This window comes from Furipterus horrens, unplaced genomic scaffold (genome assembly GCF_987537825.1).
Source record: "Furipterus horrens unplaced genomic scaffold, mFurHor1.1.pri manual_scaffold_5, whole genome shotgun sequence".
In the NCBI taxonomy this organism is placed as follows: domain Eukaryota; kingdom Metazoa; phylum Chordata; class Mammalia; order Chiroptera; family Furipteridae; genus Furipterus; species Furipterus horrens.
The window spans coordinates 133149093-133293271 of NW_028327175.1; the positions used below are offsets into that span (position 1 = coordinate 133149093).

The following is a 144179-nucleotide window of genomic DNA, read 5'->3' on the forward strand; positions in this document are numbered from 1 at the left end:
TATATGGATTTTATAGATAGATTGCAACAAGCAATGCAAAGGCAGGTAGAAAGCCAGGAGGCGGCTCAGAACTTATTGCTTCAGCTAGCTTATGAAAATGCCAATAATGATTGTAAAAAGGCACTAACCCCAGTAAAATCTACTTTTACTGACATAGGGCAATATTTAAAAGCATGTCAAAATATAGGGACAGAGGAGCACAAGGCTACCTTGCTAGCCACTGCCATTTCTACAAACCAAAAATGCTTTTGGTGCAGCAAGCTCAGCCATATACAGTGAGAATGCTGTTCTGTGCCCAAAAATTCAGAAAAACCAAAAGCTCCTAATCAGCTGTCCCCCTGCTGCCAAAAAGGAAAACACTGGGCCAATCAATGCCAGTCAAAATTCGATAGAGACAGCAACCCCTCACGACAGGGAAATGGACAGGGGGGCATGAGCTCCGGTGTCCCAACTCACAACAGGACCTCACCAGAGACAGGCAGCCAGTTATTGCCAGTTATTTTGGACTCAGGGAAGTGCCGAGTCACAGAACTCAGTGCTGCAGCAGGGGAAAGTGCAGGAATGTACCTGGTCACCACCCAGGAATTAATCTTAAAGGAACAGGATCAAATTTCCCTGGCTCCTACCAGAGTATGGGGGCCATTGCCTAAAGGCACAGTAGGACTAATTATAGGAAAGTCCAGTGTTACTACTAAAAGAATTTTAGTTCAACCAAGTATTATTGATTCAGACTATGAAGGAGAAATTGAAATAATGCTGCAGGCTTCAAGATATCATGTTATCACTCCAGGCACCCATAGAGTGCAGCTCCTTCTCCTCCTCCATATAATACCCAAAACCCAGAATGTTGTATGGGGAGAGGGAAATGTTGGAATGAAAATAATCAATCTGTCTTTTGGACAACCTCTATTCAGTTAAATAAACATATAATTAAGGTTAAAATTAAGGGTAAAGTCTTCTCCAGACTATTAGATGCTGGAGCTTATATTTCAGTGATTTCTAACCAATTCTGGCCCTCAGAATGGCCCTTAATAGAGGCTGATACTCCCCTAACAGGTATAGGGTATCTCGCCCAGCCTAAGAGAAGTGCCTGGTCGCTCTGTTGTTATGGCCCAGACTGCCAAGAGGGGCGTATTCAACCCTACATACTCCCAGTCCCATTAAATATATGGGAAAGAGACCTCCTTACTCAATGGAAAATGAAAATTGCCCTACTACATTTTCCCTAATGGCCACTGTCCCAGTGTCTCCCCTGCCTCTCACCTGGTTTAAAGACACGCTGGTGTGGGTTGATCAGTGGCCACGAAAGGGAGAAACTTCATGAGAGTTCATCAACAACTTGAGGCACGGCATATTGAACCTTCCAATAGTCCTTGGAATACTCCAATTTTTGTAGTTCCTACAAAATCTGGAAAATGGAGACTTGTACATGACCTTAGAAAAATTAATAAAATTCTTCAACCAATGGGAGCTTTACAACCAGGCATCTCTAACCCAGCCTGCATACCTAAATACTGGCCACTTTTAGTCATAGATTTAAAAGACTGTTTTTTTTTTACAATATCTCTAGCAGAAAAGGATAGAAAGCAATTTGCTTTCTCCATCCTGGTGCTTAATAATTCTCAGCCACTGCAATGGTTCCAGTGGAAAGTCTTGCCACAAGGCATGCTAAATAGTCCTACTATCTGTCAGCATTTTGTACATCAGGCTTTGCAGCCCACTAGAGAGCAGCATCCCAAGTCCATTATATACCATTATATGGACAAAATTCTAGTTGCTGCCAAATCTCAAAGGCAATTAGCTAATAACTTTGCTCATTTACAGCAATCTATAGCTCACACAGGCTTACAAATTACACCAGAAAAGGTATAATAGTCAATGCCTTGGAAGTATTTAGGTTATATGCTCTCTCATAGAACTATTCGGCCTCAAGTAATTCAAATTATTCCACCAAGGACCTTAACTCTTAATAATCTCCAACGTTTATTAGGCACTATCAATTGGATATGGCCTAGCCTTGGCATTACTACCCATCACTTAACTCACCTTCTTAACAACTTAAAAGGAAACTCTGATCTTAATTCTCCCCAAACCCTTTCTCCACACACATTAGAAGAGTTAAACATTGTCAGTCAGCATATCAGTAATTGTTAGCTAGAAAGAATTAACCCTCAGTATTCTGTCAGGCTCTTCTGCTCTCCAAACTTAGGTGCTCCTACCAGATTAATAGGCCAACTGCAGCCATACCTAAGCATGATCGATTGGCTATTTCTCCCTCATCAGTCTCAACGCACTTTCACCACTTATATAGCAGCTCTTTGTCATTTAATTGTGAGAACTCAACAACTTCTTGGCCAAGACCCAGTGGTCATTCATGTCCCTCTCATGCAGCTATATTTACAGCAAATGTTTAGTCGGTCTTTAGAATTTCAGTGTGCTATGGCTGATTACATAGGAAAAATTGAACTCAGTCTTCCTTCTGACAAGCTTTTGCAAAATATTCCAAAACTAAACATTCGACTAAAGGGTAAATTAATTCAGACACCAATATCAGGAGCAAAGATGATATTTGTAGATGGATCAGGAAATCAGGCAAGGATGCCATTACCTGGCAAGAGGACCTAGAATGGAAACATTGTGTCACCAGGGGACACTCAAGTACACAATGGGCAGAGCTACCAGAAGCCATTATGGCTCTGCAACAGTGGCGCCATGAGCCCTTAAATTTAGTTTGTGACTCAGAGTATACTGTATATACTGTTATTCATCTAGACCAGGCTAAGGGATTCCTTGATCCTCAATTACTCTATCAGTTTTTGTCTTTGCAAAATCTATTGGATAAAAGAGATCAATGTTTGTTTATCACTCATATTCAATCCCATACAGGCCTTCCTGGCCCTATGGCAGAAGCCAACAGTTGAGCTGATGCCTTAGTAAGTGTCATAACTACCTTTCGAAAGGCAATTGCCTCGCATCAGTTTTATCATCAAAATAATCATGGGCTTCACCAAGAATTTAGCCTTCCACACTCCCAGGCTAAGCAAATTATTAGAGAATGTGCAGACTGTCAGGCCATGGGCAAGGCACCCCCCATCATGGGTGTAAACCCTCAAGGACTAGACCCACGAATAATTTGGCAGACAGACATCACTCATTACACTCCTTTTGAAAACTTAAATATATTCATATTTCAATTGACACCTATTTTGAATGAAACATTACACACCACCACTCTTGCAGGAGAGTCAGCAAAGCATATTTAGATACACTGTCTTGGGGTGCTCAGCTACTTAGGATGTCTGAAACAAATAAAAACTGATAATGGACCAGGCTATGTAGCTTGCTCCACTCAGGAATTTTTACAAAGATGGGATATTAAACATAAAACAGGCATTCTTTATAATCCTACAGGCCAGGCCATTGTGGAAAGAGCCCATCATACTTTAAAAAATCTTCTCAAAAAACAAAAAGGGGGGAAAAGATGGCGGAGAAGTGAGGGGAGACTGCACTTTCTGGCTCCTGAGACTCGTCTGTAGTTTGGACTAATTGCAGACAGAACATCTCAGTGAGCAGCTGGACACTGGCAGGAGTCGAGCCTTGGCACAGCTGGATTAGAGAAAACCATCTGGGAACAACCTGTTTAAAGAGGATAGTGGAGGAAAAAGGGACAAGATTAAATTTCTGACTGGGGTGGCTCCCGAGCTGCAGCTGGAAGTACACAAAGGCTTTTAGGTGACCACAACTTCCCCAAAGAGGAATCAGGAGGAGAGTGGATCTCTGCCCGCTGGCAAAGCCAGGAGTGAACCAGGTGGCATCTGGCACTGAAAGACAAGAAACAGCATACTGCTATGCATGTGAAAATGTGATTAATCTTTATATTTTTCTCTTGTGTACGGCGGAGAAGGGAGGAAAGGTCAGGGGTGATAGGACATTCTTGAGGAGCGCAGGCGCAGAAGTGTGCTCATCCACTCCCCAATACTCCCCTTGGGTCGTGTGGGCGCACACAGGGAAGTGCCCTCATTCACTGGCCCAGGTGCGCGGGGACGCACATCCAGGTGCCCCTTAGACACCCCCAACAGACATAAGGTAAGTGACCCAATGGCCGCAGGTAGGACCTGCCAGGCACGCAGAAGACCGTGTGCAGACAACCCTGGTGAGCCTCAGTGTGCAGCAGACCGAAGCGCAGACCACTTGCGCAGGCTCTCCTGTTGCCTGCCCAGGCGGGTGCGGGAACGGTGGGACACTCTAGGAATGGCGGGTGGCTGTAGCGTGGGAACAGCAGGCAGCCACGACTCACAGACACTCACTTCCACCATGCAGAAGTGTCCAGAGCCCCGCCCAAGGGGCTAGAGACCAACTCCCAGGGCGAGGCTCGACAGGCCTGAGGATAGCGCCCAGGCCACCTTATGCGCACGCATGCGCGTGCGCACAAGTACCCTGGTCGGCTCCAACAGGCGCCAAAGGAACGCACCAGCCATCATGGGCACACACTACTGCTGTAAGAATCAGGAACCTCTGGCCTGCCTCATTAGACCAGCTGTGGATCCAGAAAAAGAAGATGACACACAAAGGCAGAACTGAGTAAAAACTTTCCTTTTGTATTTTTCTAAATTTTTATTTCCATTTAAGTTTTTTTATTTGTATTTTATTTTATTGTAATTTTTTGTAATTTCTTATTTTCAATTTCAATTTTAATTTTTACTTTTATTTTTTAACTTAAAGAAAAACTATCTCTTTAAATTGTTTCATACAATCTCTCCTTCTCATCCTTCCTCTTTAATTTTTGTTAATTTGTTTGCCTGTCTACTTTAGCCTCCCCTTCACACTAAATAAATAGAATGTAACTACTATATAAATCTAATACTATACAATTCCACTTTCATACTATATTCTGCATTCTTCCCTCTTTTTCTTTTATTATTATTAACATACAATATAAATATTACCTCCTACCTTGCAGAGTTTTGACACTACTTTCTACTATTATTAATCTATCATACCCTCTCTCAAAAATCATATTTTTCCTCTTTAAAAACAACTCTCATCTATTCTTCCTATAGCATAAAAGCCCTAATCTCTAAATATTTTTATTAATACAGGCTCATTTGCTGACGATAGCGGGATACAGGGTGGGGGATATTTTTGAGGGTGTGGGTCTCCTGCCTGGGCTGTGTGTTTATGTTTTTAACAGCATCTCCACAAAAGAACTCAAGACGAAGTGGACAGAGTGACTCTCAATCAACTAGCCAGAGGGAAGATCCCACTAAACAGCATCTAAAATATAAACAGACAGCATAAACAAACGACATAAAGAGTATCCCAAGAACATCAGGCTCAATATATCATAGAGACTGTACCACTGAAACCCCCAGATCTCCTATAAAGAATCTTATACCACAAAGGTGGGAAGTCAAAGAAGACAATACAAAAAAAAAAAAAAAAAAACAAGAAGACTCTAACATGGTAAGACACAGAAACAACCTCTCAATGAAAAGAAAAGAGGAATCCCCAGAAAGAGCGATAGATGGAATAGAGATAGCCCAAATGTCAGATATGGAATTCAAAATAATGGTGGTGAAAAGCTCAATATACTTGACAAACTCAAAAACAACTACGACGACCTCCAAGGAAGTTACCAACAGTTCCAAGAAAATTACAGGGAACTTATGAAGAACTACAACAGCATAAAAAAAGACATAGAAACTACTAACAAGAACCAGGAAGAAATGAAGAATATAATCTCTGAACTAAAAAACACAGTAGAATCAATCAAAAGCAGGCTAAACAAAGCAGAGGATTGGATCAGTGAGTTACAGGACAATGTAGAAAAAAATTTCCAGACAATATGACGAAATAAAAAAAGATTGAAAAAATATGAACAAGATGTAAGAGAGTTACAGGGTAGCATGAGAAAAAAAATAATATCAGAATCATTTGAATAAAAGGGGGAGAAGAAGAGGAATGAGGAATAAAAAAGCTGATAGGAGAAGTAATGACAGGATATTTTTCCAACCTGATGAGAGAAAGTGTTATGCAAGTTCAAGAAGCACAGAGAGTCCGAATGCAGAGGAACCCCAAAAGACCCACTTGAAGGCACATCATAATTAAAATGGCAACATTCAAAGACAAAGAGAGAATTCTAAAAGCAGCAAGAGAAAAACAACTAATAACATACAAGAGAGCTCCGATAAGGGTATCGGCCAATTTCTCAATAGAAACACTACAAGCCAGAAGGGAATGGTCAAATATATTTGAAGCAATGAAAAACAAAGGGCTACAATGAAGAATACTCTACCCAGCAAGGCTCTCATTCAAAATAGAAGGTGAAATAAGGAGTTTCCCAGACAAAGGAAGACTAAAAGAATACATCTCCACCAAACCAGCATTGCAAGAGATGCTAAACAGAATATTTTAAGAAAAAGAAGAAAAAAAAGAAGGAGAGGAACACAGGTACAAAGCGAAATGAATAGATACATGTAAATAATAACCTTGAATGTAAATGGATTAAATGCTCCAATTAAAAGACATAGGGTAACGGAATGGATGAGAAAACAGGACCCACATATTTGCTGTCTACAAGAAACACACTTCAAAACAAAAGATTTACATAGACTGAAAGTAAAGGGATATAAAAAAGTATTCCAAGCACACAGACATGAAGAAAAGCTGGGGTAGCAGTACTCATATCAGACAAAACAAATTTAAAAATGACAATAAAAAGAGACAAAGAAGGACATTTCATAATACTTAAGGGAACAATCCATCAAGAAGATATAACACTAGAAATCATCTGGAATAACCAACCGAACACCAGCTGGAGAGAAGTTTTATAACCACGGAGAGACAGAAAAGGCCGCTACATCACAACGTGACCGGTAGGGAGTGCGGAGACGCGGAAGGGCTGGCTGGGGTCACACGGGTAGCAGCTGAAGGACTGAGAAACAGCTCAGCAGCCGGGGATTCCACCTGAGAAGGGCAGGGTCTAAAACCCCAGCTGAGCTTCCCAGCCTACAGCAACAGAGTGGAAAGTAAAATAGTATCCAGCTGAAAAAAGCAAAAAGCCACAGGGTTTCTTGCCAGCCGGAGAGAAACAGCTGGAGAAAAAGAGCTCTTAAGCAGATCACATATGAAAATATTCTGCCCCCACTTACCCTGGGCACAAGCAGAGGGAAGACAGAGAGGACAGGAAATGCTTGGGGAGAGTTTGGTGTGGTGGCTTTGAGGGGAGAGCTGGGGAAGCAGCTGGCTGGGTCCCAGTGCTGACTCATCCCCAGTGCTGCAGGCAGACCATTCCCAGCCAAGTGGCGTCAGCCTGAGGTGAAGCAAAAGCCCTGCCTACAGGAATTAAGCTGCCACACCCACGGTCCTTAAGCCTGATGGCTAATCACAGATTGAATAGATTAACAACTAAAGGAGTCAGACAAAGGCAGTAGATCCCTGGAAGTCTCCAACAGGCTGCCAAGGCCCAGACTGGTACAGGATCTGACGCCACTAGGGGCAGATCCAGGAAGTGCAGATCATTCCAAGAAGCACCAACAAACAATAGGAGTCACAAAAATGGGGAGACAGAGAAACAACCCCCATCAAAGGAAAGGTAGAGTCCCCAGAAAGAGTGCTGAATGAAATAGAGGGGAGCCAACTATCAGATATGGAATTGAAAGCATGGATTATGGAGAAGCTCAATGAGCTCAGCGGAAACTACAAAGAACTCCAGAAAAACTACAGTGAACTCCAGAAGAACTATAAGGAACTTACTGAGAATTATACCAGCATCAAAAAGGACATGGAAGCTATCAATAAGAGCCAGGAGGAAATGAAGAATACGATCTCTGAATTGAAGAACACAGTAGAAGGAATTAAAAATAGGCTAGAGGAAGCAGAAGATCGCATCAGCCAGCTGGAGGACAATGTAGACAAAAACTCACAGACAGTGCAACGAAACGAAAAAAGACTGAACAAGACTGAAGAGGCTCTAAGACAGCTGCAGGACAACATGAAACGTAATAATATCCATATCATAGGAATTCCAGAAGGAGAAGAAGAAGAGCAAGGAATAGAAAACCTCTTTGAAAAACTAATGACAGAAAACTTCCCTAACATGAAGAGAGAAAGAATCATGCAAGTCCAGGAAGCACAGAGGGTCCCAATGAAGATGAACCCCAACAGGTCCACTTCAAGACACATCATTATTTAAATGGCAACATTCAAAGACAAAGAGAGAATCCTAAAAGCAGCAAGAGAGAAACAACTAATAACATACAAGGGAGCTCCAATAAGGCTATCATCAGATTTTTCAGCAGAAACACTACAAGCCAGAAGGGAATGGCAAAATATATTCCAAGTAATGAAAAACAAAGGCCTACAACCAAGAATACTCTACCCAGCAAGGCTCTCATTCAAAATAGAAGGTGAAATAACGAGTTTCCAAGACAAAAGAAGGCTAAAAGAATACATCTCCACCAAACCAGCATTGCAAGAGATGCTAAAGGGTCTGCTTTAAGGAGATGAAGAAACAGAAAGAGACAGAGAGGAACACGAGTACAAAGGGGGAAAATGACAATGAATAAGTACTGAAAGAAAGAAAGAACTTCTACCATTTGCAACAACATGATTGGAACTAGAGAGAATTATGTTTAGCGAAATAAGCCAGGCAACAAAAGAAAATTACCTTATGCTATCACCTGTTACAGGAAACTAATGAACAACACAAACAAATTAGCAAAATTGAACCAGAGGTATGTAAACAAGGAATAAACTAACACTAACAAAAGGGGAGATGGGAGGGAGAGAAGTGGTAAGAAGGGGAAGGGTCTAGTCAAAGAACATGTATAAATGACCCATGGACATGGACAACTGGCTGGAGACTGAATGTGGAAGAAGGGGGGCAGGGTGCAGGGAAGCAAGAGGGGGAAAAAGTGAAACAACTGTAATGGAAAAACAAACAAACAGAAAAATTTTACTGGGGGGAAAAATAAAAATATAAAGAATAGAAATGCAAGTTCAGTGAATATTAGAAGGACAAGGATTTTCCTTCACACTGTATGTTTTTCTCCCTATCTGATCCCTCTAGAATTTGGCATTCTAAAGAAGTAAGTAGTGACCTAACTTTTAATGACCTAACTTTCTTTGCATAAAACTAATAAGACCAGTTGTGAATAGAGTTTTGGTTTTTTTTTCTTTAACTAAGACTTAGACTGGAATGTCATGCCTAAAGGAGACATGCTTGGGCTTTGGTTGTTACCAAAAAGCCCTGAGCAACTGGGACTGACTTTCAAAGGTAATAAAAGTCCATGAGATAAAAGGCCTGGTACCTTGGATGGATGAGCGGTCCATGGCAATCTTTCCAGGGAAGTAATAAGGTTGTTTTCCTGAAAGATGGCTAGAAGGGACCTTAAGGCACAATGGAAAACCAGGAGGACCTGGAAAAGACAGGTGTTTACAGGCAAGGCTGAATGCCAGGTATATGGCTCAGCTTCTGTGCCCTGAAGGGCAGACTAAATGTTCCTTGCGTAAGTTCCAGCAAAGCAGAACTAAACATCATAAGTGATCATTTTCTGCTCTTGTTGTGCTTATGCAAATGAACAGTATAAATTAAAAATGAACTTAATGCAGTCCCTTTAATGACAAGGAGGGTAATCTTAGGGAGAAAAATCACAATTCAAGGAAGATCACAATGCCCAGTGGTAGACTATAAAGTAGTGCAGCTAACCGTCTTTAAAGTTTCTTTTCATTCAAAATTTGTTTTCATTTGAAAGTTAAACTATGTCTGTGGCATTATCAATGATGTTTAATTTACAGGCAAGAAGAATGTCAAATGCCTTGCAACTGGATGTCTTTCCAATAAGACAGTCCTACAGATTTAGAGACTTGTATGTAGGTTATGTTACATAAATTAACATGTGTTTTCTGTTTTCAAAGGGCATAAGCCTACGATCTCATTACCAGAGTGATTGTCTGTACATATAGGTCTCACTTAATCCTGTCTGCATTGCTGCCTCCTGAGACTCAATGGTTTGGCTGAACTAAGTGGCTGGGTTGGTGAAGAACGGGGTGGTCTGTGAGCTTCACTTTAAAACTGGTTTCTCTTTTCTATCCTAATGGCTTGGACAGAAAGAGCCCAGAGGCCTGAGAGGGGGGAAACCTAAAATATTTCCCTCAGTCCAAACTAAGTATAATGGGCAAAAGGGTTTTGGATAGGTGAGATGTACCTGGCATACCTTCCTCCAAAGAAGCCCTTCTTTTCCCTAATGTGGGACATTGAAAAATTAATACCTGTCTTTTGTCATCTAGTGGTTATGGATTGAATGATGTCCTTTAACCCTGTTGCCCCCAGAATACAACAAGGATGCCAGCCTCTTAAACCAAGCATGCCATTGTCCAGAGACAGCCAACCAACCTGGAGTCTGCACGATCCTTCCCCTTGTGGGAAGGCCACCCTCCCCTCCACACCCCCACTCTTATTTGGGATTTCTTGACCCAAGTGTAGGTAGGACGACGACCATGTCCAGCTTGTAGCAGCTAGAGGAGCTCGAGACCTTCGTCCATTGTCCTTTATAAGATTGTAAAGGGTCTTAAGTCTGAGAGGGAGGGATTGTTATTTTTTATTGTTAAAATATTTAACTAATTAATTATTTTAAAAAAAGAACAAGAATATATGAAAGGGTGAGGCAGGAGAGCTTGTATGTATGACCCATGCGCATGGACTTGGGGAAGGGATTGTTGGGGAAGGGGAATGCTGGGCGGAGGGGAGCAAAGGGGAAAAAATTGGAACTATTTTAAAAATATAATCAATAAAATATACTTTAAAAAAGAAGAAGATATAACACTAAGAAACATATATGCACCCAACATAGGAGCATCCAAATACATAAAGAAAATACTAGAAGACCACAAGAAGGATATTAACAACAACACACTCATAGTAGGTGACTTTAACACTCCATTATCAACAATAGACAGATCTTCAAAGCAAAGGAACACCAAGAATATATAGGCATTGAACAACACACTAATTCACATGGACTTAACATATATATATATATATATATATATACATATATATATATATATATACATATATATATATATAGAACTTTTCACCCCAAAGAAGCAAAATATACATTCTTTTCAAAAGAACATAGAACCTTTTACAAGACAGACCACGTGATAGGACACAAAACAATCCTCAACAAATTCAAGAAAATTGAAATCATTTCAAGCATCTTTTCAGACCATAATGCCTTGAAACTAAAAATCAACCTCCGAGAAAAAAATCAAAGACATCCAAACACATGGAGAATGAAAAACATGCTATTAAATAATGAATGGGTTAACAATGACATCAAAGAAGAAATCAAGAAATTTCTAGAAACTAATGATAATGAGCACACAACAACCCAAAACCTATGGGACACAGAAAAGCAGTCCTAAGAGAGAAGTTCATAGAATTACAGGTATATCTGAAAAGGACAGAAGAATCTCGAATAAAAAATATAACCCTAACGCTACAAGAACTTGAACAACAACAGCAAACAAAGCCTAGGGCAAGAAGAAGGAAGAAAATCATTAAGATTGGAGCAAAATTAACTGACATAAAGAATAAACAAACGATTCAAAAGAGCAACAAAACTAGGAGCTGGTTCTTTGAAAAAATAAACAAAATTGACAAATAAACAAAATTGATGAACCAGGCTCATCAAGAAAAAAAAAGAGAAGCCCCAAATAAACAAAATTAGAAATGAAAAATAAGAAATCACGATTGATACCACAAATACAAAGGATTGTAAGAAATCACTACAAACTACTGTATGGCAAGAAATTTGACAACCTGGAAGAATACGAGAAATTTCTTAAACATATAACCTTCCAAACCTAATCAAGAAGAAGTAGAAAGTCTCAACAGACCAATAACAAAGAAGGTAATTGAAACAATAATTAAAAATTTCCCTGCACACAAAAGCCCTGGACCAGATGTCTTCACAAGCAAATTTTACAAAACATTTAGGGAAGAACTAACTCCTACCCTCCTGAAACTATTCCAAAAAATCCAAGAAGAGGGAAAAATCCCAAACTCTTTCTATGAAGCCAGTATCACCCTAATTCCAAAACCAGGTCAAGACACAACAAAGAAAGAAATTACAGGCCAATATCACTGATGAACATAGATGCTAAAAACCTCAGTAAAATATTGGCAAATGGGATCCAGTATTACATCAAAAAGATCATGCACCATGACCAAGTGGGATTCATCCCAGGATGCAAGGATGGTTTAATATTCGCAAATAAATAAATATAATACATCACCTAAACAAAATGAAAGACAAAAATCACATGATCATATCAATAGATGCAGAAAAAGCATTTGATAAAGTACAACACCCATTTATGATGAAAACACTCAGCCAAATGGGAATAGAGCGAGCATACTTTAACATAATTAAGGCTATATATGAGAAACCTGAAGCAAACATCACACTCAATGGACAAAAACTGAAAGCATTCCCCCTGAAATCAGGAAGAAGACAAGGATGTCCACTCTCTCCACTTCTATTCAACATAGTGTTCGAATTCCTAGCCACAGCAATCAGACAAGACAAAGAAATAAAAGGCATCCAAGTTGAGAAAGAAGAAGTAAAACTATAATTATATGCAGATGCCATGATAGTATACATAGAAAACGCTATAAACTCCACTAAAAGACTACTCGATATAATAAGCGAATTTGGCAAAATAGCAAGGTACAAAATAAATATACAGAAATCTAAGACATTTCTGTAAACCAACAATAAAATATCAGACACAGAGGCAAAAAAGAAAATACTATTTGCTATAGCAACAAAAAAAAATAAAGTATCTAGGAATAAACTTAACCAAAGAGATAAAAGACCTATGCTCTTAAAACTACATAACTCTGAAGGAAGAAATTAAGGAAGATAAAATAAATGGAAGCAAATACCATGTTCTTGAATGGGAAGAATCAACATCATCAAAATGGCCATACTACCCAAAGCAACTGACAGATTCAATGCAATCCCTATTAAAATACCAACGACATATTTCACAGACCTAGAACAAATACTCCAAAAATTCATACAAAACCAAAAAAGACCCTGAATAGCAAAAGCAATCTTGAGACAGAAGAACACAGCAGGAGAAATCACAATACCAGATATCAAACTATACTGCAAAGCCACTGTGATCAAAACAGTCTGGTACTGGCATAAGAACAGACATATAGATCAATGGAACAGAATAGAGAGTCCAGAAATAAACCCAGGCCTCTATGGTCAACTAATATTTGAAAAAGGGGGAAGGAACATGAAATGGAGTAAGAAGAGCCTCTTCAACAAATGGTTCTGGAAGAACTGGACAGGGACTTGCAAAAAAATGAAACTAGACCACCAACTTACACCACACAGGAGAATAAACTCAAGATGGATCAAAGACTTAAATGTAAGTCTTGACACCATAAAAGTCCTAGAGGAAAACATAGGCAGGAAAATTTCAGATATCTCATGTAACAATATTTTCACAGATACATCTCCTATGGCAAGACAAATAAATATAAAAAATAAACAAACGGGACTACATCAAACTAAAGAGTTTCTGCTCAGCAAAAGAAAACATCAACAAGATGAAAAGGAAACCAACCATATCGGAAAACATATTTGCCAATGATATCGCAGACAGGGGACTGATCTCCAAAATATATAAAGAGCTTATACGACTCAACATCAAGAAAACAAACAACCCAATTAAAAAATGGGCAAAGTAACTGAACAAACACTTCTCCGAAGAGGACATACAGAAGGTCCATAGACACATGAAAAAATGCTCAACATCATTAGCCATCAGAGAGATGCAAATAAAAACCACAATGAGATACCACTTTACACCAGTCAGAATGGCCATCATTAACAAATCAACAAACAACAAGTGCTGGTGAGGATGTGGAGAAATGGGAAGCTTACTGCACTGTTGGTGAGAATGCAGACTGGTGCAGCCACTATGGAAAACAGTATGGAATTACCTCAAAAAACTAATAACAGAACTGCTTTTTGAACCAGTGATTCCACTGCTAGGATTATACCCAAAAAATCCTAAAACACTAATTCAAAAGAACTTATGCACCCCTATGTTCATAGCAGCACTGTTTACAATAGCTAAGTGCCGGAAACTGCCCTAATGCCCATCTGTAGATGAGTGGATCAAAAAACTGTGGTACATTTACACAATGGAATACTATGCAGCAGAGACAAAGAAGGAACTGCTGCCATTTGCGACAACATGGATGGAACTAGAGAGATTTATGCTTAGTGAAATAAGCCAGGCAAAGAAAAAAAAAAATACCATATGATATCACGTAATACAGGAAACTGAAGAACAACATAAACAAACGAACTAAATGGGACAAGGAGCAGAATAACGGTCAATAGGGGGGAGCAGGGAAGGAGAGAAGGGGTATAAATAAGGGAAGGGTTTAGTCAAGGAATGTGTATAAATGACTCATGGACATGGACAATGGGGAGGGATGATTGTGGGAGAAGGAGTGGGCTGTGTTGGGGGGAGCACGGGGGGGAAATAATGAGACAACTATAATTGAAAAACCAAAAAATTAAATTAAAGAAATAAAAAGAGGGAGTATGCAGTCCTCTCCCAAAAATTTAACTATGTTAGCAGTGTATACTTATAATTTTTTAAATTGTGATGACTCTCTTACTTTAGCTATTGAATGATATTTTTGCTGCCATGGAACAGAAGATAGGAAAACTTGCCCCCTAATGTTATACCTGGACCCTCAAGTAGAAAAAACTTGTGAAGACCCAGTTGATTTACTGACATGGGGAAGAGGGTATGCATGTGTTTCTACCCCAATAGGTACCCTGTGGCTTCCTGCAAAGTGAGTAAAGCTGTTTCATGGGCAACAAACACCCACTGTTCCAGTGGGAACCATCCCAGGACGAGCAGATCAGGCGCCTGGAGAATGTGACAAAAACACAAAACAAGATGACAGTGAATGAGTGATGCTGCTGGTGCTGAAGCCATTGGAGGTGTGATGCAAAAAAGAAAGCAAGAGTTTTAACTGGTAGGAAGATGGCAGCATAGTAGGGGCTGCGTTGTCTGCTTGTTCCTACCAGGGAGGGACTTCAGGAACAAACGCGGAGATGAGTGACTGAGTGAGTGCAGATTTCAGATATCGCGAACAGTGAGGGGAGCACGGGAGCAGCGTGGAGTGGGGTGGAGGGGTCTACCGTGCACTCCAGGCTGAGTCACTGGGCCTCTGGGGCCCGACGTGTCTGCAGTACTGTGGCCAAGGACTCCTTAGCTGGGAGCTGCTTGGAGGCTCCCCCTGCCAGGGATGCGCAGACCAGTGAAGTCTCTCAGGGAGTTAGCCAGAGGATTTGGCTGAAAAAGCCAGAGGCAAGGGAGAACAGTGAACAACCAGGACTGGGAGAAACTGTGTGAACTGAGTCTAGGTGGAAACCTCCTTGGCTGCAACCCCTGACCGAAAGCTCTGCACTCAGGGCATGAGCAGCGCTCGCTCTAGGTCTCTACAGAACAAAAGGATGGTTTTGAGGCAAGAAGAGGGGCCCATATGGGAAAGCTGCAGTGAATCTGCAGCCTTGGTGGGGACCACAGGTTGGCAGGTGGCGTGCGCATGTGTATGGACAGGGACGCGAGTAGACATGACTGGAGACAGAGCAGAGATTACTGGCAAGTGCACGCTGGCCCAACAATAGGAAAATGTTGCTAGACAAGCCTGAGGGGGGTTAAGGGTGTCACAAGAGGAGACAACTAAACGCAGCTCGCAGCAGAGCAGCGTTAGGCTCATGAATAAAAGACTAGCAACCCCAGAATCAAGCTGGATCTTTCCACAGACAGCCAACCAACCACAAAAGATTTGAAACCCATAAAATTTTGACTAGAGGCAGACCCAGGAAGGAAAAAAAAAAAAAAGAAAAGAATGTGCCTAAAAGTTGAATTGAGTAAAAACCCTTTCATTTTTTAAATTTCTCATTCTCTCTCTTCCCGCCCCTCCCTTCTTCTTTTTCTTTTTCTTTTCTCCCTTCCCCTTCCTTTCTTTCTCTCTCCCTTTCACTTCCCTCCATCATTGTATTTTTTGTTAATTATATAATTTTAATTTTTTTCCCTCTCTATTCCTTACCCTTCCTTTCTTTTTATTTCCTTCCCTCCTCCTTATTTTTTTCCTCCTTCTCTTCCTTTTCTCTTTCTTTCCTTCTTTCTTTCTAATTATTTTTAATATTTTTAAATTTTTTCTTTATTCCCCTCCTTTCCATTTGTTTCTTTTTTATTCCCTTTCCCTTCTATTATTCCCCTCTCTCTTTCTATTCTCTTTTTCTTTCTTTCTCTTTATTTTATTTTTTTCAATCTTTTAATTTTTTAATTTTAATTGTTTCCCTGCCTCTTCTCCTTCCCCTTCTTCTCTTTTCCTCTTCTCTCCTTTCCCCTTCTTTATTTTATCTCTCTCTTTCCTTTCTCTATTTCTTTCTTTCTATTTTCTCTTCTGTATTTCTATTTTTGAAAAACTCTTTCTCTAATCTGTTTCCTACCTTCTATCCCTCATATTCCTCTGCTTTAATTTTTGGTTGTATGTCTTCTTGGATGTCTGTTTTGTCTATCATCCCTTTCACACTAAACATATAGCATATAACTACTATATAAAACTAATATTATACGCTTCTACTTTCTCACTTCATACTACAATCTTCTCCTCCTTTTCAAACATACAGTGTAAATATTACTTACCATCTTGCATAGCCTTGAACCTATTTGCTAATATTATTACTCTATCACCTTCTCTCTCAAAAATCACCCTTCTTTCATTTAAGACAACTCCTATCTGTTTCTTCTATGAAATAAGAGTCTTAATCTCTCTACAATTATATTAATACTGGCATATTATCTGCCGATAGTGGGATGGTGGTTGGGGGATATTTTGGAGGGTGTGGGTTTCTTGCCTGGGCTGTGTGATTACGTTTTAACAGCACCTTCACCAAAGAACTCCAGACAAGATGGGCAGAGTGACTCTCAATCAACTAGCCAGAGGAAAAGACCCAACAAAGAGTAGCTGAAATACAACCAGACAGCTTAAACAAACAACATAAAGGGCAACAGAAGAGCATCAGGCTCAGAAGATCACAGAGACTACACCACTGAATCTCCAGGTCTCCTATAAAGAATCTCATATCACAAAAGTGGGAAATCAAAACAGACAAATCTAATAAACAAAATCAAACAAGAACAATTCAACATGGGGAGATGCAGAAATAACCTCCTACTGAAAGGAAAAGAGGAATTCCCAGAAAGAGAGGTAGATGTAATAGACATAATCCAACTATCAGACACGGAATTGAAAAAAATGGTTATTATGAAACTTAATGACCTTGACAACCTCAAAGAAAACTATGACAAACTCCAAGAAAATTACCAACAACTCCAAGGAAACTACAAAGAAAAGCAGGGAAGCTACAAGGAACTTACGGAGAACTACACCAGCATAAAAAAAGGACATAGAAACTATTAATAAGAACCAGGAAGAAATCAAGAATACAAGCTCTGAATTGAAGAACACAGTAGAATCAATAAAAACACGATAAATGAAGCAGAAGATCGGATCAGTGAATTAGAGGAAAATGTAGAAAAAAATTCTCAGACAATACAAAACAAAAAAATATTTTAAAAGAATGAAGAGAGTTTAAGAGAACTACATGACAATATGAGACAAAACGACATTAGAATCCTAGGGATAAAAGAAGGAGAAGTGGAGGAAAAAGGGATAGAAAACCTGAGTGAAAAAGTAATAACAAAAAATTTTCCAAAATTGATGAGAGAAAAAGTCATGAAAATTCAGGAAGCACAGAGGGTTCCAAGAAAGTTGAACCCAAATAGGCCCACTCCAAGACACATCGTAATTAAAATGGCAACATTCAAAGACAAAGAGAGAATCCTAAAAGCAGCAAGAGAAAAACAGCAAATAACATACAAGGGAGCTCCAATAAGGAGCTCTGATTTTTCAACAGAAACACTGCAAGCCAGAGGGAATGTCAAAAAATATTCCAAGCAATGAAAAACAAAGGCCTACAACCAAGAATACTCTACCAAGCAAGGCTCTCATTCAAAATGGAAGGTGAGGTAAGGAGTTTCTCAGACAAAGGAAAACTAAAAGAATACATATCCACCAAACCAGCATTACAAGAGATGCTAAAGGGAATGCTTTAAGAAAAAGAAAAAAAGGACTTCCAGCCAAGATGGAGGCTTAGATTGATGCGCTCAGTCTCCCTCTACAACTAGAAAAGAATACAACTACCTCAAAACAAAAAATAAGTAGAAATTCCAGAAAATAAAACTACACGGAAGCCCAACATATGAAGGTATAAACCAGCAGTGCATGTTGGACAGGTAGGAAGAGGGAAAGCAGGTGGTGCAGTTTGCGGTAGCACCAGAGACTGTGGCAGGGAGAGCAATCCTGGCTGCAGCTGAGCCCCAGCAGCTCACAACCCGAATGCTGGAAAAGGCAACTCCTGCATTGCCTTGGATGGTGAGGCCCAGAGGGCAGGAGGATGGATCTTGGTTTCCCAGCAGAAAATAACAGCAGGAATCCATCTTGGTCCCCCACCCCACACTGGGTAGTGACGACAAAGTGCCACAGCACGGCAAGAAAGTTTACAGATCACCACCAGTCACTGGGTAGTGATGACAAAGCACCACAGCGCGGCGAAAAAGATAGCGGATCGCCACTGGTTGCCAGGTTGTAACGAGTACACACGCTCCACCCCCTATAGCCTGCCTAAGAAGCAAAGCAAAACACAAATCTGTCAAAATTAAGCATACAACTATAGAAATCCCGGTGACGCAGCTCACCAGGCAACAGATGAAGAATCTGACAGACAAACAAAAAACCTTTCAGAGGATCAATTCAGAGCTATAGTGATAAGGTAGCTTACAGAATTAACAAAAGATTTGGAACAAGACAGGGAAGGAATGAAAGGCACTCACACTGAAACAAATGAAAACACATATGAGACAAGTGGTGAGGAAATAAAATCCAGAGATCAAATCAACAAACTGGAACATAGGGAAAGAACAAACAGTCAACCAGTGGGGAAAGAGGAAACAGAAAGCAAGGAAAGTGAAGAGCAGATCAGAAACCTCCAGGACAGCTATAAGAGATCGAACATACGAATTATAGAATTGCCAGAGGGCAAAGAAGAAGAACTAGAAATTGAAAAATTATGTGAAAACATAATGATGCAGAACTTCCTGAACTTGGGGAAGGAAATAGACTTACAGGTCCAGGAAGCACAGAGACTTCCAGAAAAACTGGACCCAGGGAGAAACACTCCAAGACACATTATAATCAAATTGTCAAAAAATAAAGATAAAGAGAGATCTTAAAAGCAGCAAAAGAGAAGAACATAATTACATACAAAGGGGTCCCAATTAGAGTATCAGCTGACTTCTCAAGGGAGACCCTGCAGCAAGAAGGGACTGGCAAGAAATATGCAAAGTAATGAAAAGCAAAAACCTGCAGCCACGAATACTCTATCCAGCAAAACTGTCATTCAGAATAGAAGGGCAGAGAAAGTGCTTCCAGGAGAGAGTTCATTAGATCCAAACCACTATTATATGAGATGTTAAAGGGACTAGCTCAGAAAAAGGAGATTCAAATGGAAAAACAAACAAAAATTATTTTTAGTGGGGGAAAAATGAAAATATGAAGAATGGAAATGCCAGTTCAGTGAATACTAGAACAAAGATTTTCCTTCACGTTGTATATTTTTCTCTCTATTTGATCCCTCCAGAGTTTGGCATTCCAAACAAGTAAGTAATGACATAAGTTTCTTTGCATAGAACTAATAAGACCAGTTATTAATAGAGTTTCCTTTTTATTTCTTTTTTTTTTTTTTGACCAAGTCTTTGACTGGAATGTCAAGCCTAAAGGAGACATACTTGGGCTCAGGTTGTTACCAAAAAGCTCTGAGGAACGGGAAATGACTTTCAAAGGTAATAAAAGCCCAAGAGATAAAAGGCCTGGTAACATGGTTGGTTGTGTGGTCCACAACAATCTTTCCAGGGAAGGAACGAGGGTTGTTTTCCTGAAAGAAGGCTAGAAGAGACCTTAAGGCACAATGAAAAACCAGAGAGACTTGTAAAGTACAGGTGCGTACAGGCAAGGATGAATGCCAAGTATGTGGCTCAACTTCTGTACCATGAAGAGCAGACTGAGGGTCACCCTAAATGTTCCTTGCATAAGTTCCAGCAAAGCAGAACAAAAGATCATAAGTGATCATTTTCTGCTCTTGCTATGTTTATGCAAATGAACAGGATAAATGAAAAATGGACTTAATGTAGTCCCTTTAAAGACAAGGAGGGTAATCTTAGGGAGAAAAATCATTATTCAAGGAAAATCACAATGATCAGTAGTAGACTATAAAGTAGGGCAACTAACAGTCTTAAAAGTTTCTTCTCATTTAAAATATGGTTTCACTTGAAAATTAAACCATGTCTGTGATATCAGCAAAGATATACAAGTTGCAGGCAAGTAATGTCAAGTGCCTTGCAACTGGATGTCTTCCCAATAACACAGTCTTACAGATTTAGAGACTTGTTTGTGGGTTATGTTACATAAATTAACATGTATTTTCTGTTTTCAAAGGGCGTAAGCCTATGACCGCATTACCTGAGTGATTGTCTGTACGCATAAGCCTCACTTAATCCTATCTGCAGCGCTGCCTTCTGAGACACAACGGTTTGGCTCAACTAAATGGCTGGGTTGGTGAAGAATGGGGTGGTCTGTGGGCTTCACTTTAAAACTGGTTTCTCTTTTCTATCCTAATGTCTTGGACAGAAAGGGCCCAGAGGTCTGAGAGGGGGGAAACCTAAACTATTTCTCTCAGCCCAAACTAAGTATAATGGGCAAAAGAGTTTTAGACAGGTGAGATGTGCCTAGCACACCTTCCTCCAAAGAAGCCCTTTTTTCTTTTCTTTTTTTTCTCCTCATGTGGAACATTGAAAAATTAATCTCTACCTTTTGTCATCTAGTAGTTATGGATTGTATGATGTCTTTTAACCCTTTTTGCCAAATCTGTTGCCCCCAGAACTCAACAAGGATGCCAGCCTGTTAAACCAAGCACGCCGTTGTCTGGAGACAGCCAACTGACCTGGAGTCTGCACGATCCTTCCCCATATGAGCAGGCCACCCTCACCTCCACACCCCCACTATTATTAGGGATTTCTGGACCGAAGGGTAGGTAGGACGATGACCATGTCCAGCTTGATGCAGCTAGAGGAGCTTGAGACCTTTGCCCATTGTCCTTTACAAGATTACAAAGGGTCTTAATATCTGAGAGGGAGGGATAGTTATTTTTTACGAACCATGGGTATAGACTGGTGGGGGGAGGATTGCTGGGGGAGGGAGATGCTGGGTGGAGGTGAGTAAAGGGGATTAAATTGGAACTATTGTAACAATATAATCAATAAAATTCATTTAAAAAAAGAAAAGAAAAAGGAGATTCAAAACTATGAACATTAAAATGAAAATTGCATCACAAGAACCAACAACAGAAGCTAGGGAATCAAAAAAAGACTAAATAGACAACAAGAGTGGAAAAAGAATTATAGGTATGGGGAACATACTGGTTGGAGGTTAGCAGGGCAGGAGAAGGGGTAGAGTGAGGGAGATAGTACAGGAATTAAGAAGCATAGTAGAAGGAAATGGAATAGACAGGAAGAGGTTGAGAAGAACTATATGCACAACCAATGGACATGGACTAAAAAGGGGGAAAACTCGAGGGAGGGGGGTCACCGGGTGGAGGGGAGCAGAGGGAAAAGAAATTGGGAAAGCTGTAATAGTATAATCAATAAGACATATTTTTTAAAAAAAGAAAGAAAAGGAAAGGAGATGAACACAAATACAAAGGGAAATGAATAAATACCTATCAATAATAACGTTAAATCTAAATGGATTAAATGTTTCAATTAAAATACATAAGGTAGTGAAATGAATATGAAAACAGGACCCACATATCTGCTGTCTATAAGAGACACACCTCAAAACAAAAGATTTACACAGACTGAAAGTGAAGGTGTGGAAAAAAGTATATTAAGCAAACGGACATGAAAAAAAAAGCTGGGGTAGCAATACATATATCAGACAAAACAGATTTCACAGCAAAGTCCATAAAAAGAGACAAAGAAGAATATTACATAATACTTAAAGGAAAAATCCATCAACAAGATATAATCCTTATAAACAAATATGGACCCAACATAGGAGCTCCCAAATATGTAAGGACAATTTTGAAAGACTTCAGGAAGGATATAGACAACATCACATTCATAGTAGGGGACATTAACACATCATTATCAACAATGGACAGATCTTTGAAGCAAAGAAACACCGAAGATATTGAGGCACTGAACAACACTCTAGACCAAATGGACTTAGTTGATATATATAGAACGTTTCACCCCAAGGAAGCAAAATTACATTTTTTTCAAGTGCGCATGAAACATTTTCAAAGATAGACCACATGGTAGGACACAAAACAAGCCTCAACAAATTCAAGAAAATTGAAACTATATCAAGCATCTTCTCAGATCACAATAGCTTAAAATTGGAAATCAACTTTAAGGAAAAAAGTCAAAAACATTCAAACTCATGGAGAATGAATAACATGCTATTAAATAATGAATGAGTTAACAATGACATCAAGGAAGAAATCAAAAAGTTCCAGGAAACAAATGATAATGAACATAAAACAACCCCAAACCTCTGGGATACAGTGAAAGCAGTCCTGAGAGGAAAGTTCATAGCAATACAGGCCTACCTATAAAGGATAGAAGAATCTCTAATAAAAAAATCTAACCCTACAGCTACAAGAACTAGAGGAAGAACAACAACAAAGCCCAGAGCAAATAGAAGAAAGATAATCATCAAGATTAGAGCAGAATTAAATGACATAGGGACTAAACAAACAATTTAAGAAAACAAAAGGAGAAGCTGGTTTTTTGAAAAGATAAACAAAATCGACAAGTCTTTAACCAGGCTCATCAAGGAAAAAAGAGAGGACCCAAATATATAAAATCAGAAATGAAAGAGGAGAAATCACAACTTATGCCACAAAAATACAAAGGATTGTAAGAAATTATTACGAACAACTGCATGGCAAGAAATTTGACAACCTAGATGAAATGCACAAATTTCTAGAAACATATAATCTACCAAAACTGAATCAACAAGAAGCAGAAATTCTGAATAGACCAATACCAACCAGAGAAATTGAAGCAGTAATCAAAAAACTCCCAGCACACAAAAGTCCTGGACCAGATGGCTTCGCAGGTAAATTTTACAAAACATTTAGGAAAGAAATAACTCCTATCCTTATCAGACTATTCCAAAAAATCCAAGAAGAAAAACTCCCAAACTCGTTCGATTAAGCCAGTATTACCCTAATTCCAAAACCAGGTCAAGACACAACAAAGAAAGAGAAGTACAGGCCAATATCGCTGATGAACATAGATGCTGAAATTCTCAACAAAATATTGGCAAACCAGACCCAACAACACATTAGAATAATTATACACCACGATCAATTGGGAGTCATCCCAGGGACACAAGAATGGTTTAATATTTGCAAATCAATAAATGTAATACACCACATAAACAAAATGAAAAGCAAAAATCACATGATCATATCAATAGAGGCAGAAAAAGCATTTGACAAAGTACAACACCCATTTATGATAAAAAAACACTCAGCAAAATGGGAATAGAGGGAGCATACCTGAATATAATAATAGCCATATATGAGAAACCTGAAGCCAACATCATACTCAATGGGCAAAAAGCCCATTACCCCTGAGGTCAGGAACAAGAGAAGGATGTCCACTCTCTCCACTCCTATTCAACATAGTCTTGGAAGTTCTAGCCACAGAAATCAGACAAGAAAGAGAAATAAAAGGCATCCAAATTGGAAAAGAGGAAGTAAAACTGTCATTATTTGCAGATGACATGAAAGTGTACATAGAAATCCCTATAGACTCCACGAAAAACTACTCGACCTAATAAATGAATTTGGCAAAATAGCAGGATATAAAGTCAATATTCAGAAATCGAAGGCATTTCTGTACACCAACAATAGAACATCAAAGGTAGAAACTGAAAGAAAAATCCCATTTACCATAGCAACAAGAAAAATAAAGTACCTAGGAATAAACTTAACCAAAGTGATAAAAGACCTATGTTCTTAAAACTACATAACTCCGAAGAAAGAAATTAAGGAAGATAAAATAAATGGAAGCAAATACCATGTTCTTGAATGGGAAGAATCAACATCATCAAAATGGCCATACTACCCAAAGGAACTGACAGATTCAATGCAATCCCTATTAAAATACTAGAGACATATTTTATAGACCTAGAACAAATATTTCAAAAATTTATATGGAACCAAAAAAATGCCCGGATAGCCACAGCAATCTTGAGACAGAAGAACTCAATAGGAGGACTCACAATACCTGATATCAAACTACAATACAAGGCCACGGTAATCAAGACAGCCTGGTACTGGCATAAAAACAGACATATAGACCAATGGAACAGGATAGAGAGCCCAGAAATAAACTAAGGTCTATATGGTCAACTAATATTTGACAAAGGGGGAAGGAACATAAACTGGAGTTAGATGAGCCTCTTCAACAAATGGTGTTGGGAAAACTGGACAGGGATGTGCAAAAAAAAAAAAAAAAGAAACTAAATCACCAATTTACATCACATATGAGAATAAACTCAAGATGGATCAAAGACTTAAATGTAAGCCGTGACACTGTAAAAGTCCTAGAGGAAAAAAACAGGCAGGAAAATTTCAGATATCACACATAGCAACAATTTCACTGCTATATCTCCTAAGGCAAGGGAAATAAAGGAAAGAATAAACAAATGGGACTACATCAAGCTAAAGAGTTTCTGCTCAGCAAAAAAAAAAAAAAAAAAAAAAATCAGCAAGGTGAAAAGGGAACCAACCCTATGGGAAAATATATTTACCAATGATACCTCAGACAAGGGATTGATCTCCAAAATATATAAAGAATTTATACAACTCAACACCAAGAAGACAAACAACCCGATTAAAAACGGGCAAAGGACCTGAACAAACACTTCTCCAAAGAGGACATACAGAAGGTTCATAGACATATGAAAGGATGCTCAACATCACTAGCCATCAGAGAGATGCAAATAAAAGCCACAATGAGATACCACCTCATGCCAGTCAGAATGGCCATCATCAACAAATCAGCAAACAACGCGTGTTGGCAAGGATGCCAAGAGAAGGGTACCCTGTTGCACTGCTGGTGGGAATGCAGGCTGGTGCAGCCACTATGGAAAAGAGTTTGGAATTTCCTCAAAAAACTAAAAATGGAACTGCCTTTGAACCAATAATTCCATTGCTAGGACTATATCCGAAGAATCCTGAAACACCAATTCAAAAGAATCTGCACCCGTATGTTCATAGCAGCACGATTTACAATAACCAAGTACTGAAAACAACGTAAGTGCCCATCTGTAGATGAGTGGATCAAAAAACTGTGGTACATTTACACAATGGAGTACTATGTAGCAGAAAGAAAGAAGGAACTCCTACCATTTGCGACAACATGGATGGAACTAGAGAGAATTATGCTTAGCAAAATAAGCCTGGCAACCAAAGAAAAATACCTTATGCTAGCATCTATTACACGAAACTAATGAACAACACAAACAAATGAGCAAAACTGAACCAGAGGTATGTAAATAAGGTTTAGACTAACAATGACTAGGGGAGAGGAATGAGGGAGAGAAGGGGAAAAGAAGGGAAAGGATCTAGTTAAAGAACATGTATAAATGACCCATGGACATCGGCAACTGGGTGGGGACTGACTGTGGGAGAAAGGGTGGGCAGGTTGCGGGGAAGCAGTAGAAAAAAAAAAAGTGGGACAAATGTAATAGAAAAAGAAACAAAAAAAATTTTTTAAGTGGGGGGGGGGAAAAAGAAAATACAAAGAATGGAAACACAATTCTAGTGAATATTAGAAGAACAAAGATTTTCCTTCATACTGTATATTTTTCTCCCTACCTGATCCCTCCAAAAATTGGCACCCTGAAGAAGTAAGTAATGACATAAAGTTCTTTGCATGAAAATAATAAGACAAGTTGTTAATAGAGGTTTTGTTGACCAAGACTTTGACTGGAATGTCATGCCTAAAGGAGACATGCTTGGGCTCTAGTTGTTACCAAAAGCCCTGAGGAACCACGAGTGACCTTAGAAGGTAATAAAAGCCCACAAGGAAAAAGGCCTGGTACCTAGGTTGAATGTGCGGTTCATGGCAGTCTTTCCAGGGAAGGAATGAAGGTTGCTTACCTGAAAGATGGCTAGAAGGGACCTTAAAGCACAACTGAAAACCCAAAGGACTTGGAAAAGACAGGTGTTTACAGGCAAGGCTGAATGTCAGGAACGTGGCTCAGTTTCTGCGCCCTGAAGGGCAGACTGAAAGTCACCCTAAATGTTCCTTGTGTAAGTTTCAGCAAAGCAGACTTAAAGATTATAAGTGATCATTTGCTGCTCTTGTTGAGTTTATGCAAATGAACAGGATAAATTTAAAATGGATCCAATGTAGTCCCTTAATTGACAAGGAGGGAAATCTTAGGGATTTCCTTGTGACCCAAGGAAAATCACAATGCTCAGTGGTAGACTATAAAGTAGTGAAGATAACTGTCATTAAAGTTTCCTTTCATTTGTAAGTTAAACTAGATCTGTGACATCATCAAAGATACTTAATTTACAGGCAAGAAGAATGTCAAATTCCTTGCAACTGGATGTCTTTCCATTGAGACAGGCTTACAGATTTAGAGATTGGTTTGTGGGTTATATTTCATAAGTTAACATGTGTTTTCTGTTTTCAAAGGTCATAAGCCTAGGGTCTCACTACCTGAGTGATTGTCTGTATGTATAGGCCCCATTTAATTCTGTCTGCATCGCTGCCTCCTGAGACTGAACGGTTTGGCTGAACCAAGTGGCTGGAATATAACAAGGATGCCAGCCTGTTAAACCAAGCACGCCGTGGTCCGGGGACAGCCAACTGACCTAGAGTCTGCAAGAACATTCCCCCCCATGTGGGAAGACCACCCTCTCCCCCACATCCCCAATCTTATTAGGGAATTTTTGACCCAAGGGTAGGTAGGACAATGACCACGCCCAGCTTGAAGCATCTAGAAGAGCATGAGACTGTCGCCCATTGTCCTCTTTAAGATTATAAAGGGTCTAAAGTCTGGGGGTGGGGGCGGAATGTTACTTTTTTATTGTTATAAAAATTAATCAATTAATTAATTAATTCTAAAATAATAATAATATAGGAAAGGGAGAAACCGGAGAGATTGCATGCATGACCCATGGGCATGGACTGGGGAAGGGTGGAATTGCTGGGGGCGGCGGGTGTTGGGCGGGGGGAAACAAAGGGGAAAAATGGAACTATTGTGACAATATAATCAATAAAATATACCTTAAAAAAAAATAAAGCAGATAGTCTTTCCTCTGGAATAATTTGGGAAAAGTTAACAAAGAGGCTGAAAAGGTTCTCAAAACACAGTGTCAGAGAACACCCCAGAGAATAGATTCCTGGCCTATATGGCCATAGTGTGCTCTAATTCGGCTAAAGTATTACTTATAGTTAGTTGCCTTACTGACTTGCTTTGTAGGCTTAGGCCTAGTCTCAGAGCCCCATCATATATATTGGGGCAATGTTCTGGACCCAACTACCTTTAAACTTCAAACTTTGTGGCACTCATAGCCCCCACTGTCCTCTAATGACACTAAATGGACAAAGGGGACATGGCTCCCACCTGAGAGGCCTCTGGAGGAAACAATATTGGCTACATGCCCCAGAAGGCACCACTTTTCTAGCAGAACAATTACCCACCTGTTTGTCTATCCTAACACTTTATGTTTACCCCTTAAATTTCAATGGTATGCTTACACAGTTGTTGAAGCAGTCTCCTCCCCTTCACCATCTACTGACTTCTTTCTAATAGGTTTAGTTGGAATTAACCTGACTCAAAATGTAAACAGCAATAACCATCCTGATATTCCCCTTTGCCAGGCCAAGACTCAAATTCCCACCACAGTGGCTTGGACTTTGTGTCGGGGCAACAAGCCTTCATTTAAACAAATTACCCATACCCCATTAATAGTGCAAGACTGGGTGCAGGATGGGTCATATATATCAGTAATGGTCCAGCAAAACCTAATGAAAAATACCCCATCCTTGGCTGGAGTAAAGGAGGATTGGAAGCTCCAATCATTAGAATCGTTGCTCCAGAACATACCAGCCCTTGGCACAATAATTTGTGGCCTATTGGCCTTCCGTTTATTGAACATCTTAGAGGCCATGCCCATTATGAGGAAAAAGGGCCATATATGTCCTATACTCTTGATATTACTGATAATTCCTGGGTCACTGTTTGTACTTTTCACCCGTATCTCTTTTTAGCCACTCCAGGACTGTCTCAACTGACTTATGACAATGTTTCTAACTTACATAACCTTACTCTCTCAACAATTTCCTTTTATGCCAGCTGCCTTACTCGCAGCAATGTTACCCAGCTCAATTTAACCAGTTTTTATAATCCATAGACAGGCCAACTTGTGGCTGCCAGTCAATGTCACCAGAGAACTGGAGGACCCAGGAGGACTCACAGCCATTAACCATGCACTTTTCCGGTACGAGTGCAATGATTTCTAGGTGTTCTTATTGCATACATTGTCTCTGCTATTGCCATTGTAGTGACAGCTGCCACCGCTGCCACTGCCCTGACGAAGTCCATCTAGACAGTTCATACAGTAGACATTTTCCTTACTAACTCCACAGAGGAAATGCTCCAACAAACATGGATTGACCTGGAAATCCTCACCCAGCTTTCAGCCATGGAGTCTGCAATGATATGGCTTGGGGACTGGCAGGATGCCCTATTTCCAACCCCCACTCAATGAGTTTTCCAGACTCCGTGTCACCCCTTGAAATGGAACTCCAGCCAGCATTCATGGGATCTTTTCCACTAGCCTTAAAGGTGAGGTGAACCAGTTACACTTTGAGCTCCAGCAGCAATTTCAGGATATTAAAAAACTAACTAAACAAATGGTTTTTCAAACTTTGCAAGAAAACTTGCAATGGTTCAACCCTAAAAACTAGTTTAATGAACTAAATTTAAGATTTTGTGAAATGGGAGCTATTGGATGCATTCTAGTTATTGTTATATTCCGTGTGTTAAGGTGCCTTTGCAAATTGTTTGCTCGTGACAAAATACATGAAAAACAAATAGCAGATTTCATTGGCCTTACCTCAGTATCTCAAGTACTTAATAAAGAAGGGGGAGATGTAGGGGACAGGCAGGCATGGTTCAAAAGATTTTGACCTCTGTGTGGAGCCACTCACCCTGGGCCTTAACTGGCAGGTTGTCTTCCATGCTTGCTATGAATACCACCATCCAGAAGATTTCAAAAATAGAATAGAAATACAAAGTGACATTTAAGGGAAAGGGAACCTGCTCTGTTTTTCTCTGAATAGCCCCAAATTCTTGTCAGTTAGATGTGAAAAAGAACGATTGAGTAAAAGTAAATGTTTTTGAACTTGTGTAAAATACCTGAGTGCTTCAACCCTTTATTGATCTACATTTCCCTTTGTTATTACTCCCAATCATTTGGTGAAGTGCTGCATGTTTTTCTTATGCAGTTCCCATGTAAAAAGTAGATAAAAACCCTGACTAATAAAGAATCGGGATGATTTTCCTCAGAGAAAACCCCCTTCTTTCCTTCCTCAGATGGTGAGTGTCTGAGTAGTTTCTTCATCAATTCTTGGGGACCCAGAGTCTTTCTCAAGTGCAGTGGAATGGATAAGAAAACAAGAACAACATATATGCTGTCTACAAAACACCCATTACAAAAGAAACATGCACACTGAAAATGCAGGATGGAAAAAGATATTTCATGCAATAAAAAAAAAGCTGCAGTAGCAATATGTATGTCAGACAAAACAGACTTTAAAACAAAGGCTATAATAACAGACAAAAATATAAATAACATAATAATAAAGGGATCAATCCAAAAAAGGAATAGAATCCTTGTAAACATTTATGTACCCGAATAGGAGTACCTAAATATATAAAGCAAATACACTGTATTGACAAACATAAAGGGAGGTATCGACAGTAGTACAGTCATAATAGAATATTTTAACACATCTTCCAGACAGAAAAATTTTTTTAAAAAATGACTTTAACTCACATATTGGACTAAGTGGATTAATTGATATTTTCAGACATTTTATCCCAAAGCAGAAGAATATACATTCTTCTCAAGTGCACATAAAACGTTTTCTACACTAGGCAACAAAAATGTCTTAATAAATTTAAGACTGAAATTATATCAAGCATCTTCTCCAACCACAATGCTATAAAACTAGAAATAAATTAAAAGAAAAAAAAAAGGAAAACACAAAGAATCTAGATGAAATTATGCTAAGCAACGAATGGGTTAACAATTAAATCAAGGAAAAAATCAAGAGATATTTTGAGGCAACTGAAGAGACAGTTCAAAATTTATGGCACTCAATGAAAGTAGTTCTAAGATGGAGATTCACAGCAATACAAGCCCACTTCAAGAAACAAGAACAATCTCAAGTAATCTAAACTTACACCTTATACATAAAGTAACTGGAAAAAGAATGACAAACAAAACCCAAAGTGAGTATCAGAAAAGAAAAATAGAGATCAGAGAGAAAATAAACAAAGTAGAGTCTAAAACTCAATGCAAAGATCAACAAAAATAAGATTGACAAATATTAACTAGACACATCAAGACAAAGAGAGAGAGAAGCTAAATAAATAAAATCAAAACTGAAAGAGAAGTAACAATTGACACAATAGAAATACAAAAAATATAAGAATATATTATGGTTAGGGTCAAGATGGCAGTGTAGGCAGACATGGCTCACTTCTTGACACAACCACATCAAAATTACAACTAAAATATAGAAAAAATATCAGCCAGAACCATCAGAAATTGAGGTAAATGGAAGTGTGACAACTATGGAATAAAGAAACCACATTCATTGAGATAGGTAGAAGGGGCACAAATGTGGAACAGGCTGTTCTCTACCCATGCATGGTATATCAAAATTTGGAAGGGATATCTCAGGAGTGAGAAGTCCCAGCCCCACAGCAGTTTCCTCGGTTCATGGTTCCAGTGCCAAGAAGATAAGTCCTCACATCTTCTGGCTTGAAAAAACAGTGGGGATTGAGTCAATGGAAGAAACTGCTGGAGCCCCAAGCACTTCCTCTTAAAGAATACACCCACTGACTGACTCACCTACTCAGACTCACTCCATCTGAGCTCCAGCACTAGAGTAGAAACTTAAAAGGCACCTGTGGTACACAGGGAGAAAATGAAATGTCTGGAATCAAAGCAGGCAGAAGTCATTGTCTCTTTTCTAAATGCTCCCCAGAGCCAGCAAGCTGGTGTGGTGTGATATGTGGGATTCCATCAACCTGACTAACACTGTTTGACACACCTTGGAGATCTCCAGAGACTGATCCACCCAAATTATAGGCCCACGCAAATTATAGGCCCACCCAAGCTGCTTTTCCATATGAATGGCTGGTCTTGGCTTACGCTTCACAACTTCCTAAATTCTATCAAACAAGAAACAGATGGCCTTAGTGAGCCTGAGGCCCAGCAGTAACTGCAGCCAGCCTAAATTCACAGCTTGGCATCACCCAGGAATCCCCAAGCCCAGCACAAGTAGCAGCCATCTCAGATTGCTTTATAGCTCAGGTAGGGTGCCCCAGGCAAAACACAGATGGGAGATGACCTTGGCCTGCATTACCTGGGAAACACCAGGGCCAGTGTACCCAGTGGATTGCTGCAGATCATATCGGAGCACCACCACCTTGCCCCTACACAGCTGATCCTCCACAGAGAGCAGAGGTTGGTGGTCAGTGGTCAGAGCCAAATCCTTGCAGCTGACTGGCCCAAGTAAATCCCTCCAATTGATAATGCCAACAGCAACCAAGGCTCAACAAGAGAAGAGCATACTCAGCCCACACTGAGAGTGCACCTCAAGTACCCAGCTTGGGGATAGGGAAGGCTGTGCCACTGGACCCTACAGGACACCTACTCTATTAGGCCACACTACCAAGTCACAGAGTCAAAGCAGCTCTACCCAATACACAGAACAAAACACAGAGAGGCTGCCAAATTGAGGAGGCAAAGAAATATGGCCCAAATGAAAGAAGAGAACAAAAACCCCAGAAAAAGAACTAAATGAAATGGAGATAGCCTACCTATCAAATACAGAGTTCAAAATACTGGTGATCAGGATACTAAGAGAAATAATTGAATATGGCCACAAATAAAGGAAGAAGTGAAGGTTATACAAAGTAAAATAAAGAAAAACATACAAGGAACCAACAGGGATGAGAAGGATACCAGGATTCAAATCAATGATTTGAAACATAAGGAAGAAATAAACATTCACCTGCAACAGAAAGAAGAAACAAGAATTGAAAAAAATGAGGAGAGAAAAAGAAACCTCTGGGACAACTTTAAACATACCAACATCCAAACTTAGGGGTCCCAGAAGGAGAAGAGAAAGAGCAAGAAATTGAAAAATTATGTGAAAAACTAATGAAAGAAAACTTCCCTAATTTGGCAAATGAAATAGACATACAAGTCCAGGAAGCACAAAGAGTCCCAAACAAGCTAGTCCCAAACAAGCTAGACCCAAAGAGAACCACACCAAGACACATTATAATTAAAATGCCAAAGTTTCAAGATAAAGAGAGAATATTAAAAGCAACAAGAGAAAAGAAGAGAATTACCTACAAAGGAGTTCCCATAAGACTTTCAGACTATTTTTCAAAAGAAAGTTTGCAGGCAAGAAGGGTCTGGCAAGAAGTATTCAAAGTGACGAAAAGCAAGGACCTACAACCAAGACTACTCTATCCAGCAAAACTATCATTTAGAACGGAAGGTCCAATAAAGTGCTTACTAGACAAGAAAAGATATAAGAAGTTTATCATCACCAAGCCATTATTATATAAAACATTAAAGGGACTTATTTAAGAAAAAGAAGATCAAAACTATGAACATTAAAATGACAACAAACACTCCTTTAGCTTTGTGGTGCTCTGACATGGTCTGTAGCTGTCCACTGGGTGTGCTGGCACTGGGGTTTCCTGGGTGGTGCAGGCCATGGTCAGCCCCCACTTGTTTTTCCTGGGGCACCCTACCTGAGCTATAAAGCAATGCGAGATGGCTGCTACTTGTGCTGGGGTTGGGGATTCCTGGGGGAAGCCAAGCTGTGAATTTAGGCTGGCTGCAGTTACTGCTGGGCCTGAGGCTCACTGAAGCCAGCTGTTGCTTGTTTGATAGGATTTGGAAAGTTGTGAAGCATGAGCCAAGACCAGCCATTCATATGGAAAAGCAGCTTGGGTGATCCAATAATTTGGGTGGGGCAAAGTCTCTGAGGACCTCCAAGGCAGGTCAAATAGTGTTAGCCAGCTTTATGGAGCCTCACATATGGCATTAGATTTCCAGCTCTGTGGGGGGAGGTTTTAGAAACAGGAGAATGACCTTTGCTCACCTTGATGCCAGACACTTCATTTTCTCCCTGTGTACCACAGGTGCCTTTGAAGCTTCTACCCCAGTGCTGGAGCTCAGATGGAGTGAAATTGAGTAGGTGAGTCTCTGTGTAGGTTGTTTAATAGGAACTGTTTGGGACTCCAGAAGTTTCTTTCATTGGCTCAATCCTTGCTGGTTTTTGAAGCCAGAAGTTGTGGGGATTTATTTTCCTGGCTCTGGAATCCTGGGTGGTGGAGGTGAGGGGGAGCTGGTATTGGGCTGAGACTCCTTACTCCCAAGATATTCCTCCTGAATTTTTATCCACGATACATAGGTGAGTGACCAGGCCATTCCGTGTCTGCACCCCTCCTACCAGTCTTAATGGATGTGACTTCTTTTATTCTGTAGTTGTCATACTTCCATTCAACTTGATTTCTGACAGTTCTGAGTGGTGGTTGTTCTAATTAAAGTTGTAATTTTGATGTGGATGTGTGAAGAGGTGAGCCATGTTTGCCTACACTGCCATTTGACTTGGAAGTCTTATTTATCTTTTTAAAAAAACAGCTCTTAGTTTTGTTAATATTTTCCACTGAGCTTCCATATTCATTTGTTCAGGATATTTTTAAATTTCTCTTTCTATTTTTAGTCCATTGTTTCTTCAGGTGTGTGTTTTTTTTATTTTTCACATATTTAATTTTTCCAGCTTCCCTCCTGTTACTGATTTCTAATTTCATACTGTTGTGGTCAGAAAGATACTTGGTATGATTTCAGTCTTCTTCAATTTGCTAAAACTGGTTCTGTGTCCTATAATATGATCTATCATGGAGAACATTTCACATGTGTTTGATAAGAATGTGTACTCAGTCACTTGTTGTGTCTACATGGTCTAAAAAAAGGTTCAAGTCCAATATTCCCTCACTGATTTTCTTTCTGGATAATCTATCCATTGTTGAATAAGAGATCTTGATGTCCCTACTTTATTGTATCATTGTCTATGTCTCACTTCATACCTATTAGTTTTTGCTTAATATATTTAAGTATGGCAATATTAAATACATATTTATTAACAATTGCTATATCTTCCTGGTAAATTGACCTATTACTATCATATAACTTTTTCCTCCTGTTACCACTTTTTGTGTAAAGTTTATTCTGTCTGATATGAGTACAGCAACCCCTGATTTTGTTTAGTTTCTGGTTGCACAAAATATGTTTTCTTTCTTTCATTTTGAGCCTATGTGTGTCCTTAAAGCTGAAGTGAGCCTCTTGTGGCTAACATATAGTTTAGTCTTGTTTATTTTATCCATCTATCCACTCTATATTTTTTATCAGATAAGTCAATCTATTTACATTTAGAAAAGTTATTGATAAGTACTTACTAACACTGTATTACTACATAATTGTTTTCTGTTTCATGGTTTTCTATTTCTTTCTTACAGCTTTTTCTTTGTGAATTGATCATTTTTGTAGTAGTATTCTTTGATTCCCTTGACTTTATCTTCTGTAAACCTATTGTAGGTCTTGCTTTGTGATTGCCATCAGGCTTACATGAAACATCTTATATACATTACAGTCTATTATAAACTGATAATAATTAACTTTGATTGCACATAAAAATTCTACCCCTTTGACTTCCAGTCAAAACAGAGGTGTAGGCAGACAAATTTCACCTCCCTCTGCAACCATAAGAAGGAATACAACTACCTCAAAACTAAAAACAACCAGAACTACCAGAAAATTGAACTGCATGGAAGTCCAACAAACAAATATAAAGAAGAAATACTCATCCAGACAGCTAGGAGGGGCGGAGCCAGGGCAGAGAGGATAAGGTGTGGTGGTGGCAGCAGCAGCAAGGTAGTAGCCATGGCAGGCTGGCAGAAAGGCATAGTCACACATTATAAAAGTTTGGAGAGACACCTGGGAAGCAATCCCAGCCCCAGACCAGACCACACAGCTCACAGTTCCAGTGCCAGAGAAAACAAAGCTTCATTGCTTCTGACTGTGAAAACCAGTGGGGGTTGAGATGATGGAAGAAATTGCCAGTCTCTCAGCAGTCCATTTGCTTAGAGAGCCCCCACAATCCTAGAATGTCCACAAACCCACCTACTCTGGGAACCACAACCAAGGCAACAGCTAGAGGGCCACCAGTTCCATACAAAAATCAGAAGAGGTGCCTGGAAAAGGGGTTAGTGCTGAGCAAGTGGTATTGTTCCCTTCTAGACCCCTCCCCCACACACAGTGCCACAGAATGGTAAAACAAGTCACCTCACACTGATGACTACCTAAGGCTCTGCCTCTTGCTATATAACAGGTACAACAGCTCTCCAAAGGCATATGATAGAATGCTCAACATCACTAGCCATCAGAGAGATGCAAATTAAAGTCACAATAAGATCCCACCTCACACCAGTCAGAATGGCTATCATCAACAAATCAGCAAGCAACATGTGCTGACAAGGATGTGCACTGTTGGTGGGAATGCAGACTGGTGCAGCTACTGTGGAAAATAGTATGAATTTCCTCAAAAACCTAAAAATGGAACTGCCTTTTGATCCAGCAATTCCATTGCTAGGATTCTACCTGAAGAATCCTTAAACACCAATTCAAAAGAATCTATGCACCCCTATGTTCATAGGAGCACTATTCACAACAGCCAAGTGCTGGAAACAGCCCAAGTGTCCTGTAGATGACTGGATTAAAAAAGTGTGGTACATTTATACAACGGAATACTATGCAGCAGAAAGAAAGAAGGGACTCCTACCATTTGCAACAACATGGATGGAACTGGAGAGTATTATGCTTAGCAAAATAAGCCAGGCAGCAAAAGACAAATACCATATGATACAACCTAACACAGGACACTAATGAACAATACAAAAAAATGAACAAAATAGAACCAGAGGCAAGTAAACAAGTAGCAGACTAAAAATGAGCAGGGGTGGAGGGGGGAGAGGAGAAGAGGGGAAAGAAGGAGAAAGTTCTAGTCAAGGAACTAGTATAAATGACCCATGGATATGGACAATGGGGTAATGAGGGGGATGGATGGACTGTGGAGAAGGGGTGGGTAGGCTGGGAGAGAGCAATGGGGGAAAGTGGGACAACTGTAATAGAAAAAACAATAAATAAATTTTAAATAAAAATAAAAGGAAAAATTAAATATATATGTAATTCTGGAGTTATATTCCTATCTTGCTTTGTTTCTTCAAAATAAAAAGAGCTTTTAACTCCTGGAGAGTGTAAGATAAAGAAGCAATTTTCATACAACCTGTATTGCATGGCTGCTGCCTAATCAAATGAAAAAAGGAAGAAAGGGTCTCTCTTCATTGGACATGGGTCATTTCAAAAACTCCACTGACTTGCTGGGGTTTGAAGGCAAACTGAAAGATAACTGCATATCCTGAGTTTTAGAATTCAAAATAGAAATAAGTTAGAAGACACACAACTCTGCAGCAAACAGAGTTACAACTTCCACATTAAGTGTTGGTAAGCAGAGTGTGTTGTAGACCAGCCTGATCAGAAAGATGACACTTGGTTCCAACTTATCTATATTCTATTTCTATTGCTACCCTACAAAACTACATAAGTGCGTGGCTTAAAGCACAAATGTGTGATCTTTCAGTTCTGTAGATTGGAAGTCTGACATGGCTCCCACTGGGTTCAAATCAAGATGTCGGCAGAGCTGCATTCTTTCTGGAGTCTCTAGGGAAAGATCTACCTTCTTGCTCAGATCCATTTTTCAGTTTCTAGAGTTCAAGTTTGTAATGTTTCACCTGTTCCCCCGACCCTGCTCCCATCATTACATCTCTTTCTCTGAACACAGACAGGAACTTCACTCATTTTAAGATCCATATGATGACCTTGGGTCCACCTACAAAATCCAAATAATCTCCCCATTTTACCATCCTTAATCACAATAGCTAAGTCCCTTTGCCATAAAGATAATATATTAACAGGTTCCAAGGATTAGGACATGGACATCTTTGAGAAAATTATATCTTAAACAAATATTATGCCTTTGTTTTATTAACACCTATACTAAAGATATTTTGTGAGTAGTTAGTGTTCATACAATGTATTCCATTGGCAGTACATTACCTAGATCTATCTGTCTACAGAGAAATCTGCTCAGTTTCTTCTACAAATGTGCCACCCTTGGTGAGAAGTGGGTAAGGCGAGGGCTACAGCAAGAAGGAAGAAAGAGAGGTGTCCTGAGGAGGATGCTGTGTACTTTGTGTAATTGAAGAAAGACACATAAGATCCTGCACATGGTGTACACTGAGAGGGCCAACAAAACCGAAGAATCCTTGAGTCATCCTAGACAGAGAAAAAGTTGAGGGAGGTGGAAGGTGGTGATAAGTTTGTTCCAGAATCCAGGGCCCTGAGAGAACTGCAGTAACAACTTGCTCAGAGGTACTTTGAGATAAGGGCACATTGACATGCCCATTGCAAAGAGAACAAAGTCTGCTCATGTTTTCTGTTAAACTCTTATCTACAAGATATTCTCCCAATGAAAGAAGAATTGGGGGCTGACTTGAGAAGCCACTTTACCAGAGACAAGGCTTCTAGGTGGAAGACAAGGCCCACTGAGAACACACCAACCCTTGCTGGTTGGTAGAGCCATTTTTTATTTGTGATACCAAGCTAACTACAGGGATAAAAGCCAGAAACAATTTTGTCTGTGGGCAAGAATGAAAGAAATGGAACAGATATGATTTAAATAAGATGGACCATGGGAAGGGTGATGCTCTAGTTGACATCTTCCACCAAAACTGTCTTCAAAACACAGACTATGTTCAGAGTGTGAAAGCTTGCCTGAGGTATTTCTGGGTTTGTGCAATTATTTCAATGCCGAGATCTTATTCATCTGCTACAACAGTGAACATGTGGGAAGTGAGAGAGAGAAGAAAAACTAGAAGGGCTGTATTCCCCTGGGGCACAACTCACAGGGTGGTGCCACAGTAGGATGCATGGAGTGTATCAGAATAAAGCAGGTGACTGGGAAGAATGGGGAGGTCAAACTCATCTTTTCTGGTTCATCACTGCCAGATTCCATTAGTGTCCTTGTTAAGAGGCACAAGAGAAAGAGCAATTGTGACCACTAGAGGGCGAGTGAACAGCTGGGAAGGGAAACAGCTTGGGCTGAAAATCAGCGGATGGGGTAATCAAGGTCTCTTCCACCTCTGGTTGAGTGCTTTGCGTGGAGGCCACTGACTTTCCCAAGCTCTAACTTCAGAGGAATACCACTTTTCTAACTTTAGAAAATTATGGGGATGTTTTCAGCCACAATCAGTTTCCTGGGGCTGCAATGACCACACTGCAAATCTAGGTCTTCATCATGGGATGCAGTTCCAGAGGGATTGCTGAGCATCCCAGATTTTTTTCTTGTCCTTATCTTTGCCTGTGCCTCCACCCCAAATATACACATGCATACGACTTGCAAACAGTTTACCTATGTATTCCTTCATCATACACTGTTTGACTATCTCAATGCATCTTGTAAAAGTGAAAAACACAAATGTTATGTCTAGTTGTGATGCAAAATTAGCATGTATGGAGATATAAACATTAAAAGGTGTTTTACAAAATAAGAATATAGTCAAAAGTAAACACCTGGAGCATGCATAACAAAAAAGAATGCCAAAAGTGCATTTTAATTGAATATTTGTAGCTCATTTCCAACTGACAAAAGATGCCACAGATAAAGAAATGAGAGATAAAGCATGACTTTCCACTGGAACTGGATGATACCCACAAATCTGTTTCTTATATACTCTGACACTATGACAGTTTGGATCTCTACTTTTTGTTCTTGACATGTGGAAATGAATTGTCTCATATATGAGGGTAGGGAGTGCTCATCATTTGAATTAATAGCATTTTTTCTTCTCAGATGAGTATCCACTGCTCCTTCATTTTGGGATTTGGACTAAAAAGTTTCCTCTGAGAACTAACTAAGACCAAAGAGACAACATTTTCAATAATAAAATTAACAAAAATTTAAATGAAGGTATGTTGAGATAGTATTAAACCCTGATAGCAGGAATATAAATTGATATAATCTCCTAGAAAATAACCTGAAATACCTATAATGGGCTTTAAAATCTCCATTTCTTTTAACATATTACTCCACTTCTAGAAAACTAGAAACTTGGAAAAATACATGTGAATATGCATGATGTATTTACAGGATACAACAATAACCAGCTCTCTAAGATGGTGAATTAGATCTATATTTATTCAAAAAGAATTATGTCAGTGATATTTCAATAAGTGAGATAAACAAAAACAATTTAATTACTGAACTACTTATACTAATAGTGTATGTGTGGATTTGTGTTTATAAGTACAAGTAGATCTCATTCATATGTATAAGTACAATGAAAGCAAACAGGAAAGAAAAACAAAATCCCACTAAATGTGTACTAAAGTTGCAGGTGATCCCACTTATTTGAGTGTTTCAATTATTTGATATTTCAGAGTATTTATTAAATTTATAATTTGCAAAAATTAAGCTATTTTCATTTTAATGCACTCATTATTGAAAATTCATAAAATAAATGAGAAATACAAAAATAAAAATCACCACTGGAGTGCCAACATCTGCATGCATTTTCTGTTTTCCATTTCATATGTAGATGGATTAGCAATAAGTATACATGAACATGTATGTAGGTAGAGATACAGATATACATATGGGTATATATAATACTTGAATTTTTATTTTAATTGATGCATAATAGTTCCTTAAACTGGCATGACTGCCATTATTCATGTAGAAGTTCTCTTACAATGTTAAATGTTTAACTTGTTTGCAGATAGTTTGCTACCAGTATAGCACAGTGATGAAATCTTTGCACATGGCTCCTTGAACACTCTCTGGTTAATACTTCTGGATGAAATAATAGAAAAAAAGTGATGAGTATATATACACACCACAGTGGTGTGAGAAGCAAATCCTGAGAGAAACTAAAAGGAAATAGTCTCTTCTCTTCTTTAAAATCCAAACCCCACACTCCTGGGATTTTCATGTAATTCCTGCTGTGACCCCCTGTCCCTTATCTCCTACTGCATACAGGGCATCTTTTTTATTCTTTTGACAGCAGAACGCAAATATGACTAGCCTTTTCACTGAGAATTTATTAAACTCAGAGAAGAAAATGTTGGCAAGTGGAAATGACAGCATACCTCCTAAGAGACCTCCATTTCCTGGGGAGCTAGCCCACAACTGCTCTTAGCCACAGTTTGGCTTTCTGCCATTTGGCCCTCAACCCCTGAAGCTGTTTCTCTTTCCCCCTTACTTTGCCCCTCACTCTAGACATTGAAAAGATCAAGAGGTGGCTCTTCATCACCTTAACAGAGCCTGGAGACTTAGCTGGTCTCTGCATTGATCAGATGCTGCATCTCTGTTGGTAGAAGCCAGCAGCTGGAGCCCATTGTTATTGCCCAGTCTTCTTGATGGTGTTACATTCCACATCTATCTACAGGTTAACCTTCTCTCTATTTCCCACATTTTTTGTTGTTCTAAGTGTGTTTCCGGTGCTTTTTAAAATTTCTTGGGGTAAAATTGGTTAACAAAATTATATTAGTTTTAACTATACAATTTTATAATGCATTATCCATATATTGCATTGTGTGTTCAATATCCAAAGTTGTCTCCTTCCTTCAAGATATGTTTCCCAAATTATTGCATATTTGTTTCATACATTTCCCCTCACTGATCTATTTCAATTGAAAAAATACAGCTCATTTTGTTTTATATCAGTATATCTAGCTTGTTTATATCCTTTACTGTCATTTGTGAGTTAAATGATGTGTGTTAGAATTAGGCCCAGAGTCCCAGGAAAGCACTTTCTCTTGAAAATGGAACAAGACAGCCATAAACTTTATTTAGTCAAACACCCTTTATATTTCAGGCATTTCAAATATTATTTCATTAAATAATCATACTATTTATCTAAGTTAGATATTACTCCCACTTTATAGGTAGTGAATATTGAGCTCAGAGAAGTTAGGTAACTTGCCCAAGAACGCTTAGCTTGTAAGTGAGTTGAAAGGCAAACCAGATATGACTTCCTCTGAAACTGATGTTCTTTCCACTATTCCACATTGCCACACTGAGTCTCACTATGGGAGTTTGTCTAAATTTTATCTAGGATGAAGAAAGAAAAGGTCTTGATAAGCATTAATGATACAGGTAGATCTAGCCAGATCACTGGGCAAAGGGGAGGGGCCATAAGAGGAGGCTGCCCAATGTAGCAGTAAACAAGCTAAAGTGGCACATGATGACAGATTTCCCTCCCCTGCCTATGGCTTAGCTCTCCTTGCATCTTACCATTGTCTAAGTGTTACTGGTCTGATAGACAGTCTGTCTGCAGCCCCTAGGAGTCTCCCTAACCTGTCCAAGATGGCAGTCATGGAAGATTCTTACACTGAGTGTATGAAAATACCTTCCCTCTGCCTCTCTAGTACCAGATTGAGCATGGGGCCAGGGGAAAACAGGCACATGCACCATAGAAGTAAAAATGGCACAGGCATCCCTGGCTGCTGTGGCTCAGTGGATTGAGCATCGGCCTGCGAACCAAGTGTCGCTGGTTCGATTCCCAGTCAGGGCACATTACCAGGTTGCACGTCAGGTACCCAGTTGGGGGCGCGAGTGAGAAGCAACCACACAGTGATGTTTCTCTCCCTCTCTTTCCCTTTCCCCTCTCTCTAAAAAATAAAATAAATAAACAAACAAATAAATAAATTATTTTTTAAAAAATGGCACAAACAGAGGTGCTAGACCAGAGACGTCTCTCAGTCTAGCCTGGGGAAAGAAGGAATTGGATGGGAGGTGGACCCACCTGAAACACGTGAAAGTTTGGGAAGTTGATTGGTCATTTTGAGAAAGTACCTGGTTCATCCCACACCCAAGCTAATATAAACTCAGGGGACCAAAGAAGGCTCACTTGCCCTCTTGCTCTCTTGCTCACTGGCTCTGGTGGTGGACTCACCTGTTTTCTCCATGGGCCACATGGCCTTAGCAACCATGTGGTCCATGGCCTCCAGAAAGGAGTCCCTCTCTCTCTCTCTCTCTCTCAACAACCTGGTGATGCTCTCCCAGGAGTACATTACCTTGCAGCCCCCAGCAGCCTCATGGCCAATGACTGTGCAGGCTCCACATGCAGGCTCCAGGAAGGAGCTGGAAATGTACAGCAGCCAGGAACAAACTAAGTTACTTAGATGGGGACTAACAATCACTTAGCAGCTGCCTTCAGGATCCAAAAGACTTTCTTTTAAAAGGAGTAAGAACTCTGAACACTGGCTTTTGTCTTGGTCTTGTGGAGGAAATGAACTTTGAAACAGGACTCCACCATTATCCCAGATCACACAGAACCTGAATAAAACATCTTTAACACCAGAATCTGCCTCACAAGTTTCACTTTTGTGGTAACAGGTGATTGAACCTCCATTCTTTTTCTGTTCAGTTACATAAATATTGTTCCATGGCCTTCCCAGGGGCTCTCTGAATTGCCCAACAGCCTTCCAACAAATAATTTCTTTTATTTAATATGATCAGTTTCTATTGTATGCAAACAAGGATCTTGTCCAAATGATTATCGAGGTTCTGGGTATCATTTCCTGGTGAGGAGAAGGGAGGGGACAAATCATAAATGATACCTGGCATGTAGTCTCGATGACAAGGCCTAAGGCAGACAAGGTGGAGGCCTGGACTATGCAGTGGCATGTGTCACCAGAGAGATAAATATGTAATCTGGATGAGAGCTTATGGCCAAGCCAGGGAGGAGGGATCTGAAATGAGTCCACAGGAGCCCTGTGGAACCAAGATGTGACCAAACTACCAGAGCAGTGGAAAGGTAGACAAGCACAGGATGGAGGAGCTGAGAACAGAGACAAGGCAGCCTAAAGCATCCTGCAGATGCTCCTGGGGGGAAGTCATGAAATCAAACTCTTGTGGAGCTCCCATTTCATCCTTTGCTCCCTGTGACTTCAGGGTGTCTTGAATCATCCTTCCTTGCTCCTCAGTTCTCCATGGGTCCAGAGGCCTCTGAACCTTCACACAGAGTCTCTCTCTCTCTCTCTCTCTCTCTCTCTGTACTGATATACTTACTTCCTTAGTCATTCTTAGTCATTTCAGGGATGTCAGTCTCTCCCACTGGACTTCAGGTTGCAAGACGGAAACAACTGTCTGCATTGACTTACCACCATATCTCTAGTGCAGATCACACAATAAGTACTCAACAGCTATGTGTTAAAGTAATATTTAAGGGAAGAAAATTGATTTTTAAATTTGTCTTAATATTCAATCCTCAAAAGTCAGTGAGATAGTCATTAATAGTTCTCTGTCACACTTGAGAAATCTGATACTGGCAAGGTGATGTCATTGGTCCAAAGTCATGTGAACTTGACACAGATGTGCTCTCACTTGTATTCTACAGTCTCCTGTCAACCTGTTCACACTCAGACATAATGCAATGCAAGGGGCCCAGGACCTGCACTGGGTACCACCACATTCTTCCTGTCTGACTTTGGGGAAGTTGCTCTTCCTCTCTCTCTGCTGCCCACAGGCATAATTTGTTTGACAAACACATCATTATAATTGAATTTGAATGTCCATGAGCTTGCAAAACCTCAGTAGTTTTCAAGTTGCTTCCTGTACCCAACCATCCATTTTTAATTCTTAGAACACAATTCAAAACTTAATGTTACATGCTTGGAGTTTGTAAACTTTTGAGCCTTGAACACTGGGCTAGCTGCATCCCCACCCTAATTACTCACAACTCTGCAAATACTCTTGTCTCCATCCTTCCCACCACACTTTTCTTGATGAACCAAGAATTTCCAAGGATCCAGGCCCCCAGGCCCAAGGAGAGACAATGTTACAGTACAATTGTCTCCTTCACTGTGTCAGTATATCTAAAGGTAATTTTGAGTATTTATTAAATAAGCACTCAAAGATATGTTTAGACCCGGGGGGTGGGGTGGGGGGGGAGAATGCCTACAAAAATACTTCTTGTTATTCAGAAGAATTTAAACCATATATTTCTGCTTATTTTATTTATTCTTTTATGAGTATACCATTAAAATGCACTAGTCTAAGAGTTGTTTGATGTCCCCATAGCTTCAAAACATTTTACAACTGTTTTCTTTAAAACCAAAGGGTATATTTAACTTACCTAAAAGATAAGGAAAGGACCCAAATCTGAAGGATTCTTTCATGACTTTTAAATTGGGTGCAATAAATTGCCTGCATCTAACTCTCCATGATTGATGAAATTTGTAATAGACCTTGTGAAACCAGTGTAATTTGGTTTCTGGATGTATTATATAGACTGGCCAGAGAGGATCCAGCCCTTTAGGAGAACTGCCAAGTTTGTATATGTAGCTTTTTTGATGCTGGGTCCTATTCTCGAAACTGGAAGTTGCTATGGAGTAGGTGGAAAAAAATCGAAGACCAATGTTAATAACCTGCTTATCCCAGGTATCCTTCCCTCATATTTCCTTTCACAAGTTTGTTTTCACAAACAAATGGTATTTCCTTTTTGTTCTAATCATAAGAGAATAATCATCTTGCCTCATCAAGTGGATTTAAGTCCAGCAGGAAACAAAGACATGATACTTTCTCATTATCCTGCACTATCTTGTTAAGACTTAATGCACAACTTCAACTTGGCTCCTGAGAGGAGCTTGTGATTTTCCCACCTTAACTTTCTGTGGCTCCTAATAGGCATGTCTCCCTCCCCAAAATCTTATTTTTTATTCTAAAAAATGATACAATAGTAGCTTAAATATCTCAATTTGTACAGAGGTTTAGTCTGCAAATTCCCCCATAAATTCTCTCTTTTTGTATTTATTGAGTTACAATTAACATATAACATTACATCAGTTTCAGTGTATAACATAATGATACGATATATGTATGTATTGTGAAATGATCATCACAATATGTCTAGTTAGCATCCATCACCAAACATAGTTACATTTTTTTTCTTGTAATGAGAACTTTTAAGGTCTATTCTCAACTACATCCAAATATGTAATACAGTATTACTAATATAGTCACCATGCTGTATGTTGCATCCCCATGACTTATTTGATAACCAAAAACTATGAATTCTCTTAAGTTTTACTTATTATTCTTACTAATAGCCCTGGAAAATCTTTTTCCCATACCATTACCCAGAGAAGTTCAGAGAAGGAAAACTCTGACTCCAAAAAACCTCCGCTGCCTTGCGGCATACCTCTTCAGGGGAAAGGCTAAGGGAGTAAACCCCGACAGAAAATCCGGAGCTGGAGTCCCTAAGGCGGTTTGACGTTGTAGTCAACACCGGCAACTCCTGCGGCGCACCTGAAGCCAAGCTGTATTGACTCCGTCTTTCCCTTGGATCCTTCAGCTGCGAAGAGAGGGGGGGTCTGCTGCATGGGCAACAGCAGACCCTCCATATCACCCTGCCCAGGCTCTGTAGCTTCAGCTTCACTGGAGAGGACACTCCAGCATCATCGCAAGATGTCGATTCAACACGGGAGGAGACAGATACCGTGTCACTCCCGAGTCGGACTGCACAACCATTCTCGGCGGTGCAGATAGACTCTTAAGAAGCTACACCATCGTCTCTCGAGACGGACGGCTGCCGACGACGACGATGACCCAGAGAAGTTAAGTGATACCTTAGTTGAGAAGTTAGTAAGAACAAAGCTGAGACTCAGGTTCCTCAATTTGAAAATCATTGCACCCTTTACTTTAGGGTTTTCAAGCATGAAATAGTTGATGGCATACCACAGCACAGTGACTCTAACTCCAGGATATCTGTGATTGTATCAGTGAGTGAATAAGCAGAAATCCAGCAGGAAGGAAGTCAGAGCTGTGGTGAGGGTATCCACCGCCTACTGTAAGGTGAGCGCAATGGGAGAATTGCCTTTCCAGTAAGTTGATGAGAATCCATAAGGCTGCAGGGAGAGAATACAGGTAAGGCTTATTGGGTTTTTAATACATCAAGAAAACACAAACTAGTGAAACTAGAAGACTTCTAGAACTACTTAATTATATAAGGTAAATAGCCTTGGGCACCTGATTCTTTTCACAGTGAAAGATGTTTAGAGAAAACCAGTACTTTTGCAGTAATTCCTGATTATGTAATGCTTTGGAAAAGGTCTCCATGTTTGCAGTGCAAGGGTGACTCAATGTGAAATATGCATAGGTGGTGCTTTGATACAGGATGACAAAGAACATGGTGCTTTCTCTGGTTCAGGTAACACTCTGGGCCTCCTCCATGTCCGAGGAGCAGGGAAGGGGTGACTCAGGAGACTCTAAATTCCCCAAGTCCTCCTGGGCCCAGAAATAAGCATTCACATAGGAAAACACTGAGCCCTTTTACAAAGTTCCACCAGCTTGAACTTCAACTTAATATTCATCTAGCCCTTCCAGTCTAATGTCTCTTGACAAAGAAGGAGAAACATTACAGGAGGTGAGGAGTTCTGCTTTTTGTGTGTTGTCAATCAAAATGGCCCTCTTATTTTCTGACAACAGCCTATACTTTCCTTGAAGTAATTATATGAAATTATCACTTAAAAAAAAAAAAAGAAAAGATTTTTTGACATCCTTTATGTGGTCACAGCCTCAGATTTTCAGATATTCAATACTGCCCATGCCGTTCTGAGGAGTCACCCACCTCATGTTGGTCTCTCATGGAAGGGAGGCTCCAAAGTTCTCCTTTGCCCTTAGCTTCAGTCTTGAGTTCCCAGGCTCTGCATCTGACCCCATACTTCTCAACTGGCTGCCATTCACTTATCACACAGCCTTATCATGACTTAAGGTGTAGGACCTTAATTCTTCCTTCCTACCTGACACCCCAAGGCAAACACACACAGAGAAACATGAACACAGGGACAGACAGATTTGTGAAGATACACATATGACACACAGATGCCTGCACACACACATTTCTCTGGATCCACACTTTGTGTATTTTACGGAGCTGCTTGTTGCTTAGAGAAAGCTCTCACTATTTGATCCTGGCAACTGGTACTCCTGGGTGTGGTTCTATGCCTATCACTGGGCCCTAAATTCTCCAGCATTGCATGTTACATAAGAGCACAGGTTTAGGAATCAGAGAAGCTTGCCTCCCAATCATGTCTGTGCTGCATTGTGTTGGTGAGACCTTAAACAATTTCCCAGTCCTATGGTCCAATTTTTGTTTAACATGAAGACATTTTCTTATCTCAAAGGATAATTGACAGTGATTAAATAAAATTACCTATGCCAGGACCTCACATTTTTGTACATACTGTTGTCATCATGTATTTATTGTGACCATGGGCTTTACCTTCCATTTTCACTAGAAGGCATTTTAAATATCAGTACTGGTTTTCTGGCTTCTCGCAGACAAGGTAATTCCTTGTAATGCTGAACCATGCCTGAACCCTTCAGATCCTTGGAATTCACTCCCCTTCTAAAGCCATATCCTACACAACAACAGAGTAGCTCCCTGACATCTGAGCAAATGTCCTGCTTCATGTCTCAGGTACAAGGAGCCATGCTGGGCCTTTTTAGGTAGGCTGGCTGAACACCATGATATCTTAGCCAGTCAGGGCAGGCTCCTTAGAGAAAGTGACATCAACACCAGGCTTGCTCTCAAAGACTGCTATATGACCTTGGCCTTCTGCCTCCCCATCTCTTCACTCTTTTTCCTTTTGTACAGTCTCAGTCTCCTCTGCCCACAGTCAATGTGGGCACTGCTCAAGGGGGAGTTCCTTCTGTTTTCTCTTCTTGATATGATTGATGTTATTCAACCCTACAGTGTCACTTACCACCCACAATTAGATGATGCTCAGATGTGTGTGTCTAGCCAGGCCCCTTCTCTGAGCTCCATCTCTTTGATCCCTGCTCCTATATGACCCAGGGACTCTCAAGTCAACATTTCCAAGATTGAAAACAACATTTCCTCTTCCTGCAAAAACTATTCATCTGTCTCTCCATGAATGGAATAGCATTTCTTCAAGGCACACTCCTCACCATATCATCTGCTTTGCTTGCTGCCTCACCAGACATAACTGTCACCTACCTGCAACAGGGAAGGGAATCTCCATGCTATGAAATGGAATCCAGTTTCTCAAACCTGTATTGATTTATTGATTCACTTCATCCACTCATTCTTTTGATAAATATTTATTGTCTACTAGTACATTTTTTCTTTTAAAAGAAATACAGTTTTATTTTTATCACTTTGATTTTAAGTATTTTTAAACACCTACTTTAAACATAAATTACATTTAGATAACATTCTGTTATCACCAAACCTTTTCTCATTTTGCATAACAACGTGATAGAGTAGAAAAGCAGGGGTTAATAGACTCATTTTTCATATGAGCCAAGTGAATCCAACTTACTCAAGGTTATACCACAAATTACTATTAGAGCTGGAAGGAAACGTGGATGGAAGGTCTCTATGTTCATTGTTCTTTCAGCTCCACTGTGCTCCTTACACCAACTCACAAAGTTTCAACTTCATTGATCCTTCCTCCATAACCCAGAGTGCTGGGCCTCCCTGCAGAGTTTTGGACTCAGCAGGTCTGAGGTGGGACTGATAATCTGCATTTGTAACAAGTTCACAGTAATCCTGATGTGGCTGGTACAAGAACCACACCTTGAAAATCACTGATGTAGGCTAACCCTTTCACCTGTATTCTTTTCTCCATTTCTTTTCACCTCCTATGGAGAATTTAGAGACTCTTGTCCATCCATGTCTCCAGATACCCCAAAAGATTAATTCCTGGACTAAGCTAAATCAACTAAAAGCTCCCACCTCACTGTATGTCCTCTGCAGAAGACCCTGAGAAGTACTGGTTTAGTGACCTGAGCATTGGGCTAGGCCATCAGTGCACACAGTGGGGCCTTACAGGAAACTGCCCCCCAGAGAGGTCTATGTGTGCTGATGATGTGACTCATCACAGGCCATGGCAGCCTCATCACTGGTACCATGGGACAGTCTCCTGAGCAGTGCCCGGTGTCATCCTGCTTCCCCTGAGCACATGGCATGGCTTTGCCCCATGGACACTGGAGTTCCTATAAATAGGTGTGGTTTTCTCTTCTCCTTGGCCACTTGGGGACCTAGCGCCACCTCTACTTTATGGCCGTCCCTGGAGGTCTACAGCCTTAAAGACTCCTGACCCTCCTTTCTTTATTTTCCCTTTGTTTGATTAGCGTGCTTATTTGGCATGTGTGGTCTTTTTTATGCTAAATGACAGCATTCAATCCTTAGTGAAGAATGACAGATGTACGGAGATAGATGGTAATGTGGACCAACATCTGGAAAAGCAGAGAGATGGGGCATTGGAGGGATTGCTGTTAGCGCCCCATCCAAGGGGCAGCTCTGCACAGTAATGACGAGGTTAATGGTCTGTCATCTGATTCTGTATCAGACCTTCAAAATGTCATATTGAAAGGGGCTTTCAAATGCTACCAACATCAGATGACCACTTTTTCCAGTTAAATTAGCTTAATGGATTAATTAATTCATAAGCAAACCCAAAGTTGGCTATGAGTCTGGTATACTCATATTTTCTGAGAGTACTGTATTGACACAATCTTTTCACAACAAAATTTGTCAATATACATTAAAGTAAATACAAAGGTCCATACTGGTTTTAATATTTAAACTAAATATAAAATTCAAGTACTCATGATGCTGTTCATTAAAGCAGTATTTCTTATTACATAATGAAGAAGCTGAGTAAATAATGACCCATACTTATATGGAATATTATACAACATAACTGTAGAGTCACATGGAAAACTAATATTAAGTAAAATCAAGCACACAAAAATAATTGTGTGATGTGAAAACAATCATGACAAGAAAAATTACTGGAAGAATTGATAATAGTGTTTATATATGGTGCTGAGATTTGCAGTGATTACTTCATCTTGTGTCTATTTTTCAAAACATTTTTATTGTGTAGTCATATTATCTTACTATGGAAAAGAACATTAAATAAATTGTTAAATGTTACAATAGGGAGCACAAACACACACTATCTGAGAAGATAAGCCAGCAGCCCACAGATCTGGGGTCAGGGCAGGTACAAAGAGGCCAGAGGCAGGCAGAAGAAAACAATAGCATAAGCCCAGGCTCCTGCACTGGCAGCTGCTCCCAGGTGCATGGGTCAAGGAAGATGAATGCCCAGTGTATCACAATCTCTACATATCTATGGGTCAGCTGTGGGTCTGAATCTTTGATTGTCATAGTTCATAACCTAGTAGAACATGTGGTCCTGCCCTCTAAATTTCAGTCTGGATATTTGCTGGCTGAATTTTTCCAGCAAACACAGAAAACAGCCTATAGAGCAGCTGAATCATATATTTGAAACTGGGGCTCAATTTGCCTCAATCTGGGTGGCTTTGATTTTCAGAATCTAGGAAGATAAATATGACTGACTAAAAAGCATTGTTTGTGTAAAGGTCACAGACTACAGAGAAAAAATCGTAGTTTTCAGACCCACATCCAAGGAGACATGCACCCAGGTGGGTCCCCCTCTTTTCCCCTCAGCTCTCCTTTGTGACCAAATATCCCTGAGAAGACTATGCACTATAAAACACTGACATGTTTAGGTTCTCAGTGTGGTTCATGGTCTCCCACCTGAACATTTTCTTCTACTTCTTACCTGGTGAAATAGCCTCTGATGTGTTCTGTTTTAAAGAGCAACTCTCTGTTCATGAAACTCAAAGCTGTCACTGGCTCTTCTGGACAATTCTGAGTAGCTTTGATGCTACAAAATCCCCTGGACCCAGCAACATTAATCCACATGAGGATCATTAGGGGCTTGGGAGCTCTGAGAAAGACAAGCCAAAGGTAAGTTCTTAGCAGTGGCTGCATTTTATAAGGGGAACCCTGTCCTCCGAGTTGAGAGAGGAGTTAGAAGCTAGCTCAGTAAACACAGGCCTTGTGCTGCCTGCTCTTGAGGAGGAAGGGAAAGAATATACACACCATGACTTTCTCAGCCATGTCCAGGCCTCATGTACTTATTTCATTTGGTATTTACTCAAGTCCTTTGCAGTTGAAGCTCATATTCCAATTAGGGCTTCTGAAAGCAAAACATCAAAAGCATTTGGCATTCATTCTCATTCCTCATGTGCTCCTCAGAGACCCACCCCCTGAAGTCAGGTACCAGTTATCCACATTGTCTATAAAGTGCTCAATACTTATACTAGGTCAAAGGATGCATATTGGCCCTAGCTTTAGAAACCTGCAGGATTCGACATCACATCCTGCCTGCATACATTCCCAACCAAACCATGTAGCTCTAAATAAAATCTCTGGGCAGGGCAACAGTATTTGTGTTTTAACTCTAAGTTTTCTTGAGGGCAGAAGGTGACTTTCTTCATTGTTCCCAGTGAAGTTGCTTTTCTTTTCTAGGCTAGATATTTCCAGCATCTTAATCATTTCTGGGACCATTCCCAAATTGTCTCTGGGTATCTAACTTTTTAATACTAAACATTCCTTGGACTCAGAAGTCTCTAACTTTTCATGGTTTGAAATATTTCAAGAATAAAATATAATAATAATAATAATAATAATAATAATAAATGTCTTTGAGGAATAAGTCAGGCATTAAAATAACTTCCTGTACAGTGCATTGTCTCCATGGGCTTGACACCTTGGTTCTGCTCTAGACATTTCACATACTGGGGAAAAGGCTAAAATGTTAATGCCTTGGGACCCTGCCAATTTACAGAAAGCACTTTTGCCTTCAAAAGCTTCTATGTTAATCACATGTGATTAAAACCAGGTCCTCACTGAGGGCATTCTTTCACAGTTGGGAACAAGTAAAGAAAAGCAGAGATGATTATCTGGCCAGCTCAGCAGAGATTTGCTCCTTTCTATAAAAATATACATGCTGACAAAACAACAGCTGTAGATTTACAATTTGTCTGATTTGATCACCCTTCAGCACAGGAAAACCTGGCTCATATACTCCATTTGAGGGGCTGCTATGGAAATTGTCATTGAGACGAGGCCTAGCCTGGGACCTGAACCAGAGATCAAGCCCAGATGACACCTTTAACATCACTTTCCAGTTCCACCTTGAATGCTCCAGCTGCCAAGCAGAAGCAGACCCTTATTCCCTGTGCTCCCACACCCCTTGGTTGACTCTCTGAAAGTACATTGTGGGGTCTGTTATGATTCACAATGATTCACACATTATGGACATGTGTGCATCTGTCCACCTCACCCAGTCATCCATGAGTTTATTGTATTTCAGTGGGAACCCATTAAGCCTTTCCTGAATTGCTAAAAGCTTCTTCCCAGAAAACCAGGAGAGGTTTTCTTTCTTTTAAAGAAACATGAAATGGGGAAAATGTGCATCTTCATTTCTATCTAAACACAGCGATACTAATCCAGGCTAGTGACAAGGCAATTAATTGTAAGGCAGAGCCAAAGACATCTCTTTTCATTGGTAGAGTTCAATTCAAGATATTCCAACTCATAGAGACAAGATGCCAGAGAGGTGAATAGATGCTCCTGACCAGCACTTTCAGCCATTCAGTAGCACCCACCTTCTTTCCAAGACAGGCCTTAGAAAAGAATATCTTCAAACTTATGAGAAATCAAAAAACGAGCATATTAAAGCAGAGAGATGCCATTCATATTCTACAAAGTTAAAGTTTTTAAAAATAATAACAATTTTGATAAGGCCAAGTTTTAATGGTTACTCTCATATACTTCTTTGTGTGGGGGGGGTGGGGGTGAGGGAATATATTGGTGCATATTTCATATTTTCCAAAAGTCAGAAAATATTCAAGGATGGTACTCAGAAGTATAAACAAAGATATATGCTTTAATATGCTCACTGAAGCTTTATCTTTAAATTAAGAAATTTAAAACAATGCCAGCTATACAACAAACGTGGTGATGTATGTATTATATTATAGTATATGCTAAGCTATGCAGCAGTAACAAGTAAATGTTGACATTTTAGTGGCCAAACACAACAAAGGTTTATTTCTCACTCAAAGTCTGATGTAAGTAGGGCATCTCTAGGCAACACTATCCTAAGCATTAACTCCCACATCTCTGCTGCTTCCACCTGCCCATCACTGATATGGGGAAAGGTAAGTGGTGTGCCAGGCACTGAAGTGGCATTCTCTATTACTTCTGCCCACATCCTACTATCCCTAACTTAAACTGTTTATCCCAATCAAACTGCAAAGGGGATATGAAACCACAGATTTCCCAAGCACTGAGGGACAAGAAATGATGTACAGAACCTGTGTTACGACTCTACCATAAATGGTAAGTGAAATATTGTATGTTCAGAAGAAAAAGCATCACGCAACCATTAAAAGTATGCTCTCATTGTTGAATGATATGAACATCTTCACAACATACAATGGTAAGCAAAACAGGGAAGTCACAACAAATAAATCCAGAGTACATTATCCTGAGAGCATGCACACATGTGTATGTATGTACATATGTATACACACTTAACAACTCATGTTAATAACTGAGTTATATTTATGTTGAAGTAATTTTTTTCTTTATTCTTTTCTAGCTTTTCCCTAACTTCTCTTCAATAAGCACACATCACTCTCAGAGCAAAAAATCACAGCTATTGATTAGTAGTATAATTAATACATATGCTAAATATAATAGTATAACAAGTAATAATAATAAAGTGGCTATGAAGCAATTAAAGCTGTGAGGACTTTTCAAAGTGCTCCTCCAGCCTTCTAAGAGTCACTGCTCAAATAAATTGTTACTGATGGAAATTAGTATATTAAGGGAGTAGATAATTTTCAGACTAAATTGATAATATGGATTTGGCAAAAGAATCAAGTTCAGAGATGGAGGATGTGGGCTATTTTCCACACCATAATGTATATATTGGCTCCTGGAAGAGGAAACTTTACATCTCAAAACCTAAGTGTTTTCTTCAGGGTTATCATGAATATACAAAACTGTTTCAGAAATGTGTCCTCAAGGTGTTCAGTGATAAAAGCATTGCTTACTTTTGGAACAAACTAGATTAAGTCAGGTTAAGGAGACTTTTTTACTGCAGAGTTTTTTGAGCTCAGAATACACTCGTGTGTCTCCCAAATATCCAAGTAACAGATATAATTACTTTCCCAGGAATAGTTGTTTTGTGAATATCTTATAGAACTACAGCTCAGACAAACACTATGAAAAATGCATATTTACTGAGATACTAAGATTGAAGGTATATGTACCTATAATATAGTAGCTTTTATAAGGATTTGCCATTTTTCCATTTGCATTTCCATTAAAGTAAGGATTTGTTCATTTTCCATCACTTCCATTTGTAGAATAAAAAGTCATGGAGAAGGAACTCAGTTTGAGCCTGTGCTGTGTCCATTCCATAATTCAGCCTTGCACATCTGGAGGATTACAGAGGAGGACTGTTGAAGACCGTCTGTATGCAGGACTGTGGAACTTCCTGAGATGGAACTCATCCTAGGGAAAAGACAGTAGAAATAGGCATTTCATGGTTCAGGGTTGTGCTCCAACAACATGGGATGAGGCAGTATGAGTACAAGTCATGAGCAACTGATTACAGCTATTCAACAAGAGACAGATCACAAACATCAGGAGAGATATGCAGGCTCTAGATAGACAGGAAAGGACAGATACCACACAATAGTCCAGAAATGCATGAATCAAACCCTGTGTCTCCCAGAACTATAGGGAAGGAGATGGAGGGGACTAGAGAGCATCTACAAAGTGTGAGGCACCAGAACTTTTTCATCACCTGTATACAGAAGTAAGGGAGGGAGATGATTAAATGAGAAAAAAATTTTCCCCATCTTTGATGACTTTTTCTTCCTTCAATTACACTGGAGAATAATTTTTAACGTAATTCCTGTTGAGTTTGATTTTTCAGCTTTTTTAGACTTAAAAAGACACGCTGATTTCAAAACGTCAGTTAATTTTCTTCTATCACGTCAAGTTTTTCTCTACAGCTTATCTTAATGAGACCACTCTAGGTAGGCTGCATTGAGCTTGGATCAAGGGATCCTGTTGGCTGAGAGCAAACCTCCCTTAGTTGGAAGGGGTTAGGTATGACCTTGGAGACCAGCGACAGGTTCATACTTCTTTAGGCTATTCAATTACACATGAGACAGTATGGAGAGAGGTTGTGTGCCACTCTGTATAGTGAATTGTATTCCAAAGTGTAGTCTGAGTACTTGTCTGTATACAAGGAGTTAGCAGAATTTACTTTTTTATTTACATACATACTTATTTTGTTTTCTTCAGATCATGTCTGCCTCTGCTATTTCTCATTGTAAGTGCCTAAATAACCCTTATTTGTTTTACCTGTGGCAGTTTCACCTTTCCCAGTCAAAGGACAAACACCAGCACATTTGTCAGGCAAGCCTATTTTGCATATTTTAAAGTAAAACTTGGAAACCAAGATAAGTCTTGGGCCCCTTACAAGGTGTGCAAGCAGTGTTTCGAGAGTTTATGGATGTGGATGAAGGGAACACGTGATAAATTGCCATTTGGTATACCTATGGTTTGGCAAGAGCCCAGAGATCATTCAAGTGACTGTTCCTTTTGTATAATAAAACTGTCAGGCTATAACAATAAAAATCATTGTAAAATGGAGTATCCTAGTCTACCATCAGCTAAATTCCCAGTGCCTCATTCAGCTGAAATCCCAGTGCCAGTTTTCATTGAACTACCCTCTTTTGAAAAACAGGAGTATGGTGAAGAACTAAGTGACAGCAACGATGAAGATTTTGAAATTAAAGATGACTCAGTTTGTAAGGGATTTGATCAGCATGAGTTGAATGATTTGGCATGAGATTTAGGACTATCCAAAAAGGCTTCAGAATGCCTAGCATCAACAATGCATGAGAAAAACTTGTTTGAAAAAGAAGCAAAGGCATCCTACTTCCGATCAAGAGAAAGTGCATTTCTGCAGTACTTTCAAAGTGACGGTGGCTTTGTTTATTGCTATAACATACATGGTTTAATGGAGGAATTTGAAATTCTAATCTAGAATGCAACTGAATGGTGACTGTTAATCAATAGCTCAAGGCAGAGATTGAAGTGTCTCCTTCTCCACAATGGCAATTTATTTGGTGCAGTCCCAATTAGCCATTCAGTTTGTTTTCATGAAGAACATGAAGATATAAAGAGAGTCATTGATCTACTGTTTTTGGTTTTTTTTTGGTTTTTCAATTACAGTTGTTCCATTTTTTCCCCAATGTTCCCCGCCACCCAGCCCACCCCTTCTCCCACAATCATATCCCTCCCCATTGTCCATGTCCATGAGTCATTTATACACATTCCTTGACTAAACCCTTCCCTTACTTATGCCCCTTCTCTCCCTCCCCCTTCCCCATTATTGACTGCTATTCTGCTCTTTGTCCTATTTAGTTCATTTGTTCACGTTGTTCTTTAGTTTCCTGTATTAGGTGATATTATATGGTATTTTTCTTTCTTTGCCTGGCTTATTTCACTAAGCATAATTCTCTCTAGTTCCATCCATGTTGTCGCAAATGGCAGGAGATCCTTCTTTCTTTCTGCTACATAGTATTCCATTGTGTAAATGTACCACAGTTTTTTGAACCACTCATCTACAGATGGGCACTTAGGCTGTTTCCAGCACTTAGCTATTGTAAACAGGGCTGCTATGAACATTGGGGTTCATAAATTCGTTTGAATTAGGGTTTTAGGATTTTTCGGGTATAATCCTAGCAGTGGAATCGCTGGTTCAAAAGGCAGTTCCATTTTTAGTTTTTTGAGGTAATTCCATACTGTTTTCCATAGTGGCTGCACCAGTCTGCATTCCCACCAACAGTGCAGTAGGGTTCCCGTTTCTCCGCATCCTCGCCGGCACTTGTTTGTTGATTTGTTGATGATGGCCATTCTGACAGGTGTAAAGTGGTATCTCATTGTAGTTTTTATTTGCATCTCTCTGATGGCTAGTGATGTTGAGCTTTTTTTCATGTGTCTATGGACATTCCGTATATCCTCTTTGGAGAAATGTTTGTTCAGTTCCTTTGCCCATTTTTTAATTGGGTTATTTGTTTTCTTGATGCTGTGTCATATAAGCTCTTTATATATTTTGGAGATCAGTCCCATGTTTGACATACCATTGGCAAATATGTTTTCCCATATGGTTGGTTTCCTTTTCATCCTGCTGATGTTTTCTTTTGCTGAGCAGAAACTCTTTAGTTTGATGTAGTTCCATTTATTTATTTTTTCCTTTATTTCCCTTGCCTTAGGAGATGTACCTGTGAAAATATTGTTATGTGGAATATCTGAAATTTTCCTGCCTATGTTTTCCTCTAGGACTTTTATGGTGTCAAGGCTTACATTTAAGTCTTTGATCCATCTTGAGTTTATTCTCCTGTGTGGTGTAAGTTGGTGGTCTAGTTTCATTTTTTTGCACGTCCCTGTCGAGTTCTCCCAGCACCATTTGTTGAAGAGACTCTTCTCACTCCATTTTATGTTCCTTCCCCCTTTATGAAATATTAGTTGACCATAGAGGCCTGGGTTTATTTCTGGACTCTCTATTCCGTTCCATTGATCTATATGTCTGTTCTTATGCCAGTAGCAGACTGTTTTGATCACAGTTGCTTTGTAGTATTGTTTGATATCTGGTATTGTGATTCCTCCTGCTGTGTTCTTCTGTTTCAAGATTGCTTTGGCTATTCAGGGTCTTTTTTGGTTCCATATAAATTTTTGGAGTATTTGTTCTAGGTGTGTGAAATATGTCATTGGTATTTTAATAGGGATTGCATTGAATCTGTCAGTTGCTTTGGGTAGTATGGCCATTTTGATGATGTTGACTCTCCCCATCCAAGAACATGGGATTTGCTTCCATTTATTTGTATCTTCCTTAATTTCATTCCTTCAATGTTACATAATTTTCAGAGTATAGGTCTTTTATCTCTTTGGTTAAGTTTACTCCTAGGTACTTTATTTTTCTTCTTGTTATAGTAAATGGTATTTTCTTTTTTGTTTCTGTCTCTGATATTTTATTGTTGGTATACAGAAATGCCTTAGATTTCTGTATATTTATTTTGTACCCTGTTATTTTGCCAACTTCGCTTATTATATTGTGTAGTTTTTTAGTGGAGTTTATAGGGTTTTCTGTGTATACTATCATGTCATCTGCTTATAATGATAGTTTTGTTTCTTCTTTCCCAATTTGGATGCCTTTTATTTCTTTGTTTTGTCTGATTGCTGTGGCTAGGACTTCCAACACTATGTTGAATAGGAGTGGAGAGAGTGGACATCCTTGTCTTGTTCCTGATTTCAAGGGGAATGTTTTCAGTTTTTGTCTGTTGAGTATGATGTTGGCTCCCAGTTTCTCATATATAGACTTAATTATGTTCAGGTATGCTCCCTCTATTCCCATTTTGCTGAGTGTTTTCATCATAAATGGGTGTTGTACTTTATCAAATGCTTTCTCTGCATCTGTTGATATGCTCATGTGATTTTTGTCTTTCAGTCTGTTTAGGTGATATATTACATTTATTGATTTGCGAATATTAAACCATCCTTGCATCCCTGCAATGAAGCCCACTTGATTGTGGTATATGATCTTTTTGATGTATTGCTGGATCCTGTTTGCCAATATTTTATTGAGGATTTTAGCATCTATGTTCATCAGTGATATTGGCCTGTAGTTTTCTTTCTTTGTTGTGTCTTGACCTGGTTTCGGAATTAGGGTAATACTGGCTTCATAGAAAGAGTTTGGGATTTTTCCCTCCTCTTGGATTTTTGAAAATAGTTTGAGGAGGGTAGGAGTTAGTTCTTCGCTAAATGTTTTCTAAAATTTTCTGTGAAGCCATCCAGTTCTGGGCTTTTGTGTGCAGGGAGATTTTTGATTACTGTTTTAATTTCCTTCTTTGTTTTTGGTCTGTTGAGACTTTCTACTTCTTCTTGATTAGGTTTGGAAGGTTATATGTTTCTAGAAATTTGTCTGTATCTTCTAGGTTGTCAAATTTCTTGCCATACAATTGTTTGTAGTAAATTCTTACTATCATTTGTATTTCTGTGGTATCAGTCGTGATTTCTCATCTTTCCTTTCTGATTTTGTTTATTTGGGTCTTCTCTCTTTTTTTCTTGATTAGACTGGCTTGTCAATTTTGTTTATTTTTTTCAAAAAACCAGCTCCTATTTTTGTTGATGTTTTGAATTGTCTCTTTAGTCACTATGTCAATTAATTTTGTTCTGATCTTGATGATTTCCTTCCTTCTCCTTGCCCTGGGCTTTGTTCGTTGTTGTTGTTCTAGTTCTTTTAGCTGTAGGTTTAGATTTTTTATTTGAGATTCTTCTATCCTTTTTAGGTAGGCCTGTATTGCTATGAACTTTCCTCTTAGGACTGCTTTTGCTGTGTCCCATAGGTTTTGGGCTGTTGTGTGTTCATTATCATTAGTTTCCAGAAATTTTTTGTTTTCTTCTTTGATGTCATTATTAACCCATTCATTATTTAATAGCATGTTATTCATTCTCCATGTTTTCGATGTCTTTGATTTTTTTCTCTGAGGTTGATTTTTAGTTTCAAGGCATTGTGGTCTGAAAAGATGCTTGATATAATTTCGATTTTCTTGAATTTGTTGAGCTTGTTTTGTGTCCTATCATGTGGTCTATCTTTGAAAATGTCCCATGTGCCTTTGAAAAGAATGTATATTTTGCTTCTTTGGGGTGAAAAGTTCTATATATATCAGTTAAGTCCATGTGGTTTAGTGTGTTGTTCAATGCCTGTGTATCCTTGGTGTTTCTTTGCTTCAAAGATCTATCTATTGTTGATAATGGAGTGTTAAAGTCCCCAATATGAGTGTGTTGCTGTTGATATTCTTCTTGTGGTCTTCTAGCATTTTCTTTATGTATTTGGCTGCTCCTATGTTGAGTGCATATATGTTTATCAGTGTTGTATCTTTTTGTAGATTGTTCCGTTAAGTATTATGAAATGTCCTTCTTTGTCTCTTTTTATTGCCCTTGTTTTTAAATTTGTTTTGTCTGATACGAGTACTACTACCCCAGCTTATTTTTCATGTCCATTTGCTTGGAATACTTTCTTATATCCCTTTACTTTCAGTCTGTGTAAAACTTTTGTTTTGAGGTGTGTTTCTTGTAGACAGCAAATATGTGGGTCCTGTTTTCTTATCCATTCCATTACACTATGTCTTTTAATTGGAGCATTTAATCCATTTACATTTAAGGTTATTAATGAGATGTATTTATTCATTTCCCTTTGTACCTCTGTTCCTCTCCTCTTTTTTTTCTTCTTTTTCTTAAAACATTCCGTTTAGCATCTCTTGCAATACTGGTTTGGTGGAGATGTATTCTTTTAGTCTTCTTTGGTCTGGGAAACTCCTTATTTCACCTTCCATTTTGAGTGAGAGCCTTTCTGGGTAGAGTATTCTTGGTTGTAGGCCTTTGTTTTTCATTGCTTGGAATATTTTTGACCATTCCCTTCTGGCTTGTAGTGTTTCTGCTGAGAAATCTGCTGATAGCCTTATTGGAGCTCCCTTGTATATTATTAGTTGTTTCTCTCTTGCTGCTTTTAGGATTCTCTCTTTGTCTTTGAATGTTGCCATTTTAATCATGATGTGCATTGGAGTGGGTCTTTTGGGGTTCCTCTGCATTGGGACTTTGTGCTTCTTGAACTTGCATAACTTTTTCTCTCATCAGGTTGCTAAAATTTTCTGTCAATACTTCTCCTATCAGCTTTTCTATTCCATGCTCCTTTTCTTCTCCCTCTCTCATTTTGATGATCTTGATATTATTTCTTCTCATGCTTTCCTGTAATTCCCTTACATCTTGTTCATATTTTTTCAATCCTTTTTCATTGTGTTGTATTGTCTTGGAATTTTTTTCTACATTGTTCTGTAACTCACTGATCCAATCCTCTGCTTATTTTAGTCTGCTTTTGATTGATTCTACTGTGTTTTTCAGTTCAGGGATTGTATTCTTCATTTCTTCCTGGTTCTTGTTAATATTTTGTATGTCTTTTTTTATGCTGGTGTAGTTCTCCGTAAGTTCCCTGTAATTTTCTTGGAACTCTTGGTAACTTCCTTGGAGGCTGTCGTAGTTGTTTTTGAGGTTGTCAAGTATATTGAGCTTTTCACCACCATTGTTTTGAATTTCATGTCTGACATTTGGGCTATGTGTATTCCATCTACCTCTCTTTCTGGGGATTCCTTTTTCTTTTCATCGAGAGGTTGTTTCTGCCTCTTACTATGTTGTATTCTTCTTGTTTGTTTTTGTTTTTTTGGTGTGTCTGCTTTGCCTTCCCACCTTTGTGGTATGAGATTCTTTATAGGAGATCTGGGGGTTTCAGTGGTGCAGTCTCTTTGATCTCCTGAGCCTGATGTTCTTGGGATACTCTTTATGTCATTTGTTTATGCTGTCTGTTTATATTTCAGATGCTCTTTAGTGGGATCTTCCCTCTGGCTAGTTGATTGAGAGTCACTCTGTCCACTTTGTCTTGAGTTCTTTTGTGGAGATGCTGTCAAAGACATAAACACACAGCCCAGGCAGGAGACCCACACCCTCAAAAATATCCCCCACCCTCTATCCTGCTATCGTCAGCCAATGAGCAAGTATTAATAAAAATGTAGAGAGATTGGGGCTTTTATACTATAGGAAGAATAGATAAGAGTTATTTTTTAAGAGGAAAAATATGATTTTTGAGAAAGAGGATGATAGATTAATAATGGTAGAAAGTAGTGTCAAAACTCTGCAAGGTAGGAGGTAATATTTACATTATATGTTAATAATAATAAAAGGAAAAGAGGGAAGAATGCAGAATATAGAAGAAAGTGAAATTGTATAGTACTAGATTCATATAGTAGTTATATTCTATTTATTTAGTGTGAAAGGGAGGCTAAACTAGACAGACAAACAAATAAAAATTAAAGAGGAAGGATGAGAAGGAGAGATTGTATGAAAGAAATTAAAGAGATAGTTTTTAAAAAAATTTTAAAAGTTACAATTAAAATTAAAAATAAGAAATTTAAAAAAATTAAAATAAAATACAAATAAAAAAACTAAACTAGAAATAAAAATTTTAAAAAATACAAAAGGAAAGTTTTTACTCAGTTCACCCTTTGTGTGTCATCCTCTTTTTCTTGATCCACAGCTGGTCTAATGAGGTGGGCCATAGGTTTCTGATACTTGCAGCAGCAGTGTGCGCCTGCGATGGCTGGTGCGTTCGTTTGGCACCTGTTGGAGCCAGCTGGGTGTGCATGTGCACACGCAAGCTGGCCTACACACTAACCTCAGGCCTGTTGAGCTGCACCCTGGGAGTTGGTCTCTCCTCCCTTGGGGCAGGGCCCCGGACACTTGTGCATGGTGGAAGTGAGTGTCTGTGAGTCATCGCCATCCGCTGTTACTGCACCTCAGCTGCCCACCATTCCCGCACCCGCCTGGGCAGGCACGAGGAGAGCCTGCCCGAGTGGTCTGCACTCCGGCCTGGCGCCCACTGGGGCTGGCCAGGGTTGTCTGCGCATGGTCTTCTGAGGGTGCAGCGAGCCCTCCCTGTGCCCATTGGGGCACTGATCTTATGTCTGTTGGGGTGTGTCCGAGGGGCAACTGGACATGTGGCCCTGCACACCTAGGCCAGTGAATGAGGGCACTTCCCTGTGCGCACCCGTGCGACCCAAGGGGAGGGTTGGGGAGTGGGCAAGTGCACTTCGCCTGCGCTCCTGAAGAATGTCCTTTCCTCCCCTCTCTGCAGTACACAAGAGAAAAATATAAAGGTAAATCACATTCTCACATGCACAGCAGTACACTGTTTCTTGTCTTTCAGTGCCAGATGCCGCCTGGCCCACTCCTGGCTCTGCCAGTGGGCAGAGATCTGCTCTTCTCCCGATTCCTCTCTGGGAAAGCCTGTGGTCGCTAAAAAGTCTGTGTACTTCCAGTCGCAGCTTGGGGAGCCAACTCAGTCAGAAATCCCATCTCATCCCTCTTTCCTCTGCTATCCTTACCAAACAGGTCGTTCCCAGATGGTTTTCTCTAATCCAGCAGTGCCAAGGCTCAACTCCTGCCAGTGTCCAGCTGCTAACTGAGATGTTCTGTCTGCAACTAGTCCAAACTACAGATGAGTCTCAGGAGCCAGAAAGTGTAGCCTCCCCTCACTCTTCTGCCATCTTCTCTCTCCATCCTTTTTCTTTCTGCTGCATAGTATTTCATTGTGTAAATGTACCACAGTTTTTGGGTCCACTTATCAACTGATGGGCACTTAGGTTGTTTCTAGCACTTGTCTATTGAAAATAGTGCTGCTAAGAACATAAGGGTGCATAGGTTCTTTTGAATTGGTGTTTCAGGATTCTTTAGGTATAATACTAGCAATGGAATTGCTGGAAAACAGTATGGAATTTTCTCAAATCTAAAAATGTAACTGCCTTTTGACCCAGAAGTATGCATTTATTAATGCATTCATCTATATTTCATTCAATAACTATTTACTGAGCACATTGGGCAAGGAGGTCTAGTGTAGGGACTAAAGTTAATTCATTTAACAGATATATATTGAGAACCTATTGTGTCCCAGGCTCTTTGCTATACAGGCTGGGAATCAGTGTTTATGATGACCATCAAGCTCCCTTCCCTCACAGAGCCCAAATTTTGCTAAGAAAGACAACCAATTGACAAATGAATGCAGAACTAAGCAAGATTATGTCCAAGAGGGAAGTAACAGGGTAATGGGAACACATGACCTGGGAGAAGCTATTCTGGAAAGGATATTTCCACTAAAATCTGAAGGTTAAGAAAGAAATCACAAAAGAACCAGGATGCATTTCAAGTATATGTGGGGAGCTCAGGGTTGGGAAAGGCCACTGTGAGTTCACAGCACTTAAGGGAGGCTGGTGGGCATAAGGGGCAAAGGGAAGTGATGCTTATCATGAAGATGGAAAGCAAGGGAGTTACAGGTGTATGGGATCTCCTGTAAATATGTTGGGCAGTGTCCTAGAGCTTTAAGCGACCTAGAGGTGGGATAAGGTTCATGTTGGCAAGGTCATTCTGCTATTGTGCTGGAATGATTAAAAGAGAGAAAGCAGAGAGAGCAGGTTGGAGTCTATTGTCGAAAAGTGGAGAGAAAGTGGTGCTCTTATAGAGAGGGTGGCAGTTAAAGTGGAGACAAGTGGAGGAGTACAAGGTTTATTTGGATTTTCTCTAGATTCTTTCTGAAAAGGGAGTGAAAGAAAAGAATCAAGTCAAAAATCTCAGGTCTTTGCATTGAACAAATAATGGATGTTAGTGGTCATTTCTGAAATGAGAATGCCAAAGGAAGACTTGAACTTGGGGGGTCGGGGAAGGAGGGACATCAGTTCCTGCCCTGCAGGATCTGGAAAGTAAGTTATGGTGACAAGCGTCTTCCTGGGTGAGTATGGAGGCGGTGTGAGAGGCAGTGTGAGCTCTACTGAAGAGGGGTTGTTGTTCACTGGTGCACACAGCTTAAACTTCTTAACTCCTATTCCCACTAAAGACAGTGCTACTTTTTGAAGCCATTTATCAGTAAAGCAGTGACAGAACATCAGATGGGGCTCCGAGATCCTGCTGCTCAGATGTTCATCCTGGGCTTATAAGTATGGCCAAAGAGAAACTGGAGGAGCATTGTCTGTACTCCTTAATGTATTTTCCCTTAGTTTTCAGCAGTGGGGAAAGAATGAACACACTGAACTCCAAGTTACATAACAGGCTCAGCAGCAGTAGAGTGATTTATGACACTAAGGGGCATTAAAAACAAAAGTAATTGTTTTCCAAGAGAATATTTCAGGGTAGTGGTGTTTCCAAGATCCCACAGTCAGTGTATGAACCTATCTGAGAGTCAAAAGGCTGATCTATAGTGAATGAACTACCATATTTCACACAAAACACAGTGTTTCCAAAAGAATCTTGAGGAAATTGCAAAATCTATATCTTTAGTAAGTGTGGGGCCTTGTTTGATGAGGCAAGGAAAAAAATAATAAATATTATCAATGTCACTAATATAGGATTACTACACTAATTTGACCTCCAAAGGCAGTTTGACTTGAGTCATAAGAAAAAATAAACAAAGAACAACAACAAAAAAAAAGAAAAAGAAAAAAAACACCACATCCTGGCTATAGAGAAGCCTTAAGCCTCAGATTCCCTCACACATGTGTTGTGGGGAGCCTCCACCTGCTGCTCTCTGATGTGAACACTGGGACATACATACAAACTTTCCCAGAAAAAAAATGCAAAATTGGTATCTCTCCTGGTCAGATAATGAAATAATTTGTGCTTGAAATATTAGCAATTTTAAATTCTTTAAAGATAATTATAATAAAGTTGCAAGTAATTTGCATTTCCAAAAAATTAATTATTGTATATTATCACTTGGACAACAGTGAACTCTCTATGCTCCAGGGTGTACTATCATTTGCTTGGTTTTATCTGTACCCCAGCTTTAGTAGACCTCATGCAGCTTTAGGCAACAACCATTCCTCTAAGGTTGATAGGGTTATGATGCTATGGAATGAAAAATCTACTGCTATGTTGTAATATCTGGAAGAGATTTGACAGACAGGAACTTTCTTCTAGAGGGAATAAATGATGCATTAGCTAGCAACAAATAGAGAAAGTAATGTAATCCATTTAATTACCAAAACACAGCTCTACTTATGATGGAATTTGGAATCTAGTTCTACTGAGTCATGCTATTTATGGTTTTATTCCTGTCAATGCAACAGTTTCAACTTGAAATGTGATCCTGTGTTTAACTTTGGAACCAGTGCTCTATATACAGTTTATTTAATCCTCATGGCCATACATTAATGCTAGCTGAATTTAGAAATCTGCCATGCAAATGCAATTATGGAATGTTAAAAAATACACATATTTCTAAACTAGTGGCCTCGGATCCTATAGGTTTTATTTGGTGCCCAGATGAGGCACACATTTTAACTACCACTCATGTTCCCAGGTTGCATGTTAATAATTAGTACAAGCTTTGGCATTATGCCAGCCCCATCTCAGCAACCATTTTTGGATGGACTATTTTCAGAAAAAAACAATAACTTACTAAGCAGTGCCAAGTTAAATACCTGAAGAGGGGCCTAAATTTGAAATGGTTAATAGATTCTCCTCAGCTGTAAGAAATAAACCAGTAACCAATTTCAAGCTGTCTGAGAAGAAACCACCCCAGAATAAGAAATCACAAGCAGGAAATGATAAGTCATTATCAAAAGCAGCCCTTAAAATTCAAAGGAAATTTGAGGATAAGAAAGCTGGAAAGCAGAAAGCAAACAGTGACAAGAACCATGATTTGGCACCACTCCTGCCCCACAGAGCACACCACAAAATACTATGTCTTCATTAATATCTGGAGACACCAAGACTCTGAGATCAAGAACCTAAAGAAGACTTGAAAGCAATTAAACCTTGAAAAACCAAACATCAACTGAGACTGCTAAAAAAGAAAGAAGAAAGAAAGAAAGAAAGAAAGAAGAAAGAAAGAAAAAGAAAGAGAAAGAAAGAAAGAAAGAAAGAAAGAAAGAAAGAAAGAAAGAAAGAAAGAAAAGAAAGAAAGAAAAAATTGGAGAAAATTTAAAAGATACCATTCTCTTTCAGGAAGTGGAAGATTTGGAATTAATTCCTTTAAAGATCCACAGAAAGCAAGTTGTTAATTTAAATCAGTGGAAACACATCTTCTGTGTTAAATTCTGTTCTGAAGAACTCTGAACGTCATCTGTACATCACATATCCACACTTACTTCTCATCTGTAACTTGCCGTTTACCCAAGCTTTGGCATATATGTGAATTAATTAGTAATGTCCATTAAACTGACTTTCCCTACCGTTCAATATGTGTTATAGAAAAGAGATGTGAAACTGATAACTAAGCTCAACAGACTTAAAATTGAATATTATTCTTATCAGTATTATTTATTGTCCATATAAATAAATAAATGCATTTTTAATTAAAACAAATAAATGTAACCCATTAGATTGGTTAAAAAATGTCAGTGTAAAACAAGCAAACTGAACAACAGTTTGTTTCTGTGACTTTAAAATGAGTATTAATTTCTTTCTCTTGAATTTGTACTAATTCAAAAGCTCAATGGAAACTCAAGACAGTAATTTTGTGCAAAACTTCTTTCAGGAGTCTTTAAAGTTTCCATTATTTTATTTTTAAACCGAGACTTAGGCTGTTCTCTTTCCAGTGAGGAACCCCAGAAACAGTATAAATATGTGCTTGGGTGTCATTTATCTTTACAAAAACAAAGAACTCTTTGGTGGCCCGGGATGGCCAGAGATGGAGCTGGACACAGATTCTTGTGTGCTGAGCCTCTCATTTATTTCTGAATATGTATTTTGTATGTCCCACAAGGCATAAAACAGTCAAATACGATAAAACATCTCATTTTGAGTCTGTCAGGAAGGACATTAATAATACATGTGAAAGTTTCTAGCAGGTAACAGAGTTTTAGAAAAAAATAATGTAATTAAAGTAGTAGAATGTGGAGAAGGGAATATAATGTGGCAAGAAATAGTCATGGGGATATAAAATACAGCACAGGAAATGCAGTCAATAATATTGTAATAGCTGTGTATGGTGCCAGTTGGAAATATCAGGGGAAACACTTTGTAAAGTATATGATTGTCTAATTACTATGCTGTATATCCAAAACTAGTACAAGATAATATTTTTAAAGATATAAAAATAAAAATATATAAAAATGTAAATATATATATATACACACACACAAAATAAAGGGTCCCAGAGAAACTACTTTGAGAAACTGAGGAGAGGTGGCTCCATCAAGCTCCTGACTGGTGAGGGAATTGTTGGCAGTTTAGACAGATCTTCTGGGCAGAAGTAGGTGTTTGTGAAGCATCCAGAGGAAGTAAAGAATGGCTGAAATTTGTGGGCAGGGCATCATTAGCCCTGAGAGTGGTTTTTCTGTTTTCAGTTTTTATCTGGAATGCAAATTTGAGTTGTTTGCACTGCTGCAGGACAGAGGTTTCTCTTTAAATTTTATGTAGCTGAGTGTAGGTATGAGCACTATCGATGGTCTACCTGTTCTGGAGTACTACGTTCATCCCCTTTGTGGTGGCAGGGTGCTGTCCTCAAACTTCATATTGTGGCAGGCAGACCAGGGAGTGATCCTGCTGCCGTGTTCTTTAATGCTGCGTTGATGGTGACTGGAACAAGAAAACCATGCATGCTAATGTCCCAGGACACTTTCAGATAGAGGTCATTGAGAAATAAATGGTACTTAGGGCAACAGCTAAAGAGGTGGGACTCTCTTCCAAGTGAAAAAGGTGATTCCATGGAAGAAATAAAGGCAACATTTCTTGCCATTCCCCAAGAAGGGTAATAGAAATAAAGGATTTCATTTCCTTCCTAAGTATCTTCCCATAGAAAAACCTACCTGAGTAAGCAGTGCCCCTAGTTTCTCCTCATAGATTCTCTGCTGGCATGAGCTCCACTCACATAGAAAGCAAAGGGTGGCTTGTGCATGCAAGAAACGGGCCTTCCTGTCATACCTAGGAAAAGTCCTGGAATTCCTTGTAACACTGTTATAGCTCTATAACCCATATTTTTTCCTTAATCCCTTGGCTGGAGAAACTTCAGGAAAAGCCTTTACTTCCCTTGGTTCCTGGAAAACCATTTGAAGTCTGATTCCTGTCATTGCTGCAGCCAGGGTCTTTTTCTGGGAGAACCTGATTGAAGAGTGTGACCAAGAGATTTAGTCTCAGGGCTGAAACCAGATAACAAAAGGGTCCAAGAATGCAATGAGGACTAAGAATCCTCAAGATCCAGCAAAACTTCATGAGGGAGGAGAGACAGGAGAATTGGCCAGAAGAGGAAAGAAGGGTATGTTCACCTTTGTTTCTGCTCCACTTCAACGAAGAAACCATGAAGTCATTCATCCTGCCTGACTCCCAGGATGCTCATGAAGGTAAGGGGGCCCAGATAGCATACTTGACATTTGTATTTTCTTAGAATCAGCATTATCTAATCACAGACCTCTTGGAATCTGTTCTCTAACCATTTCATAATAAGAAGCTGTCATTTTGTTCACATAGGTGTACAGTTTAGTAAGTCCTTTCACATCTGTTCACTCAAATCAATTTACTGAGACAAGTTGGAGAAAGCACCATGTGAGACTCTGAAGATCTAACAATGAACAAGACAGGGATAGCTCCTGTCCCCAGGGAGCTTGCAGCCTAGTGAGGAGACAAGCAGGAATATGATCATGTATCAATGGTAGTGCAGTAATTATACATTGTAATAAATGTTGTGAAGAAATCAAATAGAACCTGAGATGCAACATATGTTAACAATTACATTAAATGAAAATGGATGCAATTCCCAAATTAAAAGGCAGGAAGAGAAGTGGGAGTGACTGCATTAAGTCAGGAATACTGTTCCTCTTTGGAGTTGATGAAAATGGTTTGGAACTAACATATGTGCATGGGGGAGCTTATGTATTGGAGAGCTTCACTGCAGGTTAATGGGTGACTGCCAACAACAACATTTGTGACCTTCAAATGTCAGGATATGTAGGTCTTTTTCCATGAGTGGTTCAGTTGTCCTAGAAAAAGACCCTACAATCTCCCACCTCAGCAGTGGTGATCTGGGGGTGTCTCTAAATCAGTTAGCAACTAAGTTATTTCTCCTTTTTCACCCAGTTTTCTTATGTGCCTGATGTCTCCAAACATGGAGCCTCTTTATTCCAGTTTTTCAGAAAAAGAAATCTCAAGTCTCCTGTATATAAGTGACAGAGGTTGTTGCATAAACTGGCACCAAGTGGAAAATAAAAATGTGAGTTCCATCTTCAAAAGTTGGCAAAAAGTGCTGTTAAAAGTTCTTCCCTTGTCTCATGATCTGAACTATTCTGAAATCATTTAGGATTATGGATTCAGGTTTTTATTAATTGTCATTAAGTACTTTAAAAATAAATTTATTTAGAATTAATAAGTAACTATTTCTTTGGCCAAGCACTACTCCCCATATCCCAAGTCTCCCTCAATTTAATTATCAATAGTTTTGATTTATTTTGCCAAAACAGATCCTCCAGAAATTTTTTATGGGACTTCTGATTTGTAAACTTTCTGAGTCCTTAAAGGGCTTTTTAAAAGCTATTTTTACCTTATATATAATTTTTCTCTAATTTAAAATCACATTCCTACAACTTTGAAGATATTGCTGTACTGCTTTCATAAATCCTCTCTTCCTTTTGAGAAATATTATTCCAATATTATGTTCATTTCTTTATAAAGAAACTATGTTCTCTTTTGTTTTGCTTTGTTAGCTTTTAGGACACTTTTTGCATCACTGATTTTCTGAAATGTCACCATAGTGAATATATATGGCTTCTCTGCTGTCCTACCTGACACCCACTGGGCTGCCTCAATTTGAGGGCTCGTGTCTCCTTTCTGAAAATATTATCTTTTGTTACTTATTTCCTCCCTCCAACTCTCTTTTGTTTGTTTCCTTTTGAAAGTTAAATTACACAAAACTGGGAACTCTTTAAAAAACTCAGTCTGTCTCACAATGTTCCTTTAATACTTTCTATTTCTTTGTCATTTGGGACTCCATTTTGAAAGAATTCTTTGTTGCCAATTTTCAGCTTACAAATTCGATTTTCATCCATTTAATTCAGCTCTGTTATTCATCTATTTTGTTGATCTTATTTTTCTTCATATCTCTAGGGTTTTTTTTTAATTTTATTTTTTGGTTATTCAATTACAGTTGTCCCATTTTCCCCCCATTGCTCCCCCCTCCCAGCCCATCCCTTCTCCCACAAATATATCCCTCCCCGTTGTCCATGTCCACGAGTCATTCATATATGTTCCTTGACTAGACCCTTCCCTTACTTATCCCCCTTCTCTCCCTCCCCTCTCCCCCTACTGACTACTATTCTAGTCTTTGCCTATTTAGTTCGTTTGTTTGTGTTGCTCTTTAGTTTCCTGTATTGGGTGATATCATATGCTATTTTGCTTTCTTTGCCTGCCTTATTTAACTAAGCATAATTCTCTCTAGTTCCATCCATGTTGTCGCAAATGGCAGGAGTTCCTTCTTTCTTTCTGCTACATAGTATTCCATTGTGTAGATGTACCACTGTTTTTTGATCCACTCATATACAGATGGGCACTTAAGCTGTTTCCAGCACTTAGCTATTGTAAACAGGGCTGCTATGAACATAGGGGTGCATAAGTTTTTTTGAATTAGGGTTTTAGGATTTTTCGGGTATAATCCTAGCAGTGGAATCGCTGGTTCAAAAGGCAGTTCCATTTTTAGTTTTTTGAGGTAATTCCATACTGTTTTCCACAGTGGCTGCACTAGTCTGCATTCCCACCAACAGTGCAGTAGGGTTCCCGTTTCTCCACATCCTCGCCAACATTTGTTGTTTGTTGATCTGTTGATGATGGCCATTCTGACAGGTGAAAAGTGGTATCTCATTGTGATTTTTACTTGCATCTCTCTGATGGCCAATGATGTTGAGCATTTTTTCATGTGCCTATGGACCTTCTGTATGTCCTCTTCGTAGAAGTGTTTGTTCAGGTCCTTTGCCCATTTTTTAATTGAGTTGTTTGTTTTCTTAATGTTGATTTGTATAAGCTCTTTATATATTTTGGAGATCAGTCCCCTGTCTGTGATATCATTGGCAAATATGTTTTCCCATATGGTTGGTTTCCTTTTCATCTTGCTGATGTTTTCTTTTGATGAGCAGAAACTTTTTAGTTTGATGTAGTCCCATTTATTTATTTTTTCCTTTATTTCTCTTGCTTTAGGAGATGTATCCATGAAGATATTGTTACGTGGGATATCTGAAATTTTCCTGCCTATGTTTTCCTCTAGGACTTTTATGGTATCACGGCTTACATTTAAGTCTTTAATCCATCTTGAGTTTATTCTCGTGTGTGGTGTGAGTTGGTGGTCTAGTTTCATTTTTTTGCACGTCCCTGTCCAGTTCTCCCAGCACCATTTGTTAAAGAGGCTCTTCTCATTCCATTTTATGTTCCTTCCTCCTTTATCAAAGATTAGTTGACCATAGAGGCCTGGGTTTATTTCTAGGCTTACAATTCTGTTCCACTGATCTATATGTCTGTTCTTATGCCAGTACCAGACTGTTTTTTATCACAGTGGCTTTGTAGTATTATTTCATGTCTGGTATCGTGATTCCTCCTGCTGTGTTCTTCTGTTTCAAAATTGCTTTTGCTATTCAGGGTCTTTTTTTGGTTCCATATGAATTTTTGGAGGATTTGTTCTAGGTCAGTGAAATATGTCATTGGTATTTTAATAGGGATTGCATTGAATTCATAAATTGCTTTGGGTAATATGGCCATTTTGATGATGTTGATTCTTCCCATCCAAGAACATGGTATTTGCCTCCATTTATTTGTATCTTCCTTAATTTCTTTATTCAATGTTGTATAATTTTCAGTGTACAGGTCTTTTATCTCTTTGGTGAAGTTTACTCCTAGGTACTTTATTTTTCTTCTTGCTATAGTAAATGGTATTTTCTTTTTTGCTTCTGTCTCTGATATTTTATTGTTCGCGTACAGAAATGCCTTAGCTTTCTGTATATTTATTTTGTACCCTGCTATTTTGCCAAATTCACTTATTATATCGAGTAGTCTTTTTGTGGAGTTTATAAGGTTTTCTAGGTATACTATCATGTCGTCTGCAAATAGTGATAGTTTTACTTCTTCTTTCCCAATTTGGATGCCTTTTATTTCTTTGTCTTGTCTGATTGCTGTGGCTAGGACTTCCAACACTATGTTGAATAGAAGTGGGGAGAGTGGACAGCCTTGTCTAGTTCCTGATTTCAGGGGGAATGTTTTCAGTTTTTGTCCATTGAGTATGATGTTGGCTTCAGGCTTCTCATATACAGCCTTAATTATGTTAAGGTATGCTCCCTCTATTCCCATTTTGCTGAGTGTTTTCAACATAAATGGGTGTTGTACTTTATCAAATGCTTTTTCTGCATCTATAGATATGATCATGTGATTTTTGTCTTTCATTTTGTTTAGGTGATGTATTATATTTATTGATTTGCGAATATTAAACCATCCTTGCATCCCTGGGATGAATCCCACTTGATCATGGTGTATGATCTTTTTGATGTATTGTCAGATCCTGTTTGCCAAAATTTTATTGAGGATTTTAGCATCTATGTTCATCAGTGACATTGGCCTGTAGTTTTCTTTCTTTGCTGTGTCTTGACCTGGTTTTGGGATGAGGGTAATACTGACTTCATAGAAAGAGTTTGGGATTTTTCCCTCTTCTTGGATTTTTTGGAATAGTTTGAGGAGGGTAGGAGTTAGTTCTTCCCTAAATGTTTTGTAAAATTCACCTGTGAAGCCATCCGGTCCAGGGCTTCTGTGTGGAGGGAGATTTTTGATTACTGTTTCAATTTCCTTCTTTGTTATTGGTCTGTTGAGACTTTCTACTTCTTCTTGATTTAGTTTTGGAAGGTTATATGTTTCTAGAAATCTGTCCATTTCTACTAGGTTGTCAAATTTCTTGCCATATAGTTGTTTGTAGTAGTTTCTTATAATTGTTTGTATTTCTGAGGTATCAGTCGTGATTTCTCCTCTTTCATTTCTGATTTTGTTTATTTTGGTCTTCTCTCTTTTTTTCTTAATGAGCCTGGCTAGAGGCTTGTCAATTTTGTTTATTTTTTCAAAGGACCAACTCCTAGTTTTGTTGATTTTTTGGATTGTTCGTTTCGTTTCTATGTCGTTTAATTCTGCTTTGATCTTGATTATTTCCTTTCTTCTTTTTGCCCTAGGCTTTGTTTGTTGTTGTTGTTCTAGTTCTTGTAGCTTTATGGTTAGGTTTGCTATTTGAGATTCTTCTAGTCTTTTCAGATATGCCTGTATTGCTATAAACTTCCCTCTTAGGACTGCTTTTGCTGTGTCCCATAGGTTTTGGGCTGTTGTGTGTTCATTGTCATTAGTTTCTAGAAATTTCTTGATTTCCTCTTTGATGTCATTGTTAACCCATTAGTTATTTAAGAGCGTGTTATTCAATCTCCATGAGTTTGGGTGTCTTTGATTTTTTTCCCTGAGGTTGATTTTTAGTTTCAAGGCATTGTGGTCTGAAAAGATGCTTGATATGATTTCAATTTTCTTGAATTTGTTGAGGCTTGTTTTGTGTCCTATTATGTGGTCTATCTTTGAAAATGTCCCATGTGCCTTTGAAAAGAATGTATATTTTGCTTCTTTGGGGTGAAAAGTTCTATATATATCAGTTAAGTCCATGTGGTTTAGTGTGTTGTTCAATGCCTGTATATCCTTGGTGTTTCTTTGCTTGGATGATCTGTCTATTGTTGATAATGGAGTGTTGAAGTCCCCTACTATGAGTGTGTTGTTGTTAATATCCTTTTTGTGGCCTTCTAGTATTTGCTTTATGTATTTGGGTGCTCCTATGTTGGGTGTATATATGTTTATCAGTGTTATATCTTCTTGATGAATTGTTCCTTTAAGTATTATGAAATGTCCTTCTTTGTCTCTTTTTATTGCCCTTGCTTTGAAATCTGTTTTGTCTGATATGAGGACTGCTAACCCAGCTTTTTTTTCAGGTCCATTTGCTTGAAATATTTTTTTATATCCCTTTACTTTCAGTTTATGTAAATCTTTTGTTTTGAGGTGTGTTTCTTGTAGACAGTAAATGTGTGGGTCCTGTTTTCTTATCCATTCCGTTACCCTATGTCTTTTAATGGGATCATTTAATCCATTTACATTTAACGTTATTATTGACATGTATTTATTCATTTCCCTTTTGTATCTCTGTTCCTCTACTCTCTTTTTGTTTTTTCTCTTCCTTTTTCTTAAAATATTCCCTTTAGCATCTCTTGCAATGCTGGTTTGGTGGAGATGTATTCTTGTAGTCTTCCTTTGTCTGAGAAACTACTTATTTCACCTTCTATTTTGAATGAGAGCCTTGCTGGGTAGAGTATTCTTGGTTTTAGGCCTTTGTTTTTCATTGCTTGAAATATTTTTGACCATTCTCTTCTGGCTTGTAATGTTTCTGTTGAGAAATCGGTCGATAGCCTTATTGGAGCTCCCTTGTATGTTATTTGCTGTTTTTCTCTTGCTGCTTTTAGGATTCTCTCTTTGTCTTTGAATGTTGCCATTTTAACTATGATGTGCCTTGGAGTGGGTTTTGGGGGGTTCCTCTTGATTGGAACTCTCAGTGCTTCTTGGACTTGCATAGCTTTTTCTCTCATCAGGTTCGGAAAATTTTCTGTCACTATTTCTCCTATCAGATTTTCAATTCCATGCTGCTTTTCTTCTCCCTCTCTTATTCCTATGATCCTTAAATTATTTTTCTAATGCTATCCTGTAATTTCCTTACATGTGGTTCATATTTTTTCAATCTTTTTTCATTTTGCTGTATCATTTGAGAATTATTACCTACATTATCCTCTAACTCACTAATCTGATCCTCTGCTTCGTTTAGTCTGCTTTTGACTGATTCTACTGTGTTTTTCAGTTCAGAGATTGCATTCTTCATTTCTTCCTGGTTCTTGTTAATAGTTTCTATGTCTTTTTTTATGCTGGTGTAGTTCTCCGCAAGTTCCCTGTAATTTTCTTGGAGCCGTTGGTAACTTCCTTGGAGGTTGTCATAGTTGTTTTTGAGGTTTTCGAGCATATTGAGCTTCTTCACCACCATAGTTTTGAATTCCATTTCTGACATTTGGGCTATGTCTATTCCATCTACCTCTCTTTCTGGGGATTCCTCTTTTATTTTCATTGAGAGGTTGTTTCTGCATCTTACCATGTTGGATTCTTCTTGTTTGTTTTTGTTATTTGGATTTGTCTGCTTTGCCTTCCCACGTTTGTGGTATGAGATTGTTTATGGTAGATCTGGGGGTTTCAGTGGTGCAGTCTCTTTGATGTCCTGAGCCTGATGTTCTTGGGGTACCTTTTATATTGTTTGTTTATACTGTTTGGTTATTTTTCAGATTTTTTTGTTAGGATATTCCTTCTGGCTTGTTGATTGAGAGTCACTCTACCCACTTTATCTCGAATTCTTTTGTGGAGATGTCCGTTTTAGCCTTGGTGTGTCACCTTCTTTTTCTGCATCCACAGCTGGTCTGGTGTGGCGGGTCAGAGCTTCTTGTTTCTCTCAGCAATGGTGTGCTCCCGCGGTTGCCGCAATGGTGCTTGCCCGCCGTTCCCGGCACGGCACACTCCCTTGCTGCCCGCCGGAGCCAGTTGAGGTGTCCTTGCGCGCGAGCCCCTGCACGGGCGGGGCGGCCGAGAGCTTGCCCCACGATTGTTGCCTATTGTTGCCGGGCAGAGGTGGTTCCGTGTTCGCACCGAGGTGACCCTGCGTGAGTCCCTGCACGCACGCGAGCGGCCTGAAAACTTGCCCCGCGGTTGGCGCTTATTGTCCCCGGGCTGAGATGTTTTCGCGCTCACGTTCCGGTGCTCTTAGTCCCACTGAGCCGAGCTCTGGGAGTTGGTCTCTCACCTCTTAGGGCGGGGCCGCAGACACTTGTGCTCAGTGGAAGTGAGCGTCTGTGAGTCGCTGCCACCCACTGTTCTGGCGCCGCAGCCGACTGCCTTCCCTCACCCATCTGGGCCGGCACGAACAGAGCCTGAGCTAGTGGTCTGCTTTCTGGCCTGGGGCCCAGCGCCCACGGGAGCTGTCTAGGGGTATCTGCGCACGGTCCTCTGCGTGTTCAGCGGGCCCTCCCTGTGCCTGTTGGGACACTGATCTTATGTCCGTTGGGGAGTGTCCGAGGGACACCTGGACTCACGGCCCTGCGCACCTGGGCCAGTGAGTGAGAGCACTTCCCTATGTGCTCCCCCGCGACCCAAGGGTAGGGTTAGGGAGTGGATGAGTGCACCACTGTGCCTGCACTCCTCAAGAATGGCCTACCACCCCCAAACTTTCCTCCCCTCTCCACCGTCCACTAGAGAAAAATATAAAGGAGAATTATGTTCTCACTTGCCCGGCAGCACGCTGTCTCTTGTCCTTCAGCGCCAATGCCACTTGGTTGAGTCCCGTCTCTGCCAGCGGGCAGAGATCCGCTCTCCTCCCAACTCCTCTCCCGGGTAGCCTGTGGTTGCCGAAAAGCCTTTGTGTACTTCCAGCTGCAGCTCGGACAGCTGCCCCAGTCAGGAATCCCATTTCGTCCCCTCTTCCTCTGCTATCCTTACTAAACAGGTGGTTCCCAGATGGATTTTCTCTAATCCAGCAGTGCCTTGGCTCGACTCCTGCCAGTGTCCAGCTGCTCACTGAGATGTTCTGTCTGCAATTAGGCCAAACTACAGATGGGTCTCGGGAGCCTGAAAACGCAGCCTCTCCTCACTCCTCCGCCATCTTCCTCTCCCAATTCATCTTTTCTTGGTCACTGACGACACCTGCTGGTGCATTTATGGCAGTGGTAGGTGCTGTGCAGTGTGGAAGGAGGCAGGGTTCCCCCTCTCCGAAGCCCAGGAACAAAGATTCGAGGTGGCTGAGGCTGCTAGGTAATGGGGGGTCTCTAGGGTTTTGTTTTCATTTATGTATAATAATAGTCTCATCCAGTTCAGTAATATTATATCATATATTAACATTAATTTATACTTATTCTAAAGACTATCCTGGCACTCTAAACTTTGTTTCCTAAGGCAATATCTTCTTCATGTAATTTATAAATGCAATCCAATGTTTGGAGATTCTTTGTATTGAATGAGTGGCATCAGTCTTCCCAGATAGGCAGTATATCCTGGCATTCAAATCTTTTTTGGTGGTGGACTAAGCAGCAATGCCAATGACTAACTCTGATTTTGAGTATATTATCTGACTTCTTTGAGCCTCAACTTTCTAATCAGTAAAATCAGTACAGCACAAGAATAGGGTGGGGATTTAATGTGGCCATGCAAATATGTACACTAGCATCTGAAACACAAAAAATAATAATGTAAATTTTAACTATTAGTTTTAGTTCATTAAGATCAGAACCTATAGTGGAAAAACTGACATCCACAGGAATGAGTCATTTATGGTAAAATTAGTAATATAATGACAGGTAAAGTATTTTGATCCAGGAAATTATCCAATGGCTCGCTTACTGTCCCCTCCTAGAAATCTACCACTCTCTCTATGTTTTCTATCCAGAAAGGTCAGATAGGAGGAGCCCTGAGGACACCATGCAGCCCTGCAGTATGGAGGTAAGCACACTAGGCCAGGCCTGTGTAGGAGGAGAACTCTTTTGGCACCCCCCAGGACTTCCATCCTCCACACCCATCTGTTCTGTGTTTTTATTGATTTCCACCGTTAGCTTTTGAGTATAGCTGAGCATCTTCTTTTTTCCTAAGAACTGAACAAGGCAAATCATAGCCAAAATCAGCAGCTGTTGGTTTGCTTAATAGGAAAAATATCTTCCAAGAGCTGCCAAGAATACATGATATAAAGCAAATCTTAGCAGACACACACACACACACACACACACACACACATGAAAAAAAATCTTCACATGGCTTTCTGTCTCAGATTTCACAGAGTAGTCCCCTGACTTGTTTTTCAGCGGCATTGCCCAGCTATTTTTGATGGGCTGAGTTGGTCCATAAATACATTGACAATTGCTTCTGCTTACCTCTGATTGTATGTCCCAAAATCCCCTTGCAGCTGAATTCCTCAGATATCCTTGACAGCAGTAAAAATCCCATACCCAGCCAAGAGTAAGTCTCTTTCTAGGCCAGTCATCATTCCTGCCTCTCAAATCTAAAATCAGCCTATGAGTGCAGACTTTGTGCTGACCTGTAGGTAGTGGAGTGGGGACACAATGATGAGATGTGACCTTGGATGTCAATTAATGCTACCTGATGTCAACCAACTCCCGAGTTACAATCCTGGCAGACGAGAAACTGGGGCAGAGCAAGTCATTTCCCAATCAAGTCCCAGTTGTTCCTTCTCCCTTGTTCTTAGTGTCCCACCCTAGAGAATTTAGTTGAACCAAATGCTCCAAGCTGCCTGGACTTCCCCTTCCAGCTGAGATACTAAGAAGATTACTGACTGTTGGATGTGAGCAGGCTTCTGTCTTTCCAGTGCTAGAAGGAAAGGAAGAGTCCAACTGAGACCTATTCTTCTTAAGTGTTTCCAGCCCAGCCAGCCAATACAGAGCAGATCTGCAAACTGGGGTGAATATGGGTCAGAAGGGAAGATACAGTCTTTATAAACATCAACAAAACTCCCTGGATCTGGGGCAAGAGCTGGAACATTGCCACTTCTAGACCAGCTTTTACTCAAGATTAACCTTGCAGTAGATCAAGAACAAGATCCTGAATTGGGGATAAGGAAGGGGCATTGGGGCTGAACCTCACACTAGATCAGCCAGCCTGGCTTATGACTGCCCTGGTTGGATTCTACTTGCTGGAAGTCAACATTTTCCCAGTCCAGTGCTGTGTGACCTCTCTCCATGCTATACCCTCAACTGAATTCCCAGAATTATGCCTTATCCAGCTCTTTCACCTCTTAGGGAAGGGCTTTTCCTGACAATGGCCAGAGCTTTTCATGGTGTCAATGACTACTTCAAATGGCAACTATAAACTTTCTCTTTGTTCCTTTCATCCAGGCATTTCCCCACCTGCCAACACCTGGATAGTTTTGACAGTTGCTCAGAATGGACCTGAGTTTCCACTTGATATCAGAAGGCAAAGAGCACAGCAGAGAGATTTAGTTCAGTTTTTTGTCCAAGTCCTGGCTCTGCAGATACTATCCATGTGGCCTTAGGCAAGTCACTTAATCTCTTAGTTCTCTGCCTTCCTCAAAAGTAAAATGTCGTCGGCAGCCGTCCGTCTCGAGAGACGATGGCGTAGCTTCTTGAGAGTCTATCTGCACTGCCGAGAATGGCTGTGCAGTCCGATTCGGGAGTGACAATCCCTGCCGCACTTGGTACAGGTGAAGGCAGATGGCTGTTGTTGCTGCTGCTGACGCTGATTCCGCCACGATCTTTTCTGGACCGCCTCCTCGTTGCGCGCAGCCTCTGCATGTGACGTACCTTGCCTGACCGCGAGCCTCCAGGCTAGGCGGTCGTCTGCTTGAACTTCCCATGTGTTGAGATTGATGGAGCATTGTGTCATGTCCTTTTTGCAGATGTCTTTGAACCGCAGTTTTGGGCGCCCTGTCATCCTCTTGCCTTCTGCTAGCTCGCCGTAGAGGAGGTCTTTGGGGATACGGCCTGCATCCATTCTTTTGACATGGCCGAGCCACCTGAGGCGTCTCTCACTAAGAACTGCATGCAAACTGCACATATTGGCTCGCTTCAGCACCTCGGTGTTGGGGACCTTATCCTGCCAGGCGACATGCAGGACGCGTCGCAGGCACCTCATGTGGAAGCTGTTGAGTTTCCTTTCGTGCCTTGCGTAGGTGGTCCACGTCTCGCTGCCATAGAGGAGAGTGCTGAGTACGCAGGCTTGGTAGATGCGCAGTCTGGTTTTCTCAGTGAGGCTGGAATTGTTCCACGCTCGCCGGTTCAGTCTGGCCATAACTGTGGCTGCCCTGGCGATTCTCCGGTTGACCTCCAAGTCGACTGACAGAGAGCTCGAGATGGTGGACCCGAGGTAAGTGAAGTCGTTGACAACCTCCAGGGTGTATCCGTCGATGGTGATGCATGGGGGAGTCCCCGTGCCTTGCGCCATAACATTCGTCTTCGTCAGGCTGATGGCTAGTCCGAACTCCTTGCATGCGTGGGAAAGGCAAGTGACTAACTGCTGGAGTCCCTCTTCGGAGTGTGATGTCAAAGCTGCGTCGTCGGCGAAGAGCATCTCACGGATGAGCACCTCTTTGACTTTGGTCTTGGCTCGTAGACGGGCCAGGTTGTAGAGCTTGCCATCGGATCTGGTGTGAATGAAGACACCCTCGCTGCAGTCCTTAAAGGCGTATTGGAGGAGCATGGAGAAGAAGATTCCGAACAGCGTAGGCGCGAGGACGCAGCCCTGCTTTACTCCGCTGCTGACTGGGAAGGCCTCAGAGGTTGCGCCGTTGTAGGACACCGTGCTGTGCATGTTGTCGTGAAAGGACATGACCACAGCAAGCAGATGTGGTGGACAGCCAATCTTCCGTAGCAAGCTGAAGAGTCCGCTTCGACTGACCAGATCAAACGCCTTCGTGAGGTCGATAAAGGTGAGGTAGAGTGGTTTATGCTGCTCGTGACACTTCTCCTGCAGCTGGCGTAGGGAGAAGATCATGTCCACTGTTGATCGGCCAGCTCTGAAGCCACACTGGGACTCTGGGTAGACGCGGGAAGCAAGGGTCTGCAGGCGGGCAAGGGCGACCCGGGCGAATACTTTGCCGACGACGCTGAGGAGAGAGATGCCCCGGTAGTTGTTGCAGTCGCTGCGGTCTCCTTTGTTCTTGTACATGGTGATAATGTTGGCATCTCTCATATCCTGGGGGATGTAACCCTCCTTCCAGCAGCGACAGAGTAGATGGTGGAGCGGCTGTAGCAGGACTGGTTTCCCGCTCTTTAGGATTTCTGGAGGGATTCCGTCGCTTCCTGGTGCTTTCCCGCAAGCGAGGCGGTCGATGGCTTTGCTGAGCTCTGCCGCAGTAGGTGGGGTGTCTAGCTCCTCCATGACTGGTAGGTCTGGGATGGCGTTAAGAGCAGTGTCTGTTACGGTGTTCTTCGTTGCGTACAGCTCGAGGTAGTGCTCGGTCCACCGCCGCATTTGCTGTTCCTGGTCAGTGATGACCTCACCTGTCTTGGACTTAAGGGGGGCGATCTTGGAGGGGATTGGGCCTGTTGCCTTCTTGATACCCTCATACATTCCTCGTGCGTTGCCTATATCGGCGGCTTCCTGAATGCTTCTGCACAGGTTTAGCCAATAGGTGTTGGCACAGTGGCGGGCGGTCTTCTGGACTTTGTTCCTGGCAGCCCGTAGAGCTTGAAGTGTACTGGGAGTGGGCGTGACCTTGTAAGCCAGTAGGGCCTTCCTCTTAGCCTCGATCACGGGTTCCATTTCTTCCCAGTGAGCCTCGTACCAGTCAGCGTTCTTCCGCTCTTTCTTCCCGTAAGCAATAATGGCGGAGTTGTATATGGCGTCGCGGAGACGTGGCCAATTGGATTCGATAATGTCATCTTCCGCCACTCCCTCGCCGAGTGCATCTTCCATCTTGTTGATGAATTGCTGGGTCTTAACTGGGTTGCTGGCACAACTGGTGTTGATGCGTGGGCGACCCTTCATCTTGGAGTGGTGCAACCTCTTCGGCATTATGCGCACCTTGCTTACCACGAGGGCATGGTCCGTGTCGCAGTCTGCACTGTGGTAGCTGCGGGTGAGGAGGGTGCTGCCAATATCCGTTCTTCTGGTGATGACGAGGTCAAGCTGGTGCCAATGACGGGAGCGGGGGTGCCTCCGTGACACCTGGTGGATCTCTTTGCACTTGAAGAATGTGTTTGTCACGCACAGGCCGTGGTGACACAAAAGCTCAAGCAGTCGCTGACCATTCTCATTGATCTTTCCTCTCCCAAAGTTTCCAAGGCAGGTGGGCCAGGCCATGTGGTCGGCTCCTACTCTTGCGTTGAAGTCTCCAAGGAGATAGAGAGCGTTACTTCTGGGAATCTTGGATAACGCTTCGTCCAGTGCATGGTAGAACTGTTCTTTCTCTTCGGTGGTGGCGCAGAGGGTTGGGGCATACGTGCTAAGAATGCTGACTGGGCCGAAAGTTGTTGACAATCGGAGGGTAAGTAATCTCTCTGTGCCTCCTGTGGGTGGCTCTATGGAGTTAACAAGCGTGTTCTTCACAGCGAACCCAACACCGTGCTGTCTTGGTTGGTCCGGAGACTTCCCTTGCCAGTAGAAGGTGTAGTTGGTTTCTCTGATAGTTCCGTTGTCGGCCAACCGGGTCTCCTGTAGAGCCGCAATGTCGATGTTTAGTCGTGCCAGTTCCCTATCGATGACAGCGGTTTTCCTGGCACCCTTGATCCACGGAAGGTCTGCAGTAAGTCCAGGGCACATGGTCCTGATGTTCCAGCTAGCGAGGCGAAGAGCCGGAGGCTTCTTTCTTGTTGTTTGCTTGGAATTAACTGGTGCGGGTGTTTTGTGGCCCACTTTTCGAGAGGCGCCTCTCTGATCCCCACGCACCCAGTGGGGCAGGCGAGCCATGGCGAGACGGTAGCTGTCCAGTGAGGTGCGATGACCTCTCCCACCGTCAGAGGAGACCCCTGGCGCTCGTTTCCTTCACCAATCGGATGAGCTTATAACCGGTATCTGTCTCCTCCCGTGTTGAGTCGACATCTTGCGATGACGCTGGAGTGTCCTCTCAAGTGAAACTGAAGCTACAGAGCCTGGGCAGGGTGATATGGAGGGTCTGCTGTTGCCCATGCAGCAGACCCCCCCTCTCTTCGCAGCTGAAGGGTCCAAGGGAAAGACAAAGTCAATACAGCTTGGCTTCAGGTGCGCCGCAGGAGTTGCCGGTGTTGACTACAATGTCAAACCGCCTTAGGGACTCCAGCTCCGGATTTTCTGTCGGGGTTTACTCCCTTAGCCTTTCCCCTGAAGAGGTATGCCGCAAGGCAGCGGAGGTTTTTTGGGGTCAGAGTTTTCCTTCTCTGATTTTAGAGATGTCCTTCCTCTTTCCTCCTTTACAGTCTTGAGGGCAGCAAAAAGTAAAATGGCAGAACAGAAAATGTCATAGTGGCTTCCATGGAGAAAGACTTCTGTGCTGACTAGCTCTCTTGTCCCTCCCAGCCCTTCTTTGACAGGTTGAAGAAAAGGTGGCATTTTCCTGCATCACGTTCTGGTCTGGCCTTCTGCTCCATGTGTGAGAAACACTCACAATAAAACACCAGGACACAGGATTTCAGCAGCAAAGCGAGACGTTTATTCATGAGTCTGCAGAGTCAGGCACACCGCCAACCAGGGGCATGCACACATGAAGGAGACAAAGAAAACTGGTTGTATATTAATGCAAATAGCTCTCCCTCCCTAACACAATTAGCTCCTCCTCCCCTCTCCTTCTCCTCCATTTCTCCATTACTGGTTAATCCGGGTTCACAATCTAATGCAATTAACTACTTAATTAAGGGTGTGATTAACTAAGGGTAATCTAGTTATAGGTCTATCTACAACTTATTTGAAAAGTTATCTAGCTACATCTTCCCATTTCTCTGTGCTTGGTGATGACAATCTTCCTCCTTTTGATCCCAGAGATATGTGTGAGGAGCTGCAGAATATCATTTTCTTACCCCTTTTCCATGACTCATCTGTTCATTATCTTCTACTGATTTGAGAGTCACTGGCTTCTGTATCCCTTACACATTTGCTCTCAGCAAATACCCTCATCTAAGGTGGCAGCCTGACCACATCTCCATGGTATCTAATCTGTCCGGCTTCTCCAAGTTTGTAGAATCACCACCCAGGTTTGGGCCTTCTTATACCACCTTTATTAGAGTGTCTGCCCAACACCAGGATTCCCTTGGCTATGAACTTCCTGGGAGAGGGAGCAGCCCATGCAACCTCCTCAGGAGTGTCTGTCTACATATTTCCCACTGAAGGGCTCACTGGGCTGAAAAGAGTTAAGAAGCAAGCCATGCAGTTACCAGGTCTGGACTGGGAGTCAAGGGAACCTCAGCTTCACACTCTAACTTTACATCAGTTACTTAAACAATTCAGCATAAAAACATCCTCAGAACTACTCCTGCCATCTTGTCTTCTACCTTAGAAAATGGCTCCAGCTTCTACCTAGTGCCAAAGTCTGAAGCCTTGCTTCATCTTCCACCACTGCCTGCCCCTCAACCTCTCTATCCAACCAATCTCCACCTGCTGTCAATTCTGCTTCCTCTAGATCTCAGCTGTGTTCATGACTCTCCACGTCCACTGTTACACCTTGGTTCAGACTAATATCATCTCTTTTAGTCTCTTTAGAACACAAATATGACCATCACACATCTGTCCAAAAAATCTTTCAAAGCCTTTAAGATGACTTCCAAGGCTTTGCACAATCCAGCCTCTGCCTGCCTCCCCAGCACCACGCACACCTCCTTCCTCTTCAGATCTCATGTCCGAAGTCTGGAACACATTTCTTTCTTTCTTTTTTCTTTACTTTAAAAAAAATGTTTTATTGATTATACTGTTACAGTTGCCCCAATTTCTTTTCCCTCTGCTCCCCTCCACCCAGTGACCGCCCTCCCTCCAGTTGTCCCCCACTTTTAGTCCATGTCCATTGGTTGTGCATATAGTTCTTCTCAACCTCTTCCTGTCTACTCCCTTCCCTCCTACTATGCTTCTTAATTCCTGTACCATCTCCCTCCCTTTCCCCCTTCCCCCTCCCTGCTGACCTCCCCCCAATATGTTCCCCATACCTATAATTCTTTTTCCACTCTTGTTGCCTACTTGGTTTGCCTTTGTTTTGATTCCCTAGCTTCTGTTGTTGGTTGTTGTGATGCAGTTTTCATTTTAGTGTTCATAGTTTTGATCTTCCTTCTTCTAAACCAGTCCCTTTAACATCTCATATAATAGTGGTTTGGATCTGATGAACTCCTTTAGTTTTCCTTTATCCTGGAAGCACTTTCTCTGCCCTTCTATTCTGAATGACAGTTTCGCTGGATAGAGTATTTGTGGCTATAGGTTTTTGATTTTCATTACTTTAAATATTTCTTGCTAGTCCCTTCTTGCCTGCAGGGTCTCCTTTGAGAAATCAGCTGATAGTCTAATTGGGACCCCTTTGTACATAATTCTTTTCTTCTCTCTTGCTGCTTTTACGATTTTCTCTTTATCTTTAATTTTTGACAATTTGATTATAATGTGTCTTTGAGTGGTCTCCCTGGATCCAGTTTTTCTGTAACTCTCTGTGCTTCCTGGACCTGTAAGTCTATTTTCTTCCCCAAGTTTGGGAAGTTCTGCTTCATTATTTTTTCACATAATTTTTCTATTTCTAGTTCTTCTTCTTCGCCCCTGGCAATCCTGTAATCCGAATCTTCGTTCGCTTATAGCTGTCCCAGAGGTTTCTGAGCCTCTCCTCATGTTCCTTCCTTTTTCTTTCCTCTTTCTGCACTGGTTGACTGTTGTTCCTTCCCTATGTTCCGATTTGTTGATTTGATCTCTGGTTTTCATTTCCTCACCAGTTGTCTTGTATGTGTTTTCATTCGTTTCAGTGTGACTAGCTTTCATTCCTCCCCATCTTGTTCCAAATCTTTTGTTAATTCTGTAAGCCACCTTATGACTATAGCTCTGAACTGAGCCTCAGAAAGATTTGTTATTTGCTCATTGGTTAGGTCCCTCATCTGCTGCCTGGTGAGCTGTGTCACTGGGATTTCAATCATGGTCTGTTTCATCCTGTCAGTTTTCTGTTTACCTTTGTTTCCTGGGCGGGCTGTAGGAGGCGGTGTCCGTGCACTTGTCACTACCCGGCCACCGGAGACATTTTTCACCACTCTGTGGCTCTTTGTGTGGGGGCAGGGGCCCAAGATGGATTCCTGCCATTACTCTCCGCTGATAGACCAGGAGGCTCCTTCCCCATGGCCTCACCGTCCAAGGCAATGGGGGTCTGCCTTCCCCAGCGTTGGAATCGCAAGCTGCTGGGTCTCCACTACAGCTGGGATTGCTTCCCTGGTGTTTCTCGCAGTCCCGCCGCTATCCCCGCTGCTACTATGGACAGCACAGCCCAGCCTTTCTGTCCTGATTCCTATTTCGCCCCTCCTACCCGTCCAGATGATCACCGCTAGTTTATAACTTCATACGTTGGGCTTCCATGTAGTTTTATTTTCTGGAATTTCTGGTTATCTTTGGTTTTGAGGTAGTTGTATTCCTACTTAGTTGTGTAGGGAGACAGAGCGTGTCAGTCTAAGCCTCCATCTTGGCCGGAAGTCGAATTCTGTCAGAACACATTTCAATTCAGTGATCAGAGCCGGTGTCTTGTGCCACAGGGCTTTCACCAATGCCATTGCCACTGGCTATACAGTCTCACACCAGCAGTGTTCTTCTCCAAGCTTGAGTATCTCCTATTTATCACAGGGGCTTCACATCCAATATCATCTCTTCCAGGAATCATTTCCTCCTCTTCCCAAAACAGTTTAGGTGTGTGCCCTCCTAATGTGTGTGCTCCCTTCAGTTCTTATTACAGTAATTGCCATCCTGCATGGAAACTGCTAGTTTTCTTGTCTGTGTTCAACAGTGGGTTGAGAGACCTCAGTTAGCAGCTATGGTCTCTCTGCTTTTCAGTGTGGCATTCCCTCATTCCTTGCAGGGCATAACACAGGGCAGCAGACACTCAGTATTTCTCTAATGGATACATTCTCTGTCTCTAGCATTGAATTTACCAAAGGTATAGGTAAAGCGATTCCAGATTAAAAGAGACTAGGGAGCTAGGACAACTAAATTCAACATATAAATCTGGTTTGGAAACTGAACCAGAAAAAGGACATTTATGGAACAATTTGGTGAAATCTGCATGAAGTTTATAAGTGAGACAAGTGTCATATTAAGTTAATTTCATGGTTTTGATCATTGCACTTGTGTTACATAAGATGCTAACATCTGGGAAATTTGAGCAAAAGGTATACAGAAATTCTTGTACTGTTTTTGTTCCCTTTTTAAGTATAAAGTCATATTAGGATATATATTATAGAATGTAAGCAAAATAAAAGTGAAGATTAATTGAAAGAATAAGAACCAACTGCAAGATTCCCTAGGAACTTGATTTTCTTAGTAAATTCAACACTAGTTTTTCTTTCCTTCTGCTTTTCTTTCCTATGATCAATAGAATCTGTGTTAGGCTTGGGGAAGGGTTCTTATTTCAGAGTGTTCCCATGGAAAGGTTATAGGTACCTATGGCATCATGATATAAGTGTCAGTCTCCAGAGCCCTGCACAGTGCCACCAAACCAGTATGCCAGTTTACTGCTGAGTTTACCATCAGTAAAAGTGGACAAGTGCCAACTCAAGTCCACTGGCCCATGTGACCTTCAATTGGACAAGTGCAGGGAAAACCACACTCCATTGGACTTGAATGAATACTGGAGCTGCTTCCTACAGAGACAGCTTATCTTTTAACCTTCTAAGGACAGCAGTTAAAACGTTCATGGGAATGGATTTTACAAACAGTGAAGAGCCCCAGGAGAGAGGAAGCCCCATACAACATGTTTGCAGCCCAGCTCCCAACCCAGAGCTCCAGACCCTCCCTTGTCCTCCGGGTACAGAAGAAATGGGTAAGGGTTTGGAGCCTTCTCTTTAGATGTCAGGAGTGTGGGCTGGTATGCAGGTGAAACTGCAGGCCTGGTTCATCAGCTCCAGAATTAAAGCTAAACAAATATCCCCTGCAGGCTCTGTTGGGGCCAGCCCCCTCTGTCAGCACAGCATGGCCCTACTGCCCTTTTTCCATGCCTCAGAAGCTATACAAAAGACACCTTTATCTCTTGCTCCTATAAAATACCTGGAGAGTACCCACATAAGCTCCCGGAGTAAGGGAGACAGCCTTGGCTCAGGGACTCAGGGTGACATGGTGACTGCTTCCACACACAGCTACCCCTGGGGTTGTTAACAAGAATGAAATGAGATCTTTCTCCAACAACTTTCACCCATAGATCAAAATTCTACCCTGTGGAGACTACACAGAATGGGTTTGTTTTCTCTACCACATTGTAGTTCTTTCAATGTCTGGTTACAGCACTCTTTTTCCTCCCAAGTCTTTGTCAGATTAGACAGCTATTTTGGATTAGACAGATCTTTTACTCCTTTCCACATAGCATGGTTTCTAGATTCCTCGAGATGTTAATCACTCTCTCCAATATTCATTTTCAAAGTTCTTTCTGTAATGTAATAGACAGTTAAAGTATTAAGCTCCAGACAAATTAGCCAGCACAGAAGACAGTATAGCTGCTTCTCTGATCCACATTCCATTTATCCATTAATGCAAGCCAAGCTTTCTTTTTTAAAAGTATATTTTATTGATTATATTGTTACAATAGTTCCAGTTTTTTTCCCTTTGCTCCCCTCTGCCCAACACCACCTGTCCCACCACCCTCCAGTCCATGCCCATGGGTTATGCATACAACTTCTCTGCCTTCACCCTTTCCGATATATTTTTAAAATAATTAATTAATTAATTTTTAACAATAAAAAATAACAATTCCTCCATCTCAGACTTAAGATCCTTTATAATCTTATAAAAGACAATGAGCAAAGATCTCGTGCTCCTCTAGCTGCTTCAAACTGGACATGGTTGTCATCCTACCTACTCTTGGGGCCAGAAATCCCTAATAAGAGTGAGGGTGTGGAGGGGAGGGTGGCCTTCCCACATGGGGAAGGATCGTGCAGACTCCAGGTCAGCTGGCTGTCCCTGGACAATGGCATGCTTGGTTTAACAGGCTGGCATCCTTGTTGTATTCTGGGGGCAACAGATTTGGCAACAGTGTTAAAAGGCATCATTCAATCCATAACCACTAGATGAAAAAAGGCAGGTATTAATTTTTCAATGTCCCACATTAGGGAAAAAAAGGGCCTCTTTGGAGGAAGGTGTGCAAGGCATGTCACACTTGCCAAGTTTTCCTTTTTAGCAATGTGTTATCATGTTGGTTCCCACAGAAGCTACAAGACACTCAAACTCCAAAACACTTACTGTCTGACAGTTACACAATTAAATTCTGTGAGAAAAATATTTTATGTTGATCACTTTTGATTTTATCTCTGCAGTTAACACAAATTTGATTCCTACTCCTAGGCCTCTGGAGGTCATTCAAAGGACCTCATAAAGAAAAGTGGGTCCAGGCGCATTGCCTGAGATGGGCAAACTCACACAAAGCCAAAACATCAGCCTAGCCCCACTCACTGGATAGAGCTTCACTTATTCCTGGTGAAACAGAACAGAGAAGACCCAAAAGCATTGAAACATGGAGATGAGCTGATGCAAAGCCATTCTGCTCCAGAAAGGATGAAAGGAGACATGAAGGACTCTGAAGGTGAGGGGCAGCCCTGGCTGTGTGAGCACTTGGAAGACAAATGGGAGCCTGCAGGTCTGTGAAACTGGAGAAGAGGCTTTGGTGTCTCAGACAGCCTTCCCTACCTCCACCCACAGTAGCTAAGACAAAGGCTTCACTCTGGCCTAGAATTTCTAGAAGAAAGGAAGGTAAGGAGATTGAATGTACACCTCACAAAGGATCTGATTTTACTGCTCCTGAAAGAAATGCCGAACTTTTTTTATTTTTATAATATCCAGGCCCTCGAAGGGGTATTAAATCACTTCAGTAGTAGATGATAATAGCATCTTCTTTGCTCTGGAATCCACAGTCTGCAAGAGAAACTCCACCCAGGAAGGCAGTACCAAGAAAGTGTTTCCTAAAAAAACAAAAAAGGCATTAAATTGATTCCTTACAAACACATCTCAACTGAGGATATTTCTGCCATGGTGGTCCTTCAAAAAAGAAAGCAATGTGTTGGATTTTCTTTCATCACATAAAGGAAGTCAATAAGTAGAGCACTAGTGTTTTACTAGAAAATGCATCAGCAGCAAGGAACACAAGGTAACCTCATGCAGGATTCCACAGATTGCAGTGTCTGTGCAGATGAGTCAGGTCAGCTGTGGCCAAGGGGCTCCACGGTTAAACCCTTCATGGATTAGATCAAGGCTAGCCTAAGCTTCAAAAGAGCAAACTCTGGGATGTTTTGTGCACTGCCTAGTCTCAGATACTATGGGTAGACTTGGCAGGAGCAGCTCTCATCTTGTTTGTATGGTATTTGCAGACATTGTACCTCATGTCTAATTGAAGTGGTCATTTGCTCTTTCATTTAAGTTGCTTATTTTCTCTTCTTTACTTCTCAGGTTTTGTTGTTGCTTTCAGTAGCATTCAAAGCATCTTTAAACCATAAGTCTCTGTACCTTGGGGTTAATTATTCTTTAATTAGAAGGAAAATTGACATTATACTTAATATAAAACAGATATATATTAATTAAAACTCAAAAGCTTTGATAAAAGGTAGAACTTTCAAATAAAACCATTCTGAGAGGGAAAAAAAGAACCAGTCAAAATTTACAAAATGTTGCAAAACTTGAGAAAAGAGTAAAACAATAACTGGAGGATTTACTTTGTGACAAGAACTGTTTTAAATAGTTTATATATAATCACTAATTTTTTTCACTATTCTGTGAGTTATGAATCTTGAAGAAGAGAAACTTGAGATGTAGAAAGGACTGGTAGCTTGCTTATGGTGGTGCTGATAGTAGCTTTAAGAGCTGGAATTCGAACCCAGAGCCAGAGGTAGATCTAATGGCAGGTGCACTGGGCATGCACCCTGGGCTCCAACTTCTGAAAGGCCCTGCAAAACCATGTATTTTTATTTTCCCTGTCTCTCTCTTTTGTTTAAGGGGCCCAATATTTTCTTCTGTGCCTGGGGCCTCAACTGACCTTAATCTGCCTCTGTCCAGAGCCCACACCTTTGCGTATTATACTGCTTCTTCCTTGATATAGTCTATTACACATAAGTCATAAAATTATATCGCATAAATAAGACCAAATATATCAATCATTATAATGTCTGTTACAGGGTTAAAATCCCCTTTTTAAAGACAAAGACTTTCAAATTATGTCAAACCAAATATATTATTTACTTACTATAAAATATCACATACACACACAAACACAAGATTAAAAGTAAGAGAGACAAGAGTATAAAAGTTGTTAGAGGCCTGCTTACCTCCTTGCTTCTCACATTTCTATAGAGGTAAGGCAATCCCTAGGTGGTTTCCCTTCCATTCCCTCATTTTCAGGTCTCTGTTCAAAATGGAATTATCTAACCTGTGGGTGATAGAAAGTGACTTGTAATGGATCCCAGTGGCCACATTTAAGTACCACACATTAATAATTAAACAGGAAGGACATATTCTGCATTATCTTGCAGTTGTTAGGACCTGTCTGTGCTTTATCACTGTAGGAATCTGCATATTTCTACCTTTGGGAGACCACACTGACTCTCTATTCTTTTGTAGCTAAGTCTTCAGTCTTTGGCTGGTTAGGTAACTGGGTCATCCCAGGCTGCAGAATCAAGGTGTCTTAATTTAAGAAAAAAGGAAAAGGAAATTCCATTTTCCCATAGGCATAAGACTAGTTCTTCATAATGAATCCATTACTTGACCATTTCAGGCACTCTAATGGCTTTGTTTTCAGTTGACTAGGAACAGAGATGTGCAAGTAGTTACATATCTCTAACTGTCAAAACAGAGTGGGAGTTTACCAAACTTATTTAAGAAAATGAGAGAATAAGAGCACAGAAGACCAAGTATTTAAATAATAAAATTAACAATCTTGATTGTATAGCTTAAGATACAACATATAGATAGACAAAAACATGGAATTCTGTTTCAAACATAAATAATAATAGTTTCAAAAATGCATGGAAATATATAAAAATCTGTGTAATCTGCCAAAAATCTTAATTAATATGAAGAATAAAAATTATAACAAATCTATAGGAAGAATAAATCCAGATACTAAGAAGAACATAACGGGATCCAAGATGGCAGAGGAGTAAGTACAAGCTATGCTAACCTCCTCCCAGGACCAATCTGGAATTACAACTTAATTGTGGAGAAATCATCTGGAATAACCAATTGAACACTAACTGAAAAGAAGCCTATAAACATGGACAGACAGAAAATGTCGCTACATCACAACATGACTCGTAGGAAGTGCAGAGACACAAGAGGGCTGGTTGGGCTCCCATGGGCAGCAACTGAAGGGATGGGGAAACAGCTCAGCAGTCGGGGATTCTCCCTGAGAAGGGGGGCGTCTAAACCTCCATCTGGGCTTCCCAGCCTACAGCAACAGAGCTGAGGGTAAAATAGTTCTGAAAAGCAAAAAGACATGGTTTTTTTTGCTGGTCCGAGATGACTGGAGACACACAGAAATACTTAAAGGGACCATGCACAAAATTATATTGGCGCTCATTTACCCTGGGCTCCAGCAGAGGGAGGGCAGAGTGGACGAGGGGTGATTAAGGAGAGTTTGGGGTGGTGGCTTTGAGGAGAGAACTGAAGAGAAAACAATGGCAACCTAGTCTTGATTCATTCCCAATACTACAGGCAGACCACGCCCTTCCAAGTGGCATCAGCCAGAGGGGAAGCAGTAGCTCTGCCCACAGAAATTAATCTGCCCCACCTGCTGGTACTTAAGCCTGACAGCAGGTCACATATTGAATAGATCACAGATACATAGAGTGAACTGTATGAGGTCTGTCCAAAAGGTATCCAGCCATGTAATATGAAAAAATAGACATTTAATGAATAATATACAAGATACAATAAACATTGTACATAGGACAATGACATCTCAGTCCCCTTCAAAGTAGGCAGTTTCAGACCTCACACAGTTCTCCCCATCATCATAAGCTGCCCTGTTATATTTTCATGAAATACCTTCCCTTTTGAAGGTGATTTTAGTTTTGGGAAAAGCCAGAAGTCACAGTGCACCAAATCTGGGCTGTCGTGGGACTGAATCACCTGGGTGACTGGATGTTTCACCAAAAAACTCTGCATAAGACATGATGCAAAATTGGCATGTTGTCATGATGAAGCAGCCAATAACAAGTTGCCCATAGCTATGGCCTTCTGAATTATCTGAATAGTCTCCACAGAGGCATGTTCAAGCTTAAGGCAAAATTTGATGCAGATTCATTGCTCTACTTGATCAGTTATTGTGAATGCGACAGCCACACAATACACATGCTCACTCAGTGGCATCTACCACCCCCACTGACTAGTACAGTGAAGTTGTCATTGTTCACACATGAACATTTCAGTCCACTCTCCTTTACTGTCAGGTTATATCAATGTTGCAGAAACAGTTCTTGTTGTATTAACAATGGCTGGACTTTTTCTGGACAGACCTCTTGCATAGAAATACACACTGAACTAAACTTTGGAATAAAACTCTCAATAAATCAGAGAGCAGATCATTCTGTAACTTGAAATTTGGTCATGATTTCAATGAACTAGCCTTTAGTATATCGTTTTTTAGTGATTTTATCTGCTTCCCAAGAAAAAAATTGTTAAGTACCTTTGGTTTCCAGAGAATTTGTTCTGGTCTATTACCCAGATATAAGTAAGAAATTTAAAAGAAAATTGAACTTAACTATCCACAGCTCCTCTCTTTATCACCTCACAGCTCAACTCCTATGAACAAAAGGCTGACGTCATTTTCCATGGTTTGTTTTAAACCCTTTACTACCTTCACTAAAATGTTCTTTCTTCAGGTTTCTTTCTCATTTTCTTGCTCTCACCCTCACTCTCCTGCTCTCTTTTTCTTTCTTCCTATAAACAATGATATAAATTACCACTTAGCTTGAGTTGCTTAATGTATTCTTGGTTTTTAAAAAAACGGCATGATCCATAATGGATCTGCTTTGTGGAAAGTGCAGTCGTGTAATGAGAAGCACTTAGATGGAGACCTACATTCTATCATTCAGGAAATCATAAGAATTTCTGCTCTGGTTAAGTTCAGTTTAATGCAAAAAATGTGTTTCCTGTTCCTTATTCTAAATTGATTGGGTCATTTGTCTAATTTAAACACTCTGTAAATTATATACATCTTCCAAAGATAGGGATAAGTTTGAGGTATTTGATATATGCTTTTTCATATGGCTTGAATCTATCACTGTCTTCCACAAGGCTCATGGCTTTCTCCTGAGTGGATGGAGGCCCCATAACTCTCTGATCTACTCTGTTTTCTCTGACGCCCCTATGGAGCATTGGTCAGACAATTTTTCTGAAGACTTGTGGCAGATTTTCAGAAGAATAAACAAATTTAAACCAGCACTGCACCCCACACTACCCCATGTTTTATTACCACACCATCACATTCTCTACAATTTCTTTTCCCAATTTGTCCATTATTATAAGAGAGTTGACAAGGGAAAAAAATCAATGAAGGTAGATTGGTATGGATGTTTGTGGCAATCAACTATTCACCATTATTGGATGATTTAGCACAACTGAATTTTTGAGGGGAAAACTCTTGTATCAATCATTCAGTTTCTTTGTAGAAGAATAAAGACCTCTCTTTGGGATTTAGCATCTCAACAGTTATGAAGAGAGACTTGTTATTCCAGGGGTCAAAATATATTTTGAAACAATATTGATGGAAGAATTGTTAATTAACAAATCAAGCAGAAAAAGACTAAAAATAAGTACATGCAGTTTGTATTATAAAAATAGTATATGAAAACATTGGGGGAAATGCATTTTTATAAATAAATAAACAAACTTCTGTACAACTTGCAATCCAATGTGAAGAAAAAGAATAAAGTGAATTCTCTCTTTGACCCCATATGCAAATATGAGTTCTAGCTTCAATAAAGAGATGAACATTAAACTGTCAATGGGACTTCTAGTCAAGAGTGCAGAGTAGGTAAGTGCTGTGCTTGCCTTTTATTTATATAATCCATATAATTTCTTATTAGTAATGTTTTAGAATTTTTATGGACTTGTGAATTTTTTAAAGAAAAATTATAACTAAACTACAGAACAACCATCATTGAGAACTGCCTGAAGTCTAGCTGAACAGATGAACATCCTATAACTAAAGATGTACAAAAGCCATGGTAGAAGAGGCAAAAATGCAGAATGAACAGGACCTATGATTACATGTGGTAGTAAACAAATGGGAGAATATCTCAGCTGCAGAGGTTCCCCCTGAGAAGTGAGGGGTACTGGCACCACAGCAAACTCCCCAGCCCAGGATTTCCGTGCCAGAAAGAGAAGTGTTCTTAACTTCTGGCTTTAAAAATCATCAGTGATTGTCATTAAGACAGAGGGCTTCTGGAAACCCAGGTGTTCCTTTTAGCAGAGCTGCACATAGATTTACTCACTGATAGACTCACTCTGAGTTCCAGCTCTAGGGCAGCAGTTCAAAAAGTTCTAGGGACAAATGGGGAGAAACTTGATTTCCTGACTTCAAGGTGAGGGCTACAAGAGCAGATATCTCCTGGAGGCAGAGGTGCCATTGTTCATCTGTTGAGCCCTTCCCTCAGCTAGCCTGCGGACACAGGTGGGTACCAAGTCTGAGTCTCCATCAACCTGGCTAACATCATTCACCCCACTTGGTGATTTCCTGAGACCTTGCCCCACCCAAAATGCAGGTCCACCCAAGCTGCTTCTATTGGCTTTTCCATATCAGTGGCTTGTCTTGGCTCACACTGGGAACCTTCCTGAAATCTTTCAAAGGTTCACAACACTCAAACAAGCAGCAGCTGGCCTTAGCATGTACTGAGAGCAAGCCCAAGCATGGTATTAATGGCAGCTGGCCTCATTTTCAAGTTTAGAGTCTTCCAGGCACCTCTAGCCAAGAACAAGTGGCAACCATCTGCATATCACTTTGTAGCTCATACCTAAGCAAGGCACAGGCAGCAGCTGACATAGCGCTGCACCAGAGCCCCTCCCAAGAAGCCCCAGAACCAACACACCTGGTGGCCAAATTCAGACCACACCAGATCAGTACCCAATTATCTCCACAAATGACACACTTTGAGAAAAAACTCAACAGTCACCAGAGCCCCCCTGTAAGGTGAACTCTGTTCTGTGAGGTCCACCTCTGAAGAAGAGCACCTCTGCTATGATCATAAGTCAGTCCTCACAGCCAGTCAGCACTGAGGAGCCATTCTTCACAATGCAGTGCCAACAGCAACCAAGGCTCAACTACAACAGGTAGGCACACAAAGAACACACAAGGGACACACTTGGAGTACCTGGCTCAAGTGACTAGGAAGACTGTGCCACTAGGTCCCACGTGACACATACTATATTAGGCCACTCTACCAAGGCCAGGAGATGTAGCAAATCTACCTAATACATAGAACCAAACACAGGGGTTGGTTTTTGAGTGAGCCAAAATGAGGAGACAAAGAAACATATTCCAAATGAAACAAAGCAAAAATTCAGAAAAAAATTACTAAAAAAACATGGAGATGGAATCTACCTGATGCAGAGTTCAAAATAGTGATTATAAAGATGCTAAATGAACTTAGGAAAAGAATAGATTAACTTAGTGAAAACTTTAACAAAAAGATAGGAAACATAAAAATGTACATATAGAGAAACAAGATGGCGGTGGAGTAAGTGTAAGCTACACTAACCTCCTCCCAGAACTAGTCTGGATTTACAACTTAATTTTGGAGAAATCATCTGGAATAACCAACCGAACACTAATTGGAGAAAAGTCTTATAACCATGGAAAGACAAAAAAGGCCGCTACATCACAACGTGACCAGTAGGGAGTGCGGAGACGCAGAAAGGCTGGCTGGGCTCACACGGGTGGCAACTGAAGGGACTGAGAAACAGCTGAGCAGCCGGGGGTTCCCCCTGAGAAGGGCAGGGTCTAAACCCCCAGCTGAGCTTCCCGGCCTACAGAAACAGAGTGGAAAGTAAAACAGTATCCAGCTGAGAAAAGTGAAAAGCCAAAGGGTTTCTTGCTAGCCAGAAAGAAACAGCTGGAGAAAAAGAGCTCTTAAGCGGATCACATACAAAAATATTTTGCCCCCACTTATCCTGGGCTCGAGCAGAGGGAAGGCAGAGAGGACTGGAAACGCTTGGGCAGAGTTTGGTGTGGTGGCTTTGAGGGGATAACTGGGGAAGCAGCCAACTGGGTCCCAGTGCTGACTCATTCCTAGTACTGTAGGCAGACCATTCCCCTCCAAGTGGCATCAGCCTGAGGGGAAGCAAAAGCCCTGCCTGCAGGAATTAAGCTGCCACACCCACGGTCCTTAAGCCTGATTGCTAATCACAGATTGAATAGATTAACAACTAAAGAAGTCAGACAAAGGCAGTAGATCCCTGGAAGTCTCCAACAGGCTGCCTAGGCCCAGACTGTTACATGATCTGATGCCACCAGGGGCAGATCCAGGAAGTGCAGATCATTCTAAGAAGTACCAACAAACAATAGGAGTCACAAAAATTGGGAGACAGAGAAACAACCCCCCATCGAAAGGAAAGGTAGAATCCCCAGAAAGAGTGCTAAATGAAATAGAGGGGAACCAACTATCAGATATGGAATTCAAAACATGGATTATGGAGAAGCTCAATGAGCTCAGCAGAAACTACAAGGAACTCTAGAAAAACTACAAGGAACTTACTGAGAATTACACCAGCATGAAAAAGGACATAGAAGCTATCAATAAGAGCCAGGAGGAAATGAAGAATACGATCTCTGAATTGAAGAACATAGTAGAGGGAATTAAAAGCAGGCTAGAGGAAGCAGAAGATCGGATCAGCGAGCTGGAAGACAATGTAGACAAAAACAGACAGAGCAACAAAATGAAAAAAGATTGAACAAGATTAAAGAGGCTCTAAGACAGCTGCAGGACAACATGAAACATAATATCTGTATCATAGGAATTCCAGAAGGAGGAGAAGAAGAGCAAGGGATAGAAAACCTTTTTGAAAAACTAATGACAGAAAACTTCCCTAACATGAGGAGAGAAAGAGTTATGCAAGTCCAGGAAGCACAGAGGGTTCCAGTGAAGATGAACCCCAACAGGCCCACTGCAAGACACATCATAATTAAAATGGCAACATTCAAAGACAAAGAGAGAATCCTAAAGGCAGCAAGAGAGAAACAACTAATAACATACAAGGGAACTCCAATAAGGCTTTCATCAGATTTCTCAGCAGAAAAACTACAAGCCAGAATGGAATGGCAAAAAATATTCCAAGCAATGAAAAGCAAAGGCCTAGGTGCTCGTTAGATCGCAGCCCGGCCGGCACGTTCATTCACCTACAATAAAAGACATCCCTGTAGCGGCCGGCAGCCCCACCTTCTGGGCACTTCTTCCCTCTCCCAGCCCCACGGAAGCACTAGGCACTCCCACCTCCCACATCTTCTACTCCAACCCGCCCCGCCCCGCGACCGCCGCCACTGTCCCCAGATTGGACCCGCTAGGCCTGCGGAAATCAATGTCAGGCCCCACCGCCAGAAGCCAGGTGCGGGGGCCACAGCTGCCCCCCCTTCCCTTAATGCTGCCACCTTCTCCAGCCAATCCCAGAGGCCCATACCTGCCTCCCCTTCCCCAAGTTCCTCCCAACCTCTGATCAGGATCAGCATCACCCTTCTAGTCTCCACTCCCCGCTATAGCAAAAAAAAAAAAAAAAGAAAAAGAAAGAAAAACAAAGGCCTGCAACCAAGAATACTATACCCAGAAAGGCTCTCACTCAAAATGGAAGTTGAAATAAGGAGTTTCCAAGACAAAAGAAGGCTAAAAGAATACATCTCCACCAAACCAGCATTGCAAGAAACGCTAAAGTGTCTGCTTTAAGAAGATGAAGAACCAGAGAGAGACAGAGAGGAACACCAGTACAAAGGGGGAAAATGACAATGAATAAGTACTGAAAGAAAGAAGGAACTTCTACCATTTGCAACAACATGGTTGGAACTAGAGAGAATTATGCTTAGCGAAATAAGCCAGGCAATGAAAGAAAAATGCCTTACGCTATCACCTATTACGAGAAACTAATGAACAACACAAACAAATTAGCAAAATTGAACCAGAGGTTTGTAAACAAAAAATAAACTAACAATAACAAAGGGGGAGATGGGAGGGAGAGAAGGGGGTAAGAAGGGGAAGGGTCTAGTCAAAGAACATGTATAAATGACCCATGAACATGGACAACTGAGTGGGGACTAAATGTTGGAGAAGGAGGGGACAGGGTGCAGGGAAGCAAGAGGGGGGAAAAAGTGGGACACCTGTAATGGAAAAAAAAATTTTTTTTTAATGGAGGAAAAAATAAAAATATAAAGAATGGAAATACGAGTTCAGTGAATATTGGAAGGACAAGAATTTTCCTTCACACTCTGATTCCTCCAGAGTTTGGCATTCTAAAGAAGTAAGTAATGACCTAACTTTCTTTGCATAAAACTAATAAGACCAGTTGTTAATAGAGGTTTTTTTTTTTTTTTTTTTTTTTTTTTCAACTAAGACTTTGACTGGAATGTCATGCTTAAAGGAGACATGCTTGGGCTTTGGTTGTTACCAAAAAGCCCTGAGGAACTGGGATTGACTTTCAAAGGTAATAAAAGTCCACGAGATAAAAGGCCTGGTACCTTGGATGGATGCACAATCCATGGCAATCTTTCCAGGGAAGGAATGAAGCTTGTTTTCCTGAAAGATGGCTAGATGGGACCTTAAGGCACAATGGAAAACCAGAAGGACTTGGAAAAGACAGGTGTTTACAGGCAAGGATGAATGCCAGGTATGTGGTTCTGCTTCTGTGCCTTGAAGGGCAGACTGAAAGTCACCCTAAATGTTCCTAGCGTAAGGTCCAGCAAAGCAGAACTAAAGATCATAAGTGATCATTTGCTGCTCTTGTTATGTTTATGCAAATGAACAGGATAAATTAAAAATGGACTTAATGCAGTCTTTTTAATGACAAGGAAGGTAATCTTAGGGAGAAAAATTGCGATTCAAGAAAAATCACAATGCTCAGTAGTAGACTATAAAGTAATGCAGCTAACCGTCTCTAAAGTTTCTTTTCATTTAAAATTTGTTTTCATTTGAAAGTTAAACTATGTCTGTGGCATTATCAAAGATGTTTAATTTACAGGCAAGAAGAATGTCAAATGCCTTGCAAATGGATGTCTTTCCAATAAGAGAGTCCTACAGATTTAGAGACTTGTATGTGGGTCATGTTACATAAATTAACATGTGTTTTCTGTTTTCAAAGGGCATAAGCTTATGATCTCATTGCCTGAGTGATTGTCTGTACATATAGACCTCACTTAATCCTGTCTGCATTGTTGCCTCCTGAGACTCAGTGGTTTGGCTGAACTAAGTGGCTGGGTTGGTGAAGAATGGGGTGGTCTGTGGGCTTCACTTTAAAACTGGTTTCTCTTTTCTGTCCTAAAGGCTTGGACAGAAAGAGCCCAGAGGCCTGAGAGGGGGGAAACCTAAAAAATTTTCCTCAGCCCATACTAAGTATAATGGGCAAAAGGGTTTTGGATAAGTGAGATGTGCCTGGCATGCTTTCCTCCAAAGAAGTCCTTCTTTTCCCTAATGTGGGACATTGAAAAATTAATACCTATCTTTTGTCATCTAGTGGTTATGGATTGAATGATGTCCTTTAACCCTGTTCCCAAATCTGTTCCCTCCAGAATACAACAAGGATGCCAGCCTGTTAAATCAAGCATGCCGTTGTCCGGGGATAGCCAACCAACCTGGAGTCTGCACGATCCTTCCCCATGTGGGAAGGCCACCCTCCCCTCCACACCCCCACTCTTATTAGGGATTTCTGGACCCAAGGGTAGGTAGGACGACGACCATGTCCAGCTTGAAGCAGCTAGAGGAGCTTGAGATCTTCACCCATTGTTCTTTATAAGATTATAAAGTGTCTTAAGTCTGAGAGGGAGGGATTGTTATTTTTTATTGTTAAAATAATTAATTACTTAATTATTTTTAAAAAGATGAAGAAGAATATATGAAAGGGTGAGGCAGGAGAGCTTGTATGTATGACCCATGGGCATGGACTTGGGGGGGAGGGTTGTTGGGGGAGGGGGGTGCTGGGCGGAGGGAAGCAAAGGGGAAAAAATTGGAACTATTGTAACAATATAATCAATAAAATATACTTAAAAATGTAAATATAGAACGTAAAAAGTAACCAGTCACAAATGAAGAATACTTTAGAAGCAATGAACAGTACATTTGGTGAAGCAGAGAGGCAAATCAGCAATATGGAAGAAAAAATAGCAGAAAACACCCAATCAGAGCAATAAAAAGAAAAAAGCATAAGAAAAGAATGACAGTTTAAGAGACCTCTGGGACAACATAAAGAGTACCAGCATTCACAGCATAAGGTTACCAGAAAGAAAGGGGGTGGAGGGGGTGGCAATTGGATACATATTTGAAGAAATGACAGAAAACTTCCCTAACCCAGTGAAAGAAATAGACATACAAGTCTGGTAAGTATAGAGAGTCCCAAACAAAATGAACTCAAAGAGGCTCACACCAAAACACATCATTATTAAAATGCCACCAATTAAAGACAAAGAATCTTAAAAACAGTTAGTTACATGCATGAGAGCTCTCATAAGACTGTCAGCTTATTTATCAACAGAAAGTTTGCAGGCCAGAACGTATTAGCAAGAAATATTCAAAGTGATAGAAAACAAGGACCTACAACCTTGCTCTGCCCAAGAAGGTTATTATTTAAAATCCAAAGAGAAATATAGAGCTTCCTAGATAAGAAAAAGCTAAAGAAATTCATCACCACCAAACCAGTATTAAAAGAAATGTTAAGAGTACTTTTCAAAAAATAAAATATAAAATATAAGTATAAATAATAAAATAGCAATAACTACATATTTATCAATATGTAGTTTAAATGTAAATAGATTAAATGTTCCAATAAAAACACATAGGATAGTCAAATGGATAAGAAAACAGGATGCATACATATGCTGCCTATTAGAAACCTACTTTAGATCAAAAGACACACACAGACTGAAAGTAAAGGGAAAGAAAAAGACATTTCATGAAAATAGGAACAAAAAGAATTGGGGTAGCAATATTTATATCAGACAAAGTAAACTTTAAAACAAAGGCTATAGCAAGAGACAAAGAAAAATCCAGCAATTCTACTTTTTGATATTTATCTGAAGAAACCTAAAACACTAATTCAAAAGACCTATGCATCTGTATATTCATTGTAGCATTATTTACAATAGCCAAGCTATGGAAGCAACTTAAGTGTTCATCTATAGATGAATGGATAAAGAAAAAGTATTATATATGTACAATAGAATATTACTCAGTCACAAAAAGAAATGAAATCTTATCATTTGTAACAACATGGATAAATCTAGAGAGTAGTAAGCTAAGTAAAATAACTCAGAGGAGATGAATACCATATGATTTCACTTATATGTGGAATCTAAAAAACAAAATAAATGAACAAAGAAACAAACTTATAGATACAAAAAACCTTTTGATGGTTGCCAGATGGGTGCAAGATTTAGGAGAAGGGTGAAAGGTGGAAGGGATTAAAAAGTACAAATTGGTAATTACAAAATAGTCACAGGAATGGAAAGTTACAGAATAGGAATACATAATCAATAATATTGTAATTATAATGCATGGCGCCAGATGAGTACTAGACTTATTGGGTTGATCAATTCATAACTTATATAAATATAAATGAAACTAATGTTATAGTGTATGACAACTGTAATTAAAAATAAAAATTATTTTAAAAATTAAAATAAGTTAAAAATACATATATCTAGTACATGTCCTTGTGAAAGTGCTTTCCGTAGTGACGACAATTGTATACCAAACTAATATTACATCCCTGTCTGTATGATTGAAAAGAAGTGCTAGAAACAGAATTATGAGGAATATTTCTTCATCTTCTACAAAACCAGGCAAAGATGTAAAATATTCACATTGATGTTTTTAGTATATTTTCTCCCACTACAAGCCAACTCCTAATCAGGAACCACGCTACTAATGTAATAGAAGAAAGCACTGTTGTATTAAGGAAAATACAGATGGTTGGTATCCCCACTTCACTCTCTTTTGAGGCGGACCTTCCTGAGATGCCAAATCATAATAGAGCTGTTTGCGGTTTCTTAAAGAATAGGGAGAGTTGGGAGATTTAGATGTTAATAATGTCAAGAGAAGACAACATTTCATTAATCTCACGATAGAAGTGTTTTTGCCAATAGGACCAGAAATATTCAAAGTTGTTGCCTGCTACTCTAGTAGCTCTCACCCCACTGGAAATGACCCAACACATCTGTCCCTGTTCAGCCAGCTAAGCCAAGAGGAGCCCTGCTAAAATTTACTCAGAAACTCTTCCATATTCCCATGTCCGCCCAAAACTGGTGCTTACTGCTGCATGGTGCCCTCTTAACATGGCTATGAATTCAGGAAAATTATCACCAACTATATTAATCCTGGATCCAGTCTCTCTTATGATGACAGCTTTACCTAGTTCCACTCTGTGTTCATCTATTAATTGACCTTTCATATGAAGGGGACACTTGAATTACCTGACTTCCACATTCTTGGAGAACATCTATACCTTAGTCTTAAACTATCCATAACAATAGATAATAGAATCCCCAAAACACATGCGCACACACACACACAAAAAAAAATAAATGAATGAATGAATGAATGAATAAAGCCATCAATGGAATAAAGGTACGTGTAGAAAATTATTTTAGCTTCACAGTGTATTTATTTTCTCTACAGAATGAAGAACAGGTTATATTTTTCTTTCTTTCTTTTTTTTGTTACAATTCTCCCACTTTTTCACTCATTGCTTCCCCCCATCCTGCCCACCATTTCTCCCACAGTCAATCCCCACCCCATTGTCCATGTCCATGGGTCATTTATACTAGCTCCTTGAATAGACCCTTCCCCTTCTTACCTTCCTTCTCCCCCTTCACCCTTCCCCTTGTCATTGTTAGTCTGTCCCTTGTTTACATGTCTCTTGTTCAATTTTACTCATTTGTTTGTGCTGTTGATTAGTTTCCTGTATTAGGTAATATCATATAGTATTTCTTTCATTGACTGGCTTATTTTGCTAAGCATAATTCTCTCTAGTTCCATCCATGGTATTGCAAATGGTAGAAGTTCCTTCTTTCTTTCTGCTGCATAGTACTCCATTGTGTAAATGTACCACAGTTTTTATGAAGTATATTTTATTGGTTATGTTGTTACAATAGTCCCAATTTTTTTTCCATTTACTTCCTTCCACCCAGTACCACCTTTCTCTCCAGCAATCCCACCTCTCTTAGTTCATGTCAATGGGTCATGCATATAAGTTCTTTGGCTTCACGCTTTCCTATATTATTCTTAACTTCTTCCTGTCTATTTTGTACCAACCACTATGCTACTTAATCCGTGCACCATTTCCCCATTTATCCCCCTAGCCCCTCCCAGCTGATAACCCTCCAAATGATTCCCACACCCATGATTCTGTAACTATTCTGGTTTGCTTAGTTGGAGTTTGTTTTTATTTTGTAGATATAGTTGTTCATCGTTGTGAGTTTGTTACCATTTTAATGTTCATAATTTTGATCTTCTTTTCCTTAAGTAAGTCCCTTTGACATTTCATATAAAAATAGCTTGGTGATAATGAACTCCTTTAGCTTTACCTTGTCTGAGAAGCACTTTATCTGCCCTTCCATTCTAAGTGATAGTTTTGCTGAATAGAGTAATCTTGGTTGTAGGTCCTTGCTTTTCATCACCTTGAATACTTCTTGCCAGCCCATTCTTGCCAGCAAAGTTTCTTCTGAGAAATCAGCTTTTCTCTTGCTGTTTTTAAGATTCTTTATCTTGAATCTTTTGCATTTTAATAATGATGTGTCTTGATGTGGTTCTTTTTGGGTCTAGCTTATTTGGGACTCTCTGTGCTTCCTGAACTTATATATCTATTTCCTTTGATAAATTTGGAGAGTTTTCCTTCGTTATTTTCTCACATAAGCTTTTAATTTTTTGCTCTTCCTCTTCTCCTTCTGGCACCCCTATGGTTCAGATGTTGGCGCGTTTAAAGTTGTCCCAAAGGTTCCTAAGCCTCTCATTTTTTTCAATTTTTGTTTCGTCATTCTGTACTGGTTGACTTCTTTTTTCTTCCTTATGTTCCAAATCATTGATTTGAACCCCAGTTTCCTTCCCTTCACCATTGGTTTTGTGTGAATTTTCCTTCATTTCATTTAGCACAGTCTTCACTTCTTCCCTTATGCATTTGCCGTACTTCAGCATCTCTGTCAAGCCTGTGAGCATCTTTATCACCAGTGTTTTGAACTCTTTACCTGTTAGGTTGGCTTCCACCTCACCTGTTAGGTTAGGTATCTCCTTGTCACTTAGTTCTCCCAATGGAACCTTGATATTTTCACCCTTTTGAGCCATACTTCTCCGTCTCCTCATCTTGACAGGCTTCGTTGTTTGTTTGCCTCGTTGTCTTTGGTAAAGCTGTTGCTCCTGTTACATTATAATGTGCAGAGCCTTATGTATTCATCAGTACAGAGTGACCTGTTTCACCATGTTGTGGTATTGTATGTGGGGGATGGGTCTGAAAGGGAACAATGCTGCTTGCACAGCACTCGCCCCTTTTCCAGGCACTTCTCCCAATTCTGTATGGGACTGACACCTCTCTAGCTGTTGCCCTGGCTGTCATTCCCAGAGTGGGTGGTTCTGCGGATATTCTAGGACTGTAGGGCCCTTTAAACAAGTGGACTCTACTGAGAGACTCGCAGTTTATGCCTCTGCCCCAACCCCAACTGCTTTGCACAATCAGAAGCAATGAGGCTTTATTGTCCATGGCGATGGAACCATGAGCTGTGGGGTCTGGTCCAGTGCTGGGAGTGCTCCCCAGGTGTCCCTCTTGACTTTTTTACTGTTTGACTGTACTTTCTGCTGGCCTGCTACTACCGCTGCTGCTGCCACCACACCATGTCCTTTCCACCCCGGCTACACCCACTCCTACCTGTCTGGATAAGTATTTCTTTCTTCTGTCTTTCTTTGTTGGACTTCTATGCAGCTCGATTTTCTGGAAATTCTTGTTGTCCCTAGTTTTGAGGTAGTTGTTTTCCTTCTTAGTTGTGGAGGGAGATACAGTGTGTCTGTCTAGGCCTAAATCTTGGCAGGAAGTCCATAGTTTTTTAATTCACTAATTTACAGATGAGCACTTAAGTTGTTTCCAGCACTTTGCTGTTGTAAATAGTGCTGTTATGAACAGAGGGCTGCATAAGTTCTTTTGAATTGGTGTTTCAGAATTCTTTGGGTATAAGCCTAGCAATGGAATGGCTGGGTCAAAAGGCAGTTCCATTTTAGTTTTTTGAAGAAATTCCATACTGTTTTCCACAGTAGCTGCACCAGTCTGCATTCCCAACAGTGTACCAGGGTTCCCTTTTCTCCACATCCTCGCCAGCACTTGTTGTTTGTTGATTTGTTGATGATAGCCATTATGACTGGTGTAAAGTGCTATCTCATTGTAATTTTTATTTGCTTCTCTTTGATGGCTAGTGATGTTGAGCATTCTTTCATATGTCTCTGTATGTCCTCTTTGGAAAAGTGTTTGTTCAGGTCCTTTGCCCATTTTTTAACTGGGCTGCCTGTCTTCTTGGTGTTGAGTCATGTGTTCTTTATATATTTTGGAGAGCAATCCCTTGTCTGAGGTATCACTGGCAAATATGTTTTCCCATATGGTTAGTTCCCTTTTCACCTTGCTGATGTTTTCTTTTGTTGAGCATAATCTCTTTAGTTTGATGTAGTCCCATTTGTTTATTTTTTCCTTGTTTCCCTTGCCTTAGGAAATGTATCAGTGAAAATATTGGTATGTGGGATATCAGAAATTTTTCTGACTATGTTTTCCTTTAGGATTTTTATGGTGTCACATCTTACATTTAAGTCTTTGATCCATCTTGAGTTTATTCTGGTGTGTGGTGTAAGTTCGTGATCTAGTTTCATTTTTTTTGCCTGTCCCTGTCCAGTTCTCCCAGCACCATTTGTTGAAGATGCTCGTCTCATTCCATATTATGTTGCTTTGCCCTTTGTCAAATATTAGTTGACCATAGAGGCCTGGGTTTATTTATGGGCTCTCTATTCCATTCCATTGGTCTATATGTCTGTTCTTATGCTGGTACTAGACTGTTTTGATTACTGTGGTGTTGTAATATAGTTTGATATCAGGTATTGTGAGTCCTCCTATTGCGTTCTTCTGTCTCAAGATTGCTGTGGCTATTTGGGCTCTTTTTTGGTTCCATATAAATTTTTGAAGTACTTGTTCAAGGTCTGTGAAATACATTGCTGGTATTTTAATAGGGATTGCATTGAATCTATAAATTTCTTATGGTAGTATGGACATTTTAATGATTTGATTCTTCCCATCCATGAACATGGTATATGCTTCCATTTATTTGTATCTTCCTTACTTTCTTTTTTCAGGGTTCTGTAGTTTTCTGAGTACAGGTCTTTTACCTCTTTGGTTAAATTTTTTCCTAGGTAGTTTATTTTTCTTTTTGCTATAGTAAATGGGACTTTTGTTTTAGTTCCTATCTCTGATATTTTATTGTTGGTGTATACAAATGTCTTTGATTTCTGAATATTGACTTGTACCCTGGTATTCTGCCAGATTCACTTATTTGGTCAAGTAGTTTCTTGGTGGAGTCCTTAGGTTTTCCTATGTATACTATCATGTCATCTGCAAATAATGACAGTTTTACTTCCTCTTTCCCAATTTGGGTGCCTTTTATTTCTTTTTCTTGCCTGATTGCTGTGGCTAGCACTTCCAACACTATGTTGAATAGGAGTGGAGAGAGTGGACGTACTTGTCTTGTTCCTGATCTTACGAGAATGCTTTCAGCTTTTGTCCATTGAGTATGATGTTGGCTTCAGGTTTCTCGTATATAGCCTTAATTATGTTAAAGTATGCTACCTCTATTCCCATTTTGCTGAATGTTTTGATTATAAATGGGTGTTGTACTTTATCAAATGCTTTTTCAGCATCTATTGATATGATCATGTGATTTTTGTCTTTCATTTTGTTTAGGTGGTGTATTATATTTATTTATTTGTGAATATTAAACCATCCTTGCATCCCTGGGATGAATCCCACTTGATCGTAGTGTATGATCTTTTTAATGTATTGCTGGTTCCTGTTTGCCAATATTTTGTTGAGGATTTTAGTATCTATGTTCATCAGTGATATTGGCCTGTAGTTTTCTTTTTTTGTTGTGTCTTGACCTGGTTTTGGAACTAGGGTAATCCTGGCTTCCTAGAAAGAGTTTGGGAGTCTTCCCTCTTCTTGGATTTTTTGGAATAGTTTGAGAAGAGTAGGTGTTAGTACTTCCCTAAATGTTTTGTAAAATTCACCTGTGAAGCCATCCAGTCCAGGGCTTTTGTGCACCAGGAGTTTTTTGATTACTGTTTTATTTTCATTCTTTGTTATCGATCTGGTCAGGCTTTCTGCTTCTTCTTGATTTAGTTTTGGGAGATTATATGTTTCTAGAAATTTGTCCATTTCATCTAGGTTGTCAAGTTTCTTGCCATATAGTTGTTTGTAGTAATTTCTTACAATCCTTTGTATTTCTGTGATATTGGTCGTGATATTTCCTTTTTTCGTTTCTAATTTTATTTGAGTTCTCTTTTTTTTTTCTTGATGAGCCTAGCTAAAGGCTTGTCGCTTCTGTTTATCTTTTCAAAGAACCAGCTCCTACTTTTGTTGATGTTTTGAATTGTTTGTTTAGTCTCTGTGTCATTTAATTCTGCTCTGATCTTGATGACTTCCTTTCTTCTACTCACTCTGGGCTTTGTTTGTTGTTCTTGTTCTAGTTCTTGTAGCTGTAGGGTTAGATTTTTTATTTGGGGCTCTTCTATCCTTTTTAGGTAGGCCTGCATTGCTATGAACTTTCCTCTCAGGACTGCTTTCACTGTATCTCATAGGTTTGGGCTGTGTGTGTTCATTATTATTTATTTCCAGAAACTTTTTTTCAATTCTTCCTTGATGTCATTGTTAAACCATTCATTATTTGGTCGGCAGCCGTCCGTCTCGAGAGACGATGGTGTAGCTTCTTAAGAGTCTATCTGCACCGCCGAGAATGGCTGTGCAGTCCGACTCGGGAGTGACACGGTATCTGTGTCCTCCCGTGTTGAATCGACATCTTGCGATGACGCTGGAGTGTCCTCTCCAGTGAAGCTGAAGCTACAGAGCCTGGGCAGGGTGATATGGAGGGTCTGCTGTTGCCCATGCAGCAGACCCCCCCTCTCTTCGCAGCTGAAGGATCCAAGGGAAAGACGGAGTCAATACAGCTTGGCTTCAGGTGCGCCGCAGGAGTTGCCGGTATTGACTACAACGTTGAACCGCCTTAGGGACTCCGGCTCCGGATTTTCTGTCGGGGTTTACTCCCTTAGCCTTTCCCCTGAAGAGGTATCCCGCAAGGCAGCGGAGGTTTTTTGGAATCAGAGTTTTCCTTCTCTGATGTGCCCTGACTGGAAGATCGAACCAGCGACACTTAGCTCGCAGGCCGACGATCAATCCACTGAACCAAACCAGCCAGGGCTATTCATTATTTAATAGCATGTTATTCATTCTCCATGAGTTTGAATGTTTTTGAGTTTTTTCCATGATATTGATTTCCAGTTTCAGGGCATTGTTATTTGAGAAGATGCTTGATATAGTTTCAATTTTCTTGAATGTGTTGAGGCTTGTTTTATGTCCTACCATGTGTTCTATTTTTGAAAATGTCCCATGTGAACTTGAAAAGAATGTATATTTTGCTTCTCTGGGATGAAATGTTCTATATATATATCGATTAAGTCCATTTTGTCTAGAGTGTTGTTCAGTGCCTCAATATCCTTGGTGTTTCTTTGCTTCAAAGATCTGTCCATTGCTGACAATGGGGTATTAAAGTCCTCTACTATAAGTGTGTTGCTGTTGATACATTCTTTGTAGTCTTCCAATATTTTCCTTATATATTTTGGTGCACCTATATTGGGTGCATGTATGTTTACAAGGGTTATATCTTTTTGATGGATTGTTCCCTTAAGTATTATAAAATGTCCTTCTTTGTCTATTTTTATGGACTTTGCTGTGAAATCTGTTTTGTCTGATATAAGTATTGCTACCCTAGTTTTTTTTTTTTTTCATGTCCATTTGCTTGGAATACTTTTTTTCATCCCTTCACTTTCAGTCTGTGTAGATCTTTTGTTTTGTGGAGTGTCTCTTGTAGACAGCATATATGTGGGTCATATTTTTGTATCCTATCTGCTACCCTATGTCTTTTAATTAAAGCGTTTAACCCATTTACATTTAAGGTTATTATTGATGGGTATTTATTCATTTCCCTTTGTTTCTGTGTTCCTCTCCCTCTACCTTTTTCTTCTTTTTCTTACAGCATTCTCTTTAGCATCTCGTGCAGTACTGGTTTGGTGGAGATGTATTTTTTTAGTCTTCTTTTGTCTGGGAAACTCCTTACTTCACCTTCGATTTTGAAGAAGAGCCTTGCTAGATAGAGTAGTCTTGGCTGTAGGCCTTTGTTTTTCATTGCTTGAAGTATTTTTTGCCATTCCCTTCTGGCTTGTAGTGTTTCTGCTGAGAAATCTGATGATAGCCTTATCAGAGCTCCCTTGTATGTTATTAGCTGTTTTTCTCTTGCTGCTTTTATGAGTCTCTCTTTGTCTTTGAGTTTTTCTATTTTAATTATGATGTGTCTTGGAGTGGGCCTGTTTGGGTTCATATTCATTGGGACCCTCTGTGCTCCCTGGACTTGTGTGACTTTTTCTCTGATCACATTAGGAAAGTTTTCTCTCATCACGTTTCAAACAGGTTTCTATCCCTTGCTCTTCTTCTTCTCCTTCTGGAATTCCTATGATATGGATATTATTATGCTTCACGTTGTCCTGCAGCTCTCTTAAAACCTCTTCGTTCTTTTTCAGTCTTTCTTTTTGTTTCGTTGTACTGTCTGGGAATTTTTTTAATGTTATCCTCAGCTCACTGATCCAACTCTCTGCTTCATTTAGCCTGCTTTTGATTCCTTCTACTGTGTTCTTTATTTAGAAATTGTATTCTTCATTTCCTTCTGACTCTTATTGATAGCTTCTATGCCCATATTTGAATTCCATGTTTAATAGTTTGCTTTCCTCTATTTCATTATCACTCTTTTGCAGATTCCCTCTTTCTTCTAGATTGGGGGCATTGTTTCTCTGTCTCCCCTTTTTTTGTGTGACTGTTCTTGTTTGTTTCTTCTTCTTAGCTATATCTGTACTTCCTGGCTCTGCCCCTTGTGGTGTCAGATCATGTCCCAACCTGGGTATACAAAGCCTATCAGAGATCTACTGCCTTTGTCTCTCTCCTTTAGTTGTTAATCTCTTCAGTACAGAGTATTTTCTATTTTATTTTTTTTTATTGAATTAAAATTGGTATATAACACTATATAAGTTTCAAGTGCACAACATTATAATTTGACATCTGTGTACCCTACAAGCTGATTAATTTTTATAAATTTTGGTGTAAGTCTCCTTCTCAACAAGGTACATAAGGTATCATAAATAAAAAGAGAAAAATATTTTGTTACACAATATTTTTAAATTTTATATGATGAAGACACCATAAAAAAGTTAAAAGGCAAGTGACAGGCAGAGAAAAATGTTGTAATATTATTAAGAATATTCAGTAATAATTCCAAGAAAATATGGAACTCTTATGAAAATAAAAGATCTTGAAAGACAACATGAAATGTAGGCCAAGTATATAAATTTCAAATTTATAACAAAAGATCAATAAACATATGAAAGATGCAGTATTTTAGTAAATTTTATAACAAATAATGGTATGGAGTAAGAAACCAAGAGAAAAACTGAATTTCCAATGAGATAAAGAAGTATCTATTGATTTAAGGGGAATTGTTGTCCCCAGTATTGTCTTCTCATTCAGGAACATAACTGGTCTCTCCATTTATTCAATTTTTGTTGTGTCCCTTAACAAATGCAATTGCTTAACTTATGTTGATGCACTTTTTTGTTAAATGTTTTTAAATTACCTTTCAGAGTTTTGTCAATTCCAGGTCACCTCCCTGTTACTAAGTCCTTTTTTTTTCTAAAGAGTACTTTGTTGATTATGTTATTACAGTAGTCCTAATTATTTTCCATTTCCTCCCCTCTGCCCAGTACCCGCCTTCCCTCTACCAATTCCACTCCCCTTTAGTTCATGCCCATGGGTCATGCATATAACTTCTTTGGCTTCACCCTTTCCTATATTATTCTTAACTTTTCCCTGTCTATTTTGTTCCAACCAATTATACTTCTTAATCCCTGCATCATTTTCCCATTTCTCCCCTTCCATCTCCCAGCTGATAACCCTCCAGATGATCCCCATACCTATGATTCTATTCCTATTCTGGTTTGCTTAGTTGGATTTTGTTTTTATTTTTTAGATTCAGTTGTTGATAACTGTGAGTTCACTGTCATTTTTTAAATCAAGATTTTATTTATTTATTTTTATGAAAAGGGGGAGTGAGGGGGAAATATAGGGAGAGAAACATCAATGTGTCTTTGCCTTTTGCACGCCCCCAACTGCGAACCTGGCCTGTAACCCAGGCATGTGCCCTTACTGGGAATAGAACCAGCAACCTTTTGGTTCACAGGCTGGCTCTCAGTCCACTGAGCCACACCAGCCAGGGCTCTTTGTCATTTTAATGTTCATAATTATGATCTTCTTTTTCTTAAGTAAGTCTCTTTGACATTTCATATAATAATAGCTTGGTGATGGTGAGCTCCTTTAGCTTTACCTTTTCTTGGAAGCACTTCATCTGCCCTTCCATTCTAAATAATAGTTTTGCTGGATAGAGTAATCTTGGTTGTGCATTCTTGCTTTTCATCACTTTGAATACTTCTTGCCACTCCTTTCTTGCCTGCAAAGTTTCTTTTGAGAAATCAGCTGAGAATCTTATAGGCACCCCTTTGTAACTCTCTGCTTTTCTCTTGCGGTTATTAAGATTCTCTTTATCTTGAACCTTTGGTATTTTAATTATGATGTATCTTGGGGTTGTCCTTGTTGTGTCTAGGTTGTTTGGGACTCTCTGTGCTTCCTGGACTTGTATATCTGTTTTCTTTGCCAAATTTGGGAAGTTTTCCTTCATTATTTTTTCACATAAGTTTTCAATTTCTTGCTCTTCCTCTTCTTCTGGCACCCCTATTATTTGGATGTTGGCATGTTTAAAATTGTCCCAGAGATTCCTAAGCCTATCCTCATTTTTTTTAATTCTTTTTTTTTTTTCTGCTGCTTTGACGGAATGCTTTTTCCTTCCTTGTGTTCCAAAGCATTGCTTTGATTCTCAGTTTCATCTTCTCCACTGTTGGTTCCCTGTATATTTTTCTTCATTTCACTTAGTGTAACCTTCCTTCCTTCCCTATGTTTTTGCCATACTCAGTGAGTTCTTTGAATATCCTTATCACCGGTGTTTTGAACTCTGCATCTGATGGGTTGATTAGCTCCATTTCATTTATTTCTTTTTCTGGGATTCTGTACTGTTCTTTTATTTAGGCCATATTTCTTTATCTGCTCAATTAAACAGCCTCCCTGTGTTTGTTACTGTGTATTGAATAGAGCTTCTTTGACTCTCTGTCTAAGAAAAGGCACCTGTAAATTGTGTGGGGAAGAGCCTTAGGTAATTACCAGGGCTCTGTGTGGGGGGAGGATTCAGAGAGGGGACAATGTTGCTGTCTGGCTTCTGGAGGTTTGCCTGATATTTGCCCTGTTTCCAGTCACTTCACCCACTTCCTGTATGCAACTGGTGCCCTTACCAGCTGTTTCCCTAATGGTGAACCCCAGAGTGGGTGGGTTTACATACATTAAAAGTCTGTGAAGTCCCTTTAAATAGACTCCCCTGAAAATCTGGCAGTTACTTCCACTGCCTCAACCCCCACTGGTTTTTACAGCCAGAAGTTATGGGATTTATCTTCCCAGTACTGGAACCCTTAGCCTGGCTGGTTTGGCTCAGTGGATTGAGCGTCGGCCTGCGAGCTAAGTGTCGCTGGTTCGATCTTCCAGTCAGGGCACATCAGAGAAGGAAAACTCTGACTCCAAAAAACCTCCGCTGCCTTGCGGGATACCTCTTCAGGGGAAAGGCTAAGGGAGTAAGCCCTGACAGAAAATCCGGAGCCGGAGTCCCTAAGGCGGTTTGACATTGTAGTCAACACCGGCAACTCCTGCGGTGCACCTGAAGCGAAGCTGTATTGACTCCGTCTTTCCCTTGGACCCTTCAGCTGCGAAGAGAGGGGGGTCTGCTGCATGGGCAACAGCAGACCCTCCATATCACCCTGCCCAGGCTCTGTAGCTTCAGCTTCACTGGAGAGGACACTCCAGCATCATCACAAGATGTCGATTCAACAAGGGAGGAGACGGATACCGTGTTACTCCCGAGTCGGACTGCACAACCATTCTCGGTGGTGCAGATAGACTCTTAAGAAGCTACACCATCGTCTCTCAAGACGGACGGCTGCCGACGCCGACTGGAACCCTGGACTGCATGCTCTGTCCTGGGGCTAGGATCACTCTCTCCTAAGGTACTTCTCCCAATTTTTATCCACCACACATGAGTGTGGGACCACCTGTTCCACTGCCACCACCACCTTTCTGTGCCACACCACATCTTTGCACCTCTCCTGTCTCCATGACTCTGACCTTTCTACCCATCTGGATGAATGTGGCTTCTTTAAACCCTTGGTTGTCTGACTTTCATAGAGTTTAATTTTCTAATAGTTTTGGTCATTATTTGTTTTGAAATATATTTGTAATTCTCTCTGTGGTTGTGAAAGGAGGTGAAGTGTGTCTACTTACACCTCCATCTACATAACATTCTTAAAATGAAAATATTTTTATAGACATGCAGAACGGAATAGTGTATTCCGGGGTTATGGAGGGGTGGGTGTTACTATAAAAGGGAAATTTGAGGGATCCTTGTGGTGATGGAAATGCTCTGTGCCTTGATGGTATCAATATCAATATCCTGGTTTGTTTTTGTAATATAGTTCCATGGTATGGATATACCACAGTTTTTTTTATCCATTGGGGAAAACTCAATAAGCATACATTGTGTATCATTCCTTAAAACTCATCTGATTCCATAATTCTGCAAAATGAAAGGTATAATTTTTAAAGATAAAAACAAATTAATCCCTTAGGAAAATAGAAACTAAAAAAAAATGAGTTAATTAATAAATAAATACTTTTTAAATTCTTTCCACTACAAGTTGTCTTTCATAAACCCCTCAGGGTCTATCTGAATAGTGGACTTCTAATTCTAGTCAAATAAGCCACTTATCTTGAACATGGAATCAAGATGGAGTTATCATCATCCATCTCAGTAAATTGCACATTTCATCCACTCACCTCTTTTCTGCCAAAGTTCCATAATTTGTTATCTCAAAAATTCAATGCCAGATTAAGGCCTGAAGCAAAGAGGTTTTAGACATATACATTTTACTATGGCTCACTAAAATAACCTAATTAAACTTCATAGAAACTTAAATGGAAACAAGATTGATCATTTAGAAATGTTTGTTGAAAACTTCTATCTACTACAACAATATTGCCAAAATGAAATGGGAAAGGAACGGTTTCTCAACAGTTCATTTTCCAAACCTAAACTCAATAATAGCCCCCTTCACTTTTACGTATGTCTAACTATCTTGATCAGGTTTTAGCAAAGTGCATGAGTGCCCACGTGTCATAGCAAACAGGAAAATGGGCCCATCCAGCATCCCCTGTTAATGACAAGATTTACTATTTTGAGCCAGGAGCAACCTTCAGAAACAGCTGATCCTGTGCACTGATTATGCTTAAGAAGAAAAGTTTAAAAAAAAATTAACTCCGCTAAAGGGTCACTCAGTGTTGTTCTTGGCAGAAACTCCACACCATTCTATTCAGTGAATCAGTGGACTCCATTACATCTACTTGAGGTACATTTTGTAGTGCATATGTCCTGTCAATCTCAGGCAGAGACAAAATCAGAAATCCTATGAGAGCTAGCCAGCTGGTGAAACCAATGCTTAAAGTCCCAGACTTATACCATACCTTCTATGTCCTGTGGATCTAAAGCCTTGATCCTAAACCAAGTACTTTCAAGTAAAGAGAGCCATGTGGGAGGTGGGGACTGGACTAACAAGCTTGGCAGAGGAGCACCAGCAGATTTGCCTCTGGACACAGATCCACATTCCTTTTAGGTTTGGCCTGTCGTTCTTCCCTAGTTTCTATTTGCATACAGCCTCAATACCTTGTAACATGTTTGAGGGGCCCACTCTAACCATCTGTCTCATCTTCAGGAACTACCTGAGAATCACAACCGAAAGAGTGTCTGTCTCGTTTACTTTGTCATTAATTGAACATTCATAATCTTTCATCACAGCTGGGATGATATAATATTCAAACTGAAGGAGGCTTAGCAATAACTTTGTCTAAAATTGTCCTGGTGCAGATGGAGAAATTAAAGACAGAGAAGGAAAATTATCTATAACTTGTCACACATTTAGATAAGGGTGGAGCTGAAATCTGGAACAAGGTCCCCTAAAGGCTAATCCTGTTAGCCTTATTCTATGTGGATGGGTCCCCAGGTTTTCTTCAGTGCTGTGTAGCTTGTTTGCTGTCTTGCCTCTCACAAAGGGCTGTAGACACTGGTCCTGGGCTTACTTTCAGCAGCTTCTTTTGGGTATCATGCATGCCAGATTGAAAGTCCAGGATGATGTGGAGACAAAATTGAAAATAGCACCAGAGCTCTCCCACCTCTGGACGAAAACGTCCTGTGTCAGGGAAAGAGAATAGTGTCTTTAGCAACAGACATGAGCTTGGTGGGAAGAGGGATCAGAGATGATCCTGCTGTTTCCCTTTTGGTGTTAACAACCTCCCACGCTCACTTCCACCCCCACCCTCTATCTTCCTGTTCTCTGCTACTGCCATCTAGAGGCCATGGGACAGAAAAGCATATGAAGTCATAAGCCAGAAAATGTGGCTCTTACCACTGAAGCAACGTGGGCGGAGCGAGGCCCTTTAACTTATCTCCTTCTGGGCATGGCTGGTGGCCACCAAACCCGGGACACCAGATCTCCTTTCCAGGAGGCATCCAGCATGACTGTGTAATGGTTGACTTAAAAGCAGTCTTTAGAAATATCTTTTCCTAAGAAGGAACTTGAGAGGCTCAGATCATTAGAGAGTAGTGAAATCCTTCTTGATTTTTAAAAAAGGAGAGAGAGATAAGAGCACCAGGGCTGTTGTGGCTCAGTTTGTTGGAGCATCATGCTGTACATTGGGGTACATGCTTGGGTTGGCGAGTGAGTGCTCTGGTCAGGGCACAAACAGGAGTCAACCAATTAATGTTTCTCTCTCACATCAACGTTTCTCTCTCTTCCCTCTTCTATCTCTTCCTCTCTCTCTAAAAGACATTTTTTAAAGAAGTCCCTGGATAAGGATTAAAAAAAAGAAAAAGAGGCATACACATGAACAATGTGGAGGTGTCCAGTCCCAGAGTCTAGGGCAGGTAAGAGCTCTCAGCCAAAGGTGACTTCTGAGTGAGCTGCAGAAGCCACCTGGGGGACCACTGGGGAGGTAAATTACATTTGGGCTACATTCTAGGGAGTCTTCAAAGAAAAATATGAACTGGGCTAGCCAGCACTTTGTTAACTGGAGATTTCTAGAAATGGGCCTTTTAGACACTCCCCAATTCAGATATTTATGCACTAAACAAGTTTCCTGTTTATGTTACTGAAAGAAATGCTAAGCTATGCTACCATGTCTAGTTGGTTATGATTCACTTCCAAATCTAGAGTGTAGATTCTGTTGGGAGAGAGAGGAAAATTTAGGAAGCAGGACTGTCAGAGTAGGGCTGTGGAGGGTGTCAGGGAGGTCTGGCCCTCACGGTGCTGTCACACATCATGTCACACCCATGGCCTCTTTAGAGGTGGAAGGGGCTTGGAAACTTTGGTGGTATCAAAGCATGTCTACAAATCCACAAATTCTTCAACACTCTTCCATCAAGAAGTGGAGTCTGTTCCCCTTCCTCTTGAATATGGGCTAGTCTTAGTGCCTTGCTCCTCTAACAAATAGAATTCAACAGAATATATTGTAACTTTCAAGATCATAAAAGGTTCCACCTACTATTTCTATCTTTCTAACTTTATATCTCTATCATCTTTCTCATTCTCACTCTCCTTCTCACTCTATCAGGATGCTGGCACTTGGCACCCAACACCATCTTAGGATGCCAGGCAGCCACATGAAAAAGCCACTGTGGGTGTGAGAGAGTGAGCCCTCAATAATTAAAATCTGGGCTGCCCAACTGCCCCAGATGGTGCTAAGTGGAGCAGAGATGACCTGAACTCTGAGTTGAACCCAAAGTTCAGATTCATGAGCAAATTAAATGTTGTTTCCTTAAACTACTAAAGTTTTGGATGTTTTATTACATGTCAGTACATAACTGAACCAGAGTTTCTTTCTTTCTTTTTTTAAATATGTTTTATTGATTTTGCTGTTGTTGTCCCGATTTCCCTTCCCTCTGTTCCCCTCCACCCGGTGGACCCCCTCCTTCCAGTTGTACCCCCTTAGTCCATGCCCATTGGTTGTGCATATAGTTCTTTTCAACCTCTTCCTGTCTATTCCATTCCCTCCTACTATGCTTCTTAATTCCTGTACCATCTCCCTTGCTCTCCCCATGTCACCTCCCTGCTGACCTCCCACCAGTATGTTCCCCATACCTATAGTTCTTTTTCCACTCCTATTGCCTATTTAGTTCGCCTTTCTTTCGATTCCCTATCTTCTGTTGTTGGTTGTTGTGATGCAGTTTTCATTTTAATGTTCATAGTTTTGATCCTTCTTCTAAACCAGTCCCTTTAACATCTCATATAATAGTGGTGGTTTGGATTTAATGAACTCCTTCAGTTTTACTTTATCCTGGAAGCACTTTCTCTGCCCTTCTATTCAGAATGACAGTTTCACTGAATAGAGTATTCGTGGCTGTGGGTTTTTGCTTTTCATTACTTTGAATATTTCTTTCCAGTCCCTTCTTGCCTGCAGGGTCTCCCTTAAGAAATCAGCTGATAATCTAATGGGACCCCTTTGTACATGATTCTTTTCTTCTCTCTTGCTGCTTTTTTTTTTAATTTTATTTTTTGGTTTTTAAATTACAGTTGTCCCATTTTTTTCCCCATTGCTCTCCCACACGCAGCCCACCCCTTCTCCCACAATCATATCCCTCCCCGTTGTCCATGTCCATGAGTCATTCATACACATTCCTTGATTAAACCCTTCCCTTATCCCACTTCTCTTCCTCCCCCCTCCTCCTTATTGACTGTTATTCTTCTCCTTGTCCTATTTAGTTCACTTGTTTATGTTGTTCTTTAGTTTCCTGTATTAGGTGATATCATATGGTTTGTTGTTGTTGTTGTTGTTGTTGTTGTTTTTAGGCCTGGAGTATTTTACTAAGCATAATTCTCTCTAGTTCCATCCATGTTGTCGCAAATGGCAGGAGTTCCTTCTTTCTCTCTGCTACATAGTATTCCATTGTGTAAATGTACCAGTTTTTTGATACATTTGTCTTCAGAAGGGCACTTAGGCTGTTTCTAGCACTTATCTATTGTAAACAGTGCTGCTATGAACATAGGGGTGCATAAGTTCATTTGAATTAGGGTTTTGGGATTTTTCAGGTATAATCCTAGCAGTGGAATCGCTGGTTCAAAGGCAGTTACATTTTTAGTTTTTTGAAGTAATTCCATACTGTTTCCCATAGTGGCTGCACCAGTCTGCATTCCCACCAACAGTGTAGTAGAGTTCCCATTTCTCCACATTATCACCAGCACTTGTTGTTTGTTGATTTGTTGATTTATTGATGATGGCCAAACTGACTGGTGTAAAGTGGTATCTCATTGTGATTTTTATTTGCATCTCTCTGATGGCTAGTGATATTGAGCACTTTTTTCATGTATCTATGGACCTTCTGTATGTTCTCTTCGAGAAGTTTCTTGCTGCTTTTAAGATTCTCTCTTTATCTTTAATTTTTGACAATTTGATTATAATGTGTCTTGGAGTGGTTCTCCCTGGGTCGTTTTTCTGGAACTCTCTGTGCTTCCTGAACCTGTAAGTCTATTTCCTTCCCCAAGTTTGGGAAGTTCTGCTTCATTATTTTTTCACATAATTTTTCAATTTCTAGTTCTTCTTCTTTACCCTCTGGCAATCCTATAATCTGAATGTTCGGTCTCTTATAGCTGTCCCATAGGTTTCTGATCCTCTCCTCACTTTCCTTACTTTTTGTTTCTTCTTTCTGCACTGGTTGACTGTTTGTTCCTTCCCTATGTTCCGGTTTGTTGATTTGATCTCTGGATTTTATTTCCTCACCACTTGTCTCTTATGTGTTTTTGTTTGTTTCAGTATGAGTGGCTTTCATTCCTTCCCTGTCTTGTTCCAAATCTTTTGTTAATTCTGTAAGCCACCTTATAACTATAGCTCTGAACTGAGCTTCTGAAAGGTTTCCTATTTGTTCGTCTGTCAGGTTCCTCATCTGCTGCCTGCTGAGCTATGTCACCGGGATTTCAATCATTGTCTGCTTCATTTTGACAGATTTGTGTTTTGCTTTGCTTCCTGGACAGGCTGTAGGGCGCAGAGCCCCATCACTACCCGGCAACTGGTGGCACTCTGCAAACTTTTTCACTGCACTGTGGTGCTTTGTGTGGCAGGGGTCCAAGATGAATTCCTGCCGTTATTCTCTACTGGGAGACCAGGATCTGTCCCCCTGCCCCCTGGGCCTCTCCATCCGAAAAAATGGGAAGGGCTGACTTTCCCAGCGTCGCGAGCTGCCAGGACTCGACTGTAGCTGGGATTGCTCCCCCTGCCGCTATCCCCGCTGCTACCACAAACAGCGCCACCCGACCTTTCTGTTCCAGTTCCGATTTCACCCCTCCTACTTGTCCGGACAAGCATCGCTGGTTTATAACTTCATATGCTGGGCTTCCACGTAGTTTTATTTTCTGGAATTTCTGGTTATCTTTTGCTTTGAGATCGTTGTATTCCTTTCTAGTTGTAGAGGGAGACTGAGCATGTGTGTCTAAGCCTCCATCTTGGCCAGAAGTCTGAACCAGAGTTTCTTGTTCAACATTCTCATTTTTGCATTTGGAAACTGAGGACCCCACAGAACAATTCTTCACCAAGATTGGACTCATTTGCTGCTCAGACTCTGGCTTTTGGCCTTTCCAGGTAAAGTCATGCCCTCTCCCCCACGGAGAGGATGCATGCTCTGTCTACTGGATGAACAGTCCCAGGAGGAGTAGCAGATAGAAAAAAGAACTGTTTAGTCTCACCAAGTGGCCTCACATAAACAACCTGTGCCTTCCTGTGCAGATGTCAGACCCTGGTCTTGGCCTGGTTCTCTGCCACCAAGGCTCCTGGGAATAGGACCTCTTTGTATGCCACCTGTCCTTGTTTGTGTAAAAGGCCTTGGGCACTCAGAAGGAAATGGAGAGACAGTGGTCATGCTTTCACCAAGTCTCTGCACACCAGGAGATAACCCCACACATAGGTGGGGAGAATGAAGCTGTTCCTAGCCCTGGAGTGGCTGCCTAGACACACCATGGCCTGGTCTAAAGAAGGGGATTCAAAGGTAAAGACTTCTGTATTGAAGCCCAGATTCAGGAGTTACCCAGGCATCAGGGTAGTATATAGTTCCCCACAGAGAAAGAATAAGCAATCTTACAGAGAGTTTGTCATCAGAAGAAAAGAGTGTTGTGCTCCTTGATGGATCCAGATGATATTCACTGGCTTCAAGAGATGGGGTAAGGTCAATGGCAAAGGAACATCACAAAGCAAAGAAGTAGGACCACTAGGAGCCATAAGAAAGGCCTCTAAATCAGGCAACATGACAGAGCTTATTTTTTGGTAGTTGTTCATGTGTTTGCTTGTTTGCTTTTGGGTTTGTTTGTTTGTTTTTATGTGTACTTTGATTTGTATCTTGTTGCCTAGCAGTCCTGGCATCAGCCAATCATTCACCAAAAAAATCCTGAGTAGAGAGATCCAAGATGGCAGAAGAGTAAGTGGAAGTTACACTAACCTCCTCCCAGGACCAGTCTGAATTTACAAGTTAATTGTGGAGAAATAATCTGGAATAACCAACTGAACACTAGCTGGAGAGAAGTCTTATAACCACGAAGAGACAGAAAAGGTCGCTACATCAAAACGTGACAAGTAGGAAGTGTGGAGATGCGAAAGGGATGCCTGGGCTCCCATGGGTGGCAGCTGAAGGGACTGAGAAACAGCTAAGCAGCCAGGAGTTTTCCCTGAGAAGGGCATGGTCTAAACCCCCAGCTGGGCTTTCCAGCCTACAGAAACAGAGCAGAAAGTAAAATAGTTATCCAGCTGTGAAAAGCAAAAAGCAACAGGGTTTCTTACTAGCCATAAAGAATCAGCTGGAGAAAAAGAGTTCTTAAGTGGACCATGTATAAAAATATTTTGGCCCGCACTGACCCTGGGATCAAGCAGAGGGAAGGCAGAGAGGACTAAAGATGCTTGGGGAGAATTTAGTGTGGCGGCTTTGAGGGGAGAAATGGGGGAGCAGCCAACTGTGTCCCAGTGCTGACTCATTCCCAATACTGCAGGCAGATCATTGCCCTCCAAGTGGCATCAGCCTGAGGTGAAGCAGAAGCCCTGCCTACAGGAATTAAGCTGCTCCACCCTCAGTCCTTAACCCTGATGGCTAATCACAGACTGAATACATTAACAACTAAAGGAGACAGACGAAGGCAGTAGATCTCTGGTAGTCTCCAACAGGCTGCCTAAGCCCAGACTGTTACATGATCTGATGACACCAGGGACAGATCCTGGAAGTGCAGATCAATCTAAGAAGCAGCAACAAAAAATAAGAGTCACAAAAATGAGGAGATAGAAAAACAACCCCCCATCACAAGGAAAGGAAGAATCCCTAGAAAGAGTGCTAAATAAAATAGAGGGAAGCAAACTATCAGATATGGAATTCAAACCATGGATTATGGGGAAGCTCAATGAGCTCAGTGAGCTCAAGGAAAACTACAAAGAACTCCAGGGAAACTACAAGGAACTTACAGAAAATTACACCAGCATGAAAAATGACATAGAACTTATCAATAAGAACCAGGAGGAAATGAAGAATACAATTTCTGAATTGAAGAACACAGTACAAGGAATTAAAAGCAGGCTAGAGGAAACAGAAGGTCAGATCAGTGACCTGGAGGACAACATAGACAAAAACTCCCAGACAGTGCCTCAAAATAAAAAAACACTGAACAAGACTGAAGAGGCTCCAAGACAAATGCAGGACAACATGAAATGTAATAATATCCGTATCATAGGAATTCCAGAAGGAGAAGAAGAAGAGCAAGGAATAGAAAACCTCTTTGAAAAACTAATGAAAGAAAACTCCCTAACTTGATGAGAGAAAGAGTCACACAAGTCCAGGAAGCACAGAGGGTCCCAATAGGCCCACTTCAAGATGCATCATAATTAAAATGTCAACATTCAAAAACAAAGAGAGAATCCTAAAAGCAGCAAGAGAGAAACAACTAATAACATACAAGGGAGCTCCGATAAGGCTATCATCAGATTTCTCAGCAGAAACACTACAAGCCAGAAGGGAATGGCAAAAAATATTTCAAGCAATGAAAAACAAAGATGTACAACCGTAAATACTCTACCCAGCAAAGGCTCTCACCCAAAATGGAAGGTGAAATAAGGAGTTTCCAAGACAAAAGAAGGCTAAAAGAATACATTTCCACCAAACCAGCATTGCGAGAGATGCTAAAGGGTCTGCTTTAAGAAGATGGAGAAACAGAGAGAGACAGAGAGAAACACAAGTACAATGGGGGAAATGACAATGAATAAGTACTTATCGTGAATAACCTTAAATGTAAATGAATTAAATGCTTCAATCAAAAGATATAGGTTAGCTCAATATATTAGAAAGGATGGCCCATATATATGCTATCTACAAGAGACCCACCTTAGAGCAAAAGATCTACACAGACTGAAAGTGAAGGGATGGAAAAATTATTTCAAAGCAAAGGCAACAGAAAGAGACAAAGGACATTTCATAATACGTAAGGGAAAAATCCATCAAGGAGATAAAACACTGGTAAACATATGTGCAACCAACATAGAAGCACCCAAATACACAAGGAAAATCTTGGAAGACTATAAGAAGAATATCAACAAAAATACAATCATAATAGGGACTTTAACACCCCATAGGCAACAATGAACATTTCTTCAGTGAAAAAACACCAAGGATATTGAGACATTGAACAATACTCTAGATCAAATAGACTTACTTGATATATATAGAACTTTTCACCCAAAGAAGCAAAATATACATTCTTTTCAAATGCACATGGAATACTTTCAAAGATAGACCACATGATAGGACACAAAACAAACCTCAGCAAATTCAAGAAAATTGAAATTATATCAAGCATCTTCTTAAATAACAATACCTTAAGATTGGAAATCAACCTCAAGGAAAAAACGCTAAAAAATTCAACCTTATGGAGAATGAAAAACATGCTATTAAATAACAAACGGTTAACAATGACATCAAGGAAGAAATCAAACAGTTTCTAGAAACGAATGATAATGAACACACAACAACCCAAAACCTATGGTATACAGCAAAAGCAATCCTGAGAGGAAAGTTCATAGCAATACAGGCCTACCTAAAAAAGATAGAAGAATCTCTAATAAAAATTTTAACTCTACAGCTACAAGAACTAGAGGAAGAACAACAAACAAAGCCCAGAGCGAGTAGAAAAAAGGAAATCATTAAGATCAGAGAAGAATTAAATGACATAGAGACTAAACAAACAATTCAAAAAATCAACAAAAGTAGGAGCTGGTTTTTTAAAAAGATAAACAAAATTGACAAGCCTTAACGAGGCTCACCAATAAAAAAGAGAGAGGACCCAGATAAATAAAATCAGAAATGAAGAAGAAGAAATCAAAACCGATACTACAGGAATAGAAAGGATTGTAAGAAATTATTACAAACAACAGTATCACAAAAAAATTTGACAACCTAGAGAAAATGAACAAATTCATGGAAAAATATAATCTCCCAAAACTGAATCAAGAAGAAGTAGAAAGTCTGAGCAGACCAACAACAACTCGTGGAATTGAAGCAGTAATTTAAAAGCTTCGGACACACAAAAGCCTTGGACCAGATGGCTTCACAGGTGAATTTTACAACATTTAGGAAAGAACTAACTCCTATCCTTCTCAGACTATTTTAAAGAATCCAAGATGAGGGAAGAGTCCCAAACTCGTTCTATGAAGCCAGTATTACCCTAATTCCAAAACCAGGTCAAGACACAACAAAGAAAGAAAACTGCAGGCCAGTATCGCTGATGAACATAGATGCTAAAAACCTCAACAAAATATTGGCAAACTGTATCCAGCAATACATTAGAAAGCTCATACACTACAATCAGCTGGGATTCATCCCAGGGATGCAAGGATGGTTTAATATTCACGAATCAATAAACGTTATACACCATATAAACAAAATGAAAAACAAAAGCTACATGATTATATCAATAGATGCAGAAAAAGCATTTCATAAAGTACAACACCCACTTATGATGAAAACTCTCAGCAAAATGGGAATAAAGGGAGCACACCTAAGCATAATAAAGGCCATATATGAGAAACCTGAAGCCAACATCATACTCAATGGACAAAAACTGAGAACATTCCCACTGAGGTCAGAAACAAGACAAGGATGTACACTTTCTCCACTGCTATTCAACATAATATTGGAAGTTCTAGCCAGAGAAATCAGACAAGAAAAAAATAATAAAACGCATCCAAACTAAAAAAGAGGAAGTAAAACTGTCATTATTTGCTGATGACATGAAAGTGTACATAGAAAACTCAATAGACTCCATGAAAAAACTACTTGACATAATAAGTGAATTTGGCAAAATAGCAGGGTACAAAGTTAATATTCAGAAATCGAAGGCATTTCTGTACACCAACAATAAAATATCAGAGATAAAAATTAGAAGAAAAATCCCATTTAACATAACAACAAGAAAAATAAAGTACCTGGGAATAAACTTAACCAAGGAGGTAAAAGACCTGTACTCAGAAAATACATAACACTGAAGAAAGAAACTAAGGAAGGTACAAATAAATGGAAGCCTATACCATGTTCATGGTTTGGAAGAATCAACATCATTAAAATGTCCATACTACGAAAAGCAATTTATAGATTCGATGCAATTCTTATTAAAATACCAATGACATATTTCACAGACCTAGAGCAAATACTTCAAAAATTTATATGGAACCGAAAAAGACCCCGAATAGCCACAGCAACCTTGAAGAATAAGAACACAGTAGGAGGAAAGACAATACCTGATATCAAACTATGCTACAAGGCCACAGTAATCAAAACAGTCTGGTACTGGCATAAGAACAGACATATAGACCAATGGAACAGGATAGAGAGGCCAGAAATAAACCCACATCTATATGGTCAACTAATATTTGACAAAGGGGGAGGAACATAAAATGGAGCGGGAAGAGCCTCTTCAACAAATGGTGTTGTGAGAACTGGACAGGGACGTGCAAAAAAATGAAACTAGACCACCAACTTAGACCACACACCAGAATAAAATCTAGATGGATCAGAGACTTAAATGTAAGCCATGACACCATAAAAGTCCTAGAAGAAAAAATAGGCAGGAAATTTTCAGATATCCTGTGTAGCAACATTTTCACTGATATATCTCCTAATGCAAGGGAAATAAAAGAAAGAATGAACAAATGGGACTTCATCAAACTAAACAGTTTCTGCTCAACAAAAGAAAACATCAGCAAGATGAAAAGGGAACTAACCATATGGAAAAACGTTTGCCAATGTTACCTCAGACAAGGGATTGATCTCCAAAATATATAAAGAACTTATTCGACTCAACACCAGGAAGACAGACAACCCAATTAAAAAATGGGCAAAGGACCTGAACAAACACTTCTCCAAAGAGGACATACAGAAGGTTCATAGACATATGAAAAGATGCTCAACATCACTAGCCATCAGAGAGATGTAAATAAAAACCACAATAAGATATCACCTCACACCGGTCAGAATGGCCATCATTAACAAATCAACAAACAAAAAGTTTGGCAAGGATGTGGAGAAAAGGGAACCTTGGTGCACTGTGGTGGGAATGCAGAGTGGTGCAGCCACTACGGAAAACAGTTTGGAATTTCCTCAAAAAACTAAAAATGTAAATGCAGTTTGAACCAGCAATTCCATTGCTAGGATTATATCTGAAAAATACTGAAACACCTATTAAAAAGACATTATGCACCCCTATGTTCATAGCAGCACTATTTACAAAAGCTAAGTGCTGGAAACAACCTAAGTGCCCATCTGTAGATGAGTAGATCAAAAAACTGTGGTACATTTACACAATGGAATACTATGCAGCAGAAAGAAGGAACTTCTACTATTTGCAACAACATGGGTGGAACTAGAGAGAATTATCTTTTGCAAAATAAGCCAGGCAACAAAAGAAAAATACCTTATGCTATCACCTATTACAAGAGACTAATAAACAACACAAACCAATGAGCAAAATTGAACCACAAGTATGTAAACAAGGAATAGACTAACAGTGACATGGGGGAAAGAGTGAGCGAGAGGTTGGGGTAAGAAGGGGAAGGGTCTAGTCAAAGAACATGTATAAATGACCCGTGAACATGGACAACTGGGTGGGGAATGACTGTGGGAGAAGCGGTGGGCAGGGTGCAGGGAAGCAATAAGAAAAAAAGTGGGGCAAATGTAATAGAAAAACAAACAAAAGAATTTTTAGTGGGGGAAAAAAGAAAATATAAAGAATGGAAATGTAATTTTAGTTAATATTAGAAGTAGGAGAATTTTCCTTCACACTGTATACTTTTCTCCCTATCTGATCCCTCCAGAATTTGGCATCTGAAGGAGTAAATAATGACATAAGGTTCTTTGCATAATAATAAGACCAGTTGTTAATAGAGGTGTTTTTTTTTTTTTTTTTTTACCAAGACTTTGACTGGAATGTCATGCGTAAAGGAGACATGCTTGGGCTCTGGTTGTTACCAAAAAGCCCCGAGGAACTGGGATTGACTTTTGAAGGTAATAAAAGCCCACAAAAAAAAAAAAAAAAGGCCTTGTACCTTGGTTGGTTGTTCGGTCAATGGCAATCTTTCCAGGGAAGGAATGAAGGTTTTCTTTCTGAAATATGGCTAGAAGGGACCTTAAGGCACAATGGAAAACCTGAAGGACTTGGAAAATACATGTTTATAGGCAAGGCTGAATGGCAGGTATGTGGCTCAGCTTTTGTGCCCTGAAGGGAAGACTGAAGGTCACCCTATATGTTTCTTGTGTAAGTTCCAGCAAAGCAGAACTAAAGATCATAAGTGATCATTTGCTGCTCTTGCTGTGTTTATGCAAATGAACAGGATAAATTTAAAATGGACTTAATCAGTTTCTTTAATGACAAGGAGGGTAATCTTAAGGAGAAAAATCGTGATTCAAGGAAAATCACAATGCTCAGTGGTAGACTATAAAGTAGTGCAGCTGTCTTTAAAGTTTCTTTTCATTTAAAGTTTGTTTTCATTTGAAAGTTAAACTATATCTGTGGCATCATCAAAGATGCTTAATTTACAGGCAAGAAGAATGTCAAATGCCTTGTAACTAGATGTCTTTTCAATAAGATAGTCTTACAGATTTAGAGACTTGTTTGTGGTTTGTGTTGCATAAATTAACATGTGTTTTCTGTTTTCAAAGGGCATAAGCCTATGATTTCATTACCTGAGTGATTGTCTGTATGTATAGGCCTTACTAAATCCTGTCTGCATTGCTGTCTCCTGAGACTCAACGGTTTGGCTGAACTAAGTGACTGGGTTGGTGAAGAATGAGGAGGTCTGTGGGCTTCACTTTAAAATTGGTCTCTCTTTCCTATCCTAATGGCTTGGATAGAAAGGGCCCAGAGATCTGAGAGGGGGGAAACCTAAAATATTTCCCTTAGTGCAAACTAAGTATAATGGGCAAAAGAATTTTGGACAGGTGAGACGTGCCTGGCACACCTTCCTCCAAAGAAGCCCTTTTTTCCCCTAATGTGGGACATTGAAAAATTAATACCTGCCTTTTGTCATCTAGTGGTTATGGATTGAATAATGACTTTTAACCCTGTTGCCAAATCAGTTGCCCCCAGAATACAACAAGGATGCCAGCCTGTTAAACCAAGTGTGCCATTGTCCAAGGACAGCCAACTGACCTGGAGTGTGCAAGATCCTTCCCCATGTGGGAAGGCCACCCTCCCCTCCACCCCCCACTCTTATTAGGGATTTCTGGCCCCAAGAGTAGGTAGGACGATGACCATGCCCCGTTTGAAACAGCTAGAGGAGCTTGAGACCTTCACCCATTGTCCTTTATAAGATTATAAAGGGTCTTAAGTCTGGGGGGGGGGTTATTTTTTTAAAAAATTAATTAATTGATTTTTTTAAAAGAATAATATAGGAAAGGATGAAGCCAGAGAACTTGTATGTATGACCCATGGACATGGACTGGGGGAGTGGGGCGTTTCTGGGGGAGAGGTGGTGCTGGGCAGAGGGGAGCAAAGGGAAAAAAATTGGAAATATTGTAACAATATAATCAATAAAATATACTTTAAAAACCTGAACTAATTATTTCACAATTTATAAATATCTTAACATCACTTTGTACATATTTTAAAAAATCACATTCTGCAACCTAAATATATAGAGTGGGGAAAAAGTAGATTTACAGTTGTTCATATGGAAAATAATACAATAATTAATGAATACTAATATAAAAATTAAAAATATATATCTTGAGTAATGACTATGAGCCTGGGATACCCTTGGGCATTCCGGAGTCCCAAGAGGGTTATATAGGGCCCTGTACTTGAGGAGCCACAACCTTACCTCTGAAGTTCCCCCAAAGGAAGGCTAAAGGCACATGCATGTTAAGAAGGCTGAGTTCATGCTACCCACACAGGCAGGAAAACGAGACCAGAGCTCACAGAAGGATTTGAGCTTTTTAGAGGGAAGAGCAAAAACAGGACCTGTGGGTGTTACGGAGGTAAGCTTCAAAGTTGAGGACTCAGTAACTCAGCAGCAAGTTGTGAAGTACCTTCTGTATGTGTGGCCTGAACCAGACCCACTGCTCTCACACAGAACACTCTACCTGAAAAGAAGTCCCCCAGTCTGGGCTCTCTCTGTCCACCCACAGCCCCACACTGGCTCCCACCTACTGGATGTACCCCTCTATTACCCTGCTTGTTGATGAAACTCTGGGCCTATTCACCCACTCTTTGAGGAACTTCATCCCATTCTTCTTGGAAGCTGTGGTTTGTCCAAGTCTGGCACACAGTAACTTCTCCATACCCTGGATGACTGAAAGACTCAGACCCATAGGAGCTCCCAGTCAAATGAACTAAGACACATCCACAGTCCACTGCAATGCAGGGCACAGCAAAATAAGGCCATAAGTGAAATGCACATGGAAATGCTGTTGTGAACCCAACAGAGTAAGAGATCAGAACTTAGGAAGCTCCAAAAAGACTTTGTGCAGAAAGGAGCATGTACTACATTCCCTGAAGGACCTGTAGGCTCTAAGTGTCAATACGAAAGAGTGGATAGAAGAATAGAAATCTAGGCAAGGAGAACAGTTTTAAGAAAGGCTTGGCGATGAGAAACCCTGTAACTAAACCGAGGAAGTACTTGCTTTCCCAATGGTGGGATGCTGCCACGATGCCCCACACAGTGAACTGGAATGCACGTTAGGGGCCTGAGTAGGAAGAATGCAGCTGAACCCAGCCTGGTACACATGCAAAGCAGAGGTGGAAAGGTCAATCAGCATCCCTCCAGGGGGCAACCTTGAGCACCAGGCATAATGGGCAGGGGCTGCAACAGCAGTTGAAGGTCTGGGAGGGCATGTTGCTAGACCTGGTCTTGCCTCCCACTTGTGCTGTGATGGCCAGCAATGAGGAGGCTGACTTTCCCAGGATAAGCTGCACATTAGCTGATTTGGGTTCCCTGGAAGCAGACCCCAAGAGGAGGATCCTGCACACATGTGAACTATTAAGGATGTGCTCAGAGAACCCAAGGAATCTGGGGGAGCTGCCTCCATGAACACTGGAACAAAATCTCCCAGGCACCTTCTGCTATCCAGTGTTAAAGAAGCTCCAATTGCCTAAGCGTCCTCCCAGGAAGAGCCCTGGGTACTGAAATCACATTAGAGGGTGCAGGTGGTAGTGGAAGAGAAAAAACAAGAAATCTAAGTTCTAAGCTGAGCACCAAGATTATCTGGTACATACATGAAAAGAAATTATATCTGTGTGGGTGCTTTCAGTAACACGAAACCTAACCACAGTTGTTTAACTAATGTTAGAATTTATTACTTTACATATCAGGAAGTCTGAAGTATAGGGGCTGCAAGACTGGCTCAAAGGTGTCATGAACAATTCAAGTTATATCTACTTTCCAAGCCTGTTGCTTTAGTCCATACAGTTATTGCCTCATAATCACAAAAAGGCTACTATAGTCCTAGGCATCACATGCAGATACAACAAACAGAAATGGGAGTTCTCACCCTTCTGAGAGTACTCCAAGTAAACTTCTTCACACCTCAATAACCAGGGTTATATTCTTGCTCATTAGTAAACCAATAAATCACTAGCCATAAAAATGGAATTACCATGACTATTAGTCTAGAGTTAGTCCTTGACCTTTGAAGGAGCCAGTATCCCACATGCACATTTAGGTCTGAGATCCCTATACCTGAAAAAAAAAAAAGTCATAGGTCAATTAACTAACAAGGAGGAGGGAACGGCCTTTAGTTAGATCTGCCTTAGAAGTGATACCTGAAGTTGAAGGAAAGCAACTGCTACAATGAAATTATAGGTGTCTGCACCTGGGACAGAGAGGAATTGTTTGTGGCAATTAGGCCTTCCTAGAGAGCCTAAGATAGCAACAGGTGTTTGGCCATTCTGCTTGGGCTAGCCGGCCTTCTCTGATCCTGCCTCCAGTCTGGCCTCACCGCAAGTGTGCAGTGGAGGACAGCCTCTAAGAGATGAAGCAGTTTATCCTCTGCTGCATGGTAGATGCCAAATCCAGAAGGCATCCAGCTCAGGGTGCAGTCCGCCCTGCTTCTGTGTGTCTACAAAAGGCTATTAAGTACACATTCAATCCCATTACCCAACCCTGTACCCTGTGTTAAAATCTTCTCCAGTCAGGAGTTGAAGTGGGGCCAGGACTTCCAGCCATTCATTGCTCTTCACTGACTGCTTATCTCATGTCAATGTTGGGTATGTGGGCCTCTGTCACAGACCTTTTCACTGGAGATCACAAGAGAGAGGATGGAGGGCCAGGAAGACCTTCTGGTAGATTACTCCTTGGCAGTACCAGGCCCCCTGAAGGACACCTGTCTGAAGACACACTGACATAAGGTAAGATAAAGCTTCCCCAGTCTCTTCTTTAGCTGGGATTTCCAATTCATAGGACTGGATGGGCTCCCCGGCTCCCCACAGCTCCAGTAAAACCCTGAGACCGGGGACACATAGAGTCGGGGGCCGGAGGGTCTTCACAGGGAGTGCAGGCACCGCATGACTCGGCAGGGGCCTGGCATCATCGGGGTGCCTTCCCAGGAAGCTGTCTGCACATAAGAAAGCCTCGTGGGGGTGGACTTAGCCCACTCAAGCTCCTGCTTTACGCCTCTCCAAGATCACATCTCCATGTGCAATGGGAGAAGCTTGTGGGGAGTACAGACCTCCACTGTACACTATGGCCTGGGGCTCTGGACTCCCCAGTGAGATGACCCCCCTCCACCCTTCTTCTATGTGCCCACTGTCTCACAGACTTCCTGAGCAGCTAAGAGCAGGGAACAAAAAGCGAACCCTCTTTCCAGCACAATGAGCCATGCACGGGTTCAGGCTGTCTTGGAGGCCAGCTGGGTGGGTTTATAGGGCTGCCAGAGCTGGAGACAACCCTTGTCCAGCTCAACTGCCCAGTTCTTCATGAAGCTGTCATTTTTTAATTTTTTTAATCCTGCTTTATCACTTATCACATGAGCTTACACTTGATGGCATTATAATGAAAGGCAGGGAGTTCAGGGCAGGGAGACCTATGCTGAATATGCCCTGCAGAGCCCCTGTCATTCATTAGAGAGTTTGTTCCCAGGTTTCCTAGGATCCTCAACCCAGTCTTAGAGAACTAAGATTCTGTTAGAAGATAAGGAAATCAAGGACAGAAAATACAAGACTTGTTTAAGTCCCATACCAAAGTGAATGGCTTATCCATTCAAACAGTTATATTTTATCAGGATTGGCGTAGCCCACCTGGAGAATTATTTTTTTTAAGAAAATGGCTTCTCTCTCTCTCTCTCTCTCTCTCTCTCTCTCTCTCTCTCTCTCTCAATCTCTCTTCCCCCTCCCTCCCTCCCTCCTCTTTCATCTTTCTCACTCTCTTTCTATCTCTATCTCTATATCTCTCCTCCCCCCATGCCCCCCCCCACTCATCTATATCTTTGGTTCGAAACATTGTAATCAAAAAGCATAGCACTCTTCTCTAGGAACTATAATCTTCCAATGTGGATCCTGCAAGAAAGCCAAGATCCACACAGGCAGGAAGCCTTTACAGAGGGGGAGAAGATAGATCTTGGTAGCCCCTAGTGTCCACCTGATGGAAGAATAGATTTCCTGGCTTACTCACAGCACCCTCTCAAAAAAGCAGGACAGGGAACAAGACTATTGGCAGCCACCTGCCCAGAATGGAAAGGGAGAACCAGAAACTGCAACAGGGTCTGGAGGTATAGAACACAAGAAGAGGCAGCCCAGCTCTCTGTGCACAGGCTGAGCTTATCCCAGGGGGCTGCAGAAAGAAAGGAGGAGGAGAAAGAGTGAACCAGGGTCCCCAGTGGTGCAGCTGCTGTCACAATGGAGGCATTGAAACTTGTGCTCACAAGAGGAAGAGCACAGGGGAGGGGCTACCAGGAGAGCCCACATGAGCAAGTCCAGCATCTAAGGAGCTGTGCAGATGGAACTGCACTCTTGGGGAAAGGGCCTCCTGACCTTTAAGTCTGCTCTCAATGCCAAGGACTGGAGTGGGGGGCTGGGGTTGAACTGAAAATGCCCCCAACCCCAGCTCATCCTTGCATCTCATTATCTGTCCTTCCCCCAAAGGCATCAAAGGCCTGTTGTCAAATTCTCTACCCTGCTTCTCAGTCCTTGCCTGAAACATGTGTTTTGTGTTGTGAGCACAGTGAAAGTGGAAAGGGGCCTGAATGGAGACCTCTTCATACCTTATTCCTCTTCTACACTATGTCTTACATCAGCAGATCTCTCCAGGTCTTCAGTGCCCCTGGAGACTGGGGCCCTCACCTCTACCCTGGAGCAAGCCCCATAACCCCTGAGGTGGTGCCTGGTCAATAGCTGGCTATTGAGGCTCCAATGTGGCTCCCATGAGTTTGTACCAGGCTTTGCATTTAATTTTCTGTGGGCTTCATGTAAGTCTCCTTGCCCTCAGACTTTCAGGTCTATGTCTTATACGCTAAGGAGGTTGCAATGGATAATTCCAGGACCAGCATTCACTTCTGTTAGTTGAACAGGGGCAGGTTTGTGTTTTCAATCTAGACATACCTCAAATCTGTCCACTCTTTTCATCTCCACCCTCACCACCTTAATCCCAGATATCAACCTCTCTGACTAGACCACTGAAATATCCTCCAGGTCTCCCTTCCCAACCTCCTCTAATTCATTCACTTAAAAAAATGCAAACCTGGTTGTATCATTCACCCTCTAAAATCCCTTCAAAAATTTCCCATTGCTTTTGAGTTGTGTGAGAAACACCCTCACCCCACCCAAAACTCAAGAAATGGACTTGGAGACAAAAAGTACAGCAAAAATGAGGTTTTAATGATGGTCTTGCAAGATCAAGTGTCTCTCTGGTAGGTAGGCACACCCAGTGTGGATAGAGCAGGGCTTTTATTCCCTGTGTGCAGCTCCCTTCCCCCAGTTCCCCATTGGCTGAGTACTATGGGAGGTACAATCTTCCTGATCATGTCTAAAAATTATGGCTATTCCCTCCCCCCTTTATTCTCTAAGGCATTCACCACAAGTTTCAGAAGTCCCCAGCTCCTAGCATCAACTTGCCACATCCTCTCTCGTGCATCCTGTGCAGTTTGGCACGTCCGCTAAGCTGTCCATGCAAGCTGGCCACCAGTAATTTTTCTTTTAGCTCTTACAGGCTATACTATCCTGAAAATAAACCATTAATATCCCTATTCCTTACAGTTGAAGACCCAAATCCCTGTCCCATGGCCCAGAAGACCTTGCATGACCTAGAAATACCTGTCAGCCTACTACTTATCTTCTTCACTTCCCCACTGTCTGTCTCCCAGCATAAAATAAAGTCCACAAGGTCAGGGCCATATCTGGTTTTGCTCTTTATTTCCAGGGCTCAACCAATAGTAGTAAGTGAACAAGTGAGTGAATGAATGAGTACATGATCACATGAAGCAGTTGTCTCTCTGGGAGACAAAGAGGAGAGCTTTCCAAACCCTGTTAGTCTGATACCTAAAGTCTATCAGAAGCTGAACTAGGTCCCTCTCAGGTCCCTTCCACCTCTACAGAGTCTTTGTTTCAAGAGATCCAGTGTGGGTTTACAAGAATATATGGCCCACTCATGCTGGTACCATGGTACTCTTCCCTTTATTGAGTAGCTATAAAAAGCACCCTATGTTCAGGGCAAACTTCCTGGGTGAGTCCATGCTCCAGTTCAGATGTGTAGAATTAGGCAATGCCCTCCTCATTCCAGTCACTGGAATGGCCTCCACAGACCCCAAAGCCTCCTGAGAAACCTTGGAACTTCATGTTTTTCTGCCCTAAGATCACCAAATTATAAGGGATACAGATCCCTGGGAAAAGACAAGCAAGGAAATTGCTTAGGCCAGGAAGACCATCAGCAGGGATTAGTGACGCTGCTACATTTGCATGTTTGGGGGCTTCAAGAGGCCTCCTTCCCTGAGCCCATCGCAGCTGTACACATTACCAGGCAGCCACGAGTACTTCTGCGGCCCCATAGGACAGCAGTTCTGTGGTCAAAACTTCACAGTATGTTGTCAGATTGTCTGAGGCTGTGCGAGCAATGCCAGCTCAAGTTCTGGATTGAGGAGATGGGTTGAGGATGAAGATTCAAGGTCAGAATCAGAAGGAATGGGCATAAGGGGAGAAGAGGAATAGTGGGACCTGGAGAGGCAACAACACCTTCCTTTAGCACTTCCTATGTGGAAGGGGAGGGGGTGGATTTATATGAGGAAATCCATCTTCTCTCACTGACAGGAGGCCCAGAGAGATAAGACACAGTGTTCATGTCTGCTGCTTGTCGGGTTCTTGCTAAATATTTGCCCAGAGAATAAAGCCACTAGTGAGCAGATCTGGTCCCATCCTGAAGCCAACTGTGTGGTCTTGGGCTACCATTTTCCCTCTGTGATTCATTTTCCTCGTTGGTAAAATGGGTACAACTTTCCTTCCCTAAGACTGCTGTGGACTTTAAGTGAGTCTCACACAGGGCTTGCACACAAGAGGTTACCAAGAAATGTACATTCTCCTCCCACCCCTTCCCTTACCCATTTGCAAACAGAGCACATTAAACTAGCTTCTCTGCCTGGGCTCTTTTGATTCTGACCTTTCCATATCTGTAAGAGAGACCCTGGGTCTGGCCAGGCCTGCGACTGGGCTGCACGGACACAGAAGAATTTATTCTGGCCGACACTTGATCAATCACTCTGCCTTAGCTGGTTGGTGCATTGGGGGTGAAAAGGGATAAAAAGAAAGGTCTTGAGGAATGCTGGGGAAGGAAGGGAAGCCAAGTGTCTGGACTGTGTGCCTCCAGGCTGCAGCACTGGAATGACTCTCCAAACATTCTCCTTTAACAGGAAGTGGAGTGTGACACACTCTGCACTCCCCCAAGGGTTTCTTTGCCAAGCAGGACTGCAAATTGTTCAGCAAATTAGGCTGCATTCTGAACTCAGCCTCAGTCCAAAGCAAGCTTCCCAGCACAGGGCACTTCCATGACCATAGGCAGAATGCTCCCCACCATTCTCTCAATTGCCCAGCCCCCCCTCCCTGTCATCAGGAGAGTTAGCTAAGGGAAATCTTCAATAAAAAGGGCAAGTGATCCAGCATGGTTCAGTTTACCAAGAACTTTTTCATAGCAATGATTGGATTCCTAAAACAGCCCTGTGAATCCAGCAAGCCAAGATTATACTATCATTGCTTTGAAGAGAAAGATACTGAGTGTCAAAGAGGGCATACAGTTTGCACAGCATCAGAGTCATCTGTGAGGAAGCTGAGGCAAGCCAGTGGCTCCCAAGCAATATGATCCCCACTTCACCACACTGCCTTCTGGGGACATTATTAACTCTGCAGTTGAGGTTACAGATAGATTGTGGGAATTCTTCATGAAGTTTTTAAATAGCTATCACTGATCTAAGTTGGTTTATAAATATCCCTGGAGAAATGGGAAAGTTAGCTGAGCCATGGGGAAGCAGTAATTGCACTGACTCACAAGAATGCTGGGAGAAGGCTGCAAATGCATCTTCCACAAGGTGCTGCAAATGCACCTTCCACAAGGTGTTGACCAGCTCAGGTAACAGACATGGGCATCTTCAGTCTACAAGGAAGAGTAATGATAAATAGAAATGTTATTTTTGTGTATTTATTTTCTATCATTTTTTGTCCACCACTGTTCCTTCAATCTGTCTTTCTGGGAGGAATGCAAGGGAATAAAATATTTAACATTGAGTTTTTTGAACTCCCGAACTAGGTCTCAAACTCATATATTGGACAATAGTGAGAAAAGCTAAAACTTGATTTACACTAGACAAGTTGTGGTGAGACAATCTGGGATTCTAAAGGGAAGCCCCCACCCTGGGGAAACAAGAATAACTTTCTTCCCATAACAATAGATTAGAGAGAGAAAAGAGGTAGACCTGGCCTGAGAGGAATGAGTGTGTATCAGTACTTGGATTGGGAGAAATAAAAAACTTAAGGCCTGAGAACCACAGAGAGAAGGGGTCAGCATTGAAAGAACTCTCCTTTAGCACCAGGGAGCCACTGAATGGATGGTTATCTTCTGAGTGGCCCTGCACATAACCTTTGTCGGAAGACCAAGGGAGCTTTTGCTTCCACTACTGTTGAATGAGGTCCATCCAGTCCCAGCTGTGTGAATGCCATTCACAGAAACACTTGCAGATATGATTTCTGCTAATACATGGAGGCTTCACAGATTCTCCATCTACCAGACTCTTCAGACTCTTCCATCTACCGAGAAGTCCCCTGTGACAGAGGACTTCTGAAACTAAGAGAAGCAGTGGAGTACGATGGAAATCCTTCAGCCCCTGAAATTGATAACTCTATATAGAAGTATCTTCATCCCTGTTGCTTTACAATACCATTTTATCAACTCAGCAGCAGAGTAGAAGTTGCAATGGTTAGATGCCCGTGTGCTTATCTGTACAACAAAATTCTGTGTTCAGCTTGAGTTTTCTAATGTCTACCACATGGACAGTCCAAGAACTGTTCTGTCCGTAGTCCTTGGAAGGGTAAGGGGCCTTGCTCATATCACAGAAACTCAAGACCCATTGCCAGATATTGGCTGAATTTCAGGCAACAGAAGGATTTAATGAAAGACTGACTGGCCTGGCTAACCTATCTTAGCTATTTCTTCCCTGTGACTGGGATGGAGAGGAGGTAACAGGCTGCCCTGTATCCCTTTGTTCATTTTCTCAGATGCCCTGTGGAACATTCTTGAATAAAGTTATAAACTCAAGCCAAATAGATTGTTCCTTGGAACAGAAATCCTGCTAATAAAACATAGCAGAAGGCATGAACCACTCCTAAATGTGGAAAAGCTATCAATATGCCTGTACATATGCTGGACTGGGTTATCCTTGGAAAAGGAAAATTAAAAGGAGCACTGGAATTTGGGAGCCCAGGGCAGGAGATGCTGAGGGAAGAAAAGAATGGCAAGCCCTCCCCCATCTCACCCTGGAATCCCCTCTGTGATTTGACTTGTTGACTCAACAGGCTCTTTCTTCCCATTTGTGGGACTCTTGCAAGGTCAGAACACTACAGGCAGGATTGGAGTCTGGGACAGAGAAGAAAGAAAGGGAGCCTATACTCCTCCTGATAGCTTCCACCATCTCACCTCTGAGCAGGCAGGCCCAGCTGGCAGAGAGATGGCAAGACCAGAGAAAGAGACATCAGAAGAAAGAGCCTGGTGGTCACATCGAATCCTTCTAAATCCTTGGGATGCCTGTCATCTCCATAAGAACAATAGCCTATGTTACTAGGCCACTCATCCTTTATCAGCAGCTTATATTACCCTAGGAGAGTGACAAGCACATTGCTGGGCCATAGGATGAACACTTGAAGAGTATAGATTGAGCCGACATTTGTGGCCTGTCAGGAATATGCCAAGCCCATTGAATGTTCGCCATGCGAGCTTTTTCACTTAAACTTCATAGAACAAGTAGGTTTTCAGATGAGGAAACAATGTCTTAGAGCCAGGAGTCAGGACTAACACATGGACAATTCAGGAAAACACATTTGGGCTTCTTAAGAGGAAAGATTTTCAGGTCCTTGACAAGTCTGAAAGTGTGATTCGGAATCTGTTAGTGTGTGTGTGTGTGTGTGTGTGTGCACGCACCTGTGTATCTGAGGCTGCAGATGTGAACAGTAGCTTCCTGGTTACTAAATGCTAGTAAAACCAGAAAACACAGAGGCTTCATTTCTAAACTTATTCCCTCAGGGGCAACATTGTCTCCATTAAAATAATAAAGAACAAATGAATGAACAAAAATAATTCATTTTGTCAGAAGGCATGGGATGTGTTTGCATTTTTAGCTTTTAGGCTTTACCAGTTGGAGCTTGCCTTTTCCTGAGTTTGCACAAACATGCACATGCCTGCACACATGCAGTACTAAGAGTACTTCTAGCCTACAGAGCACCTTTCCACTTCTCCAGCTTGACTATCTTTTATGACTAAAGAATGGTTTGAGGGGCCACAAAACTTGCGGATGGGCCTTTGAAGAGCACTGAACAATCTCCTTGGTGCCCTCTGATGAGTTTTAGAGCATGTGGATGAGGAAGGGTACAGCTGTATCTATGGAGGAGCATGGTACCAGACATATCTTCCAGAATCAGGCAACCAGGGACTCAGCCATCCAATTCACCAGCTATGTGACCTGAGGCAGGTGTCATACCCTCTCTGAGCCACAGTTTCTTAATTTTAGCTGAAGATAACGATAATAGCACCTGCTTTATAGAGTTGGTGTGGTGACTAAATGGTTATAACAGAACAACGTTTAAAACAGCATCTTTCACATAGTGAGGAAGCAACTCCAGGTCTTCCTCCCCCAGGACCTAAAAGCTCACCAGCAGCTGCACTCCAGATTGAGTCTGGATCCTTTAGTTGTCTTGACCTTTAGTTTTTGTGTAGTTGGGCCTCTACATCCTGATTTCTTTTTCTTTTTTCCTTTTCTTTTAGTTTTCCAAGTGAAACTTACCTGTTTGCCCTGTGAATCTTGCCCTTGGACTTCTGATTGTCTCTCTCAGCCCCAACTCCACATACACCTTGTTCATGTGTCTGTCTCATTCCCATCCTTGTTGATGAGCTGTTTCTGTGAGAAAGATCCTCTCAGAATTGCATTGCTACAATCCCCCAGAGTAGGAGTGAAAACCCTGTTCAGAGGCTCCTATAGCCCCATGTCTCTCTCCAGGTGAACAAAGAAGTAAGTTCATTCCAGAGACTTAGCAAACTATACTATATGAACTCCACTGGACAGAGTTTCAGTAACAGTGACCCCTGGAGAAAAGCAAATTCTTAATGGGGCAAAAGGAGAAATATTGTCCCACCCACCCCACATGCATCATGGACATGGCCCATTGGAGTGCTGAGATACACAATAACTTGATAAGGATGTGGGCGTTGAATGGCCCAGTAGGATGTCCTTTGAGCCTCATCCTGGTGGTCCTGGCCACAGAGCCAGTTAGCTCTGCACATGTAGCCATCATTCCTAGTAACACCCTGAAGCTATTGCAGCTTTTTAAAAAGATGAGCATATTATTACTCTGTTTTGAAAATCCTTTAGTCACTTTTAATGTATAATATCAAAAACACCATTAGCAATAATAATAAAACTGCAAATCATTGACACCTGCATACTAAGAATTTTAGTTGTGTTACTTTATCTATTATTTTATGGCACACATTATGCAAAGAAAACTGAGGCCTGGAGATAGGCATGCAGCCAGTAATTGATAGAGGGCACAAACCAAGTTCCTTTTCCAAAATCAATTTGTCTAGATTGTCTACTGTTGTCAGCTTCTCCTTGTTTCTCCTACACTGTCCTCTGCTTCTCAGGAATATGCCTGGACCCACAGAGTCACTATCCCACCTGGGTCCAGGTTAGATTCAATCTCTGAGCATGGGTACTGGGAGCTGGAGTATAGAAGAGGAGAAATAGCATGTTTTTCTGTCCTGCAGCTGAGGTCATTGGAGGTGCTCCCTGACTTCCCAGGGCTTCTCCTGAGAATCACCCTCTGAATGTTGCAAGCAGGTGGTATCTGTGGACAGTCAGCCCTCAGGTCTCCAGGTGTCCTCCTGAGAACACCCACTTTGGTACTCAAGGCTGTGGGGTCACTGGTGATGGCTTCCTTTCAATTTCTGTTCTGGAAGTCCTGAGGGAGTCTTCCTGACCTCCACTGTCCCAGTTTCTCCCATTGTTGAAAAAACCCTAAGTTCCCTCTATTCGATCTCTTTTTACTCAAAATACCTAGTGCAGTTCTGCTTCCTTATGAAACCCTGAGCTAAGCCTCTTAGCTACAGTTCACAGGGACCTAGGCACTGCTGTCTCACAAAGCTGTCCACTCTCCATGCACACCCTCTGTAGATGTCTGCTCTCACTAGATTCCTCCTTGTTTCCTAACAGGGGTCCTGCCCTTCCCATTTATAGGTTTAGAGCTCATTTCTTCAGGACAGCTTGTTTGATCCCAGAACCCAGTTAGGTCTTCTGGCTTCATGCCCCCTACAACCTGTGCATTGGTCTTTCTTCTTGATGTCAAGCTCTACAAACACAATGATTAAGTCTGTCTTGAGCATCATTGTACCAGCACAGGGTCTATGAATATATTTTACATTGGTGAATAAATAAATGAAAATGTTGAAAAGCCTTTGAGATCATGAATATATGCAGCTTAAATTCATTAAATATTATTTGAAATGCATATTGGCACTGACTCTGAGCTGAGTGGGCTCCATGAGATACAAAGTTGAGCCTGCCTCATGTATGAGAGCCTGGTGGTCTTCATACAGCTGCATTCTATTCATATTTCTTGTGACTTCTGCCTACCCTTGTCTCTCTAGCGCCTGCATTTGTGCCCAAAGGAAGGAGACTGTTCCAAGATGTCAGAAAGGATTCTTCTGGACTCAGTAAAGTAATTATTTAATTACAGAATTTTCAACAGGAGTAACCAATTGATATTAGTTCCTCAAGCAGCCTACTTAAAGAATTGCATATAACTGTTTTTATACATTTTATTGATGACTAGGAAAGCAAACATTAAAAAAAAATAAGCAAAGTAATTGTTCTACCTTGTCATCCATGTGAGTGTGGAGTGGGGGAAGCTGGAGAAGCTCTAGACTACTGAGCAGATTAAAGCTGTGATCAAGTGTTAGTTTGTGTAAGTCTGTAAGCATGTTTTCAAATCCTATACAATTTTGTGTAAGTTATACTGGAGAGTGAAGAGAAATTAGCTTTTCCATACAGTGTGTCATCTGCAGCTGGCTTTGCACAGCTATCTCTCAACTGTTCTTGCCCACACTCTGCAACCTACTGCCCTCAGGAGAATGTAACTGGGCCTCCGTGTCAGCCCACCATCCAAGAAGCAAAGTTGTGGGGCAACAAAGCTTGGAGTAGACACAAAGGATATGACAGGTAGAGAGCCAAGAACAAGGACCAAATGAATAAAGCCACAGGAAGAAAAGCCATGAGGTTTATCCA

General features: G+C 40.7%; 1 pseudogene; it reads left to right on the plus strand.

Moving 5' to 3' along the window:
* Positions 1-4098: 4098 nt before the first annotated feature.
* On the plus strand, positions 4099-67363 carry LOC150009856 (eukaryotic translation initiation factor 2A-like; annotated as a pseudogene).
* The last annotated feature ends 76816 nt before the right edge of the window (positions 67364-144179 follow it).